Genomic DNA, 144,179 nt, shown 5'->3' with positions numbered 1-144,179 from the left:
TTTTTATAATACTGTATTGAGGATTTGTTCTGTTCTGTGTATTGTATTGACCCCCTTGTTTTTGACACCCACTGCACACCCAGCCTACCTGGAAAGGGACCTCTCTTTGAACTGCCTTTCCCAGTGCTTCTTCCATTTCTTCCCTACAAGGGTGTTTTTTTGGGAGATTTTCTTTGTCTTCTTAGAGAGTCAAGGCTGGGGGGCCGTCAAGGGGCAGGGCCTGTTATTGTGTGATTTTTGGCTATACAAAAATAAACTGTATTGTAAACTGTATCACAGAGGATGAAGCTACTGGTCTGTAGTCATTCAGACCTGGGACTTTTGATTTTTTTGCTTTTGGAATGATGGTGGAGGTCTTGAAGCAGGCAGAAGGAGTGCACAGATCCAGAGATTGGTTGAAGACGTCTGGAAACAACTGATCTGCACAGTGCCTGAGTGTGGAAGAGGAAATAAAGTGCGGGCCTGAAGCATTCTGAATATTCTGCTTTTTCAGTAAGCTGTAGACATCTTTTACAGTGATGACAGGAGAGGGAAGCCGAGAAGAAGAGGAGTGTAGAGTAGTAGCACTGAGATCATCAGGTAGATTTAATTCCCCTTGTCTTTCAAAGTGACCATAAAACTGATTTAAATGATTAGCCAGACTGGGGTCAACAGAACTGTGCCAGAATTAGAATCGTCTAATTCATGTTGCCATCAGGGAAAAGTAGTGTTTCTTCCCAATGAAGAAGCGTATAAAAGATTTGTTATATGCTGAAAGTGAAATCCACAAACACTACAGGCAAAATTATCTTAATCTACAATAATCTTTTCGCGTTTGCAACATTCAATGCTCAAAACATAGATTTACACAATTCAGGACCATACGCTATGAGAATCTTTGGTCTATAACAATTAAAACTACTACATACAAGTTTAATTTCAAAGAAACCACAGTTCAGTCAGGTTAATATTTATGATCACGGAGAAGCAATGCAACATAGCATCGAAAGAGTTAAACAATCGGACGTGTTTGAAATTCTACAGCCAATAATGGATACAAAGTCATACGTCCAAAAGTATCACACTTTACACAAAATTTATCTGAATAACACAAACGAAGAAGTTTTCTTGGATTTCTATATGAATCCAAAAGATCACGGTCACATTTACAATAAACCAACATGTGCCGAATTGTCAGCGGTAATAGTTTCAAAAGACGGAGATATCAAAGACTGAGTTGATATTCGTGTTTATCCAAAAGCACAGCACGATTCATTGCAAGCGGCAGATCTGGGAAATGACGATCCCGTAGTGCCCGCATGGGGGTTGGCAAGCAAAGCGAGCAGAGGGAAGAACCTGCTAGTACAGGGGTCCTCAATCCCAGTCCTGGAGAGCCGCAGTGGCTGCAGGTTTTTGTTCTGACCTGGTTGCTTAATTAGAAAGCAATTCTTGCCAATAAAGCACTAACAAGCTATGAAATTAAATTAACTCTGCTATGTCAGGTCATTCTCATATCCTAGATTTCCTTTCCCTTTCTATCATGCAAATGATTTGAAGGCTAAAATGGACGAGTAATTCTCAGTCCTTCACTTTTTTCTCTTCATTTTTCTTCCAAGTATTTAATTAAACCCAATAGTGCAGATAAATACACACAGGTGTACATGTAAATAAGCTAAATGGAGAAATGCTGCTCTCTCTTGTCATTTGCATGTTATTGATAATAAGGAGCAATTAAAATAGCTGTTTAAGACAAAATTAAGCAATAAGGGCTGAAAATCACTAAAGTGAAGCAGAAGTGTTACTTTAGCAATAAGTGCTTTTTATTAAGCAACTGGGTTGGAGCAAAAACCTGCAGCCACTGCGGCGCTCCAGGACCGTGATTGAGGACCCCTGTGCTAGTAAATATTATATAAAAAAAGAAAGAACAACCCCACGTAAGATGTTCTGGTCTGAATAAGAGAGTGTCTGCTGTCAATCGAAGGTTCGTAGATGGAGGTAAGAGGTTGGTCACATCTGCTCAGTCGTACTGCAGGTTTTCATCTAAAGCCTTCGACATTCAAACCGAGCAGGTCCACAAATGGAGTATGCCGATAGACGTTTGTTTGGCTAAGCCAACAGCATTCTAGGGTCTGAATGATTCACTTGTAGCCGTCACAGTGCCACTAAGAGTCACACCGTCAGAAAGATGGTGATTTATTTATTTTATGGTGGGGACTCCAAGAACGTACACAGCCTTGATCTGGTGCACAGACACACAGTTATTGGCCAAAATAATAATGAAATATAATAATTAAATGAATGGAAAAAAAAAACATGCGGTATAACAAAAACGCACCTTCACATAGAACACAACAAAACAAACAATTAACACTGATAACAATGTCCAAAACACAGTCCAATGTAGCGCAGGCAGTTGACGATGGATGGGCGAAGGAAAAATCCTGTGAACGGTTCACTGTAAGTAATGTAAAGTTTGTCTAATCGGTTTTCCTGATGCATTGTGGGATGAGGTGATTGCAAGCCCTCACTCTGATGAAGGCGTATCCAGACTCACACCAGGAGGAGGGCACGAGACAGACCATACATCCAGACAGGAACAGTAATCCAAGATAATCCACAGGTGATCCAAGCGTGTGAAGTAGTGCTTTAGCAAACAGGTGAAGGATCATAATTCCTTGGTGTCTTGCTGGTTCCCTTTTTAAAAAGCCCACTGGCTCGATCTTCTTCCCAGCAGCCCACTGTGCAGTAGTGTTTTACCGTCAGGACTGCTGGGAACTGTAGTAAATATCTAAGCAGCACTGCTACACACTCATTGGAATATCATGCTGCATCCCATTTACCATGGAAGTCAGATGTCAGAGCTGGGAATGACGTCATGCCCGAGTCAACCACATTGCAGTAAAACATTCGAAAAACCAATATGGATGCATCCAGGGAAATCTTTGATGCATTTGCTCCATCGAAATAAACAGCAGTTGATAACAACACATTACATGGTATTTTGTGCATTCAAAAGCCATAGCAGCACGTCCACAGATAGATGTCGGACATTGTTGTGTGTACGACTGATTTAATGAGACACAACTAGACCGAAGTGCTAATAAGCAGTAGAATACTACAGCTTCCACTAAAGTTTGCAGTGTAAATCGCCACTTTGGATAGACATAATCTGAAGTCAGATAAACTTGGACTTGACAGGACAGCCCAGAGATTCCGAGTTTGAAATCTGAGTTAAGGGGGCTTTCCAACAAAGAACTGAGAAATTCCGACTTCCCACTTCAAATGGAACGCAGCATAAGTCTAAAGTGAATCATTTCTGTTCCTGAGTTTCTAAACATCAATCAGGACGATGTAACTTATCTCTCTAGGCAGTAATGTGGACGAGTTCAATGACTGGTTAACACATTTTAGTTTTGTTTTTAACCATTACTCTCTTTCAGTCCCACTCTTTCCTTTTTTACTTTGTCTTATCACATCAAGTGAAACCCACCCAGCATAAAAATAGCATCTGAAACAAGAAGCTTAAGCTGGTTCTCCGCAATAACCAAATGTCTCACTGCCCGAACTCAAAGTGAGATTGAAAAGTTCATCCAACTTATTTAAAAGCGATGCACGCAGGTCATTCCCAAGTCCATTCCTTAACTTTTATCCTTGCTGCAGATCGTCACTCTTTCCATTTTCGGTTGAGCCACTCCTGCTATAAGGTGCAGATCTACCTGCCGAGTTATCCTGTGTATTCCACGTTATGTTTTAAGAGTTTCTCCACAGTAGCAGGGCTGGATTAACCATTAAGCAGAATACACGTGCTTAGGGCATCAAGGGAAGGGGTGGGCACCACAAAACGATTTACCATGGACCACATAGTGCAATACGGCAAATGGTGCAGCTGAACCAGGATCCACAAAATGGGGCTTTCACATTAAAGGACAAAATTACATACTGTAAGTGCCACTCGGGATGGACACACATCCCAACCAGGAGAGGGGATCGTTCCTTACCAGGACGGGAGGCTCCTAGAGGGCAGACAGACATGCCAGCCAAGTGAGAGAAAGGTGCCGGACCTGAAAAGGACTTCTTGGGAGGATGGATGGACATCCCGACCAGGAAAAAAAGATTCCTTACCCAGGCAGGAAGCTCCAGGCAGATGCACAGGCAACCTGACCGGACGTATTTCTAGGACCAGGAAGAAAGTAAAGGACAGGGAAGAACGGTCTCTGGGGGGAGGTTTATACTATCCAGTCGTTAGATGGCCGCATCCCTCGATACTGGCACCCATCTGGGAACCAGCAGGGAATGCCGGGAATTAGTCTGGCAGTGCAGCCCTACTGGGGTCCATGGGGTCTGCAAGAGGGCTGTACAGGGAGATGTACCCCCTGCTATGTGGGACTTTTGTGTGACCCGGAAGTGCTTCCAACGGTCAACAGCCCCGGCACCGAAAGTACTCCTGGGTCCTCAATAAAAGGGACCACACTACCTTGTCCAGGCGAGTCGGAGCAGGGAGGAAGATGAGCAGCACTGAAATGGAGGAGGGCAGTGCAGTGGAGGGAGGAGAGGTGAATTGGAAAAGAGACAAAGCTTGTTTCTGTGCTTAATACTGAAGTATTGTGTAATAACACACCATTATTTGAACCTGGGACTGTCTTTGTGTATTCATGTTTAGGATTTGAGGCTCTCTGGCGCCCCCTAACCTTCACAATATATGCATATACAATTATAAAGATAATAATAAAATAGTAATAATAGTGGTTAATCCATCCGTCCATTATCCAACCCGCTGCATCCTAACTGCAGGGTCACGGGGGTCTGCTGGAGCCGATCCCAGCCAACACAGGGCACAAGGCAGGAAACAAACCCCAGGCAGGGCGAATAGAGGTTAATGATATATGTTAATCTTGGGAACACAACAAAATTAGAATCTGGTAACTGCCACAAGGTTCATGTCTTGGTCATGCTGGCTGTCCCGTTCAGTCATCCACTGAGGGTGAGTGCAGCTCATATGCAGGGTGAGTCAAAATTATGTTAACAATTGAATGGCAGAAACATCCATCCATCCATCCATTTTCTAACCCGCTGAATCCAAATACAGGGTCACAGGGGTCTGCTGGAGCCAATCCCAGCCGACACAGGGCACAAGGCAGGAAACAAACCCCGGGCAGGGTGCCAACCCACCGCAGTGGCAGAAACATTTTATTCACAAAACATACTTCATATGTGCAAAATGATTTACAGGAATGTCTCAACCTGTTCACCATCATGTTCAACACACAAAAACCAATAAGCAACAGTACCATTTAAAGCCAGAACACACATTTCATGGGGAATAGATGATACCACAGTCAATAGTCTGTCCTTCAGGTCATCGATATCATGAACTTTCCTGCTATACATGCGCTCCTTCACCATACTCCATAACCAGAAATCACAGGGTGTCAAATCAGGGGAGTGTGGAGGCCACGGCAATGGTTCACCACAACTTGTCCATCGACCTGGAAAGGTATGGTCGAGATAAAAATAATCCATTAGTGTTAACATCATTTTCACTCACCCTGTATATGGGGGTACCAAAATATTTTAGGTGCCTCTAAATGTCTTACTCTGGCCCTGTGCACCAAACAGGTGACCCCATTAAATAAAGTAAAGTGAAACAAAAACTGGGCGCGATGACACCAACAAGAAGATGGCATCTTCAGCCCAACAAATGAAATGCTTCTTTAGCTTAGGAATGCTAGGACAACACAATGGAACTTGTTATGTTATCCTCCAGGGACCATCTGGTTTAACAGAAAATATAAGGTAAATATAGGAAACAAAGCTTTGAAGCAGAAGAATACAAATTCTACAGGAAAACCCTGAACAAATAACAGAATTTACGATACAAATGCGAGTACCTGGACAGAGGGGGTATCAGAATGGTAGAAAGCGTAACTTCGCCTTTGTTGCAATTTGGTTTTCCAGATCAGCCACAGCCTTAAACCCAAGGGCAGGTGACATGAATGACATCTGATTTCTGGTTACAATGGCCCCTGCGGAGGGGTGGGATATGTTAGGCAACAAGTAAGCAGTCAGTTCTTGATGGTGATGTGTTAGAAGCAGGAGAAATGGCCACATGAGAGGATCTCAGCAACTCCGACAAGGGCCAGATTGGGAGGGCTAGATGGCTGGGTCACACCAGCTACCTGTAAACAGCAGAACATGAAGTAAAGTCTCTTGGTCTACTAGTAAGTTTGACTTTTCTAACGTAGAGTGGAAATGGAATGTGTTAGTGGTTGAAGGTCAATAATCCCTCCCGACAGGCTTTGTCTCAACTGGTGAGATGAGGGGAATTTCAGCCTGTGTGGTCCTTGACCTGCATCTAATTGCAGACTAGCACGGCTGCCAAAACTCCAGATTTCCTAAATCCAACAGACAAGAGCTTGCTCTGTATGCCTTCATCCGATATCCGTAATCGCCTTGGCTATGAGAAACGGAATTTAACTCAGAGAAGCGCCCCGAGTTAATCTCTGCTGCGGCTCACCCGAGAAATACAGTTACTCTGAGTTTGTGAAATGAAATGCCGGTGCTTTGTAAATCCTGGCCAGCTGACCATCTTGGGAGTAAATCCACAAGCGAATCTGAGGTACAAAAGGGTGACCCTTGTGAGTGCTGCACTCACATTTGGTCATTTTGGAAATCTGCGTTTAATGTGTGAATCGGCCGGCTGGTGCTTATATTTCTAACAAGCTCATAATTCCATTCAGTCTTCACCTGATCGTGCAGGTCAAAGAGTTTGATAATCAGGATTTATGTCATCCACCGTGGCCTGATGATGCTCCTTACGACCTACAACGGAAAATACAGTAGATTGATGGATAAAAAGAAAAATAAAGTGTGAACAACTCTTTTACAACGGCAAGAAAAATTATGTGAACCCTTTGGAAATAACCGTATTGGTCATAAAATAAGGTCTGAAGTACAATAACGAGCAAACACAGTCTGTTGTAACTTATATGACACAAATTCTTCAATTCCTGCCTTGCGCCCTGTGCTGGCTGGGATTGGCTCCAGCAGACCTTGTGTTAGGATATAGCAAGTTGGATAATGACTGAGTGACTGACTGAATACAGTGTAGATTGGAGAAAGTGTGGGAAACCTGCGGTTGATGTTTGACTGGAGTCAGAGAGTTGGCAAACCAGGAATCCAACCAATGGAATGAGATTGGAGGTGTGGCTTAAAGAAACTTTGACCAATAAAAAGGAGACTCAAACATTCTGAGTTTGCTGTTCACAAGAAGCATCTGCTGGTGCAAAGAGTCTCTCACTAAAAAAAGAGATCTGAGAAGATCCAGTCTGGAAAAGGTCATTTCAAAGAGTTTAGACATTCATCAGCCATGTTTAAACAGCGATGGTTTAGTACTGTGGATGCCCAGCCAAGATGATCTGAAAGGCTCCACACAGAATAATCCATGAGGTAAACACGGACCCTAGAGTAACAGCTAAAGTCTGGAAGGAATCATTGGAACAGGTGAACGTCTCTGTTCATGAGTCTACATGGTGTTGATGGCAGGACACCAAGGAGGAAGCCACTGCACACCTGATGTTTACCAGACACCACCTTGACACTCCACAATGCCGCTGGGACAAATACTGTATGTTATGAACTGAGGAAACTAAAGGCTGAACTGTTCGGGAAAGACGTAAGACATTGAAAGGGTGCAAACATCATTCCAATGGTGGATCACACTGGTGGGAGCATCATGATTTGGGGGGGCTTTGCTGCTATGGGAACTGGACAGCTTTGAGTGGAATGTGAATTCCCAAGTTTATCATGGTATCCTACAGGGTGACCGTCACATCAAAGTAAATTTTCAACAAAATGGCTTTTAAAAAAAAATGCAGGAGCTCAGACCTTAACGCAATGGAGATGTTGTGGAATAAGCTTCAGAGAGCTGTTGACATCAGACATCCTAAGATTATGGCTGAGCTGAAGCACTTCTGTAATGGGGAATAATGCTCGAATGTTCCTCCTGAACGTTGGGCAGGTATGATCTGCAGCTACCAGAAGGGTTTCTTTGTGGTTATTGCTGCCAAAAGAGGCTCGATCGGATATTAAGTCCAAGTTTGATATGTGTGTTCCATAAAGACATGAAAGATTAGCATTGTTGGTGTGCCATTAACTTAAACATGTTGGGTTTGTCTATACTTGTGACTTAAATGAACATCAAATCACATTTTATGACCAATTAATGCAGAAAACCAGCTCATTCTGAAGGAGTTAAACAGTTTTTTTTATAATAATAATAATAATAATAATAACTAGCCAATCCGCGGTGTACCATACGCCGCATAATCAGGCCGGTTTTTTAATGATTTTTAAGCACAAGGAGAAAATGACTGAAAACTGGCGGACCGCCCTCGCGCCTTCTCCTGCCAGACGGATTGATGGGGGTGCAAGGTGCAGAGTGTGGAACGGGAGGAGGGGAGAAGGACGTCCATTCTGCTCCGTCCATCATGCTAGTGTGCTGATTTCTTGTTCAGTAAGCACTGCCTGCTCATGTGCCCACCTCCAAGTCGTCACTTGAGTTGTCGTCTTTGCACAGTCCAGATGCACATGTGACTGACGTAGACTTTTCATTGCTCTGTGCGGTTTTGGCTGCTTTTCTAAATATAATCCACCAAGACACCTGACCACGGTAGTAGCGAGGTGGGGGGGGTGTGTGTACAAAGGGTTGGGACGCAACCAGTGGGACCATATGAGTCGCATTTAGTGGGAATTCCACGGTTTGCAGCCTGAATGGGGCTCAATGGCTTACCCACGCCTCTCTGCGCCGGGTAGACACACACTGTCAATGTCATGCATAATTATTTATTGAATGCTAAACACTTCTGGAAAGACACGGTTGTCTAAAACGGGTTGGTGTGAAAATACAACAGTAAGTGAATGAAAAGATGGAGCTCTGGAGAGAGCAAAAGACAACACAATAACAAATGCCGCGTGGCTCAGACGTGCATGTGGACTCTTACCACAGACGAAAGGGACTAACTGGGTGGTCGGTGAGTTTTTGCGTCCGGGCAAATGGGCAGGCAGTGTGAATGCCTAGAGAGTGAGGGTAGATGCCGGCCGGTGAAAAAGGAGTGTTGGTGGCCAGTCTTCCGTGTTCCTGCAGGAGCTTCTAAGAAGACGCATGTTTGTCGCGGGTGCGAATTGCTGTTAGTAGCGTGTAAAACAGTTTGTCATGGTGCACGCAGTCGTGCGTCGTAACCGAAAAGTCGGTTTTTAAAGACTTACTTCATTGTGCTTTAACCTCAGTTGTAAAGGATTGTTTTAAGGATCCCATGGGATACCCCTCGCAAACCGTTTCACACGCTGCATATGGCGACTCACCTCCGCGAGAAACATGCCTCTATGAACAGTCAACGTAGCTCGGAGGTGCATGACATGCACATGACATTAACCTGACCTGCACTGCATGTGGCCTCTACGACAGACGAATATAAATGACGCCATTTTTTCTGTGTCCTCGCGTCCGAGTTGGTGGGCGTGGCCCTGCGAGTTGTCGTCGTATCCAATGGTCTTGGAGTTGGTGGGCGTGGCTCCTTCCTGTGTGCGCCATAGGTGTCTCACTTGTCGGCGGCTTAGTGAATCCACGCCCCTTCCGGTGTGCTTTCCATGGTTGTCTTGCCTTAGTGAATTATATATATAGATAATAGTTCCGTACATTTTCTAATTATTCAAAGTGTTTACATAGGGAGTGAGAAGCCACTTCAACCACCACGAATATGCAGCGCTCACCTCAATGATGTGACAGCAGTCATACTTACACCAATAAACTGTTAGGTCGTGAACTAGTAAGAGATAATTAGCCAATTAGGGACAGGAAATGATTAGGGGGGCAGAATGACCAGGCCATCGTGGGCAATTTTAACAGGACTTGGGGATAAACCCTACTCTTTATGAAGGACGCCCATGGATCTTTAATGACCACAGAGAGGCAGGACCTCAGTTTTGCATCTCATCCTAAGGACGGTGCCATTTTTACAGCACAGTGTCCCTGTCACTGCTCTGGAGCGTTGGGCTCCACATTTTGAACACAGAGCAAGCGCCCCCTGCTGCCCTCACCAAAACCTCTTCCAGCAGCAACCCAAGCTTCTTCTGGTTGGTCTCCCATTCAAGTACTGGCCGGGCCTGAGCAGGCTTTGCTTCAGGTGGATGACCTCTTCTGAAGTGCAGGTTGCATGGCTGCCATTGTATATGTGACACCGTCACTCTCGTTTGGGTCACTTACTTCAGCTTCAGATCATGCATACTGGTCTGTGATTAACACTTACCTGCGTGAGGGTAAAGTTAGCTACTTAACTCGCAACCTCGATCTTTTTACTTTATTTTTTCCTAGATTTCTACTTGCACTCTTTCTCTCAATCTCCTTTTTTGTTTTTTTTTTTGCTCTCGGACCACTTTTATCCATAATGAATGCAGGACTGGCATACGGCCTGCTGAGCCTCGATGAAGGACAGCTGAGCCAATGGCTCTCGTGCATGTTAAGCACAATCGGCATGTTCCCTCAGCAGGTCCTCCGTGGGCGCATGACTTCCCTCTCACGCACCTACACTCACGGGGTCTGCGCTGGCACACCGTTTTTAAATACTAAAAATCTCACACTGCCACGGACCCCTGGGGCACTTTACCACGCTGCCAGCCTGGATTCTTCTTACTTCTGCATTGCCAAGAGATCTCATTGTGATGCGTTATAGAAAAAGAAGACTTGAGAATACAACTGAGTATTACTTCTCCAGCTCAGAAGCAGACGTGGGCGGTTAAAAGTAAAGAAGCAGACAGTCTCTTGGTCCCATGCAAAGACATCAGGGCTTTGCCAACAGGTTCAAATCTGTAGACTTTCAGTTTTCTCCTACCACCCCAGTTCACAGGCTCCATAGTAACTCGTCTGTAGATGCAGAATAGCAGTCTTTTATTAGTCACAAGGAAAGCACAAATGATACAACGTGTGTCATGCTTAGCTGTAGCTGCGCTCAAATGCTTGACCCCGGTCTCTGAAACTCAAATCTCACTTTTAGAGAGAATAAACATGCAGAGGATACACTTTAAGAATCAATATTTGCATTAATCCCTGTAATTCACTGCTGGGACTTCACTGACTGCACAAAGGGTTTATTCATCAGGCGTTGTGTGTATACTGTGTGTGTGTGTGTGTGACACATGCAGTTTGGAGCATTCATCAGTCAGGCATGGAAACTCAAAGAGTGTGTGCCAGGGAGAAAATGAAACCTAATATAGAAATGAAGCATGGTGCCCTCTGGAGTCACTCTCAGGGTCACTCAGCCCTCTGTGCAGAAGGGTGATGGCCAAGGGCTTTGAAAGAGAGATAGAAAGCTTGGGAGCAGGAACCCCCTGGACTGGGACCCGAGTGCAGCGGGTGACCCCTCAGCCCCACACTGGGACAGTGTGAGGTTTTTGATGGTGGCTGGAGTGCCAATCCTGCCACCAACCCCCAAGTTTTCCCTATAAGTTGAAGGACCTGCTCACAGGGTAAGGCTTTGGGGCAACAGAAAAGCGTTTTTCATCACATATATATATAAACACAGTATGCGCCATTTGGAAAGGGGCAATACAGTGGCACAGTGGTAGCGCGGCTGCCTCACAGTAAGGAGACCAGGGTTGATCATTGTTGGGATGTTTCTTGATTTTGTTTGGAGTCCACCTTGTGTTTAATTCAGTTGACTGGAGATGATTAGGAAAGACACACATCTGTCCACAGAGGGTCCCACAGATGTTCTGACACCTTTCTCTCATGACCAGCATTAAGGTTTTTAGTGATTTGTGTCTACCATATCCAACCCCACAACAGGTGCCATTGTGACCAGATTCTCAAAGTGATTCCCATCACCTGTCAGCAGTTTTAACGTTGTTTCTGATTGGTGCATATTAATAACCTTCATATCAGGACTTTTGTGAGCCCAACCCATTAGGGCAGAGCAGGGCAGGGGCATCGCTAGCTTTAGTCCTTTTTAGGGCCGCCTGTCCCACCTCTTTAAATACTGCAGGTTGTGTAGCGGGAGGTGGAGGTTTGTGTGGTCAAAGCACTTGTCCCTGTGAAGTTTTTAAAGAGTTGGGGAAGTGGGGGTGTGTTAAAGACCTCCATGATGTTCCTTGCTGGTGATCCATTAAAAGTAGAGAGCGTAATGGGCTCCCGTAGATCAGCGACTGGAGGCTGGAGATCATGAGATGGATCGGTTGAGGGGATTCTCTCAAAGATCAGGGGCTGGATGCCAGAGATCAGAAGTTAAGACACCACTGGGGTGGCAAATACCCCCCACCCCCCCGCTGGCACTGCCACTGATCTGAAGTGAAATAAAATTAAGTTGTTTAGCTTGTTTTGTTGAGAAATCTGAGAGTTGTATCCCCAAAGAAAATGGGGCTTCATCAAATTGTAAAAGTCTGATAAAAGTTAATGTCCGTTCTCTAGTTTTTAACAATTATATTTTCAATGACGGGCGGCACAGTGGAGCAATGGGTAGTGCTGCCACCTCGCAGTTAAGAGACACGGGTTCGCTTCCCGGGTCCTCCCTGCGTGGAGTTTGCATGTTCTCCCCGTGTCTGCGTGGCTTCCTCCCACAGTCCAAAGACATGCAGGTTAGGCGCATTGGCGATTCTAAATTGTGCTTGGTGTGTGGGTGTGCGTGTGCCCTGCGGTGGGTTGGCGCCCTACCCGGAGTTTGTTTCCTGCCTTGCGGCCTGTGTTGGCTGGGATTGGCTCCAGCAGACCCCTGAGAGCCTGTAGTTAGGATATAGCAGGTTGGATAATGGATGGATGGAATTTCAGTGGCGTGGCCTTTCAATTTTAATACCTCAGGCATTTTTCTTTAATTTTTCTTTAATTGTTTATCAATGGAGTTGTGACAGTCACATATTATTAAGTGTCATGCTTTGTTTGCTCTACATTTCTATAAACACTTTACGAAGGTCTTTAGCTTTACTCCTCCTAACCTGAACTTATGTGCTGTGTTTTAATTCTTGAGAATGGCCAAGTCTTTCCTGGTTAGACACGCAAGTAAGAATTTGACTACCCTGCACACACACCAGTACTACTGCACACGTCTACACCGCTGCGGTGGGACATCTAGGAAGAGCTTTAATAAAAGCCCACAAAATGGAGATCCAAAATGATTATTTCTTTAATTAGGTGTCAAGAACCAATCAAAGGGCCAATCAAAATATACCTAAGGGCGGGTCCAGCATGGGGGCCGCAAATTCATTGGTTCTAGTGTATAGCATCCACTAGGGGCAGCAGAGGAAAGCACCACTTCTTTCTTTCTTTCTTTCTTGCTAACTGTTGGCTTTTCTTTCTCTAACTTTGACTGTCCATCACACAACAAATTCCGCCTCGTCCGGACCCCATGAATCAACACCTCCCCGCATCGGGCTTCACGCTCACTTGCACTCTCTCTCTCTTCTCATTTATCTTGGGCTCTGATCTCCTGCCAGCATGAGGAAATGGCAGCAGCCAGCGGCATTTGTTTAAAGAGGAATTCAGAACTGTAAGATGAGCAGATGGGGGACACTGAGACATGGTCAGCAAGCAACAGAGTGACGGACACACGATTGGGGTAAAGAAGGGGGAGAAAAAAGCAGGAGAGATGACAGTTAGTCAGTTTAAGGCAAAAAAGGTAAAAACAAACTTCAGGCAAAAATATGACATTGGGCAAAGTACAGGCCAGAATATTAAAAACACAAGAATAAAACAAAGGGCTCCAGATAAAGTACAGAATTTGGGGGTTTACAGCAAAGACAGAAAAGAGGAAAACTATGAAAAGACTACTAAAATGTGTTTGTAATTAGAAACGAGCATTTCTCAGGTGACTCCATGATAGGGTGATGAGCTCAGAGATACAGAAGGACGTGACAGCAGCAACGCCCAGAGCGAGAAGAGATAGCGAGGGATGGCTCCTGAACGTGGCACTTGGATGATAAACTTAGGTAGACTGGGACAAGACAGAAGACATTTTAGATAGATAGATAGATAGATAGATAGATAGATAGATAGATAGATAGATAGATAGATAGATAGATAGATAGATAGATAGATAGATAGATAGATAGATAGATAGACAGAGTAAGACCTGCTCCCTGGCTAAATGAAACTACGTGATCACTGTGCCGTGCCTGTTGAACTGCTGAACGGCGTTGGAAAAAAGATGGACTGACTATCTCTAAACAGATTTTCAGGACTTCTCTTTTCAATTTCCAGGCTGAAGTTAATTCATGTGAGCAGTTTCTATTATTCTTTGTCAGCAAAACTGATACTATCCGCCGTGGCATTGTTCAAACTGGCTATGAACTTCCTACTGTTAATCATGACATTGTTCTAGATTCCTTTGATCAAGTCTCACTTCCAATGCTAAAAAGAACTATTGATACCCTTAAACCAGCTGCCAGCCCCCTCGATATTGTACCACCACGTCTCTTAGTGGAAGTCTTTGATGTGTTGGGCCATCTTTACTAGCCATTATAAATAATTCTATTAGTTCAGGGGTTGTGCCCTCATTTTGTAAACATGCTGCAGTCCGTCCCCATCTAAAAAAGGCAGAATTTGATCCTGGAGTTTTAACCAACTTTCGTCCAATTTCCCAGCTGCCATTTCTGGCTAAAATTCTAGAAAAAATTATTTATAATCAATTGGTCAATCACTTTAACTCTAATAATTTATTTGAGATCTACCAATCTGGCTTTAGGTGTTATCATGGTGTTGAGATGGCCCTCCTTAAAGTATTCAATGACATTTCTCTCATTACTGACTCAGGTGGCGCTGTAGTCCTTGTCCTCCTTCACTTGTCCGCTGCCTTTGACACCATTGACCATGAGATATTGCTGATGCGGCTTGAACATCTTGTTGGGCTTAAAGGGCTGCTCTTAACTGGTTCAGGTCATATTTAACTGGTAGACACTTTTCAGTGACTTTTAATTCCTCTTTTTCGTCTACTGCTCCTCTTAAATATGGTGTTCCTCAGGGATCCATTTTGGGTCCTATCTTATTCTCTGTATACCTTCACCCTATTGGAGATATTTTTAGGAAATTAAACATTTCTTTTTACTGCTATGCTGATGATACACAGGTTTATATTCCCATCTGCAACTCTACAATAAATCAACTTCACAACTGTCTGTCTGAACTAAGATCCTGGATGGTGTAAACGCTGGCCCAGACACAGACAGATGGACAGCATATTTCTCCCAACACACTGTTTATTATATACACTATTTACAATATAAAAGTCACGTGCACTCACAATCCCCAGTTCCTCTCGCACCGATTTCCCCAAAGTCCAGGGCTCACAGTCCTTGTGCCTTTCCTCTGGCCGCTTCCTGTCCTCTCTCCAGCTCTGCCAACTACCTCCCGACATCCACCAATGACTGGAGGGAGGCGGCCCCTTTTATGGGAACCCGGATGGGCTCCAGCTGCTTCCCGTGTGGCGGAAGTGCCGGCTGCGCACCCGGGAGCCATCCGTGTCTCCCCTGTCGTCTTCCCTCCGGCACTTCCTGGTGTGGCGGAAGTGCCGGGCTCCCGGGATAAATAGGCACTGGGGCGCCGCCTGGCAGTGGCCACGGGTTCCTACAGGGCTGGGCTTCAAAGCCCCCTACCCGAGGCTTCCTGCATAACCAGGATGGACGCCCCTTCTCGGTCTGGAGGAGGCACACACCCTCCTCTTGTCCTCCTGGGTGTCCCGGCCGGGGACCACAATGGCTAATACTTTTCTTGATCTGAATCAAAATAAAATGGAGGTGCTTATAGTGGGTCCATCAGCTAAAGCCCAAATTGGTCTTGGACTCCTCGGCTCTTTCTCTGTCTTTTGCAAACCTCAAGTCCGCAATCTTGGTGTTACCTTTGACAGTAACCTCTCTTTTGAGAAACAAGTTAATTCTGTAGTCAAGAGTTGCTTTTTCCAGCTTCGTCTTTTAGGTAAGATCAAGCCTTATTTATCTTCTAGGGATCTTGAGAAAGCTACTCATGGTTTTATCTTTTTTCACCTTGATTACTGTAACTCGCTGTATTCTGGGATTAGCAAATCATTGATACGCAGGCTACAGTTGGTCCAGAATGCTGCCGCTCGCTTTCTGGTTGGGGTAAGAAAGTCTCATTCTGTTTCTCCAATATTAGCTTCTTTACACTGGCTGTCCGTCAGTTTTCAAATTGATTTTAAAATCTTGTTGCTAGTTTATAAATCTGTACATGGGCTTGTTCCTGCCTATTTATCCGAATTATGTGCTTTACACCAGCCATCCAGAGTGCTTAGATCTTCTGGTCAGTTGTCTCTTGTTGTCCCTCGTACCAAATGTAAAACTAAGGGGGTCAGACAGAGTGTTTGCAGCTGCTGCTCCTCGCCTGTGGATCTCTTTACCTCATCATATAAAGGAGTCGTCTACAACTGAACTGTTCAAAATGAGATTAAAGACTCATTTCTATTCACTTGCATTCTGTGACCTTCAGTAATACTGATGGTTTCCTCTTTGTGATCATATAACATTATTTCTATTTATTTATTATCTATCTTATTATATGTTCATATATTTTATTACTATTTATGTTTTATTGTTTGTTGTTTTTGTTTTTTTTTCTTTTATTTTATTATTGTAAAGCACTTTGGCTGCAGCATTACTATGTTGTTTTAAATGTGCTATATAAATAAATTGACATTGACAATGAAGGGCACTATATAATAGATAGATAGATAGATAGATAGATAGATAGATAGATAGATAGATAGATAGATAGATAGATAGATAGTATATAATCAATAAATAGATATATTTTTTTAATTTTTAAAAACAAACTTTATTGACAAAAAAACATCAGTCAAATATACAACTTACACATTATCCATCCATCCAGTTTCCAACCCGCTGAATCCGAATACAGGGTCACGGGGTCTGCCGGAGCCAATCCCAGCCAACACAGGGCACAAGGCAGGAACCAATCCTGGGCAGGGTGCCAACCCACCGCAGTACACACACAAACACACCAAGTACACACTAGGGCCAATTTAGGATCACCAATCCACCTAACCTGCATGTCTTTGGATTGTGGGAGGAAACCCACGCAGACACGGGGAGAACATGCAAACTCCACGCAGGGAGGACCCGGGAAGCGAACTCAGGTGTCCTAACTGCGAGGCAGCAGCGCTACCACTGTGCCACCGTGCCGCCCTCTTACACATTATATTATTATAAATACATTTTCATGTTATTTTTTTTTTTTTGGAAAAACATAATTGAACCAACTAAAACCCCTAAAAAACAAACCGCAGTTCCTCATTAATACAGTCACACAGCACACTATTCACACACCATATTGTTTTAAACTTGTCCATATTCTTTGTGGATTTGTAAAAATTTAAAATCAATCAAAATGTGACTAATGCACAGTATTTTAAAAAACACAATTGGATCTTCCAAACCACTTCCTACAATTTTATACTTTCTGGTTTTCCAAATAGCTAATTTACTTTGCCCCATAATAAAGTTTGCCAAATTCACATTGTCTATGTTTCTTTTAGTTTTTTTAAAACCAAACAGAAAGCCCACCCTAGTGTACACCATTTCCAATCCCCCAACAAGCCTCTCTATTAAATTAAACAAAGGCTCAAGCCTTGGACAAAACATAAAACAGTGAAACAACAACTGTCAGACACCCCTGGCGTAATAATTGACAAGAAGGAGTTCACAGCTAAGACCCTCCACTGTAAATCGCCCGCCCTACTGGTCAATGGTGGCTTGTATAGAGACCTCCAGGCTGGCTCTGAGAATTCTGTGCAGTCCATCTTTCTCCTCCATGGAGTGTCTGTTATCATCCTCAGGGAGTCTCGATGTCTCACTTTTACGCACAGCCAGTACAATTGTTTCCCTGTAGCCGTTGGCAAAGGCAGGTCCATCAGCCTCTCCACTGAAAGAAATTTGCTCGGCTCCGCCGTTGTCCAGTCACCCCAGGAGATACCAAAAGTGTAGGAAAATCAGGATCCTCAGGTGGATGAGTCCGTTCATTGAACATGTCTCTCAGGAGTGCCGAGCTCTCAGCTGACAGTGAAGCCTTCACTTGTGTTAAAAAGGTCTGCACCACTCTCACTGACCGCACTCCAATCTGGTGTGCAATTTCATTTGCTTCTTCCAACAAAACTTCTCACAGTCAATAACATGTTTTAGTTTTGCACACTCCATTTTAAGATGATTAATGAAAGTTTGAGACAGTCCCACTGAACTACTGTACTTCACATTATTAACAATGGGCTCTTCCAAAACCCAGAACAATGACAGGCTGTCCTCATCCCCTTTAATTGTCACCATCTGCCAGGCTTTAAAAAGACTCTTATAAAAGTCCGGTATGTCCGACATATCAAATTTATTCACCTGGCACAGCAGCAGAGTTTTTCCAAATTTCAGGTTTTCAATGTGGTCAAAAAACGTTGTGCCAAATCCATCCACGGCTGATGCTCAGAAGGATACAACAATTTCTGTAAAGTCTGTAGCCGAAATGCAGCAACTCTCCCGAACACATCTATAATGCCTTGCCCACCTTCATCCAGTGGCTGAAACAGGACACTTCTCCTAAGCCAATGCAGGCCATCCCAAAAAAGTTGATTAAAACTTCCTGAATATTCTGAAGCAGCTGTGCAGGAGGCTCTAAACAAATGCATTTATGCCACAGTCCTGAGGCTATGAGGTTGTTAATGATGAGCATCCTGCCTCTGTAGGATAACTGAGGTAGAATCCACCTCCACCGAGCAAGCCGATCCTTCACCTTCTGCAGTACTCCATCCCAGTTCTTTCGTATGAAGTGTTCATCCCCAAGAAACACTCCTAAATATAACAATCCTTCAGAGGACCACTGCAGGTCACCAACCAGTTGTGGTGGTTTTAAACCAGTCCAGTTGCCCAGTAAGATAGCACTGCTCTTTCCCCAGTTTATTTTAGCTGATGAAACAATTTCAAAAGATCTCTGGCATTGAAGCAAAATGTCAACGTCCTCCTGATTTTTAATGACGATGATGATGTCATCAGCGTATGCTGAAACCTTAACAGGCTCCGCAGTGCAACATGGAATTGATAGACCAGTCAACACTCCTCTCAGTTTAACCAGAAAAGGTTCCAAGGCCAACACGTAGAGCATTCCAGACAAAGGGCACCCCTGCCTGACTCCTCTTCTGACATCAAAAGGTTTGCACAAACCACCATTGACCTTAACTACACCAGAAATGTCACTATACAATAGCTGAATATATTTAACAAAACGGTCCCCAAACCCAAAAGCCTGCATGACTTCCCATAAAATGAATGTCTGACCCTGTCAAAGGCCTTCTCTTGATCTAAAGAAATAAGACCAATTGGAAAGTTAAAGAGTTTGGATACTGCAAAAATATCTCAAATTAAGAAAATATTATTAAAAATCATTCTATGAGGGACACAATAGCTCTGATCAGGATGCACCACCTGAGCTAAAACAGTTCGCAATCTGTTAGCTAGCCTTTGACAGGATTTTGTAATCAGCACAAAGGAGGGACACAGGCCACCAGCTTTTGAGATTTTGTAGGTCACCTTTTTTTGGCAGTAGTGTTATTACGCCCTGCGGCAACTCTGAGGTAACACACCCATTTTAATACTGTAGAGGAATACCTCCAATACATCAGGACCAATAATATCCCAGAAGTCTTTATAAAATTCCACTGGAATGCCGTCAATGCCTGGGACTTTTCCATTATTCAATTCATTCAGTGCAGCAGTGAGCTCTCCTAAGCACAACTCCTTCTCCAGCTCTTCGGAGTCTGCATCACGAAGGTGCAGTAAATCCTTCAAGAAGGTCTGCTGTTCCTCAGCCTCACCTTCCTCTGTTGCAAAAAGAGTCTCATAAAACCTCCGGACCGCCCGCCTTATCTCACCCGGGTCCTGAGTCTCCTCCCCATTATCCTGTCTTATGCAATGTAAGACCTTATGTTGAGAGTTCTTTTTCTCAAGTCCAAAAAAATACTGGGTTGGTGCATCCATGTCAGTTATCTGTTGGAATCGGCCCTCACTAGAGCCCCCGAGCCCTTGTTTCCAATAAATGGGCAAGGCCCTTCTTTTTAACCCCAAGAGTTTCCAACAATTTGACATCTGGACCCTGCTGTAGAAGCTGCTGAATCTGAATGATTTCAGTTTCTAACATTGCCATGTCAGCCTGTAGTGACTTAGTGACATTTCTGGTGTACTCCTGACATAATAAACGAATGTGGGTCTTCCCAACCTCCCACCACTGTTGTAAACTGGTGAACTCCTTCTTCATGAGTCTCCAACTTGCCCAAAAAAATTTAAATAAGTCTTTAAAACTTTGGTCTTGAAGGAGGAGCGTATTAAAATGCCAGTAGGCACTACGGGGCTTATAATCAGTTAGGATCACAGAACAAGACACCAAACTGTGATCTGAGAACCCTGCAGGGGTAATGTGACCGTTTTTAAATAAACCAATATGGTGCTTGAAACAATAAAGACGATCAAGCCTCGCCATTGAAATAATCCCCCCATTCATCCTCCCCCATGTATATTGTCTGGTGCCCCATTTTTATTTCGCCACACATCTTCCAGTCCCATCTCGCTCACAACTCTCTCTAATTCCTGGGCTGAGCGTGTGTGCGGCTCCAGCCCGTTATTTCTGTCTTTTGAGTATCAAGGGTGCAATTAAAATCCCCACCTAGAACGAGGACTTCATTTGTGCAACATTGTGTCAGCACACCCTCCAACTTCTTAAAAAAAGCGATTTTCTCATTCCCATCGTTCGGGGCGTATACATTAATAAAAGTAAAAGAACTGCCTTGAAGTTTGACGCGCACTTTGAGCAGCCTCCCCTTCACTATTTCTTCAACATCACAAAGAACTACGTGAACATTCTTAGAAAACAGAATGGCTACTCCAGCACTAATATTTGTACCGTTACTGTAATAAATGTCCCTTTCCAATCCCTACTCCACTCCCATTGATTTGCGCTGTCTATATGGGTTTCCTGTACAAAGGTAACTTTTAAGTCTTTTTGCTTTATGAATTCAAACAAAGCTAGCCTCTTATTATTATTTCTTCCACCATTAATATTTAAGCTTCCTACATTAAAGCAAGCCATGTTAAATGAAAATATAAAAATAGTCAAAATAAACCACAGATCCCAGAATATACAGGATCTTGGAAATGGTGCAGTTGCCCTCTCCATTACTGCTTATTTAGTTTGAACTGTTTCTTCAGTCTGCTTGACAGATTCTTTAATCTAGAAGCTCTTTATCAGTGAACAAGACAGAAGAGGACTTTTCTTTTCTTAGGCTTTGTATTGAAGAGATAAAAAGTTGCACATCAGGAAAGTAATCGGTCACATCTACACCCCTTCTGCCCTCAGTTTCCGTCACAAATGTTCTGATACTTTGAGCACTGTACCCCCCTCTACCTTTACATTCTTGTAGGTCAGACACAGTTGAACTATCCCACATTTCCCCCTCCGCCTTTTCATCTCCCTCACTCTGTCAGCCGCGTTTTCACTGTCTGCCTCAGCTAGGGCCGCGTACCTGCCCTGCGTAACCGGTGGGGCTGCAGCGGGACCCTCGCCTTCCTCAGCAGCACAAGCCGTAACATTACTGAGTTTTCGCGCGTTCCTTCCTCCTCCCAGCTTGTCTTTTTAGCAGGCCGTTTAAACCCATCGTATGGCTCAGGGGCGTTATCGTCGCCTTCCTCCATTTCGATCTCTTCCCACACACTTCCCTTCTGTGCAGAATCTTCTGCTGCACTTTCACTGATGCCCCCAATCGATGCTGGTCTGTGCATTTCCCCATCAAGCAACTCATCTCCCTTATTTAAAGGTTCAGAAACATTTACACTCTCCTCGGGCCGCGCTTCCTCTGGTGTCTTTGTGTTTTCATTACCATTAAGCTGTAAAGGCCGATCTTGTAAATCGTCATTAGTGACATGCAGGTTATCACGAACAACTGCTCTGTTCACTTTCACTGGACAATTTTTAACTAAATGCCCCTCACTTCCACACCCAAAACATTTCATTTCATCCGAACTCAGAAAAATCACATAATCGAAACCATCAATCTTAAACCTCATAGCAACATTTAAACTTTCATCCATTTTGTTGAGCACCATGTAAACTTGTCTCCTAAAAGACATTACATGTTTTAACTCCGGCGACTTGCACCCCAAAGGAATATAGCGGATTTTTGAAACTAAACGACCGTGACGTACTAATTCTTTTTCTATAGTCTCATTCCTCAAAAATGGGGGGACATTCGATAACGTTACTTTACGTGCTGGCGCCGCCAACGGAGACACCTGCACGAACGAGCCATCGATCACTACACCCTTTTCTACAATTGTCTGCACCAGATCGACAGAACTCAAAAATAATACGATTGCGCCGTTCATTCGTGAGGCGGACTTAATGTTCTCACAACCGATCACATTGCCTACCGCCAACACCGCACTTTCTAAGGGGAAAAAAACATCACACAGAAGTTTTATCCCATGGCGGCGGCTCAATCGTTCTAAATTCGCAGCCATTATGGCTGCTGTGGCCAGATGCCACTTCACACAAAAGAAACGGAAAAACTTTCAAACAATTCACCAAGAAATTGAAAAGGGAAAAAAAAATTAAACAAAACACTTCACTCACCAGACCCAGAGCCCACCACCAGCACTCGCGCCGATCAACCACCCAAACAGGCACTGCGACAGTGAAACAGGCAGGAGGCAGATAGATAGATAGATAGATAGATAGATAGATAGATAGATAGATAGATAGATAGATAGATAGATATGAAAGGCACTATATAGTATATAGATAGATAGATAGATAGATAGATAGATAGATAGATAGATAGATATGAACAGCACTATATAATAGATAGATAGATAGATAGATAGATAGATAGATAGATAGATAGATAGATAGATGAAAGGCACTATATAATAGATAGATAGATAGATATATATGAAAGGCACTATAAGATAGATAGATAGATAGATAGATAGATAGATAGATAGATAGATAGATAGATAGATAGATAGATAGATAGATAGATAGATAGATAGATAGATAATGAAAGGCACTATATAATAGATAGATAGATAGATAGATAGATGAAAGGCACTATATAATAGATAGATAGATATATATGAAAGGCACTATATGATAGATAGATAGATAGATAGATAGATAGATAGATAGATAGATAGATAGGGATGCAAAAGTTTGGGCAACCTTGTTAATAGTCATTTTCCTGTATAAATCGTTGGTTGTTACGATAAAAAATGTCAGTTAAATATATCATATAGGAGACACACACAGTGATATTTGAGAAGTTAAATGAAGTTTATTGGATTTACAGAAAGTGTGCAAGAATTGTTCAAACAAAATCAAACAGGTGCATAAATTTGGGCACCACAAAAAGAAATGAAATCAATATTTAGTAGATCCACCTTTTGCAGAAATTACAGCCTCTAAACGCTTCCTGTAGGTTCCAATGAGAGTCTGGATTGTGGTTGAAGGTATTTTGGACCTCTTTACAAAACATCTCTAGTTCATTCAGGTTTGATGGCTTCTGAGCATGGACAGCTCTTTTTAACTCATACCACAGATTTTCAATTATATTCAGGTCTGGGGACTGAGATGGCCATTCCAGAACATTGTACTTGTTCTTCTGCATGAATGCCTTAGTGGATTTTGAGCAGAGTTTCGGGGCGTTGTCTTGTTGAAAGGTCCAGCCCCTGCGCAGCTTCAGCTTTGTCACTGATTCCTGGACATTGGTCTCCAGAATCTGCTGATACTGAGTGGAATCCATGCGTCCCTCAACTTTGACAAGATTTCCAGTCCCTGCACTGGCCACACAGCCCCACAGCATGATGAAACCACCACCATATTTTACTGTAGGTAGCAGATGTTTTTCTTGGAATGCTGTGTTCTTTTTCCTCCATACATAACACCCCTTGTTATGCCCAAATAACTCAATTTTAGTTTTATCAGTCCACAGCACCTTATTCCAAAATGAAGCTGGCTTGTCCAAATGTGCCTGAGCATACCTCAAGCGGCTCTGTTTGTGCTGTGGGCGCAGAAAAGGCTTCCTCTGCATCACTCTCGCCTACAGCATCTTCTTGTGTAAAGTGCGCCGAATGGTTGAGCGATGCACAGTGACTCCATCTGCTGCAAGATGATGTTGTAGGTCTTTGGTGCTGGTCTGTGGGTTGACTCTGACTGTTCTCATCATTATTAAGCTTTTGTTTATCCGAAATCTTTCTTGGTCTGCCACTTCGAGCCTTAACTTGAACTGAGCCTGTGCTCTTCCATTTCCTCAATATGTTCCTAACTGTGGAAACAGACAGCTTAAATCTCTGGGACAGTTTTCTGTATCCTTCCCCTAAACCATGATGGTGAACAATCTTTGTCTTCAGGTCATTTGAGAATTGTTTTGTGACAGACTTTTGAAAAGCAGACTAATTACAATATGATTTGCTTGTGCTTATGACGTAGTGTGTGAGATGGCCGGGTAATGATCCCGGGACACCTCATAAAGGAAGGACAAGGGAGATGGCTTATGAAGGGCACTTGTCATCCCCTCCAGGAAGACTGGATCCCAGTCGCTGATCTGCAACTGCCGGACCGCCCTGACAGGGAGGACTATCTGCTCTTGAACTGAAGAAGGAAACCAAGACAAAACGACTGATAACATCACTGCTAGTTTGCTCTGTCTGTGTTTACTGAAGTGGTAGGTCCCATTCAATAAATGTCCTTGCTCTTCCTGTGTTGAACTGAATAAAGCTAGTTCTTCTGAACTCCCTGGACTCAGCTTCATCTTTTGGGTGCAAGGCAGTGACTCACGTGTCACAATATGGTGAAATGTATGTTGCAGGGGGTGTTGCAGTTTCCACAAACACAACACACAATAGCAGGACACAAGTTGTGGTGTGCTTTAGAGCTTTAAAAGGGCTTCAAAACACACAAAACTAAACACTTAGCAATCCTTCTGTCTCTCCTCCGCTCCTCCAGACAAGCTTTGTCTTCTACCTCCCGGCTCCCGGTATTGAGACAGGCAGCCCCTTTTAAGCTTTTGGTGACCCCGAGAGCGTGACTCGAGACTACTTCTGTGTACATGTGAAACCCCACAAAGTAGAGCTCACTAATCCCCTCAGTGCCCCCTGGTGGCACCCACGAAACCCAATGGGGCTCACCCAAACAACTGCAGATCCCAATATGCCCTTTTGGTATCTGTAGTGTAACCTAGGGGGCTGCCACCTAGCGTGTTAGGGATGACAATGACCTGAATAACTTGTGTTCCCCTGTAATGCCATCATACAGACATCCCAGCCGGGTAAGGATCCTGGTACAGCACTGGCTGGGATGCCAGTCCCTACGTGACGTGTTTAACAACAGTTGTTTGCGATAATTAAACACTTTATGATTTTTCCCAAACTGTTGTCCTTGCTTCTGAATAACACTATTATTGCGCTAATTCATATTGCTGTGCTCAAATTAGATAATACTCATTCTGTAATTAAAGCTGTGGCATAGGGGTTAAGACATTGAACTACAAACCTTAAAGTTTTGGATTCATATCCCACTACTGACACCATGTGATCACAAGCAAGTCACAAAGGGAGCAACAAATGAAATGATAGATAGATAGATAGATAGATAGATAGATAGATAGATAGATAGATAGATAGATAGATAGATAGATAGATAGATAGATAGATAGATAGATAGATACTTTATTAATCCCAAGGGGAAAATATAAGTGACTGTAGACCAGATGTTGTAAGTCACCTTGTATAAAGCCATCAGTCCAGTAGAAAGTATAAAGTCTGGAAAGAGATGTAAACAAGACCAATAAGAGCTCTCACTAAAACATGCTTTTCAAAGCAAATTCTTAATTTTGTCTCCTTTTTTCCCTCAGTTGTGTCTCCTTTTTGTTTAAAGTTACTTCTCCTAAGGAATGTCAGGAGAAACATCTGTGACAAAGTTGATTCTTAAATGAAACGTCAATGAGAATCTCTTTTACGTCACATGAGCCATCAAAGATTAAGCATTGGGCAGTCAGATTTTTCTATGAAGAACCACACAAGCCATTAAAGAACCATTTTTTAAAAGAGTAGACTCGTAGCTTCATGCTGCACAGATGCCCCTCTCGACCCGCCAACCATAGGGTCAAAACACCTGAGGAATGCTGGGTACCATCTGATGACGTCAGCGCCTGTTCAAAAGCCACTCACGATTAGACCTTCCAGCAGGTATGTTAGAATAATGGAGTGGTGTGCCCCATATCGAGCTGGATTCTGTTTTGCAGCCCACCAATATTTTAATCTTGATTTAGCGGGTCTCAGAAAGTCATTCGTTATTTTCCATAAAGGCTCATTCATTCCCGCACGCACTTGAGTCGTTTCAAATTGTCACTATAAACTGGCTGTGCGTATGGAGGGCTAGCGGTCCGTCCAGGGTCACCTCTCGTCGGATACTGCAGAGGATACGAGGGGGCTTCCTGAGACGGGGAGGAATAAATGGATGCAGAAAGCGACTGGCTGCATTTTAACCGGGTGGTTGGATTTCTCTTGGCTCGTTAACACCCAAGACAGAGAAACCGATGAGCTCGATGAGGAGTCACGCGCAAGGCACACAGTCCAGTCTTCGTCGCCCCGCGTTTTCTTTTATCCAGTGGAGTCTTTTAGAGGAGCAGCAGCCGTCGCGAAGCCCCCTACGACGTGTTACAAGGGAAGCCTGTAAATCATCCGACAGCAGAGGCCAAGGAGAGTCGCCTGCAGGTCTTCACCGGCGCCCGGTCCTGACTTGCCTGCTTTAGCTCGATTAGCATCCAGCACATCACCCGCCAAGAATGTGCACTTTGACCGAATGGAAATTATTTCTCCGTGTCAAGGAGGCGGCGGTTCGCTCAGCTACCGGCCGGGGCTCAGCCGTACGTGTCAACAAGCGGCGGGATCAGTGCGCTGGAGAGAAGGGAAAAAGGGGTGAGGCAAGAAATCAAAAGAGAAAAATTAAGGAAAACGCCGGCTACAAGTTATTATCGGTTAAAACGTCATTTCGGAATTATGTAAGCCACCGAAGCTGTTTCTCCTTTAATTAGGACAACCGGAAAAATTCAAAGTGTGTCAAATATGCTCGTCATCTTTCTACACGCCAGCTGTACTTATTGGCACATCTTCTGCAAAACAAGTTATTTACACATCGTTAAGAATAAAGAAAAAATACAATTAATAATGGTAATAACACAGGATGACATACAGTATGTAGCCTAATAATATGCATTTATAAAACTGATCGATAATTACAAAAAAAACCCCAATATTCCACATTTTGGACCTGCAGAGGTACAATAAATGAATGACATCATGGTGGGCCACCTCTGTTTTTACAGTTTTGTGGCAGGACAGACTCCTTTGTCAAACTGCAGTTTTACCCAACCGTCATGTGGCTGGTTCTTTTGGGAAGCAAAAATGGTTCCCCTGTGGCACCACTCAGGCCCATCCACTTATTTTTAAGAGCGTCACTTTATTCATTTCCAGCCAGCCCATTGCTTCAGGTGCCTGGCAACCCTACCCTGGATAAGCGGGTAAAGAAAATGGATGAATGGACACGTAAGTGGACATTTTTCAGGTTCATGAGCACCTTTGACCTTCCAGTCTGTTCACCTGCACACAGAGCCAATGTTTTTGAGGCTAATATTGCCCCAATGTGCAATTCTCAGTCCAGCCATCATTGGGTGCCCACATGGAGCCAATATGTTTACCCATACTGGCCATACACTAGCCCAATGTCAGTTTGTTTGGGCACAGTAAAGGGTTAAATGTCATTGGGCCACCTTCATTTTGTGACAGACAGACTCTTTTCGTAAGACTTCAGTTGAGTTTTGCCCGGCTGACGCTGGTACCTCAGCCAAATGGACTGGCAATGTTGGAATACTCCCCTGTGGCTTCACCTATGGCATTTAATTCTTCACAGTGCCCATTGAACATCACAGTAAATCCCTGCCAACCCTCCCAGTCCACTTGAGGTAGCCATGTTGGGTCGGGCAAAATTGAACGGCACTTTCACAAAAGCGTCACAAAACTGTGAAAATGAAGGCGGTGCAACATGATGTCACTCATTGTACCCGTGCAGGTCCAAACTGTGGACTACTGATCACTTTTCAAATAATGGATCCCTTTTTCTGATGCCAAGGAATGCACCCTTTGCAGGATGTTGTGTCTTTCTGTTCACGCTGACTAAGATGTGTGAATAAGTAGCTGGCTGGAAGTGAATAAAGCTACACACTTAAAACAAAGTGGCTTTGCCGAATGGTGCCATACGGGAACCATTTTTGCTTCCCAAATGAACCAACCAGGTGAAGGTCCCAGAGTGAACTTTTAAGGATCTGTAACAGGCCCCATGTGCGACCACCACAAACAGATGAGAACAGATTTGAGAAATACCGGTGGGATGTTCATTTTTAAAGGACCCTCTCGGGCTCTCTTGATCTGCCAGTACGCTCCCAGGCAGCCGCCTACACGTTAAAGATGCCCGTTTCAACCACCTATTAGGAAACCTTTTAAAATCCAAGGCAAGAATTACTTATGGAAACAAAATGGTTCTCTGCCAGGCAGTTGCTCCACAAGCGACCATACAACCCAGTAAGGGACCATTACAGCCCCCAGTGCTTGCTGGGGATGTTGCTATATGTAATTAAGGTGGGCTGCCTTTTCTTTGCTGTGTAAGGCGCTATATGAGGGACGCTTTGTGAAAGGCGCTATATGAAATGAAGGACTGACTTGTAGTGCAGTTAGGTTTACTTTGTAATGCGCTTGGTGTAGGAGCTCATTGTGAAAGGCGCTATACACTGCATGGTAGCCTACATGGCAACAAAGTGACCCATCGGTTCACTAGTTAATATTCAAGGGGTCTTCAGCAATTTAAGGACAGCTGGCTCAATTGTGAGAATTCAAACTCTTTAAATAAATACTTACAACTAAGCCCCCACTTATTAGTTTTAATCTGATCCTGGTTACAAAGCAGGACAGACAGACAGACAGACAGACAGACAGACGTGACGTCAGGCCAAAGCTCTTTTCTGACCTTAAACTGACTTTACATACATGCCGCAGATATTATCTTGACAAGAAAAAAAAAACAGAACAGATTTTGCCGTGACAAGGCTTCCAAAGAGCTGTGATGTAAACGTCTAGTGGAGAAGGCCATTCCTCATGTCTTGTATTTGAAGGTTTTCTTAACTGGATGTTAATTTCTGCCTGTCATGGAATTCATGGAGAGCCAGCAGTTAGTGCTGCCACTTCACAGATTGATCATCTTGGGTTCAAATCCCTCACGTGGATGTGGTCCCTGTGGGCAGCTGCATGGCTTGTCCTTCTCTGTTCCCAAGCACATGCATGTGAGGTTCATTGATGAGTGGACGTCCACTCGGTCCAGGCCTGATTCTTGCCCTGAACTCAGTGCTGCTGTGATAGGCGCTGGAAGAGCACTATTATGGAAAGATCAAATGTGTGTGTGTGTGTCTTGTGACAGCCACCGAGCCCCAAACCTTGGACAGAGCCAACACAAATACAGTTACGGGTTCAAATATAATGCTTTATTCGTTCTAGTACCTTACAGGCCTCTCTAGAATCCTCTGTATAACACAGCACAGCACACAATAAAGATTTTCCTCCTTCTCAGTCGTACTCCTGTTCCTCCAAGCAAGTGTTGTCCTCTCCCTCCTGACTCCGACTCACTTGAATGAGGCTGAGGGGCTTCTCTTATCTGTGACCCGGGAGCACTTCTGTGTGAGGGCATAGCCCGCTGGAAGCACTTCCAGGCCAAACAGAAGATCCCTGAAATTAGTGTTGACTAATCCCAGCAGCTGCACCTGATGGCCCTTGCGGAACCCAAGATGGTGGCACTTATGGGACTACAGGTCCCAGCATGCCCTGTGGGTGGCTGTGTGGATGCTGCCATCTAGCGTATCAGAGGATAAAGGATCCAAACCTTGTTGTCTCATCCTGCCGTTTCATTATATTGGCCTCCTAGTTGGGTAAGGGTTCCTGTTCCCTCTGGCCATCCTGTTTTTGTGGTCTGCATCTTGCTGTGTCTCCTCTGTGTTTCAGTTCATGAAGTCTTCTGCTGATAGTCATCTCTGACACACACACATCGGCCCCCTGAAGACCATTTCTGGTCTGTCAGACAGGCGTTTTCATTACCATAGTGAGGATTCTTCTGTCAGTAGTAGTGGAGGTCTTCCTTGGCCTACCAGTCCCTTTGTGATTCCTGAGCTCACCAGTGTGTTCTTTCTTCTTCATGATATTCCAGACAGTTGATTTTGGTCATCCTCAGGTTTTACTGATGTCTCTAAGGGTTTTCGTCTTGGTTTTCAGCCTCATAATGGCTTCTTTGACTTTCACTGGCACAGCTCTTGTCCTTATATTGAAAAACAACAACTACAGACTCCAAAGGGTAGCATTAGGCCGAGGAATCTTATGAAGCCATGAAACCCACCTAAGTAATCACAAACACCTGTGACGCCAAACATTACGGTGTCCTGAAATGAGGGGACCACGTCAAAAAAGTGTTGTGTGACCGAAATGTCTGCAAATATCCTTCAATGAAAGTCTGCATTGTGCACTTTAATCACGATGTCTGAATTGTTTAATTTGTGATTTTAAACTGAGGAGCTGAGGGGTAAATCAAGAAAAAAACATGTCTTTGTCCCACACCTTATGGTGGGCACTGAAGCTCCATAGCAAACCTAAACAAAGCAGAACCCTCTGCCAAGTGGTTCGCAGATCCCAGATGCCCCAAGGCTGCTGAATTTAAAGGAGAGGGCTTGGCCCTTGTGAGACATCCATCTTAGGGGCTCACTGACTTCTAGACTGGCCTTGCTGAGCCGTTTTAAGATCTGGCCATCCTTCCACGATTCTCGACCGTTGGCTAGGAATGAAGAACTCCCACCTCCAGTTTCACTTGATGGCAATGACGTTTACAAAGTTTCACATTTTAAATGGCGGGGGTCCCATTTGAATGATTCTGTTGACTAGATGACCAAGTCCAGAGTGTCTTAGTGTACGCCATTAGACTAGACAAGCAGTTTTATTGGGGTCACCTTGTGGAGCCTCGTAGACAAGCCCAGAGTCCACACCTCCAGATTAGGCTTGTGGGGACGGGGTTTGGTTAATTGTCAGTCAGTCCAACCTGCTATATCCTAACACAGGGTCACGGATGTCTGCTGGAGCACAGGGCGCAAGGCAGGAACAAATGCTGGGCAGGGCACCAGCCCACCGCAGGGCACACACACACCAAGCACACACTAGGGACAATTTAGGATCACCAATGCACCTAACCTGCATGTCTTTGGACTGTGGGAGGAAACCCACGCAGACACGGGGAGATCATGCAAACTCCACGCAGGGAGGACCACTGTGCCACCGTGCCGCCCTTGGTTGATTGTTTTCTTCTTTATTAAGCATTTTCCATCAGTAATGTAATTATTATGTATTCTTGGAATTATGGAGTTTATAGTATCCATTAGTTTAGGGCTAATGTTATACTTACATCAAACTATATTTAATTGTTTATTATGTAGCGTTTGTCCTGCCGCCCCCTTTTGCGTAGCTGTCGCTGTGACATGATGGGCAGTTACCAGACGTCGTGCCATCAGTGACGTGTTGAATTTTGTGGTGTTAGTGAGACTTTCTACTGAAATTAGAAATCCTTCTCCTTTTTACTTTCACTCGGGTTTTGACTTTCCGTTATTTGACCATAGCCTGCACTTGGGCCTCAGCTTCAGTTTACCTCACGTCTCTTCTGCCGTTCAGTACACTCAGATCTGGTCAGTCCAGACCAGTCCTACACATTCATTCACATTCCATGGGGCAGACTTTCCTTGATGCAGACGTTGGCCGGGGTGCAGCATCACTGACATTTTTGCTCGAGTTTTTGGGTTTAAACAAAAATGGCATACTCAGACACAATAGGCAACGGAATTGGAATCTTTTCAATTCTGCTCATCATGTTTTATTGCTATTTATTTCTGCCATGCATCCCCCTCCTCCATACTCCAGCTAGCTGTTTGAAATGACGAGGCGAACTACAGTGGCTAGCTGATAAAAATCTGGATCTGCATTTCTGACAAGTTGCCTACAGCCTTGCTTATTTGCATCTCAAGTTCCGACATGACAGGAGAATTTGTTGTATTTTTCTCTAATTTGTTCACAATGCTGTCCACATTATGATAACTACTCGCTGTTCATTTTTTTATTGAAAGAAGAGAGAATTGCAGACATTCACAGATGTCCCCAACTCTCAGGTGAACTACAGTAGACACAATATGAGGCCCCTCAGGGACAGATGTCAATAGCAAACCTTGAGAAAGTGAAGAAGACATTGCATTTATAAAGTGCTTAACATCGTGAGTGAGGAGCCACTTCAACCACCACTAATGGGCAGCACTCGCATGAATGATGCGACGGCAGCCATTTTTGCACCAGTACACTCGCCACACATTAGCTGTTAAGTGGTGAAGGAGTAAGAGAGAGAGACAGTTAGAGATTAGGGGGGCACAATGATTAGGCCGTGGTGGGCAGTTTAACCTGGAGATCGGGGTACCCCCTACTCTTTAAGAAGGGTGCCCAAGGATCTTTAATGACTACAGAGAGTCAGGACCTTGGTTTTACATCTCATCTGAAGGAAGGCACCATTTTTTACAGCACAGTGTCCCCGTCACTACCAATTCAGACCACAGGAAAAGCGCCGCCTGCTGGCCTCACCAACACCTCTTCCTGCAGCAACCTACGCTTTCCCCAGATGATCTCCCATCCAAGTGCTGGCCAGGCCCAAACATGCATGGCTTCAGGTGGAGAACCTCTTCTGAAGTGCAGGTGCTATGGCTTTCAAAGTGAAAACAGTGAATCCTAACATTTTCTTATCAAAGTCTTTTCTTCCATTTCTCAGTAACAAATGTGTAAATGGTTGTTTAGTAAGCCGAAGGCGGCCAGTAAATGACTAAATAACATCCATTCATTTTCTACACACACTAATTTCTGATTTTGATGTAATATACTTTGTTAATCCCTGAGGGGAAATTGTCTTTTCGCATGACCTTTGGGGATCATAGCTTATCCAGAGCAGGGTCACAGGGCAGCTGGAGCCAATCCCACCAAGCATAACAGGGTGAACACGCACACACACACACACCGGTCAAATTTAGTCCACCTAAATGTGGGAGCACCTGGGGGAAACGACACAACATTTTGATCAAAACACCAACCAGTGTTTTGTTTGCATAGTGTATGTAAAAAAATCCTACTGGCGTCTGCTTCCACCAGTAATAGCTCATTATTCTCAAACCCACTTAGTCCAGTCAAAGGAATCAACCACGGACAGTGAAGCAGAACTGGCTGGTGGGGGTGTGTGGGCCAAGGCATCTAGGCAGAAGACCTAGGTGGTGTGCTGAAGAAGCCAAAGATCCTTTCCAGGGCCACAGCAGAGGCCTGGTGTAAGGTGGCTGAATCCATCCCTCTGTCTCTCGCATCCCTCAGGTTGGTACATTTGGTGCCAAAAGTGGGATAGATCTGACAAATGACCTTGATATGGTGGACTGGTCAAGCACTAATGCTGGAGGACTCCTTAACCACTCTTAAGAAGTGTTGCTTCAGACTGGGTAAACCAGGTTGCCTCGCACCCCTTGAGTGTCCCAGCGAATGAAATTTGTGTTACCCTCAAGGGCGAGAGTTCTGAGAGGAGAACCTGAGAGAGACACATTGGTCAGGAGGCTTCAGCATATCAGATGGGGCAGGGATGCTCAGGAAAAGTCCCATGAAGAGGGGGTGCAGACACAGAAATGTGAGTAAGCACTTTATTCCACGCCTCCCCGCTGCTGAAGCCTATCAGCCTATGTGCGTGGTGTGTAAGCTTCAGATCTGGACAGTGGACTTGGGTGGGCTCACAGAACCAGGAGATAGTGTGGCAGTCGGGTTTCCTCTAATCCCGGATGATTGGAATGAGGCAGAACTGGCTGCTGGAAGTGTGTGGGCCAAGGCAGCTTGGCAGAAGTCCTAGGTGGTGTGATGGAGGCACTGCTGATGAACCCAAAGTTCCTTTTCAGGGCCACAGCACACGTCTGGTGTAAGGTGGCTGAATCCATTCTTATGTGCCTCACATACTTCAGGTTATTATATTTGGTGCCAGAAATGGGACAGATCTGACAAATGACCTGGACATAGAGGACTGGTCTAGCACTAATGCTGGTGGACCCCTTAACCACTCTTAAGAAGTCTTGCTTCAGGCTAGGTAAACCAGGTTGCTTCGCACCTCTTGAGTGTCCCAGCGGATGAAGTTTGTGTTAACATCATGGGCAGTGTAGGAGATCTGAGTGGAACATGCTCTTCAGGAGGTCACAGACTATTGGAGAGGGTGGGGATATCTGGGGCCCCATGAATAGCACAAGAGGGGTTGCAGACACAGCACTGTGTGAGTGCGCGGGGTGAGGGTATGAGGCAGCTGGGAGCATGTGACACTGCAGAAGACCTGGGCAGTGTGGCAGAGGCATTGCTGAAGAAGCCAAAGTTCCTGTTTAGGGCCACACCAGTGGTCTAGCATAAGGTGGCTCAGATGGCCTGCCGCTGAGGCCTGTCAGCCTATGTGAGTGGCCACCAGTGAGCTTCTGATCTGGGCCATGGACTTCTGTGGGCTCATAGAACCGGGGGATAGTGTGACAGTCAGGTTGATCCTGGGTGAGCGGAATGAGGTGGAACTGGCTGATGGAGGGTATCTGGGCCAAGGCAGCTAAGCAGAAGACCTAATGGTGTGACAGAGTCGTTGCTCAAGAAGCCAAAGGTCTTCATCAGGGCCACACCAGAGGTCTGGCATATGGTAGCTGAATCCATTCCTCCATCTCTCCCTCTTACACAACAAGTACAAATCTTAGAGGGGACATCAAGAGTAGTAAAGGGTTACCTACTGTACGTATTCAATGCTCGACTCTCCTAGGAGAAGCGGAATGAAAAACATTAAGCACAAGCTATGAGACCGCAAGTGAGTGGTTAGGAATATAAATACACAAGGACTTTCTACTGTTACTTTAGCTTAATGGATTTTTTTTTCCACGGTCATTATTTCCTGTCAGCGCTGCAATGGGGAGAGAAAAATCAACGCGATTCAGTGTCCACAGCACAGTGTTTTTCTTGCCCTGACTAAGAGATACAGACTACGTTTGTTGTTCCCTTCCCATTTTTTTCTGCTTTTCAGTTGATCTTTTTCTAATTCGGGGGGTTCTTTCTCCCATTCTACCTGTCAAAGCCACAACTTTCTGCAAAGCGCCCCGGCGCAGATGACAGGAGCGAGGCGAGGAGCGTCAGAGCACAATATGCCTTTCACTGGGCTTTCCTGGCAGCTGATGGGGAAGCTCATTATTAGAAAGGCCGAGTATCACTTTTCAGAAGGTAATATAGAAGATGTTTGAAAAAAGCCTCCTGCGAGTCAGATTATTAAAGCAACACGTACTATAATGACTACACCAAACATACTGGAGTAAAATAAAGCCCGTCTCAATGCTCTGAAAGCTTTAGGCTGGAGGGATTTGAATTCTTTCTCCAGTCTTGGGTTAAGTCTGCTCTACCATGAGGCTCAATGGAGAAAGCAGACCGTTTGCACCATCTACTGGAAGGAAACTGCAAATAAAGTGAAATCTCTATTGAATAGAGTCTATTCTATCACACTGGACAATGAAGATGTTACAGTCCATGTGAAAGAAAACCATGAAAACATGGAGCAGCTGTTGAAACAAACACTGATGAGCCAAAACATCATTGCGGGATAACACTGCTCTCGGTGCCGGTAAGGTCCTTGCTAGGGTCTTCCTCAATAGGATCTATGATCACTTTCTCACCTACCAGCAACTGGAGCAGCCTGGGTTTACACCTAGAAAGTCTACCATCGACTACATCCTGGCACTGAGGCCTCTCATGGAGCACAAACGCAAATATCGTCAGAGTTTTTTTGTAGCCTTTGTTGAGTTCTGTAAAGCATTTGACTCAGTTGATCAAGCTGCCTGTGGAACATCCCGAGACTCTGCAGGATCCTCCAGAAGTTGCTGGATAACATGGCTGGCCTGTACACTAGTACTGTGAGTGCTGTGCAGAGTGGAGGGAAAACTTCTGCATTTTTCCTAGATGATTCTGTGGTGTGTTCTGCTCCTACTCTGTTCAATGGACTGGGTGTTGGGGAAGGTCATGGGGTCTACCAGCTGTGGGGCATCTGTTGGTGAAGAGAGATTCACTGATCTTGAATTTGCTGATGATGCTGTGATCTTCATGGAGTCAATGGAGGCTCTGTTCAGGGATCTTGAGAGAATGAGTGAGAAGTCTGAGTGTCTGGGCTTGTGAGTGTCCTGATAAAAACCAAGATCCAGGCATTTAATGACCTCTTGGGCACAGCCATCAGCAATGTGTCTGTCTGCGGAGAGAATGTCAATTTCGTTGAGAGGTTTATGCTATCCAGTGACCTGAGATGAATACAAGACTTCTTTGGTACTGTGTCTCTTTGGGGAATCCTTGGGTACTGCTGATCTTGACTTTGCTGATGATGCCATGATCTTGCAGAGTCAATGAAGGCTCTGATCGGGGCTCTCGAGAGACTGAGCAAGGAATAAGAGCCAAGATCCAGGCCTTTAATGACCTCTTACGCACAGCCATCACCAGTGTGTCTGTCTGCGGAGAGAATGTTGACCTCATCAGGAGGTTTACTTACCTTGGCAATGACTTTCATGTTTCTGGTGACTCTTCCTATGAAGTCAGTAGATGGATTGGGTGAGCATGAGGGGTCATGAGGTCACTGGAAAGGGATTTGTGGCGCTCCAGATATCACAGCAAAAGTCTTTAGAGTCCTGGTGCTCCCTGTCTTGCCATATGGTTGTGAGACATGGGCGTTATCTAGTGACCTGAGACAAAGACTGCACTCCTTTGGTACTGTGTCTCTTCAGAGAATCCTTGGGTACCGCAGGTTTAACATTGTGCCCGAATGAGGCACATTACCTGCATTATGAGGGAGTGTCAGTTACGGCACTACAGCCATGTGACACTATTCCCAGAGACTGATCTAACTCGCAGGATCCTTATTGCTAAGCACCCAAGCGGCTGGACCAGGCCAAGGGGATGCCCACGTAACACCTGGCTGTGGCAGATAGATAGTAATTTTTGGGGGTATACTGGACTGCCTGGGGGTCGCCAACTTGGATCCCGATCACTTTGTCTTGTGATGGGTGGGGCAACATGCTGTACCAGTGCATGTTCCACAACCTGACTTGACCCTACCAAAGGAAGCTAATAACATTGACTGTCTTGTAAATACAGCTTGTGTCAAAATCAGCGATATATTAGACTAGTCTCACAAGGTCATACATGATTCTCAAACGAGAATACCCAGCTGGTGACAACCTGTTAAAAAGTGTGTGGTGAATAGCAGTGAAATCCTGCACTGCAAGGGCCAAACCCACAGTGTGTCGCCCTAAAACACACCCCACACCCCCAATTGCTGCAGTCCATGCATTTTAAACTGCCACCGGGGTTTGAGGGAGAGAACAAAAGAAACTGAACAAAAGACTCAACAATGAGAGAAAATAAAAAGCTAAACTTACGGTTATCCATTCAGAAGCACAAGGTAAGTGAAGCTTAATAAGTCAATTGTATGTTGTAATGAGTGAATCAAAAGAAGAGACGGGCAGAAAGACACACATAGACCACCACAGATACTTGGCTCCACGCATTTGAGAAGTGCTTCTGTCTGCTATGGTTTCTTTCTGTCATTTAAAGTGTTGTATCACTATATCACATACCAACAGCAAACAGTGTGAGATAAGTATTGCAGTCTATGGATTTTCAATGTGTTAAAACCGTGCGGTTTATCTTAAAAAGGCATTTGCATTTCCCAGTTATATATCCATCCATTATCCAACCCGCTATATCCTAACTACAGGGTCAAGGGGGTCTGCTGGAGCCAATCCCAACCAACACAGGGCGCAAGGCAGGAAACAAACCCCGGGCAGGGCGCCAGTCCACCGCAGTCCCAGTTATACAGTAATGTTAAATTTCTTTAGCTATTTATTTAGACATGTGGTCAGAAGATGAGCATTGTGTAGCCTCATATGTGTATCTACTGGTATCTTTAGGCAGATTTGTTAATTCAGATGTTTTGAATACTGAACTCTTTAACTCCTGTGGCTGCTCGTTATCAGCTCTCTTAAAGCCAGCCCTTCTGACGGAGAGTGACTCACCATTTACTTCAAAAGCACATTAGAACATTAGAACAATCTAGAAGAGAACAGGCCATTCAGCCCAACAAGGCTTGCCAGTCCTATCCACTTAATTCTTCTAAAATAACATCAAGTAAAGTTTTGAAAATCCCTAAAGTCTACCACACTACCTGGTCACTTATTCCATGTGTCTGTGGTTGTCTGTGTAAAGAAATGCTTTACCCTTAACAAGTTTCCCACTGTGTTCCAGTGTCCTTGATGAACTCATTTTACAGCCACAGTCTCGCTGCATTGTTCTAATTCCTTTCATAATTTTAAAAACCTCACTCATATCTCCTTTTGCTTAACCTGTAAAGGCTCAGCTCTTTTAATCTTTCCTCATAACTCACCCCCTGTAGCCCTGGAATCAGGCTCGTTGCTCTTCTATGGACCTTTTCTAGTACTTTTATGTCCTTTTCGTAGCCTGGAGACCAAAACTGCACACAGGACTCCAGATGAGGCCTCACCAGTGTGAATGTTCTGAACACTGTCTGATAGTTGATACTATGACTCCTAACTCCTTCTCATAAGGCGTATTTTTTTTTTTTGACAACTGGCAGCCTTTCCAGCACCTCCCTGTACGACTTTATCTGTCGACCTTTTTCTCTATTTTACTGATCACTCCTACCATTTTCTTTTATGTGGACTCGTTCCCTGGACACTTTTTGCTACTTTTACTATTTGGAAGTGGATTTTTACGTGCTGAGACTCATCTATTCAGGTAGTCAACTTCAAGTGCTGAGAACAAATGCCTGCGCCGGTGTGGTTCCCTATTTACCCGACAAGTTAAGAAGGTCATATTGTGGCAGCAGAGACGGAGCTAATCTAAAAATGAAGCGGCTTGCGAGAAAGTGGCATTACAAGCCTTCAGTGCCTTCTGTGATCCTGGGAAATGTGGACTCACTACCAAATAAGATCGACGTACTGGCCGTGCTGGTGAAAAATGTCAGGACCTACAGAGAATGCAGTTTATTGTGTATTTGTGAAACGTGGCGAACAACTACCATCCCAGATGCTAACATGGAGCTACCCGGGTTTAGCACAGTTAAAGTGGACAGAGACGCAAATACCTGCGGGTAGCAGAAAGGAGGAGGATTCGCTCTCTATGTGAATACAAGGTGGTGCAACCCTGGACATGTAAACGTTAAAATCTCCACTTACTGCAGGGACATCAAACTGTCGGCCGTAAGTCTGCGTCCCTATTACTTGCCTAGAGAGTTTGGACACACGTCATTGTTGTTATTGTTTACATCCCTCCTCGCGCGGACGTGGAGATAGCGGGTGACATCATCCATTCTGCTGTTGTTAATTACAAACACAGTACCCTGAGGCGCTTGTGCTAGTCTCTAGAGATTTTAACCATGTGATGCTGAACAAAACATTACCTGCCTTCTTCCAGTATGTGGATTGTAACATCTGGGGAAATAGGACTATTGACCTACTGTATGCAAACGTTAAAGACGCATACAGCGCATAACCTGGTTCTGCTTCAGCCTCACTACAAACCAAGAGTGAGGGAGCTACCTACAACCACACACTCATTCAGAAAGTGGTCCTCTGAGGCAGAGCAGACTCTGAGAGACTGCTTTGGAACTACGGACTAGGATATCCTGCAGGGGTCACATATTGAGAACATTGAGGAGGTTGTTGACTGCACTACTGACTACATCAACTGTATGGACATTGTAGTTCCAGTAAGAACAGTATGCTGCTGTGCTAACAACAAGCCATGGATTACAAGTGACATCAAGGGCCTTTTGAACCAGAAGAAAAGGGCTTTTAAAGGCGGTGATCAGCATGAGCTCAAGCGTGTGCAGAAGGAACATCGAGTCCAGCTCAGGGCGGCAAAGGAGCAGTACAGGAGAATGCTGGAGCAGAAGTTGCTGAATAACAGCATGAAGGAAGTATGGGATGGGATGAAGATTATCACTGGCTGCAGGTCGAAGCAGGGTGCCACCATCGAGAGAGAGGCGTGGAGATAGGAAACCAGAACTTCTTTAACAGGTTTGACCACCCTAACCCACTCCTACCTCAGAGTACTGCACCCTCCACCCATCCTTCTGCTGATACCAGCATAGGAGAGACCACCCCACCCACAATTACAGCAGCCCAGGTAAGCAGAGAGCTGAGGAGACTTTGTGCCAGCAAAGCAGTGGGTCCAGATGGAGTATCGCCACAACTGCTGAAGGCCTGTGCGCTGGAGCTGGGGAGTCCTCTACAGTGCATCTTCAACCTGAGCCTGGAACAGGGGAGAATCCCGAGGCTTTGGAAAACATCTTGCATTACCCCAGTCCCAAAGGTATCACGTCCTAGTGAGCTGAATGACTTCTGGCCTATCACTCTGATGTCACATGTGATGAAGACCATGGAGCGACTGCTGCTTCACCACCTGAGGCCACAGGTCCACCACACCCTCAACCACTTGAAGTTCACATACCAGGAGAAGGTGGGAGCGGAGGATGCCATCATCTACATGCTACACCGATCCCTCTCTCACTTGGAAAGAGGCAGTGGTGATGTAAGAATTACGTTTTTGGACTTCTCTAGTGCCTTCAACACCATCCAACCTCTGCTCCTTAGGGACAAGCTGACAGAGATGGGAGTAGACTCACACCTGGTGGCATGGATCGTGGACTTTCTTACAGACAGGCCTCAGTATGTGCGTCTTGGGAACTGCAGGTCTGACATTGTGGTCAGCAACACAGGAGCACCGCAGGGGACTGTACTTTCTCTGGTCCTGTTCAGCCTATATACATCGGACTTCCAATACAACTCGGAGTCCTGCTACATGGAAAAGTTCTCTGACTACACTGCTATTGTGGGCTGCATCAGGAGTGGGCAGGAGGAGGAGTATAGGAAACTAATCAAGGACTTCGTTAAATGGTGCAACTCAAACCACTTACAACTGAACACCAGCAAAACCAAGGTGCTGGTGGTGGATTTTAGGAGACCCAGGCCCCTCATGGACCCCGTGATCATCAGAGGTGACTGTGTGCAGAGGGTACAGACCTATAAATACCTGGGAGTGCAGCTGGATGATAAATTGGACTGGACTGCCAATACTGATGCTTTGTGCAAGAGAGGACAGAGCCAACTGTACTTTCTTAGAAGGCTGGCGTCCTTCAACATCTGCAATAAGATGCCTCAGATGTTCTATCAGACGGTTGTGGCGAGTGCCCTCTTCTACGCGGTGGTGTGTTGTGGAGGCAGCATAAAGAAGAAGGACGCCTCACGCCTGGACAAACTGTTGAGGAAGGCAGGCTCTATTGTAGGCATAGAGCTGGACAGTTTGACATCCGTGGCAGAGTGATGGGTGCTGAGCAGGCTCCTGTCAATCATGGAGAATCCACTGCATCCACTGAACAGGATCATCTCGAGACAAAGGAGCAGCTTTAACGACGGACTGCTGTCACCATCCTGCTCCACTGACAGACTGAGGAGATCGTTCCCCTCCACACTATGTGACTCTTCAATTCCACCCGGGGGGTAAACGTTAACATTATACAAGGTTACTGTCTGATATACCTGCATTTTTATCACTCTTTAATTTAATATTGTGTTTGTATCGGTATGCTGCTGGAGTGTGTGAATTTCCCCATGGGATTAATAAAGTAAACTATCTTTCTATCTATCTTTAATTTTCTGACCTCTCATTGTGCATTCAAACTTCACATTTTTACTTCCTATGTGTAATATTTTACATTTACTGACATTAAATTTCATCTTCCATAAATCTGCCTAAGCCTGTGTGCTGTTCAAGTCCCTCTGTGATGATTCAATGTAATCTCGATTACCTGCCAACCAACCCATCTGCAAACCTGACCAGCTATTTATTTACATTCCTATCCAATATCTTTATATTTTGCAGTTCATGTTTTCGTGAATTTAACTGCCAATTCTTTCAAGCTTACATCGACTCTTACACTGTTGCCATAACGCTGAACAACAGTGAGCGCACACCACATCAGTGACAATGTATCGTTCACATTTACCACTCCTGCATTGATGCCACTGATGAATGCCACTGTGTAATCGGATGCTACAGAAAGGCTTTTCTCTTGCATCAGTTTATTTTTAAGACATGTAATGTGCTTTCTGCACTTGTGACACAATTATGTGTCTAATGGGAGTGTTAAAGGAGATTGTAGACCGTTCATTGTAATCAAAAGCTTGCTGTCCTTCAGTCCAGGTTACCGAGAACACCTCTGATTTTTGTAGTTTAAAATCCCCGCCTCTACTCTGAGCTCCGCCTTCATGAACCATTGGATTGGTTAAGAAATGTGACACTTAATGAGTCATCAAATTGTTCCCACCCAGACTTGAAGTTCACTTGTGGTTGACTGCAGACGTATGGATTATACTGTACATCTGGCTTCAGACAGTAAGGTAATGTTAAGTACTCGTAGTCGAGGTGTTGAATGCGTAAGATAAGTGCAAGTGTAAAGACCTGACTGAAATTGATGACGGTCAAATCAATGTGGACAGATGAGAATTTCTGAAATTGCGAGGCTTGTGAGGTGCACACAGAGAACCATAATGAGTACCACTGTTCTTCCAAGGAGAAAAAAAAATAAAAAAAAGAAAACCTAAAAAATACAAACAGCCAACAAAACATTTTGGGCAGTCAAGACTCGTTGATTAAACTAGAGGTCAACAAAGGCGTTGCCTTCTACTTATTAACAATTTGAATGGTTACCGTGGCACAAATAGCTGATAATTTTAATGATGGTTACGGGAGTGATGGGTCACTCACCACACAGTACATCCAACCCTGCTGTGTTTGAGACTGCATAGCTGCAGGTCACTCACAGCGTCCATTGCTAACCCCTGTCCACTGTGGAAAATGCCTACAAGGGGGGGACGAGCATTGGAACTCAAACTTGAATCAATGGAATAACAAATCCCGTTTTCTGTTGCATCATGGGGATGGTTGGGTACGTGTGTATCGCTTCCCTAGGGGAGGAATGGGAAGATGACAAACTGATGGAGAGGGTATGATGCTCTGGGCAATGTTGTGCTGAGAAAACCATGGGACTGGGCATACACGTGGACCTTAATTTGATATGTCACACCTACCTAAACATCACTACAGACCAGGTGCATCTCTTCATGGCAACTGTATTCACAGATGGAAGCAGCACCGTACTATATGAATCATTTGGGAATGGTTTGAGGAACATGATGAAGAGGCTGAGGTGTTGTCTTGACCTCCAAATTGCCCAGACCTCAGTCTAATCAAGAACCAGTGGGATGTTCTGGAAGAACAAGTTCAAACCATGGCAGCTCCACCTCACAGTGTACAGGACTTCGAGGATCTGCTGCTAATGTTTGGGTGCCAGACACCACAGGACACCTTCAGGGATCTTGTTGGAGATGTTTCGACGGCACACAGAGGAGCTACAGCACAGTCGTGGCCAAAAGTTTTGCAAATGACATAATTATTGGTTTTCACAAAGTTTGTTGCTTCAGTGTTTTTAGATCTTTTTTATCAGATGTTTCTATGGTATACTGAAGTAGAATCACAAGCATTTCATAAGTTTCAAAGGCTTTTATTGACAATTACATTAAGTTTATGCAGAGAGTCAATATTTGCAGTTGTGGCCCTCTGCAATTCACCCTGGCATGCTGTCAATCAACTTCTGGGCCAAATCCTGACTGATGGCAGCAGCCCCTTCTTGCATAAACAATGTTTGTAGTTTGTCAGAATCTGGAGGTTTTTGTTTGTCCACCCACCTCTTGAGGATTGACCACAAGTTCTCAATGGGGAGTTTTCTGGTCATCGACCAAAAATGCTGATGTTTTGTTCCATGAGCCACTTTGTTGTCACTTTTGCCTTATGGCACGTTGGTCAATCATGCTGGAAAAGGGATTGTTCCTCACCAAACTGTTCTTAGATGGTTGGGAGAAGTTGCTCTCGGAGGATGTTTTGGTACCATTCTGTTCTTTAGAAAAATTATGAGTGAGCCCACTCCCTTGGCTGAGAAGAAACCCCACACATGAATGGTCTCAGGATGTTTTACTGTTGGTATGACGCAGGACTGATGATAGCACTCACATTTTTTTCACCAGATGCCCCAAACAATCGGAAAGGGGATTCATCAGAGAAAATGACTTTCCCCCAGAAGTCCAATCCCTGTTTCTTGTGCAGAATATCAGTCTGTCCCTGATGTTTTCTTGGCTTCTTTGCTGCCCTTCTTGACACCCACCAGGCCATCCTCTAAACATCTTCACCTCACTGTATGTGCAGATGCACTCACACCTGCCTGCTGCCATTCCTAAGCAGGCTCTGCACTGGTGGTGCCCTGATCCTGAGCCATGAATCAACTTTAGGAGATGGTCCTCGTGCTTGCTCGACTTTCTTGGGTGCCCTGAAGCCTTCTTCACAACAATTGAACCTCTCTATTCTAACTCGATCAGCATGACAGAGTGATCTCCAGCCTTGTCCTCATCGACACTCTCACCTGTGTTATCGAGAGGATCACTGAAATGAGGTCAGCCGGTCCTTTTGTGGCAGGGCTGAAATGCGGTGGAAATGGCTTTATGATATTAAGAGGGACTTTGCAATTAGTTGCAATTCATCTGATCACTATTCATAACATTCTGGAGTGCATGCAAATTGCCATTATAAAAACTAAGGCAGCAAACTTTGTGAAAATTAATATTTGTGTCATTCTCAAATCTTTTGGCCACAACTGTACATTAGGCAGGCAGTGATAAGGTTTGGGCTCATCAGTGTATATTGTATGGCAACAGCAAATGGAAATTTATGGCACTGCTACTAATAGTGCAGCCTGGATACACTAAGGACAGCCATGATAAAGAGTCTCATGCCCTTACAAAGAACCGGCCACTCTAAACATTTGAATCCAGGGCAGAAAAGTGCGGCAAGTAAACTACTTGTTGACCCAACACGGATATCTTTTGCCCGCTCTTCATATGAAACTTGGACTGATGATAAATATTGTAAAAGCAATGAACAAGGAAGGTGAAGGATTTCGATATCTGAGACCGATGTTTCCAGAAATAACTGATGTCAAGATTAATAAGGAAGGCATTCTTGTTGGTCCACAAATCAGACACTTCCTCAGCGACAAGCGGTTCAAAGATCTGCTGCAGTGGCTGGAGTAAATCACGTGGAAGGCATTTAAAGGATGTTGTTGAGAATTTTCTTACCAATTCCAGAGCGTCAAAGTACTCCATGAAGAATACAAAACCATGAAGTGCAACATTTCCCCAAGGATTTGTTCTGTGCGTTCACACTTATACTTCTTCTCTGCTAATTTTGGTGCAGTCAGTGATGAATGCGGTGAAAGGCAGTACCAGGGCCAGTGGAATCCATCAATGCTGGCCAACTATTGTGGGACACTGAAATGAGAAACATCAGGTGCCAAGTACAAGCAAAAATCGTCAGCGAAACATTTTAAAGTTGAACGAATGCAACGGGTCAGCATCATTAAGTGATTAAACACACTATAGTGAATAAAAGTTAACTTCAAGGTTCACTAAATTTCTGCGTGATACAGTCAATATGAAATGTGCGTTCAGCAATCACCAAGAAATTTTCAGGAAGCAAACATTTTGGGGAAAATGTGTTGTCCAGTGCAACCAGAGTAGATCGGCCATCTTCAATCTTGTTCCAGATCAGGGAGGTGGAGGGCCTACTGGTGTCGGCAAACATAAGGCAAGGAGAGTAGCCTGTCAAAGGGAAATACCCATTTATTAAATTAATCATATCACAACAGTCTATTTGAGCAGCCATTAAGCAAATGGTGAGTTAGATTGTTAGTGTCAGAAATAGAAGGGAGTCCCAATGTCCAGCACCTCACGTTACGTGTGCGTCTTGCTAGAATTACAGAATGAAAGAGAGCTGTAAAGGCTGAGGATTCAAGTCATAATTGCGTCTTTGACCAAGCACTTTGAACTGTCATAAAATATACTGGGTGGGTCAAAAACTCAACATTCACAACACCCCACTCTCAACCCCCCCACCGCCAGCCCTTAGGGCAGTAATCTATTTAAATTAAACGAAGGGAAAAACTGAAACTCTGGTTATTGACTTCCATAAAAAAAATCTCATGGAAAAATGAGACTTCAAAAAAAAAATTAGAAGTCAATATGGACGCAGGGCTAAATTCTAAATTACATATTAAAAAAAAAAAAAAAGTGTTGAAGAAACTTAAAACAAATTCTTTTCAAGATGCTGAAAAATGAAGTCATATTTTTGTTTGTTGCCGATTTGAAAAATATCCCAATCAGAACTATGAAGAAACATTGTAAATTAACAGCAATGCGGTCTAAAAAGCAGCAGTATAAATTTTAATCAAATAAATATGTGCCATTAAATTGTTTTTTAGGACCGATTTTAAAGTTCTCCTAAGGTCCACATGCAAATTGCCCTTTCTAAATGTCTTACATCACAAATCATAATTTCAGATGATCAAACATTTACGTTCTTCACCGAGAAGCAGTTACCTGTGTTCTAATTAGGAAACTGGCTGGACCGAGAACGTGGAGCCAGTGTGGCCCTCCAGGGATGACGATGAAGACCCTCACCAGTAGTCTGTCGTCTTAAGCCCTGACGCTCTAAAAGCTGTGCCTCCTTAACATTTCAATTTGAAAGCAACTAACGTCAAAGGCAGCTCTTGTCTACCACCTAGTGGCCAAGTACTGTCATTAAAAGCGGTGCGTCATTTCACAACACTGGCTCGCTAACACACGCCAACCAGCAACACTGTTGTACCCCCAAGGAGCTGCTGAATTCAGATATGAACTCAGATTTTTTTCTATCAGACTGAAGTCTTCTTGTGACCATGTCTTCACATGTTCATGTAGTGTAATTTCTGGATAAAGCATTAACAAATACATGTTTTAAAATAGAACTGTTAAAACAATTCGGTTATAGATAGATATGAAAGGCAGTATATAAACAATGGATAGATAGATAGATAGATAGATAGATAGATAGATAGATAGATAGATATGAAAGGCAGTATATAAATAGACAGACAGACAGATATTTATTTGTCCCCAGGGGAATTTTTTTTTTACAGAAGCTCTTTCAATACATAAATGCATCAATAGATCGATAAATAAATGAACACACACACACCAGCATGATTAAAAAGGAAGAAAATTTTAAAAAAGAAAACCTCTGACTTGCCAGTCCCAATCCCAGTGATGCATTATGCAGACGTATTCTTGTTGGCATAAAGGGCCCCCAGTCCAGTTTCTTGACACACTTCTGCTAAATGATTCATTGGCTGAATGTCGTCATTGTTGTGTCAGAGTGGATGTGCAGCATTGTTCATAATGGCACACAGTTTTGTGTTCATTTTCTCCTCCACTACGACTACCTGGGCATCCAAAGTGTGTCTCATAACTGAGGTTGTCCTTTTAATGACCTTGTTGATTCGGTGGGTCTCTGCTGAAGTGATGTTACCATCCCAGCCCACCACAGCGAGTGGCCATCACAGAGTTAGAGGATGTAAAGGATGTCATTTCCCACATTAAAGGAATGCAGTCTACTAAGAAAGAAGAGCCTGCACTGCCTTTTCTTATATAGTTCCTCTGTGTTTCGAGACCAGTCATTAATGTGGACCACCTCTCCAAGCACTGACTGAACATTGAGGCTCTTTGGTGCAGTGCAAGTCAATAAGCAGTTCCTTATTTTTTTTCTGATGTTAAGGCGCAGACAGTTCTCCAGCTGACTCCTCTCCTTGGTCTGATCCCCCTGTAAGTCCAGAATCATCTGACAGTTTTGGCCATAATCACAATGTGGATAAGGGGCATTTGTTCATTGACTCCTCCTAAGTCAGCTTGAAAGCTGTCCTTCTCCATAATTATTGTTTATTTTGACTTTGGAAATGTATTGTTACAGCACAAGAGTTCACTTTAAAAATGTTTAATGGTTAAATATGTGGACAAATCTTTTGTCAGGCAGAAAATCAAGAGGACTGAATACTTTTTCACACTACTGTAAGATTCAAATATTTTGAGCCTTGAGAAATAAAGTAGTTTTTTGTAGTCTAATACAAGTCACGTCAATGGGCCACTTTACAACATTAGAAGGGTTCAGAGAGCCGAACCCAAAATGACATCACACCTACGTTCTTAAAGCTTTTAACAAACAGCAGGCTGGTTTAGGCCCAACTAACATGTCTTAAGAATTTTGGAGAACCTGGTGAAGCATATGAATGAAGTCCTGGCCCATATTTACCAAGTGTCTCTGAATTATCCATTGGACCTTTGAACAAAGCCCCTATTGCTTCATCCAAGGTATGACGTTAATCTGCATTAAGCCCTGCAAGCAGGTCCTCCAGCTTATAGGGAAAAACTTGGGGATTGGTGGCAGAAAAAAAAAAACTGTCCCAGTGTGGTGCTGAGGTGTCATCTGCCTCTATTGCTCTCTCTCTCTCTCTCTCTCTCTCCGAATTATTCCTAGGAATTGTATTAAAAGTCTGACTAGGATAATAATTTGTTCAACCTCAGAACAATACTTTAGTTATGAAGCATCCTACACAAACTCCCAGCAAGGCGAAAAAGTTTGCATTTGAGAAGGAATGATGTCACTATTTTATGCAAGCCCAAGCCGCACAGTGCTACTTATGTCAACATTGTGTAGCTTTCTTGAAAATCATGAGGACGCTTTGTAGCATACTGGTACTAATGCTATGACTTCACTGCAAAAATAATGAGAAAAAGTGTGAAGGGAAACATAAGGTACAATATTGTACTAAGCTGCCAAGTACTGTAATTGCTGCCAGTTCACAGTAACGTCATGAATAACGGTGTAACAAGAACGAGATGGAAAGGCTGAGACACACACACACCCCTAATGGGACTTGGACCAGATTACAGGCATGTTTATTTAACCATGAATAATTTGTAGTCATACTTTTAGAATAAGCATCTGCCCACCGTTACAGATACAGAAGATGCCTTGTACTGTCAAGTTCACTCATCCACTATTGCCGATTGACATGCCCAATGCCTTCTTGGACCCACTGTGAATGTTTCAGGTGTTCATGGAATACAAAGCTATCACCAATGTGACATTTTACCATCAATCACACATCCAGTCCCTCTGGTCTTCAGGGTCAATATGCCGGCTACTACAGTACAGTTTGCTTCCATATATATACACATACAGGGTGGGCCATTTATATGGATACACCTTAATAAAATGGGAATGGTTGGTGATATTAACTTCCTGTTTGTGGCACATTAGTATATGTGAGGGGGAAACTTTTCAACATGGGTGGTGACCATGGTGGCCGTTTTGAAGTCGGCCATTTTGGATCCAACTTTTGTTTTTTCAATAGGAAGAGGGTCATGTGAGACATCAAACATATTGGGAATTTCACAAGAAAAACAACAATGTGCTTGGTTTTAATGTAACTTTATTCTTTCATGAGTTATTTACAAGTTTCTGACCACTTATAAAATGTGTTCAATGTGCTGCCCATTGTGTTGGATTGTCAATGCAACCCTCTTCTCCCACTCTTCACACACTGATAGCAACACCGCAGGAGAAATGCTAGCACAGGCTTCCAGTATCCGTAGTTTCAGGTGCTGCACATCTCGTATCTTCACAGCATAGACAATTGCCTTCAGATGACCCCAAAGATAAAAGTCTAAGGGGGTCAGATCGGGAGACCTTGGGGGCCATTCAACTGGCCCACGACAACCAATCCACTTTCCAGGAAACTGTTTATCTAGGAATGCTCGGACCTGACACCCATAAAATGGTGGTGCACCATCTTGCTGGAAAAACTCAGGGAACGTGCCAGCTTCAGTGCATAAAGAGGGAAACACATCATCATGTAGCAATTTCGCATATCCAGTGGCCTTGAGGTTTCCATTGATGAAGAATGGCCCCACTATCTTTGTACCCCATATACCACACCATCATTTTTTTTGTTCAAACAGTCTTGGAGGGATCTATCCAATGTGGGTTAGTGTCAGACCAATAGCGGTGGTTTTGTTTGTTAACTTCACCATTCACATAAAAGTTTGCCTCATCACTGAACAAAATCTTCAGCGTAAACTGAGGGTCCTGTTCCAATTTTTGTTTTGCCCATTCTGCAAATTCAGTGCGCCGATCTGGGTCATCCTCGTCGAGATGCTGCAGTAGCTGGAGTTTGTAAGGGTGCCATTTGTGAGTAGCTAATATCTGCCGAAGGGATGTTCGACTAATGCCACTCTCCAGTGACATGCGGCGAGTGCTACGCTGTGGGCTCTTGCTGAATGAAGCTAGGACAGCCACTGATGTTTCTTCATTAGTGACAGTTTTCATGCGTCCACATTTTGGCAAATCCAACACTGAACCAGTTTCACGAAACTTAGCAAGCAGTTTGCGAACTGTAGCATGGGAGATGGGTGGTCTCGTAGGGTGTCTTGCATTGAAATCTGCTGCAATGACCCGGTTACTGTGTTCACCAGACATCAACACAATTTCTATCCGCTCCTCACGTGTTAACCTCTGCGACATGTCAATGGCTGTAAACAAAGAGAAACTTGTAAATAACTCAAGAAAGAATAAAGTTACGTCAAAACCAAGCATACCATTGTTTTTCTTGTGAAATTCCCAATAAGTCTGATGTGTCACATGACCCTCTTCCTATTGAAAAAACAAAAGTTGGATCCAAAATGGCCGACTTCAAAATGGCCACCACCCATCTTGAAAGGTTTCCCCCCTCACATATACTAATGTGCCACAAACAGGAAGTTAATATCACCAACCATTCCCATTTTATTAAGGTGTATCCATATAAATGGCCCACCCTGTGTGTGTGTGTGTATATGTATGTATATATATATATATATATATATATATATATATATATATATATATATATATATACATATATACACACATACATACACGAGGTGTGGCAGAAAAGTAATGAGACTGATTTTTTATTTACCTAAGTTTTTATTTTTTTCAAACATCAATGTTATCCCCTTCAAAGTAGTTCCCTTGGGCAGCTACACACCGATGGAGACGTTGTTCCCACTGTTGGTACTAGCGCTGGAAGTCTTCAACCGGTATGGTCTTCAGCATGTCCGTTACACTCTTTTGGAAGTCCCGAAATGACGTCCTTTGAGGACATTTTTCAGTTTAGGAAAAAGGAGAATGTCACACGGACTGATGTCAGGTGAATAAGGGGGCTGGGGAACCACAGGAATGCCTTTTGAGGTCAAAAATTCTGTTATGGAGTAGGCAGTTTTTCGGCACCATTTTGGCACAGACCTTTCGCATGTGCAAATGTTCAGTCAAAATTTGATGAACGGTAAATCTGTTCGAATTTAATTGTTCACTCAACATTTTTAATGTTAAACGACGGTCTGATCTCACAAGAGTGTTCACACATTTGATGTTTTCATTGGTTTTCGAAGTTGAAGTCCTCCCTGAACGGTGTTCATCTTCAACGTGTTTTCTGCCTTCCAAAAATGATTTGAGCCAGCGAAAAACTTGAGCTCGGGATAAAGAATGTTCCCCATAGGCCTGTTTTAACTTTTTAAACGTCACACTTGCTGTTTAATGGCACAACGTTGCTCCAAATTCTGCTGTTCCATTTTGCATGACGCACAACCAAAAACACAACTTTGCTAATAGCAGTCACAAAAATCACGTAGTTAACGGAAGGAGTTGAAACTCGCACTGAGCTATGGGAGGGGACTGATACACGTGCTCTATCAAGAACAACAGCGCAGCGTTGCCAGATCGCTTGCAGTGTTACCAGTCTCATTACTTTTCTGCCACACCTCGTATATGTGTATATATATATGTATAGATATATATATATATATATATATATATATATATATATATATATATATATATATATATATATATATATATATATACTGCTGGAAATTCACATATGCATGCTGATTCGCTCTGGGCCAGTGAATATTCACAGCGCATCACTTTTTCCACATTTTGTTATGTTACAGCCTTATTCCAAAATCTATTAAATTCATTTTATTCCTCAGAATTCTACACATAACACCCCATAATGACAATGTGAAAAGTTTACTTGAGGTTTTTGCAATTTTATTAAAAATTTAAAAACTGAGAAATCACATGTACATAAGTATTCACAGCCTTTGCTCAATACTTTGTTGATGTACCTTTGGCAGGAATTACAGCCTCAAGTCTTTTTGAATATGATGCCACAAGCTTGGCACACCTATCCTTGGCCAGTTTCGCCCATTCCTCTTTGCAGCACCTCTCAAGCTCCATCAGGTTGGATGGAAAGCGTCGGTGCACAGCCATTTTAAAATCTCTTCAGAGATGTTCAATCAGATTCAAGTCTGGGCTCTGGCTGGGCCACTCAAGGACATTCACAGAGTTGTCCTGAAGCCACTCCTTTGATATCTTGGCTGTGTGCTTAGGGTCGTTGCCCTGCTGAAAGATGAACCGTCGACCCAGTCTGAGGTCAAGAGCGCTTTGGAGCAGGTTTTCATCCAGGATGTCTCTGTACATTGCTGCAGTCATCTTTCCCTTTATCCTGATTAGTCTCCCAGTTCCTGCCGCTGAAAAACATCTCCACAGCATGATGCTGCCACCACCATGCTTTACTGTAGAGATGGCATTGGCCTGGTGATGAGCGGTGCCTGGTTTCCTCCAAACGTGACGCCTGGCATTCACACCAAAGAGTTCAATCTTTGTCTTATCACAGCAGAGAATTTTGTTTCTCGTGGTCTAAGGGCTCATTTATACTTCACCCTCAGAATGCGTAGGGGCCCGCATCATGGCTGCCACGCGTTCCCAGCGTTCATTTCATGCGTCCTCTGAGCAGGTCCTCAGAAATTAACGCGACGCATGCGCGAGTTGCAGTACCAGCAAAAAGTCGGGGGGCGCAGTGTGCTAAATGTCGGAATGTGACGTCAGAGTCTCTGTTTACTATCTACATGTGACAGCAAGCCTCTATGGAGATCCTTCGGGGATCGATGTGCGCACTTTGCTGTTTGATGAATGGCTCAAATACAGCGCTCTACATTATGTAGCCGATGTGAAGTTGCAAAAAAATAAAAAAAAAAATAGATGGCACAAAAGATGGTATGTGATACTTTTAAAATGTATTGTGTCATTACGATCGGGACTATGCGACGCTTGAATATAAAAGCACCACGAATGCATCTGTATGTCGGCATTTTGCTTCAGCAGCGGAAAGCAGCAATAGATCGCCAAACAGAACAAATTAAATGTATGATATTCCAACTCTCTGCACATTTAGAATCTTTAGATTTATACTTGATATCACTTTCATGATGAAATGCATTAAAATGTGTATGTTACATTTTACATATAATTTTGTTTAAATAATGAATACTGTTAATAAATACACACATGGGGGAATAATTACACACATGGGGGTGTCATGGTGGCAGAGCGATAGCACTGCTGTCTCGCAGGGAGTTATGTTGCTGGTATTTCCTGCTCGTCTTCCACACTGCTCCGTTTTCCTTCCAAAGATATGCAGATTTGGGGATCTGGTGCCGCTAAAATGACGCTAGTGTATGTGTGTGCTTGTATTCACCTTGCGATGAGCTGAGGCCTCGTCAAGGGACTGTTTCTCACTCGTGCCCAATGCTTCCTGGAATGGACACATACATCCCTGGATTTATGGATTTAATAAATAAACATCCTTTTCAGAGATATTGTGGTAAGGTGTTATCGGAATTTAATAGGTGTTTTAGGCAATTCACAACACAGAGAAGCCGAACATGTTCTCACCGCGATAATATCTCGCACTGCCACCTGGTGGATTCCTCCAGATTTACGTAAACTACGCTTCGCAAGTATAAACACTACAACGCTTGCGTAGCAGGAGTGTCCGCTGCAGCATGCGTCGCGTGAAGTATAACTCCGGCCTTAGAGTCCTTCAGGTGCCTTTTGGCAAACTCCAGGCGGGCTGCCATGTGCCTTTTACTAAGGAGTGGCTTCCATATGGCCACACTACCATACAGGCCTGATTGGTGGATTGCTGCAGAGATGGTTGTCCTTCTGGAAGGTTCTCCTCTCTCCACAGAGGACCTCTGGAGCTCTGACAGAGTGACCATCAGGTTCTTGGTCACCTCCCTGACTGAGGCCCTTCAACCCCGATCGCTCAGTTTAGATGGTCGGCCAGATCTAGGAAGAGTCCTGGGGCCTCATGTATAAACGGTGCGTACGCACAGAAATGTTGCGCAAGAACTTTTCCAAGTTCAAATCGTGATGTATAAAACCTACACTTGGTTTTAAGCCACGCACTTTTCCATGGTACCTCATACCTTGTCGTACGTAAGTTTTCCGCTCGGTTTTGCAGACTGGCGGCACCCAGCATCAAGCAGTGCTACTGTTCCTGTGTGGTTACTCTTTATTTTCCTGATGCGGCTTTATAAATACACTGAAACTAACCGCATATTGTTTATTAGTGTAATGCATCTGATTGTAGATTACCTGTAACAATATAATGGTCCAGGGAATAGCCATAGTATTCCAAATGCCATAACTGCTTTAGCATTGTTACTCTCACTGCACCACCTTCTTCTTTCAGCTGCTCCCGTTAGGAGTTGCCACAGCGGATCATCTTTTTCCATATTACTCTCACTGCACCACTCGGAGTATTTATATCACTGTATCTGAGTGTGAATCACAGCAGCAGCTGATCGAAAAGAGAATTATCAGTATACGGCATTAAGGACACGCTGTCTCAGCCACGGCAAAATGTTTCAAAGCCTTTCCTGTATGGACCTCGCGGTTCAGAAACAGTTTCATCCCAAGAACTTTGAACGCACTTAATCAATTGCTCCTTGTAGAACTGTTTGTACTTTTAAGTGCAATCAACCCACTGTAAACTTGCACTACAGTTATAATATTGCACAACCTGAGCCACCTTGTAAAGTGTGTATTTACATATGATGACGATATCATTTTTAAGATGAAATGCAGCAAAATATGTTTATTATATTATACAGCTAAAACTTTAACTTCATTTAAATAATCTATATTCTTCACTGGGACTTTAGTGAAGGATAGAATAATTAAACATGTACTACGAAGATATTTCAATGTTCCTTACACATTCTGAAGAATCTGTGGTCTAAGCTTACAGATGGCTTAATGTCTATTGCAGAGCTTATTGTGTGGCGATTGGTTACTTGGAGAAAGAAAAGCAAGGACTGCAGGGGCGGCTACGCCAATATATATTGAATATAAAACAGAAAGAGAAAATAACAGCTAAAAACGCAGCGACAAATTTCGTCAAAAGTTAAATGCTTGTGTCATGAGCATGAGGCGGCTATGCAGTGTCCGCAAGGGACGTGGCCATCCACCGTGCATAAGATACCATATTGACATTAGCAGGAGAAGGGGACACCGATTCTTCTTCTGCCCAGTGCCGCCACGAGCCTACAGCCACCCATGAGTACTGCTGCATTAAATTATTTCATCGAAAGTTGCGCACAATCACTGCACCACTGTGAAACCCATGTTTAATAACGTGCTTTAACTCCTATCTCATGAAAATGATATCACGTATACATCTCAGTATTTTAGTTATTCAGGGAACTGTAATATCACGAATTTAATGGATTCTGTGTCCAGTTGGAGGAAGAGAGCTGGTTTAAGAAGCAAGTAGTGATTCACACACATAGAAGATCACATACAAGCATTTAACGTGCTACTTTAATAACGATGTGATTTGACAAACTGTTTAATTAAACACTTTTATGATGAAATTTATGATGTTCTACTTCAATGACAAAATAAACTAACTGATTAAAGTGGAAATTTCGAGAGTGAAGTTGACATTATGTGCTTTTTCCCCCACTGTGTGCCTTTTTTTTTTTCTCTGTACCCTTATAAGCTTTCATATGACACTCAGACAGTGGGCTACAACTCGCCTTTTCACGGCGACTTTGATATGTGATTTCTTTTTTATTTCCAGCACTGTGCGATTTTGTGAACGTGACCTTTCAAGTTTCTCCAACACGCTATGCCACTCAATCAGCTTCATTTTGTTGATTATACCACGGTTTAATTAAACAAATAGTAGGTTTTTCCTTTGCCTCCACTTGCTATTCACTGAAATTCTTATATTTTCCCCCGTGCTTTTCCCATTGTCTTTTCACAAAAGGCTGAGCTTAAGGGTGATTTATATTGATTTGCATATTCAAAGAGGCGTAATTCTGGGAGGAGTTGGGGTATTACGTAAAGTGCGTGCACGAGTGTTACTTTTCATGCTGATCGGGATTTATGTAGCGGAAGAACGTGGAAGTTGGAGTATGCAGATTCCTGCATCTGTATTTTTCTGTGAGTAAGCACATTTCGGCTTTTATGCTTACGACATGTTATAGTGCGAATTCTACACAAAGCGTTATACATGAGGCGCCTGGTGGTTTCGAACATCTTCCACTTACGGATGACGGAGGCCACTGTGCTCATTGGGTCCTTCAAAGAAGCAGAAATTGTTCTGTAACCTTCCCCAGATTTGTGCCTCAAGACAATCCTGTCTCGGAGGTCTACAGACAATTCCTTTGACTTTATGCTTGGTTTGTGTTCTGAAATTAACTGTCAACTGTGGGACCTTACATAGACAGGTGTGTGCCTCCAAATCATGTCCAATCAACTGAATTTACCACAGGTGGACTCCCATTAAGCTGCAGAAACATCTCAAGGATGATCAGGGGAAACAGAATGCACCTGAGCTCAATTTTGAGCTTCATGGCAAAGGCTGTGAATACTTATGTACATGTGCTTTCTCAATTTTTTTATTTTTAATAAATTTGCAAAAATCTCAAACTTTTTTCACGTTGTCATTATGGGGTGTTGTGTGTAGAATTCTGAAGAAAAAAATGAATTTAATCCATTTCGGAATAAGGCTGTAACATAACAAAATGTGGAAAAAGTGAGGAGCTGTGAATAGTTTCCGGATGCACTGTACATGTGTGCAGCTTCCTTTAACATGCCCTCACGTCAGAGGGCGATGTACACATCTGAATATTACCTTACGTGTTGGAAGGATGTTTAATGTTTGGTGCAAAATTCGAGATATAGTTGGTTGAGACATAACCAAATCATCACTACTACAAAACCACATTTTACACATAAAATCACCAACACTTTCATTTCAGCAAAAGTGCATGGCTTCTCCACACACTGTAGCTGTTTTATGAATGAGTTCACCTCTGTCAAATTGTTGTCCTCTTGAGAGTTCATTGTTATCCAATGTTTCCAAAACATTCTGCTTTTGATAGGATGTGCCTGTCGATCTCTCCCCAAATGCCATTTTCTGGTAGCTCCTAGGGAGTTAAGACAGCTCATGAGCGCTCCTAAACCTGGGATGTTATTATAAAAGTTGATAGAGTGTTTTCACTCCTATTCCAGAGAGTAGAAACACACATGCATCACTCTTATATTTTTAGAATATTTTCTCTTTGATAAATACGGGCACAGATCTCTAGAGGGGAGGTAGTGTTAAACCACTGATAGTAATCAAAGCAATACAATACCAGAACACTCTACATGGTAATGTGTTGGCAACCCTGAACTGGATAAAGCAGACACGGTGACACACAGACACAGTGATAATGTTGCTGAAACTGGTAAAGAGGTGTTGATCCTCAGTCAGCTACTGCAGAGAAGAACATTTAAACTTGCTCGACAGATGGTGTCAATCAGGAGTACTTATCCCTAGCCAGCGATGAACCGAGAACACAGAAGTAGTGCAACTATGCACTTGTAGGGCCTTTGGTTTAATGGGGCTTGAACACCTGCCCCTCTTGTTCCAAGTGGTGCCTTCAAGCCATTTCTACCCCTTGCTTTTAAAAGTGCTAATGTAGACATATGTGGAATTCATTTTAATAGGGATTCTCTCCCATGTCTTGTGTGCCTTGTTAACATGAATTCAGCACCTGCCTCTCTCAAACTCTCTACACATACAAGACATTAAGATCCTCATACAATTTTAAAATGCATAATAAAAAAAAAATGTGCCAGAATATTGACAGAGGCAAGAATAAACTAGTGCTCTGGCCGGATATGACATGCAGACCACAATCTGTTGATCCCAGTTGTAGCAAGAGCAGTGTAAGTATGCACATTAAAAGGATCATTACAAATTCTTAACAATTCACGGGTCAACTGCCAAGCACATTCACATATTCTGCATTGTTATGTTTCTGTTATAACAAACACTGTGAAGGGTACTGGATTTTTTTTTCCTTAACTGAATATGTGTAATTCCATTTATGTATAAAAGCAAATAAATAAAATTGCCTCTGAAATCTTCAAAAGCAATGCCTGGTTTCATCCCATGGAATACCCTGTCTGATGATTCCATGAATGCCTGATACAAGATCTTATAAAAATATTTTGGGGAGGCAAAAATGCAGGGCTTTGGTAGTTTCCCTAAATGGCCCCATGTCGGCCCCACACCACCTCCTTCCTCATCTTTACTGAGCGACCGCACGTACCAGTCTTGTATCACTCATATTTATCAACATCTTCTAAAGAAGCCATGCATACGTATATCTAATACATGTTTAGCCACGAGTAATAGTTTTCATAACCTACAGTCAGGGATGCACACTAGACTATGTATCAAGTATTCTACCTTGATAAAAAAAATATGAAAACCACCTGTTTAAATGTCATGCACACATAATGTAGCACAAATAAACACACACACACACACACACATTTCAGCATTACATTACATACCTACTTCAAGAGTTTCAGATGAAGTCAGTTATCTGATCTAAGCATGCCAGTCTATCACAAAGCTGTTATCAGACACAGGGCAGTGAGTAACATTTTCTGCTCAGTGTTTAAGGGGCTGATCCTATTCGTCCATTGCCATAGGAGGCTAAACCAATGCAACCACTTCATCCCATGTCATCTACAATGGTCCACAGACTGTTACAGGTGAGGTAAATTACAAGGAGAAGGTGAAACATTACAACACAAATAACACAAATTAACACACATGTAAGTATAAACAAAAACTACAGAAAGTTAATAGTTTACATTATGCGAAATTTGTCTTGACCAGAACACATTAAAAAGACATTTTAAGATGAATAATGAAGTTTTATTTAAATACACTCATTATAGAAATTAAAGTGATGGTTTAAAATACAGTAGAATTACTTTCAAACATAACATATAACATATAATACATTTCAGGAACATTGTAAAAGCAGGGCCAATTTGTTTCATGTTAAAAGAGGGGAGGTAAAAAGCACAACCATTCAACTTAGATTACAATAATTTCCTCTTTAAATAAACTAGCAGTTCCAACTTCAGTGGATTTGCAAACTTTTGTATCTCCCCATTTCTAACTGAATTAGACTGTTCAGCTGCTTGCTGTGTTCACTTTGGCTAGATGCAAGTTGCTAAGACACACAGGCTTCTCCCTATGCAATACATTAACAACAGTGGTCCTTAAAACAGATGAGCCTCCATCAACATTTGGCCACACAAACAATAATGGAAACCAGGATGCACAAAGTCCATTCTGGAGGTCTGTAGTGGCTGCAGGTGTCTGTTCCAACACAAATTCTCAATGAGAAGCACTTATTGCTCAAACAAAATTTTTATGCTTCATTTTAGATGGCTCACTGCCATCTCCTGCTTATTTTAGTGGTAGACAGATGAATTCACGGTTTTTAATTGCTTGTTTTAAGCAATAAATGCAAATGACAAATCAGCTAGCAGTTCTCCACCGAATTTGTTTCCTTTTACACCTGTGTGTATTCATTATGATCTACCTGGTTTAATAAAACTTTTGGATGGAAACACAAGAGAAAAAAGTTAAGAACCCACTTCAGGCTACAAATCATTTGGATGATATCCTTAGAAGGGAAACAATCTGTTCTATAAAAATGACCTGATGTGGCAGAAAGTAAACAATAAGAACTAGGTTAGAAGAAAAAACCTGTAGTCACTATGGCTCTCCGATACCAAGTTTGCAGGCCCCTTATGTTAATTAATGATTAAGGCACCATATTTAATTTTTAAAACAACTAGACAATAAAAAAAAAAAACAATTTTCTACTTAATATTTTACTCCAATACAAAGTCAAGTGGAAACATAGAATATCCCTGAAGTACCTGGGGTAAGACAGAAGTTGGCCCTGAATATAACACATCTTTCAGATAAGGGGAAAATCAAGAGTAGCTTCTGAAACCTTTTAAACAAATGGAGAAGTCAAAGCTTCAAACAGTAAGTGGTTATTGGGGGTTGGGGAGTGAAGTCAGGTATATACCGTTCTGAGGCAGCCGCAGCAGCACTAATCACTGTGCCACAAAGCCATGCATGCATCACTAAACAGAACAATTTAAGTCATTTGAACGAAATGCTTCTTGTATACTGTAGCTGTAAAGTGCTCAAGGATGATGTTCACTTGGTAAAGACAAATGCTGGAGATTTTGATGCTATTCTAAAAATCAGAAAGACGGTAAAACAGAACATCTTAGGAGGGGCAGAGATGAATCAAAAGGACAAATTATCATTTTTATATGTTAGTGTTGGGGGAGATAAAACCTAACATGGGCATTATGAAATTTACAAACTAATTATTCCTTGTGAAATTAACAGAAGCCTAAAATGTCAACTAGGGATGGCTTGGTGTATATAAAAAAAAAAAAAAAAAAATCTGGAATGTTAAACTTACAAGGTTGTTATGCCTATTGTTTTATTGCAAACTTTATTCTGATCTGCTTGGTTAATTAGCCCTGTTATTTTTATTTCTATGACAATTCTTCTCTATTCAATGCTTTGTAAGAACTGAATGATCACATAACAGAATAAAGTATTTTTCCAAATTGCATATAAACTTAATTTTATAAAGATGTTTCCAAATAAGAATACTCAAATATAGAAACTGACCACTCTGCCTAGACTTCATTCTTTATCCTTAACAAATGCCAGTTTCATATGGTGTTAACTACACTGCTACAGATGCAGAATGACATCTATGATCCTCGATAAAATAACAGAAAAAGTGAGAAGAAATCTTTTTGCTAAAACTTCAACACCTTTGCTAATGCAATATCATCCCCAACATCTAAAAGAGACAAACATATTAAAACAGAGCAAACTGTTGTTGACAAAATAAAACAAAGAATGGAGGATTAATGAGAAGATACAAAGTAAATAGGGAACATAAAAAAGCAAAATAAAATCCTGTCACCCAGTTAGGAGTTGGAAAAGTGGGCAAGATCCTACATTATAACCATATGCCCTAAATCACATCCAAACTCTAAAGTCACTGAACCATGACAAAGGCTGCAATTACCAACATCCCTTTCAGACTATGTCCCAGAAAAATAAATACTAGTTTAATTAAGCACTCTTGAGTACAATAAAGCTATTTAAATGAATGGTTCTCTCAGGTACCTGGCACCTATAGTAAATGGGTAATACAAACATTTCTCTCACAACCTAGGACTGTGCACCAACATTTTACAACTTGCAGGAGAGGACAGAAGAAGTTCTTCTTATCTCTAAAAGGGCTGGGTATTAACACTGATGTCCTGATTTGATTTGATTTCAATCACAATGTCCCGATTCAATATCGATTCTATCTTGATTGAATTAAGCGTGCTCCAATACATTGAAGTGCTGGCTTTCTTAGAGATTACTTAATCATGCACAGGGTACACTAATATAATGTGACAAATTTCAGTAACACTTTATTTGAAAATGCCTACATACTGACTTCATAACATATTCATAAGCATGGAATGACATTTAAGAAGAAATACTCTATTAGTAATGAACAGTTAACATCAGTATTTGCAAGATGTGGAACAAAACATCATTGCTCTTTTATATAAAATAAAATAAAATAAAAAAAATCTAAATTCATCATTATTTAATTAACATATACTAGGGGGCTCTGACCCCTGCTTGCTTCACTCGCCCACCCCCAGGTTTGGTTTACCAGATATATAATTTAAAGTGATTGTTATTTTCATGGGAATTGTTACATATGCATTATTTTCAATTTTACTTTAAAACATTAGTAAAAACAATATTTAGAATTAACTTTTCTTCAAGATCGCATTGAATTTTGGTTTGGACTTACATCGTGACAATGCAACGTATAACTGCCTGTGAGTGAATACCGTTCCTTTCTCTCTAATAAAACTACTTTTTCAAATGTTTTTCCATGCTGTTTCTTCTTCGCTTTGTCGTTGACGTGTCTTCTAGAATGCATATAAAATTACTGTCTTGATAAAATTATTGTCCCGATAAAATTTATAAGAGCTGAGAGCGCAGGAAGTGTGTCTGACAAAAGCATTCACACGACTGAGGTTTGATGACCTTGTTTGAAAATAGTTGTAAGTAGGGCATGATTTGAAAGAATCTCATGTTAAAAGTCTCCATCTCGTGGGACTTCATACCGCGCTGACGTTTTTGGAATCTTTCAATTCTAGCTGGCAACACGAATTAGACAATCTACAAGTCTCTGAATATATTATTCAGATTTAAACTTTTAGTCAATCTCTTTTTGCTGTTCCATTATTTCAGAGTAATAATTTCCATTTGTTTGCACTAATGCGATCTTTACTATCCTTTTTTTGAGCCATTCGAATTTTCGTACTTTAATTATCTATAACCTGCTCTGCATGTGTACCACGCCAACATTTTTGCATTCTTTACGATGTTCTACTTTGTCATCACTATTTGTCCTTTGTTTCTGGCCCCAGGCGTGGTTAAATCTCTTTCTCGCTATTTTAGAGTTCACAATAATATGGGGGCTCCTTCTTTTAATACAGTTTAATGACATCTACTTATAAAATATCTGTATCATCTTGTGAATAACAATCTTGTGAATAACAATGTTGTAAAACAATCAAACACTGCTTCTTAAATAATAAGTAGGTTATTCAGTAACCCATTCTTATGTTATGAATCTCCATGTAGACATCCTTCAACTAAACTGTTACTAAGCCGTTTGCCAAATGTATTCACCTAATGAACGATTAAAAAAATCTTGAATTACTCAAAGAATACAGTAGGAAGACTCATGTCTTTCTATAATTCTACAAGTTACACGTCTTCAATTGCTCACATATACTAGCCACATTAATCCATTTCAAAAAGGTGTCTTTACAGTTCCTCCCTCAGAAAAAAAGGAAACGTTTTAAAAATGAGGATCTAGAGCAGATGCTTGTTGCCAGCTGTGTTAGATGAACGGAACATAAAAGACAAAGAACCAGCCATCATGACCGACAACGCTGCTAATAAAATCCATGCAGTACAGCTAACGGAGCTACTTCAAGTCTGTTGGTTTGCACACGTGCTCAACTTTGGTATCGCAGGCTGCTCTGAAAACAATTGTCTGCTTGTTAGGCTGAGTCAGAAATGATGAAAACTTTTTCCACCATGCAACATTTACTGGACTTGCCAACACACAAACTAGTGACTGATGTGGTCATGTGATGGAAGAGCACACTGGAGATGCTAGAAAGGTTTTTGGAACAGCAGCCAGCTATCTTGGCAGCTTCGCATATAGGCAGTGAGGTTACTTTTGAGTGTGACTGGCAAGCAGCGCTCTTGTCTGCAACACATCTGCCACAGGTGCCCAGTTGTTTTAAATGTAGTGACATGTGACTGTCATGTAGGAATCTGCTGCCCTAGATGTCCAGCTGTCATATGTTAGGGCTACTCAGAGTGTGGCAATGAGAGATGTGGCAATGCTTTGCTTAAGAACTTAATTAAAGCCTTGGTACAATAACTTCACTCATTTGCTTTTTGGTTTGTCAGTTCTAAAACCTGTATTTATTTGTTGTAAGCCCTTATTTTCAACAAAGTTGTAGGGACTCTTTTTACAGATAAAAACTGTTATAAATGAACGCTTGGAGCTAAGTGCCATCTGCTGTGCAGATTTAGTCTCTACTCATTTGGATGTCAACTGAGATGGTTTATGGATGGCGCCCAGTTTTTCTTTACCGGCGGAATGCCTGAATCTGTACTAAGTCCACACATCTGATTTAAGTCTCAAAGGCACCGATTTCAGCTGAGGAGGACACACCATTTTATGTGAAGTAGTTAAGACTTTTTTACCCCCATAGAAAAATCTTAACAGGTGCATTAGTGACATCTGTTGGATCGTACGCCAAAACTAAAGAAATATAAATCTACATGTAGTAACTGAGCATGATAGAGATTCACGATATCAATCTTGAGACTTTAAGAATCAATATTGAATAATTTAAATTAAAGGTACGATTAATCAGAAAAAAAAAACGGATTATTTTTGCCCAGGTCTAATCTCTATGAAATCTACATTGTGTCTGGTACTCTCATAGAAATTACTTGCAAGTAATACACAGAATGCAGGGCCTATCGTCTAGCGGAGCTTCTCCTTTAATCAGCCTGGGTGCCTGTGCTAGGCCCAAACCCTGCCCTGTGTTACCCTATAGCCATTATAACTCTGCTAATCCTTGTAAAACTAGCTAAAAAAGTAACAAAGTTTAAAGACAAAGAAACATGAAACCTACTCCCCCAGGCATAGAGTATGACCCAGCACTGAAACAATGTACCAAAGCTTGGCAAAAATGGCACACTGATATAATGAACTCTAGAACAGATTTAAAATCACCTGTTTCACAAATTGTTTTAAAACAGGCACAATGAAAACAACTAAATATAAATCCAAATTAGTTGTTTCAACATCTATTGAAAGATCTGAGCTGTTTATTTAAGTATTTCATCTGGCAGAACATTAAGGCATTCTGTTTTTGATGTACATTAAATAAACATTTCCAAACAGAATAATCCATACAAATCATATACAAAAACAGTTCTCTTGAACAAGAATTTGTCAGACACATCTTCCATTTGCAACATGCTTTGGCAGAGTGTATAAAAGAGTACTTATTGAAAGTAATTATTTTTGAACACATTCTCATTGTAAATATACATACAAAAGAGAACAAACATTACATTTGGAAGTACATATGGAAAGTACGGCCATCAGTTGGTATAAAAAGTGCACCTTTAGCATAATTTGTTTATTAGAGAAAGATAATGGTCAGTCACAGTTTCAGTTAAACTTGGCTGATCAAATCCCAGAAAACTATCTGATGAAAATAATTATTTGTAACTGTTGTATCCCTTTCCATTATGTTAAGATTTGTGTAAGGTTTTAGATGAAGATGACAGTAATTTAAAAAGTTTAAATTGCAAGCTTACACAAAATGACTTTTAATACCAACTGTTTTTTTAAACAAAGATGACATTTAATAATTACCAATCAATTATAAATACATACAAATACAAAACCAAAAACAAACAAACTTGCTTTCCAGTAATGGCTCAGCTTTACCATTGGATGAAATATACAATAAAATGTTCCACATTTTAAGCTGTTGAAAAAGGCAAGTAAACAAAATCTGGTAAACCTGATAATTCTGTGTTACTCAAAATAGAAAGCAAAAACAAAAAATTTTACAGTTTGATGTAATCCATAAGAAAAGCTAGTACCACGTTTTTGGTAATTTTTGTTGTATTCTGAAAGCAGGCTTTCAGGCAAAAAAAAAAAAAGCTTTCAATCACTTTCTGTTAAACAAAAAAATACATTTAAGTGCAGAGATTTCAAAACTCATACAAGACACTCACTGAAAATGCATGACTGCTGGTGGTAGCAGCGAATGTCAAAGTTAATAAATGTGTCAGAAGCTTAATTTACTTAAACTTTTCATGAAAAGTTAGTTCAAGTGGTAATTAATAAAAAAATTACAGGCAGCCAGAAAGCTTGTGAACTGTCTGTTGAGCCTGTGGGCACTGAATTATAGACCTTTATTAATAGGATAAATACTGGGATAAACAATCGCGGCATTTAGCCTTTGATCAAATTTAACCCTATTAAAGCTATAAGTAACAAAGAAATAATCAGAAACAGTCTTGCCATTTAATGAGATGTGCATCACAGTATCACAGAAAAAAATATCTATATTTTTAAACTTCCATCATCAAAAAATATGGTTAAATGCATGTAGGCTTTCCCACAGTTGCTGACCAAAACTGCACAAGATCAACTGATATTAACGGATGATCAAATTATCCTTTTTATGCTGCACTTCACAGTTAACTAATAAAATAATTTTTATTCAATATTAAAAAGCCTCAATTGTACAAAACAAACCTCAACCTAAACATCATTAATATAACATTTTCAAATTACGTACTTCTCCATAATTATCCAATTTCCTTTATTTTTAAAGCTAAACATAATTATTGCCAGCATTTGGTTACAAAACTATTTATACAAAACTGAATTTGAACTTTGCAGGTATATGAAATGTGACATCAAAACAATAAGAATAAAACCAATTTGCTGTGCATAAGTTCAAAAAAACCCATTTATTAATTAAGTAAAACACATACAAAACATTGCCAAGATTTAAGGGTAATGAGTATCATCAACGGCACCAGATGACAAACCCAGAACTTTCTTTGAAAAAAGGTAGATCCATCATCTGGTTATTCAGGTTTCTTCTGCATGTTATTACATGCCTCTAAACATTTTTTGTCCAAAGCAATGGACAACGTTACCATTACCCTAACTAGGCAATTTTGTGTCACAGAGAAGTAATGATACAAATTTTACTTTTGTTGAGTCTTTATTATAAATTAGGTTTAAAATAAGCTACAAAATCAAATGTTTCATTTTATGAAATTATTTTAAAAACTTTAAATGTATCCAATTGCAAGAAAGTCATGATCAAATGCACAGTTGGAAATCAATCTGAAATGATTAAGCATCTCAATCAAGAGCACAGCACCAAAGGATTTAACCAATATTATGTACTTTGACACAAAATGGCTGTTAAAAATAAGGCTACTTTTTAAAGACAATGAGCCAATAGAAAATGATGGATCTTTAAGTCGAAGGGCACTTCTAGTCTTCATTACAAAATTCAAGTTTACGGTAATGCTCATCTTGTTATTATAAATATTCAAACTACAGAACTAAATTACATCACAAAAACTTTTTAATTAACAGTGAGAAATAAGCGAATATAAATTTGCATTCTACCAGAAATGATCATCATTCACACCTGACCAACTTTATAATATATTGTTGATGCCCTATTGTTCTGCCTAGAAGGCTGCAGCTTAATTCTTTTGACAGCTCAGCTGACATCTCATTCAAAAATAAAATGAGTACCTAAGCTGTAACACTGGCAATAATGTGCATTAAAATAACCAATGGCAGGTGTGTTAAGAAGAATAAAGAAGACTTTAACAAGGAAAAGCAAGCTAATAAAACGGTCAAGATAAACAATTCTCACCTCTATGTTCCTGTTTATTAGCTGACTGACATTTACTTACATAAATAAAGAAGGCAGCATTTTTGCAGATTTTATTTCTTCCCCTAACTTAAGGCACAGGTCTTCTTGCAACTGTGCTGGTGCATTTACTGTGTTAAGCTCAATGGAATGATTACGTTAGGACCGTAATATAATTCTTGACGTCAATATTTGACATTCTTATTTTCATTTGTTCTTCATTTATTGTGCTGTTTGCATTATTTAAAAGCCATTACTGGGAAATAAAACCAAATACACACGGTTTTGCAAAAAAAATGTAATCCTCTTCTTCCTTTTTGTAAAGACCACTGTAGGGAACATTATTCTGAATGTCAGCATTTCTAGTGCACTTCCTTGAATTAATTTTTTGTGTCAAAAAGTAGAATGTAGAAAACCTTCTACAAACATATTTGACCTCAAAGGTCCATGTTGTCCCCTTTATTCTCAAGTATGGCAGATGAGCCTATTGTTTTACTGAACTTCCATTATGTGTCAAAAAGTGGTGGTGTCTCCATAGTCCTTATTCCATTTCATATACGCATTTAGTGTCTGGGGACTAACGCTACGTTTAATCTTTTTCAAAGACTCTGTGAAATCTCCAAAAGTAATATTTCTCATCTAAAAGCAAAAGGAAAATGGAATCATAAACAGTACATAAATGCAAAAAATTTAAATTTATTTATGTATTAATTTAAGCTCAAGAGGGAAACCATTTGAAACAGATGGCAAAAGGGACATGGTGCAATCATAGAAGTATTCAAAACACTAATTTCATTTGGAGTAAATAATTAACTTTTTTTTAGCTTGGGCACATTGAAGGAAAGTAACATTATACAGCCATTTAAACGGTCTGTCTACTATTATTAGGATTTAACTTTAGTTGATATGTTTGAAAGTATTCTTTAAAAGGTAATAAAATCTTTTAGAGGAAAGGGAAAGTATTTAGTGTCCCATTACATTTTGACCTAGACCTACTTAACCTGGGGGCTGTCCTTAGGAACAGTGTATATCAAATAACACTCCTGATAAAGGGTCCAAAAGAAAAAACATTGTGTTTCTAACAGCCTTCTTATATTGTTCAGACTTAAAATAACATTTAACTATTTTTTCCTTTTAAACAAAGTTATATGCATTATTTACAGTAATAGGCCCCAAAAGGAGAAGTGTCTAATGTTCTATCCATATAGAAATAAGCACCTAGTAATTAATGCCCTGATTAATAATTATATTGATCTTTAAAGTGCAGTTGAGAAAAATTACTAAAAATAGCATACCTCATTTGCAGACATGTTTTTAACTTGCTCAGGTTTGAGTTCTAAAAAATAAACAAATGAATAAATAAAGTTTATTTGTAATCAGAATTTACAGTTTTCATGTCAGATGTTATGGAACATTAATCCTCCCTAATAAGTTATATTTCTCAAATGTCTACATTAAACCAAGCAATGCATCATATCAAAGTGTAGCATAAGCATACACCAAATGAAATCAACAATAAAATCATCCAGCCATGATAATTTGCAAATTATAATCAACTATTTCATATAAATCCCAATTGGCAACAGTATTTTAAATAATTTCTTACCCCTTATTGGGCCTAAAGCGGCATCTTTAGCCAGCGCAGTCAGGTCACTCCCTGAATAGCCATCTGTCATTCTGTAAAAACACATCAACCACAAAAAAAGGCTATCACTATTTTAAATTTAAGAAAGTCTACACAGTTAAAACCTACTTACATCTGAAAAAAAATGTAAAAAATGTTTAACATCAGCTATGGGGGCATCAATGAAGATTTATCAGACAAATTACCAACTACTGACACACATTCCCATATAACTAGCAAATGGCCATTTTCTCATTAAAAGGTAACTTGGCATCATAAATAAATTCCCTACTCTGCCCCCACCCCAAATAAAACTTATTTATATTAGACATATGAAAAAATGACGGGTTGTCTTTTTATACCTTTAAATTGTTAGCTATTGCAATCTCTCACCCAGATACATTTTAAAAATGTGTCAAAGTTTCTGTTGTGGAATTTTATTCCTTTATGTTAAGAAATGTTTCTTGGCTTCCACCTTTAATGCACTTCCCTGTGATTTTTAAACCTGCCCCTGAGAATGTGATTCACTTTACAACTGAAAGAACTGTCCTGTTCCACTTTACCAATGTTGTTAAGCATTCTTAAGACAAGGTTCAGCTCCCTCACATACCAACAGGATGCAATGGCTTGCACTTTCTTCCCTATACTACCATCTGGAGGTGCGTCATTTGTAGAATGGTGACCATAGCTCTGCATGGTACAGTAAACCCCAGAGATGTCACGGTTCAGAGTTTGCGGCCTCAGTCGTTCGTGGATTTTTCCTTAGAACCTAACTAATAATTGTTGGCGAAAACCGCAAATATCCTCCGGAATTTTTTTGGCTTTTTTCATGGCAATACTGCACTGTAGAGAGAACAGGAAGCAATCGTATAGGAAAATGCAGCTTGGGATGGTGAAAGTAGCCAATCCGAGAACGTTGTACTCTACTACAATTTGAAACTGCAACGCCCAGCAGTGGCTCCGATTGGTCTTCTGCTGAGGGTGCAGGGGCTGATAGGGTTAAAGGACGTCAGTGCGGCTTTTAAAAAGGGGGCCAGTGACCAAAAAAAAAAAAAAAAAAAGGTTTTTGTAATTTGTGTTTCAAGTTCCTGTCTGCCTTCTGATGGGTTACCTGTACCTATTCATTTTGTCCTGGATTGCTCCTGAACCCGTCCACCTGGCTTAACCATTTCAGGAACTACCGGTGGGACTATCTTTACATTCCAATTCAACGTGCAGATCTTTGGACTATCTATTTTCATAATTACATTTCATCCATTGCCATTTTTCATGGACTTTACTGTGTGTGTTTTGTTTGTGCTTTGTTGTATTTAATGCATAATCACAGGAAGGGGAACAGGGGTGGTATCATTGTTTTCATCACATTCTTTATTTGCTGTTTGATTACCAGTTTGCTTTGTTTTTGTCTCCACCATAAAAATAAATGAATCTAGCGGCACCGAACCGCTACAGTGTTATTCATTTCTCATTGCTGCTGATTGACTGCTGCCCTGTGACACATCTCCAGCTAAGTGTTCTTGCGTTTTTCATTTTGTTCTTCTTAACCCTTAAACCGCCGCAACCGGCTATAGTCGGTTCCCAGTGTTATTTACCAGCACGCCAGAGCTGATCAGTCCATGCTGTACATTTGTTGAGCAACCAGCTTATGAGCACTGCAGCCTCACTGTCTCTGGGATTCAGCTACTGCACTAGACTAGCCTGCAAGCATTAGTGGTGGCCTCTGTGTGTTTGCGTGCAGCCAGTTCAAGCACAGTTGGCTCAGTGATTTACTGAATTTCATCAATGGCGTCACCTGCACATTGTATACATTGTTTCAGTAGTTTTTTTAAATACTGGCAGTGTGTAAAATGATCCATGTTGCAGTAATTGTGATGCTCTTTGCATGAAAAAAAAAATGTGTTAATGCCATTAAAATTTCACTTTTTCTTTGTGAATTGAGACGTTTACTTAAAAAGTAAATAGGCATTTTTTAAGCCACATCCATAATTCTCAGTTTTTCACAATTTGCGGGTTCTAAAGGAATGTTACGTAACCCCCACGAATTTCAGGGGGGTACTGTATTCCAGATGCGGTCTCACTAACTCAATAGTGTTTAGGCATTAACAGAAAGGTGTAAAGGGGTAAAATTTGTCTCACATTTTTTATAAGGACAATGTCAAGCTAATTAAAAATGGGAGCAATTCAGAAGCATTTCATTACTAAGGATACATCATTATGACTTAAGACTGCAAACAACAACTGAAACAATACAAATATGGTGATTCTTCAATATCAAGCCGAAGTATTTTTCTGTATTGGAGGCGGTGCTCCTACCAGCCAAGTGGTTTCCATATAAAAGTTATGCTAAATTATTTATGTTGGAGACATTGTAAACATATAAAAAATCTGCAAATATAGGTTGATGCAGATTGCACAGCCATGTATCATTATTTCTAATTGCAAAACCCGACAGGTTAAACGATGACACAAGTAAATCATATATTATAATATATACCAATGAAAAGCCGTTAACAAAGACAAGTTTACAATTAAATACAAATTAGCAACAGGAGATGGAGTACCTGGCCAGTTCTGTCAGATCTTTCTGGCTTAATGGATTACCATGTTTACCAAGGAGATTTTTCAATAGCCTCAAGCGTGTCTAAAAAGTCGAAGACAAAGACATAATTTATATGCAAAACAAAACTCCTTTTAGTCTCTCAAAAATGAGAATACAGAGAGAGAGTTTAAAACACAGGATCCTGTTGATAAATTTGTGCATCCCAATGAGGTCAGGTATTGCTTTTTTTTTTTTTTACTAGTCTCAATCTATTAAAGTAATCTTAATCTGTTTGCTGGAATATGGTGCCCACAAAAAGTATCCATGTTCTTGGACGTTTTCAGTTTATTTTTATTCAATATTGAACCACAGTGGTTTTAACTTGGCTTTTTTGACACTGATCATTTGAAAAAGACGATTTCATGTCAAAGTGAAAACAGAGCTCTGCATAAGTGCTCTAAATTAATTACTAATATAAAACACAAAATAATTCATCACATAAGTATTCACCTCTTTAAAATGACACCTAAATAATAATTGGTGCAGCCAATTGGTATAGAAGTCACAGAATTAGTTAACTATAGATAGATCTGTAGACTTGTTGATGTCTGTAGTTAAGGGATTTTAACTGACTGTAGTATGAATCCACCTACAGTATATCTGGGAGAGGCCTCTTATGGTGCGTCAGTATAGTGGCCTGGCCTACAAAAAGAAACACTCCCAAGCAACTCAGTGAAAATGTGATTGAAAAAGCACAGGTCAGGGGATTGAAACAAGAAAATATCTTAGTCACTAAACTCTCCCTGGAGTACAGTTAAAATGGTTATTAAGAAATAAAGATTATGGCAGAGCTGTAAATGTGTTTAGAGCAAGCCATCCACAAAAACTGAGCCAATGGTACAAGAAGACTACTAGTGAGGTAGACCGCCAAGTATCTTATAAGAACTCTGAAGGAGCTACCAGATACAGTGGTTGAGACTGAAGAGACAATTGTTGCTGAAGAGCTTCAGCATTTATAGCTTTATGGGAGAGTGACAAAGCCTTTGTTTAAAAACATATACAGTATGAAATCTTAGCTAGAATAATGTTCTATTGTCTGATGAGAGCAAAACTGAGTTATTTTGGCCATCATATTAAAATTCGTGCTTACTGTAGGTTCATAGCAGACTAGAACAAATTTTCATGTAACATTGTGAAGTATTTGAATCCATCCATTGCCCCTTCAACTCTGACAAGACTCCCAGTCCCAACACATGAAAAGTATCCCTATAGCACTGCCAACACTATATTTCATTGTTGGTATGGTGTCTCTTGAGGCATGGGCAGGTTCAGTTTTACGCCACAGATACCTCTTTATAGTCTGGCCAGAAATGCTATTTTGGTTTCATCTGACCAACAAACATTTTACCACACCTTAACTGGGTCATTCTCATGCTTTGTAGCAAATGCCATACATGTTTTAATGTGGAAACTCCTAAGGAATGGCTTTTCTCTTGCCACCATCCCATAGAGGCCTGTTTTTATAGACAGCTCTTAAAATTATGGATCCATGCACCTTCACTCCAGTTACAGCCAAAGAGTATTGCAGATTTCCGAGAGTGACGGTTGGAGTTTTAGTAGTGTCTCTCTCATCAGTCAACATCTTGCGCCAATGTTTAGTTTTGAAGGATGGCCTGTTCCAATAAGAGTCTGTGTGCTGTGATGAATCTTTCCCTTTCAGATAATGGATCGATCAAACAGTGATTAACAGGACATTAAAACTCTTTAATATTTTTTTTGTAGCCATTTCCTGTCTTGTCCAATTCAATGACATTGCTTCAAACATCAGCAGAATATTACTTTGTCTTTATTTTTGTAGTGATTGTCCAACAAAGACTATTGCGCTTACAAAGGGTTTTTTTTTTTATATCCAGAGAGATATAAAGGGCTCACAAGTAGTATCTAATTATGTTTAATTAAGACTGTCAAATGACAGAGATCTTTGTGTCATTTATGTAAACCTGGAGCTTCCAAAGCACAAAGGTTTAAATACTTATGCAAAAACTAACATTGTACATTAGTTTTTTTTCTTCAGTTAAATATCTAAAGAGAATTGTTTATTTTGACTTTGGAAATGTATTGTTGCTGCATAAGAGTTCACATTAAAAATACTGAAGGGATAATAAATGTGTACAAATCTATTGTCATGTAGAAAATTATGATGACTTTCAAGGAGACTGTATACTTTTGCATGCCACTGTAAATGTTATTTATCAGTTAGTTGAGTTAGTTAAAATGAAAATTTCACAAACGCACATGGCAATGCTTGATAAAGTGCACGAAAAAGTGACTAGTTCACAAAACTGAGAAGAAAAGCCTCCCTAAAATTCAGCCTCAGAGAGATGTTATAAATTAAATTATCCTGAATAATCTCCGTATTTACTGTTTCATGTGACATCAGTATTATGAGTTTAAATGTTTAGATGCAGATTTTTGCAATTTAGACAAAACACCATTTTTGAATTACTGAAAAAGATGCAAATTAATAAATTTAATATGTTCACATGTTAGGACAAAATAAGAACTCTGCGATTTTATTGTTCTTATAAAAAACAAACCAAAAATTGTTATTATATACAGAGTATACACGAGGGACATTCAAAAAGTTTCTGCACTTTTATATTTTCATTGTAAACGGTGAAAGCGGGAGGAAAGTAATTGGGCATTAAAAAGTTTATACGATGCTGGGAAAATTGCATCGAAAATGAAGGTGACTATGTAGAAAAGTGATGTAATTGGTTTTTGAAATTCTGAATAAATAGAGTTAAAAAAAGTGTGGAAACATTTTGAACGTCCCTCATGATATATATATATATATATATTTATAATATAATGAGGCCTTATTATCGTAATACAGACTGAAGGAAAAACTGTTTCGTGTTTTAAAACTTACTTCTTCAGAAGGCAGCGTTACATAAATTCTTTTGGTAAAACGCCTGCAAAATTCAAATATCAAAAATCAAAACAATCTGAACAAAAAAAATTTTAGGAAAAAATTGTTTAATACATTTAATTATAATACTTATAAAAAGCAAACATACCAGTCTTCAACCACACTTTATAAAAGCTACATGAATGAAGAGGTTGAACTTGAGAAGATGAAGTCTTGCAGTACACAAAAATATATTTTAATTAATTAAAGATTATATGTTGCTAAAGAAATTATTTCAGATTGAAAATTTAAAAAGCATCTTTTGTGCTGTTCAACAAAGAAGTGCCTACTTCCAAAAAACACTCTAAACAGAGATTTTTCCTTTACTAAAACTACCAATGAGTCATTCATGCAAAACATTATTGTGGGTATTTATCTTAAATAAAAAAAGACTTATTGATTTTCTTCAAAAACACTTAGATAAGCTTTTAGCTGCATCTGTTTAAAATAACTCATCTTGTCTGCTCATTCTCAGAATTTTATTCTCAATAATATTAATATTAAAACTACCTGTATCAGTAAAATCAAATCCTAAAGACAGTAAACTGTATTAAAATCTAAGTGTTTATGAATATTGGCAAGTCTACTCCTGTGCTTATAATGGAAAATAATACATCTTTATAAGAGAGAAAAAAAAAGAAGGAAAGGCATGGTCAAAAATATGATACTATACCTAAGTACTGCTTCATCCAGCTCTTGAGGTCTATTCGTTGCACCCATCACCAAAATTCTGTCATCTCCTGCAGACTGCACCTGAGATTAGATTTTAAATTACTACAATTTCATGTGACTAAAGTTAGAACATCACAACATTAGAAGTATTTTGATGAGAAGCCATTCAGCCCAACAAAGTTTTCCAATCCTATCCACCAAATTTCTCCAAAATAACATCAAGTCATGATTTGAATGTTTCTAAAGTCCTATTGTCTACCACAAAACCAGTTAATTTATTCAATGTGGTCTATTCTCGGTGTAAAGAAAAATGTTCCAACAATTGTGAGCAAAAATCTGAGTACGTAATTTACCCCATGTCCCTATGTAGTTGTTGAACTAATTTTAAAGTAACAGTTTCAACTCACTGTATTAATTCCTTTCACAATTTTAAAAACTTCAATTATCTCAAATTTATCTTTATTGGTTTAAACTGAAATGGATCAAGTTATTTAGTCTATTTTCATGGCTCATACTTCTCAGCCATAGAGTTGGCCCAACTACTCTTCGCTGAACTTTTTCTCCAAAAGAAAAACCTCCTTTGCCTTGTACTATACACATCGGGCTACATAACAATCTTTCAGCATTATTAATGACTCATGTATACTGTATGGATGTTGAAAGTGACAAGTCCACCATGACTACTAGGCCATTCTTATCCAGACATTTCCAAATCTTGCATTTCTACTTCTAAGATGTAATTTTAATTAACATTAAAATTTCATCTGCCGCAAATCTAATCAAGCCTGCATTCTCTACAAGTCCTCTGTAAAGACTCAATTAATTCTAGAGTAGCTGCCATTCCACCTAGTTTGGTATCATCAGTAAACTTAACCAGCTTGTTAATTACAGTATATTCCTATCCAGATCAGATCATTTATGTGTATGTGTGCATGTACTGTATATATATTTATTAGGTCCAGGAAATAGAGCAAAAACAAAACCTCATTTTTTTTTAAAAATTATGATTCATGATTTACATACTTCACCACAAAAAACTAAATTAAAAACAAAAGTGTATCTTTTAAAACCTTAGTTTACTGACAATGAAAAAAGGTGCAAAATAATAAGAGCTTCTTTCTGTGCACATTTTTTTTCTTTTTTTTACTTTTTCTGTGTAATTTGTTTTTACATTTGCAGTTCTCACTCTTCTTCCCTTAAATATAACTATAGGCAGGGTTGGCCATAAACATTTAAGGCCCTAGGTAAGGTTTTGCTGTGGGGCTCCAACAACCACAATACAAACATGTATTGTGATATACACATATTTCACCAAGACAGTACACCTTTGAGGTGCAGCTGAAAAAAATGCTGTAAAACCATTGCAGATGTCTAAAGAAGGCAATGTCATTTCTTGATCTTCTGGCTGCATCTGTTACCACTACATTTAAGGTGTAGGCAACATATGACACAAAGAAAGCTGTGGGATTTTTTTGCAGCAATCTTCCATGCGCACCTTTGTGCTTCCAACTCATGTTGACACCATTGCCAATCTGTACGATCGCCTTCTGCAATCATCAAAACAATTTTTTTTTTTTTTTTGCTCAAGTCTGCCCTACAAAATTTCTCCTGTTGCTAGAGGGAATCCCATAAAGTGCTCTTTAATCCTGGATAATTCCTCAAGTGTGACAATTCTCATAATTAGTATCACTTGCTCCTCATGGTTAGCATCAAGTGTGCAATGCAAAATATGGGAATAATATTTGGTCTGCTTGATATGACTTACTATATATGCTCAAATACTTTCTCACATATGAAATTAATCAGCTTATGTTCAATTGTTTTGCCAAGGTAGCCTGTGTGGGTGCCACTGTCAAAATGTTCTATATGCTCATGTTCATAAATGCCTTTCAACTCATCAATGAACATGAAAAGCTTTCTGCTAGGGAAAATACAACAGACTTCACAAATGTCAATGGGAGAACAATTTTTTTTTTAACTGAAAACAAGCACTAGAAGTCCAAGACATGTTTTGTTTCCCACAAGTCATGAGTTGTCCCTCATGGAGATTTCCACCCGATTATTTAGTTATATAATTTGCAGATCAGGTCTCTTTCATGCAGAGAGACACATTGCCTTTTCTCGTGGAGTATTCTGGGGTGTAAAGAAATCCCTCATGTGGATTACCTAACAATTTATTGGTTAGCAAAAACAAGATAGATATTACTAATCCAGCCCCACCGTCCTAAGCATGTGCACTTTTTATTTGAACGCAGTTACTTCTGTCATATAGGCAAGCACGAGGCACTAGCTGTCATTAAAGTGAGAATATCACTCTTTAAAAGTGAACCAAACAAAAACCTTCCAACTAAATATAAATTCTTTTATTGTTCTGCCCACCTGTGGCAGCTTATTGGCTAAACAAAAGCAAATTGTGTATGGGGGTTTGGTGGGGGGGTGTGTGCAGGGACTTTGAATGCAGCCAGTGCAGACCCACAAGGTCACCTAAGCTAACTGGCCAGAAATGACTACAGGTCTTCAGAGTGAGCTGCCCATATAGGAGTCACTTAGTTCAAGTGAGCTCTGATAATCCTCTGACTGTCCATTTCAGACAGCTTACTCGTGCTTCTCTACCACCACAGCCTGACCACCACTGCATGGTAAGATAGTGTATATTTTTCCCCAGTCCCAATATTATCACAATGTCTAATGGGATATACCATGGGAAGGATCCCTTGTGTGGTGCATGCCAAAGCAGGGTGAAAAACATGTCAAAGCTAACAGAGACAAGCTTATTTTTGTCCAGTGTATGTCTGGCACTGGGTCCATTCTGCTGTTTCAGTTTCAACTGCTGAAATAATCTATATGTTCTGCCAGTTTTAACTGCTATTGTCTTTTTGCAAACACTGCATTTTATATTACCTTGTTCGACATCCGATCTTTCATATCAAAACCAATTCCAGACAATGACTTTGGAGTTGGCTCGTTTGAAGGAAAGGTGCCGCTTGTCATATTCTTTGCATTAACATCTTGACTGTACACGTGATCGGTTAATGGAAGTGTTTGTTGAACTGTTTAACTGTACCATTTGGTTTTATAAAAAAAAAAAATCGCATATGAACACAACTTTAAAACATTAATTAGAATTAAACAATTTAATCGAAAAAGTTCCCAAGCCCTTTATGAATGCTGTGCCTATAGAAAATCATCATACCCCGTGAAAATCTCTTTTGTCACATTACACCCTATAAAATAAATTCAAATGTTTTTAGCTATATGTTTACATTATAACCCTTTGTTAATGTGAAAATAGCATTCTAAAACATTTTGGACAATTATTAAAAATCAATTAGTGAAATACCTGTTTTGGTAAAGTGATCATACCCTTAGAATATACCATTCTAAACCTAGTCAGATGCAACCAATCAGCTGCCAGATTAAACACCAGGCTAATTCCCCCCCAGACATCAATTATACTTGGTGTTGATTATGTGGAATAAAACCAGCTCTTTCTTAAACTTTTACTAATAGTGTAAAGCACTGAAAAAGAAACCAACGTGGTTGTGAAAGTGCTGTCAAAAGGCATCCAGGATAGAGTAGTAGAAAAAGATTTCAAAGGCTTCAGCTATACTTCTGAGTACTGTTCAGAGCATCACTAAGAAGTAGAAGGTGTGTAGCACCACCAAAACATTGCCTAGACCAGGCTGTAAATCCAAACTGGATGACCGAGCAAGAAGTGCATTGATTAGAAAGTCTACCAAGAGACCAAAGGCCAGTTTGGAGGACTTACAAGGCTTCATGGCTGGGACTGGTTGATCTGTGTATGTGAGAAAAATCTCTCAAGCTTTATAAAAAAAGATGACCGGTAGGGCAAGGTGGCAACAAAGAATTCAGTCTTGTTTGCTCTATTGAAAAGATTCTGCTGCCATGTGGAAAAAGGTATTACGGCCAGATGAGACAAGAAATTAAGTTTTTTGATTGAACTCCAAGTGCAAATTTCAGTGAAAAGCAAACAGGACACCATCCCAAACTCACCATACCCAACGTGGAGCATGGTGGTGGCAGCATTATGTTGTGGGGGTGTTTCTCTTCAGCAGGAACTGGGTGATTGGTTAGGATTAAAAGGAAAATGGATATTGGCAAGTACATCCAAATTCTTGAAGAAGAAAACTTCATCCCTCTTCTAGAGAGCTGAAGATGGGAAGATCACCCACCTTCCCACATAAAAAGATCCTAAATATACCAACAAAGAAAAACACAGTGGCTTAAGGATAGAAAGGTGAATGCGACCGAATGGCCAATTCAGAAACCCTGACTTAAATTCAATAGAAAATCTGTGGATGGACAAGAGAGCAGTCCACCACTGCTCAACAAAAATTTGACTGAACTCAAATTCTGCAAGGAAGAATGGGCAAACATTCCCCAATCTGGGTGTGCAAAACTGGTACAGACATTTCGAAAAAGATTGATGGCTGTAATTACAGAAAAGGGTGGCTCTACTAAGTATTAAACCAGGGGACTGATGACTTTTCCAGCATCATCATTCTTGTTTTTCATTTCATTAAATTAAATTTCCGACACTTTTTAACTTTAAATGTTGCAAGGTAACATTTGTAAATAATGCTGGTAAAAGTTATTTTGAGCATGGTTTTTGATTTCAGGCTGTATGACAAAGTAACTATTTCAAAAGGGCATGGTGACTTTATATAGCCACCATATAACAGCAGCACCAGGACCGACTGCTGAAGGACACCATTTTCACTACTTAATTCTGAAAATGTTCCTCACACTATAACCTTTGGCTTCTTATGTTTTAGACAGTTTTGCACCAATCTACATAATACATCCTAAATTCCCAGGGAAATTTCCCAAGTATGCAGTGACTTTCTAAAAATATGCACAAAGGTTTTTATATGCATTCAATAAACTACTGAAGCACTCAAAGATAGACCTTATCTGGTCTTGGCGATTAGTTAGATCTCAGCCTATTTAATCTAAGCAGTACTTTTTCCTCTACAATTTCCAAATCACTAAGTATGTCCATAGCAGTCCCTATTACAGCTGGGAAGATATCTACTTCAAATTTGAAACCTTTAGAAAAATGCAAGTTTAGAGCATTAGCTATTTCACTACTTTTATGTTTTAATTTGCACTAAAGAGTTCCAGATATGCATCACTTCCTCTTTGACCAAAACATTGTAAAATGTAATATACTGTTTATTAAAAAAAATCTAGACAGGTATCCCCTCTCATTGATGTTTTAACATGCAGTGAGAAAAGAGAAACAGAAAGAAAGAAAGAAAAACACACACTGATTACTTCCAAACCTCGGGCACTGATGGGGAAAATAAAATACAGCATATATAAAATACTGATGATGATGATTTATACATGCAAAACAAATATTTTTATTAAAACATTAATATTACTTACTCCATCAAACTCTATTAGCATTTCTGTCTTTAATCGCCGACTGGCATCATGTTCACCTTCTCTTCTTTCGCATAGGAGACTGTCAATTTCATCTGAAGAGGAAAAAAAACCAAAAACACATAAAATTTACCATTTAGGGTAATGAATGAAATGGTTTCAGAAAATGAAAAATTTGAGCCATCCCAAAATGTTGAAACCTTTGGCTATCATGTGCTAGAAACAGTATTCAGCATTTATCCATTGGCACCAGCAAAGCAAATATACAGGAAGATTCAAAAACTGACTTCAGCCTTTCAGTCAGAATCAGATTTTACATTGTCTGACAATAAATATTTTTAAGAACTATATTTATAGTTAAAGAACATACAACTTATTTTAAGGATAAATAAAAACCATGCACCAAAAACACAAAAACTTCAAATCCATTATTTTCCATTTATATTTTTCTTACTTTTACATGGTTCTTTAAGCTTCTTTTCAACAGTAGACATTACAAAAATAATCAGTTATATCAAATTTTGGTCTTAGGCTCTTTCAGTAGGTTTAAACATATATGGATAAATGGTTTCCAATATACAACTACTTACTTACCAATAAAAATAATGGAAGGCTGAAGTTCTCGTGCAACCGCAAACAGCGCTCTTACAAGTTTTTCTCCTTCTCCTACCTTAAAATGAAAAGCAAAAGGGATAGAAGGAAATAACTAAAGTTCATGCAAAATAGCTTAAAAGACTTATAAACATCAGCTATACTGTCTATTTGACAGGAAATACAGAACATGAAAATGTGTTCTTAAGAATTTTGACTGTACTATAATCCCACCCACCGTATTACAAATGTTCCTCTGCCCTTGTATGTTGGGCAAAAGCAATTTGAAGTGGTGTAGGAAGGTGAAAATCATAATATATTAATGATCGTAATCAATATTCATTTTATGTTTTGAGGAAAACATCATGAAGGTGTTGTCCATTTCTCCGTACAGCTTGTTATGGAAATTCTGCATTAATCAATGTAACATGGCAAGAGGAATGCCAGCGATTTCCTCTTCAATTCTATTTTTTAGTTAAGCAATATTTGCAGGATGTGTACAGTACACTTGGCTTTTAAGATGTCCCTACAGATGGGGGGAACATTTTTTTTTTAAATTAAAAATAAAGGCCGGCACGGTGGCGCAGTGGTAGCGCTGCTGCCTCGCAGTTAGGAGACCTGGGTTCGCTTCCTGGGTCCTCCCTGCGTGGAGTTTGCATGTTCTCCCCGTGTCTGCGTGGGTTTCCTCCGGTGCTCGGTTTCCTCCCACAATCCAAAGACATGCAGGTTAGGTGGATTGGCGATTCTAAATTGGCCCTAGTGTGTGCTTGGTGTGTTTGTGTGTGTCCTGCGGTGGGTTGGCACCCTGCCCAGGATTGGTTCCTGCCTTGTGCCCTGTGTTGGCTGGGATTGGCTCCAGCAGACCCCCGTGACCCTGTATTCGGATTCAGCGGGTTAGAAAATGGATGGATTAAAAATAAATCACAGTGAGATCTGGGGATCTTGGAGACCATGGAATGTCATCACTGCGTTAAATAACAAACGTTTCAAACAATCGTCAAATAGCTGCCATGAACTGTCGGGCAGTATGTAAAGTGGCTCCACCTGGGGACTTCTTTTTTTTTAAGGATGAAACCATTTCTTCGAAATTATGCACTCATTTTGTAATCGTATGAGTAGACGGGGCACGATCATGACGTCCTAACTGGTAATGACTCAGAAATTCCCTTTGCACAGCAGTCGTACTATCACCATTCTTATAAAAGGCTTTTCACAGTGAACACTCGTTGCACACCACTCACTGCTCCATTAAAACTAATGGCAAAGGGTTCTAAACGAGTTGTCCCAAACAACTTCCGATGTCTAAGGGTCACCAACACCAAGTTCTAAACTTTCCCATAGGCACATTATAGTATAGGTTTTTATATATAATATATATATATATATATATATATATATATATATATATATATATATATATATATATATATATATATATGCATTTTAAAATTGCCTATATATATATATATAGTGCAGAATAGAAGAAATTAATGAAATTATGAAAGAAGACATTATACCAGTGGTTCCCAAATGTAGCTGCATGTTTTTGTTCCAACCAACTTCTGTTTTCATTGGACTCTTAGCCTAATTAAGCGAGTCATTATTTCCCAATTTGTGTGTTTTGGAGTCAATGTAAAAATTACAAACTAAGTTTGGTAGATTTTATTAAAATGTAACATGCAGTTATATGGGGATTATGTAGTTTTTTTACATCGTTAACAGTATTTTCAACCTTATTTTCATTCTGCTTTTCCAGGTGATCTGGTTATTTAATTGATTATTTATTAACTAGCAAGTCTGACACTGATGTCTTTGCTACTTTTATCATCCCGGGTGTCTGCTGTCTGGCTGTTAATTGTCACTACTAGGGTTTAATGAAGGGAACAAAATACACAGGAGAAGGGGAAAGTAACAGGAAAACAACAAAAGAGAGTTAAGCATTTACAGCTTTAGAAAAAAATAGAAATGTTTCTAAATGTCCTATAAATGTAAAAAAACATACTGTTGTGTTTCTCTGAATGCAGAATAAGAGTCGAAAAAGACCAGCAAATTAAATGAGATCAGTCGTTATTGATTATTATCACTGATTGTGAATCTGGTTGGAACAAAAACCTGCAGCCACAGTGGGTCCTCAGGACCGAGTTTGGGAACCACTGCATTATACTATTATGTTTGGTAAAAATATGAGCACATATTATCCTGTATATTAAAGATTGCATGGTGGATTTATTGTTAAATACAGTACTAAGAATGAGGGAAGAAGGATAGCACTGCCTAGAGTTGTGTAGGTATGTTTGCAGTTTTAAAATCTATAAAAAGGTCTTTATTTGACCATAACTGAATACTATTCCAGAGAATAAAGACAGTTCCAGAAAACTTTGAACAATGGCTAAACGGATGACTGGAAATCCATCTTGATACTAAAAGTTTTTTTTTTTAATAACTGGCAATGTTTAAGCTCCAGTAATCTACCTCTATTATGTATACAAGTATTTTCTGTTTATTTCCTTGTTTTACAGCAAAGTAGCTTAGTGTCTTTCTAGGCCCCACCACATCAAGGACTGCAAAAGTCAGAAAAATAGAAACTAAAGATAATGCTTTTCAGAAGTGAGGGTGGACCAAACACATAATTACAGTATTTTTGTTTTATTAAAATATATTGTGCAGCATGTAACAGCTGTAAATCTGTCCAGGGTAGGTTGTACACAGATCAGGTAGGCAGATGACTAGTGACAAAAGAACACCAAGAGACCTCAAGAGAAATTTGAAGGAGTTACACAAAAGAATGGCTGAAACTGGCTGCATACAACCATTATTGCCCAGATGCTTCACCAATCGCAGCTTTATAGGAGAGGAGCAAAGCAGAAGCCACTGTTTAAAAAGAACAGAGAAAACCCCAGCTAGAATTTGCCAGATTGCACAGGACAAGCTATGAAGTCAGCTAGAAGAAGTTTTAATGAATCGAAAATACACCATATTCATCATGAAACATGGTGGTGGCATATTCAAGCTGTGGGGATGCTTCCTTACAGCAGGTGCTGGAAGGCTTGTGAGGGCTGAATGCAAAATGAACAGGGAAATCCTGGAGGAAAACTGGATGCTGTCTGCAAAAAAAAACTGTATCCTCAGAGAAAATGCATTTCCCAGCAAGACAATCACTCCAAGAATAAAGATAAAAGCAGACAGACATGGCTTAATCGCAAAATTAAAACACCCTGGACTGTCAAAGTCCAGATCTCAATCTAACAGAGTTTGTGACTGAACTTGAAAAATGCCATTAATCTGATAGAGCTTGAGCAGTTCTGAAAAGGAGAATGGAGGAAAACCTGCAGTGTGCAGATGTGCAAAGCTGATAGAGAGTGACAGGAGAGATCTGTTCACACTTTGACATTAAAGGGTTTTTTTCAGTTAATCGATGTCAAACATGCCAAATTACATCCACTGTGATTCAATGTGATATAGAAATAAAATGTGAAGTAAACTCATTGTTAAGACACATGTAAAGGTCAAAAACAGAAAAAGGACAGAAGAAAAATTTTACAGGTGATGGCACAATTATGTCATGCTCCCACAAAAGCAGCTGGTCACAACAGTAAGTTTTCCCAGTAGTCAAAACAATATGAAGGCTCATTTAAAAATAGTGTCAAAAATATTTGTTCAAAAGACAAAGAAAATACCCTAAACCCCAGAAATATTGAAGTATCACCCAGAAAATTAATAGCACAATCAAACTGACTCAAAGAAATAACACCCTTGAAAACAGTTAATCTAACTTAAGGCCACGGGAAGCCCAAGCCTGTCATGACAATGCTTGGCTTAAGATAGGAAAACATCCTTCAACAGGACACCAGTCTATTGAAAATCCAGCTTATGCACACACCTACATTCACACAGAGGGCAATTTATAATTGGATTTAACCTAACCTGCACGTATTTGAGAATATGGAGGAAGACCCAAATACCTGAAGGAAAACCTAGACAGACGTTGACAGAATATGTAAAATCCATGCAGACATCATCTGGGTACAGGGTTCCCTCCCAGGGATGGTGGACCTAGATGGCGGTAGCACTACCCACTTAGTCATAATGCCTCCCTTATTAAAAAAAATGCATTTTAAACATGAAATACTTTACATTACTGGGTAATAGGACACCATGCTGAAAATGGTGGTGTCATTTCACAAGGTATTACATTGAGAGATAGGGATATGTGCTGTGCACAATAACTAAGTATTTCAATCTTGGAAATAATTGAGACACCTGAAGTCCATTTTGTTTAATAGTGTAAGGCTAAAGTTTTTTTTTTTTGTCTTTATTAAATGAAAAAAGTTCAACATAATTTACTCATAGGGATATTACTACAACTTTAAATTTGGTAAAATAAAAATGGACAAAAAAAACCCTCTAGCAATGGCGTGTGTGCCCTTGCCCTTTTCACTTAACACCACCATTAAACTATAATCACTGTCCTTAATAGATTGGGCCACAGAAAATGTTTCATAAAGCAAACCATAAAATTACTTTGAAATATTCATTTAGACAGACTGTAAATACAGCAAAATTACAACACAGAGCAAAAAGGACTGAAAAAAAGAGTTTGTTTTTTTAGATATCATAAAAAAAACTTACATATTTGGAAGTCAAGCTGGCAGCACTTATGTTGAAAAATGTTGCATTGGACTCTGTGGCTACTGCCTTTGCCTACAAAATTTAGAAAATGTTTTAATTGAGCACACCACAATATATTTGAAATCTTTACCAGTTATATCAAATACAACCCTTAAGAACCACCAAGTGTTAGCACAGTGGCTGGGTCCTAAATACTTTGTCAAGGAAACGTGGATTTGGGAAGTGAATGGAAATAATTTTAATTTTTAAACTCACAGTAGAGAACTACTGATAATGACAGAACTGTATGCAGCTTTAAATGGTGTTACTATCCAAAAGAAAAGACATGAAAAAGTGAAACAGCGTTGCAAAAAATGTAATATAATGCTTTTATAAAAAATTAAAAAAAAATAAAATGCATACCAACATAGTTTTTCCATTGCCAGGGGGGCCAAAGAGAAGTAATCCACGTGCTGGTGCCCTCAGTCCTGTAAACAGCTACAAAAGAAAATTTCAGTTAACAAACACTATTTAACTGTGTTCACTATTCATTATTATTGCAATTGTTTACAGACAAAACTTGTTTTAGGTTTAACTTGTTCTGCTTACTTCAGGTCTAAGAGCAGGAAGAATCACAATCTCTTGAAGTGCTTGCTTTGCAAGATCTTGTCCAGCAACATCATCAAAGTGAACTGAAGGTCCACTGAAAAATCATTATGGCGAGATAAAAAAATTAAAGGTAAATTGGCAGAAGGCAAAAATGTTGAAAAGGCAGACAAAATAACATTTACTCACAGAAGCTTTCTCTAGCTTGAATTAAAAGACACAAAATTGTATTCTCCTTAAGATTTTTTTTTTGCCAACAATACAAAAATTTTGATCCAAAAAAAAAAAAAAAAAAAAAATCTAGAATTTCCATCCATTACTCAATTAGGGTAGATATTTGATATGCAAGCCCTGTTTAATGTGGTTACTCATATACAGTGAAACAACAAAAAAGGTCTTGCAACAACATGTTTTTTTTTTATTTCAAATTGGCAATAATTAATTCTTTTCAATTCTTGAATTATTTTTCAAAGCCTGAGAGAGCACCGAATTATTTACAGTTTATGATAACATTAAGACATCGCTTTCCCTTGGTGCTCTAATAGGTGGGTTACGATTCTTCCAATTGAACAAGGTAAGTCTGTACAAACAATAAAGAACAGGGCACCACAACATATTTTTCAATGCATAATGTTATTCCACTATAATCCATAATCAACTGTACAACTGTCATCATCGTTTTAAATATTGTGTTTGCAGTTAGTCATAGCCTATCAAGATTTATTAATGCAAGAGCCTCTGTCATGAATTCTTTATCATGTGCATATATATTAGCCACAGTCTAAAGAATATTTAAACTTCCTGATCACCTTCTTTGTTCATTCCAACAATAATTAAGCCTGAAGTTCATCTACTACTAGTACTGTACTACGTAGACTGGTCTTAATCTGCATTAGTATGGTACTCTCTCAGGTACACTGTAACTGACCTTTTAGATTTTCTTTTAGATACTAAATAGTCTGGTTTGCACTGTGCACACTTTATATAGCATACATGTACACTGTACTCTGTTTCCACAACATTTCTGATGCAAAATAAGAGTCTCCTTTGAATCAGGGAACTTCTATCAACTTTTAAACCAGTCCCAGTGATTGGTAGGTTTTTAAGTTTTTTCACCAACTGTGCACTCAGAATATCACTTTTCAGTTTTGATTAGTTTTTACTTATCAAAGGCTATTCAGAGAGTGTTTTCTTGATTTAAATATAACAGAAACAATAAATTTGCAGACTCTTACATAAGATGCTATGAACCTGGTACACAGGTTAACCACTTAGTAAGAGTTTGAAATATGCACATGTGGGAATGGACAACATGCATGTTACAGGGCCATATTCATACATAACAATGGCAGTTACCGTCTTGATAATTTTGCCACACTCTTACCTGTCTACTATTTCATTAAGTATCAGGTGGGCAAGCCTAGAATCAACATTCTTGAAGTTCTTTAAATCCTTCTTTTTTCGAGGAGCAGTTGTTGGAGTTGGAGGTCTATTGTTGGACCTGTTACTGGCTTTTGCAGCTGGGATCTTACAATTTTCAAACAAAACATATATTAGTTTATCATCAACATTTAAAAAATGTCACTATTAATAAACTGAATCAATCCCAAAAAAATAACATATACAAACTCCAAAAATACTTACAGTAGTGGTCTTGGAAAAATGTTATTTTTTCTGTTATATGATCACTTTAAAATTAGCTCTGAAAATACTTCTACACATACAGACAAAATGGGAATTTCAAATATAAACGAATGAAACTACAGGCATTATATATAATACCATATATTATCTGCTGGGATACAAAAGGCGGGGTCACCTGTAAGTTGCAACTACTATTATATATTATATATACATACAGTGCATCCAGAAAGTATCACTTTTTCCACATTTTGTTATCAACAACAACATTTATTTATATAGCACATTTTCATACAAACAGTAGCTCAAAGTGCTTTACATAATAAAGAATAGAAAAAAAGACACAATAAGAAAACAAAATAAATCAACATTAATTTGGGATTAATGACAATTTTGAGATAACGGAGGAGTTTTTGGCCATGGAATCCCTAAAGGGGAAAATGTGGGTAGAGGACTTCTATGACAGCGTGTTGGGGTCATCAATAGGCACAAGCTACCATGGAGTACGCTCGCCAACGTTACCACAGATGGATCACCAAATCTGACTGGAAAAAGCATCAGGTTGCTCAAAAGAATCCAGGAGAGGGTGAAGGAGGACAACCCTGAGCAGGAGGCAATTTTCTTACATTGCCTAATCCACCAGGAAGCACTGTGAAAATCTGTATTGAAGATTGACTACGTAATGAAGCCAGTTGTAAAACACGTTAACTTTATTTGAGCGAGGGGACTTCAGCATCGTCAGTTTATTAAGTTTCTTGAAGAAATTGACGCTCATCACCAGGACTTACTTTACCACTCCAATGTCCGCTGGTTAAATTTGGGGAAAGTTTGTTGAGGAGTATCGGAGCTCAAACAGGAGATTATCTCAGTTTTGGAGCTACTTGAAAAAGCTGACAATTTTCCCGAGCTGAGTGACACAGATTGGCTTTGTGATTTAGCTTTTGCCGTGGACATACTGACGCACATGAATGAGCTGAATGTGAAGCTACAAGGGAAAGACCAGTTTGTGCATGAAATGTACACAAACGTCAAAGCCTTCAAAACCAAGCTGGCTTTATTCTCAAAGCAAATGTCAAACAACTCATTCGTTCATTTCCCGACACTGGCAATACTGAAAGAGGCCCCTCGACTTGCGAAAAAATACAGGAAATCAATGGATGAAATGCATGGAAAATTCTGCCGTCGGTTCTCTGATTTTGGAAAAATTTACAAGTCACTTCAGCTGGTGTCATGTACCTTCACACAGGACCCTGAAATGGCGCCACAGGAGTTGCAGTTGGAACTGATTGATCTCCAATGTGACACCGTCTTAAAGGAGAAGTTCAACTCTCTTAAACTGGATGAGTTTTATGCTTCATTAAGCGCAGCCAAATTTCCAAACATCCAGAAGAAGGCAAAGAGGATGCTAGTGTTATCTGGCTCTACGTATGTCTGTAAACATACTTTTAGTGTGATGAACACCAATAAAGCACCCCACAGATCCCAGTTGAGCGATGAACACCTCAGATCTGTTCTGAGAATTGCCACAACAAAACTAACACCAGACTTCGATGCACTGGCAAAAAAGGGTGATCAACAACACTGTTCCCACTAAAAGTGAATGTAAATATTAACACTGTAATGCCATTTTTATGTTTAATGTTTGATATGTATGCATCTAGTGCTGTCCCGGCCTGTCTGTCAAATTTTAAAAATCAATGTGGCCCCTGAGCCAAAAGGTTTGCCCACCCCTGGTCTAACTTAACATCAGGAATAACAAGAACTGGTTACTAACTTTCACTATAGTCACTATTCAGTCACTTTACAAGTACATGGGGGCCCGCATCAATGACTAGCTGGTCTAGTCTTGCAACACTGAGGAACTATATAAAACAATGCATTCCTTCAACATGCATAGTGACATCAATTACATGTTCTACAGCTCCATGACAGTCAGGGAAATTTTCTTATGGTGTGCTGGGCCGGCATCACTTTAAGAGCAGCCCACCAGATCAACAAGCTAATTAGGAAGGCTGGCTTATTTATGAGATGCACTCTTGATAATACTGGAGGTAGTACCAAAGGACAGAATGAAAACCAAATCAATGGCCATTATTCACAATGCTGCACATTAGTTACTTTCAGCCAACAAACTGTTCAGCAGACAATAATGGGGCTCCTTCATACCTAAGGCAATAGGATTTTATAATGCCAGATATTCTCTTTCTTTTTAGTAATTCTGGTATGTATTTGAGAATGATTATAATAATAATTTATTTATTCAACTTGTGTAAAAAGCTAAATTTCCTCCTTGGGACAAATAAAGTACTACCTATCAGAATAGTAGCATCATCTTTGGAAAAAATAAAAAAGTGTGATCAATAACCATCACTAAATATGTGCAATATATTTTCCCAAACATGTTTACATTTTAACATATAAGCATACAAAAAAAATCTTAAAATAAGCATTTGCATTTAACTGATTAAATTAGATTTTTTTTTTTAAATACTGTTTTAACCGTGTAACCTAAAAACAGGAGCAAAGTTTACTCTGCTGCTTAATTTGTTAAAGAAGTATTTTTTCATACCATGTTTTTTTGGTCAAAAATGTTATAAAATATTTGCATTTTAGATGACACTACCATGGGGAAAAGAATCCTATAATGGCTACCAATGTGTCAGCATAAATAGCATCTACCTTGAATATATGTCTCAAGGAAGATGTGCCTGCCAACTCTTTTTTTTTTTTTTTGGTCAGGATGTTGTTTTATTTTTAAAAAACTGTAGCCTTGACTGTTCAATATAGAAACTGACAATCATAAAGAATATACAATGAGTAGGTACACAAGGAAAACACAAATGCAAGACCGCTTCAAACCTTACCTTGCTCACTGAAGAAGACTGAGCTGGTGCCCTGGAACTGTTTGAAATAGAAGACCCACTATAGCTGGGTGAACGATGATGACCAGCAAGTCCTGTTGCATTTTTTGCTGCAGTTTTGGATCGTGGAAGAGAGTTGCTTGAGTGAGTTAAAGGGTCCTTCTTCTTTGGAACTGCACCACTCTCTGTAAATTGAACAAAAAAAGTGTTATTTACCTCATTAAAAACAAAACCAACAAAACATCTTCAGCAGAGCTTCTAAAACTGTTGCCTTAAGTCATTCCCAACTCCTGCAAAGAAGTTTAACCTCGATTATGATGCTGTTGCATAAATATGGACAAATGAATAAAGTTTGCAGTTGCACTATCCCTTCTCAGGCTTGAATTAATCAATTTATTATATACACCAGTAACAGCGTACTGCACGATAACGTGCAGTGAATACACTTCACTGAGCATCCCTATTTTTCATACTCTTTCTCTGTCTCCGTTTATCATTCATTTGCTCAGAGGTCGATGCGCTTGTTGCTTTCTAAGCAGGTCTTCTTTTCTCCACCCTAGCGGCCCACTGCTTCTCTTCTTTCGTCTGCATCTTTTCCCATTAAAATTGATTAAGTTAGTTTTTGTGTTGCAATTACTTTTACATTTTCTTCAATTTTTCACTTAAGCTGGCATTTAACTCTTCAATCTTCCTCAAGTATGATTATTGAAGGTGGTAGGGAATGAGAACGGCGCCCATACGCATGTGCCACACGTCTGCCCTGAAGCGGGCTGTCGAGAGTTGATTCTACAATAAAATAAAATAACAATAAAAATAATAAAAATCATCGCCCCGAAAGTGGATAGTAGACTTCATGTAGTATATGTTTACCAAATTTTAAGTCCATAGGTGACACAGTTTGTGAGCTACAGGTGATTTAAAATCCTGGACAGACAAAAGAACAGCCACGGTAGCGTATTATATAAGATAAGATTATTTTGATAACTACATAGAGCAGAAGAGAAGCCTTGACCACATAAACTAGAATAGGACATCTTTATACTCTCTCAGACTGCCACCTCAGAAAATTCCTACATAAGATCAAGGATCAATCAAGGATCAATAAAGGACCAAAACAAAGATGGTCCGCATATACAAGCAGAAATGGAAAAAAGCATTCTTCCTAATGTGGTATGTAAAGACACTTGGTTTGAATTTGACATATTAAAAACTGTAAAATGGCAAACTGGAAGCGTTTTATAGGTACATGTCAATTCTCAACCTATCAAAGGAGTTGATGTGTAAAACTTTAAGCACTGTAAGGACAAACAATACAAAAAGAATCTGATTAGAGGTGAAAAATTTAGGATTAAGAAACCATTATCAAACTACAAATAGATATCTTAAAAATGTCTAACAAACAAAAACAATCTTCACTAAATTACATTTATACTACACCAACATACTAAATGCAGTTGGAGCATAAATAAATCCTTTATCTGCACAGATGCAGTCAAAGAAGTATATATAATCCAAAATCCGAAATTATTTGCATACTAGTTCCCTCTAATTTTTTAACTGCCTAGTGGATGGATATAAGCAACCCTACATGCAGATTTCAAACAGCTTTATTCATTCTAAGAGCAGGTAGTGTCCGGTCATCCATGAAGCATCAAGTGCCACAAAGCTACAACACACAATTGATACCCATGGATGAAGGTGGAGGTGTTGTCCACCAATTAAAAAGTCCTGTCCACATGGACTTGGTAAAACAAATGTGCTCTGAGTGACCTGAGCGACCTAAGCATTTAAGTTGCATTTTGTTGAGGCGCTTAATTGACTTCAATGTGACATTACATTTGCGTTCATTTGCCCCTAGTAAACTTCAATCTGCAGCCCAGATTATAGTTTTGTCACTTTTACTGAGGGGGGTTTTCAGGCAGTCCAGAGTGTTTTGAACCTGTGTGATTCGCAGTTTATCCTTCATTGGATTCACGAAATATGGATCACTTAGCTTGACATGAACACTGACCTCCTCCTAAAAATCATCCTGACATGTTGACGTAGGCAGAGAAAACATCGCCGCTGCTACTGGGTTAACCTTCTGACTGCCCAGCATGCGTGTGTAATCTTTGAAGACATGCAAGTAAGAAAACCTGGTACGACACCATATTAAATGTCGGCCAACCAATATGTGTGTTAGCCCTGAAGAGCAGCTACGCGTCACCCTGAAGTAAGCAAACATACAAGAATTATTCGCATATACACTCACTCGACCGGCATTAATAATTCATAGTAGCTAAAGTTACATCATTATCACAAACAGCTTCAAAAAAAAGCTGCATGCAACTTTTTTTGATGTTATCCGAATGTGCATCCGACTGAACACAAGCAGTGAAAGCTTCTGAAAGTCTGATTCGCTGCAATAAGCAGAAAAACACTTGCCATTCATTCATGCTCACCTGACACAGTTCAGACAGCCGTGTGGACAGGGCCGAAGTGACATGAAGTTAGGATTCATGATCAATGACTGGGGTTGGGGTCACCCATGAAGCAGCAAGTGGCATCACTTGATCAACTATCAAGGGGGGGAATCCCCGGGTAAGCATTCCACAGCCAGTCAACTTATCAGGCAGCTCTGACGGTTATCTGAGGGGTGCCTTTTAGGTAAGCAAATGGTGGCACACCTTGTACATCAAGTGGGATCCCCATCCCCTCATACTGATTGGACTAACTGCCCGGTCCGATCTCCAGCCATACGGTAAGAGGCACACGTGCTTTAGACAAGGAGGATCAAATGCCTAGGGCTCCTTATGGTCTTCCATCATCAATGAATGCGAGATAAAAATAAAAAATGCTTGGAAGTTTCAATATGTTGTGCAAGGGACAAGGAGAGAGACAATAACACCTGCACAGCAGTTTAAAAAAGCACAACATTTAGAAAACTGAAAGTTTCATTAAATGTTGCGTACACACTAGTGGTGAGAAACGATTAAAAAAATTAATCACATAAATATACGTAATTAATTGGAATTAACCACTTCTAACAATAAAACGTAATTATAAAATTAATACATAGATTATGAAGTAAATACAAAGTGATTCACAAAAATAATGTAGAATCAACACAAAGCAATTTAACAAAAAATTTATGGCATAGTTCAAACTTAATTAGTGAACTTAAACCTGAACATTTAACAAAATAAATACTTGAGCAAGTGCAACCTGAATTTGAATGCTGAAAAGGCGGCAATAAGAAAATGAGGCCAATGTACAGTACAGGCCAAAAGTTTGGACACACCTCCTCATTCAATGTGTTTTCTTTATTTTCATGATCATTTACATTGGTAGATTCTCACTGAAGGCATCAAAACTATGAATGAACACGTGGAGTTATGTACTTAAAAAAAAAAAAAAAGGTGAAATAACTGAAAACATGTTTTATATTCTGGTTTCTTCAAAATAGCCACCCTTTGCTCCGATTATTGCTTTGCACACTCTTGGCATTTTCTCAATGAGCTTCAACAGGTAGTCGCCTGAAATGGTTTTCACTTCACAGGTGTGCCTTATCAGGGTTATTTAGTGGAATTTCTTGCTTTATCAATGGGGTTGGGACCAGCAGTTGTGTTGTGCAGAAGTCAGGTTAGTTGGACAATCATTTATTTTTCAACAGGACAATGACGCCAAACACACCTCCTGGCTGTGTAAGGGCTATTTGACCAAGTAGTTTTGATGCCTTCAGTGAGAATCTACCAATGTAAATGGTCATGAAAATAAAGAAAACACATTGAATGAGGAGGTGTGTCCAAACTTTTGGCCTGTACTGTATACATTCTCAAATTGGCATAGCATATGAGATAGATGGAAAATTAAACAATCAAAAATCTTTGCAGTTCCTAACTTTGAATTCACCGCTAAAGACTGGTTTAATTGAACAAATATGCATCTCTTAAATAGATATCATTAAAACTTGTGTTAAAGCTTAATTGTTCAACAGCTGTTAATTATAGTCTACACAAATATTTTTCAACTGATGCGCTGTAGAAACTAGCGTACTGCCCCTGGGTCCAGACCTGAGAGAAATACATTCCTCAAGTGGTCAAGACCTGTTGAGGAAGATGGAAATACCTGGAGAAGCCAACATAAAAAACGGGACCAAATTCGCCGTTTTGCAGAGAAAGCATATAGAGCATTATAGCAGCAGAAGACATGTCGGGGGTCCATTTGCTTGGGCGACTTTCACAGAGCAAATTGCAATGTCCAAGCTGCTTTTTTTGCCGCCCCTGTCCAACCCCTTTGGGCAGTTTAGCATGTGTATAGATATTTTTTTTTTGTTTTTGGTTGGTAGAATTGTGGTGTGCCTTTGGATTTTTTGGTTTACAAAGTGTGCAACCACAGAAAAATGGTTGAAAAACACTCCTGGCACACTAACAATGATCTCCATAGCTTCTAGCTTGCTTAAAAATTGACACCGTGCATTACATGGATGGTTATGTTACATTCAGTCATGTCATGTCAGTCATTTTACAACCCGCTATATACGAACACAGGGTCACGGGGGTCTGCTGCAGCCAATCCCAACCAGCACAGGGCGCCAGCCCACCGCAGGGCACACCAAGCACACACTAGGGACAATTTAGAATCGCCAATGTACCTAACTTGAATGTCTTTGGACTGTGGGAGGAAACCGTAGGAAACCCACGCAGACACGGGGAGATATGTTACATTTTTATTTTTTATAAATTACTGAAGATGCTGCAAACTGGAATAATGGGTAAGCACAATAATTACACTTCTATTTCATATGATTTTGTCATTATTATTATTAAATTATGGCAGTCAGCACTGTAAGCTACCTGGCAGATCAGCAAGTACAGTACAGTGGTACTAGAGACTTATTTTTGTTTTAGTGCCGCTCAAATATATATAATATATATATATATATATATATATATATATATATATATATATATATATATATATATATATATATATATATATATATATATATATATATATAAATATAAATATATATATATATATATATATATATATATATATATATATATATATATATATATATATATATATATATATATATATATATATATACACACACACACACAGTGGGATGCAAAAGGTTGGGCAACCTTATTAAAAGTCATTATTTTCCTGTATAAATCGTTGGTTGTTACGATAAAAAATGTCAGTTAAATATATCATATAGGAGACACACACAGTGATATTTGAGAAGTGAAATGAAGTTTATTGGATTTACAGAAAGTGTGCAATAATTGTTCAAACAAAATCAGGCAGGTGCATAAATTTGGACACCGTTGTCATTTTATTGATTCCAAAACTTTTAGAACTAATTATTGGAACTCAAATTGGCTTGGTAAGCTCAGTGACCCCTGACCTACATACACATGTGAATCCTATAATGAGAAAGAGTATTTAAGGGGTCAATTGTAAGTTTCCCTCCTCCTTTAATTTTCTCTGAAGAGTAGCAACATGGGGTCACAAAACAACTCTCAAATGACCTGAAGACAAAGATTGTTCACCATCATGGTTTAGGGGAAGGATACAGAAAACTGTCCCAGAGATTTAAGCTGTCTGTTTCCACAGTTAGGAACATATTGAGGAAATGGAAGACCACAGGCTCAGTTCAAGTTAAGGCTCGAAGTGGCAGACCAAGAAAGATTTCGGATAAACAAAAGCGACGAATGATGAGAACAGTCAGAGTCAACCCACAGACCAGCACCAAAGACCTACAACATCATCTTGCAGCAGATGGAGTCACTGTGCATCGCTCAACCATTCGGCGCACTTTACACAAGAAGATGCTGTAGGCGAGAGTGATGCAGAGGAAGCCTTTTCTGCGCCCACAGCACAAACAGAGCCGCTTGAGGTATGCTCAGGCACATTTGGACAAGCCAGCTTCATTTTGGAATAAGGTGCTGTGGACTGATAAAACTAAAATTGAGTTATTTGGGCATAACAAGGGGTGTTATGTATGGAGGAAAAAGAACACAGCATTCCAAGAAAAACATCTGCTACCTACAGTAAAATATGGTGGTGGTTTCATCATGCTGTGGGGCTGTGTGGCCAGTGCAGGGACTGGAAATCTTGTCAAAGTTGAGGGACCCATGGATTCAACTCAGTATCAGCAGATTCTGGAGACCAATGTCCAGGAATCAGTGACAAAGCTGAAGCTGCGCAGGGGCTGGACCTTTCAACAAGACAACGCCCCGAAACTCTGCTCAAAATCCACTAAGGCATTCATGCAGAAGAACAAGTACAATGTTCTGGAATGGCCATCTCAGTCCCCAGACCTGAATATAATTGAAAATCTGTGGTATGAGTTAAAAAGAGCTGTCCATGCTCAGAAGCCATCAAACCTGAATGAACTAGAGATGTTTTGTAAAGAGGTCCAAAATACCTTCAACCACAATCCAGACTCTCATTAGAACCTACAGAAAGCGTTTATAGAGGCTGTAATTTCTGCAAAAGGCGGATCTACTAAATATTGATTTCATTTCTTTTTTGTGGTATTGCATACTTTCTGTAAATCCAATAAACTTCATTTCACTTCAAATATCACTGTGTGTGTCTCCTATATGATATATTTAACTGACATTTTTTATCGTAACAACCAATGATTTATACAGAAAAATAATGACTATTAACAAGGTTGCCCAAACTTTTGCATCCCACTGTATTTATATATTAAGAAAATGAACATCAGTGCTACGTATTGACATGTGGCATATCATCATTTCATAAAAAGTAGTATATAAATACATTACTAGATGTGTATGTAATTCTATAGGTTCACATTTAACTTTTTTTGTATTATTGTTTTGTAATGTTAAAGAAAAAAAAAATTACATGAAAATGCCACCCTGACCAAAGCACTGCCTGAGGCATTCGCTTCCTTGTCGGTCGTGGATGTGACAATTTTTAAGGTGTTAAAAAGGCCACATTAATTGCAAAAATGAATGCATTAACTTTCCCAGGCCTATTGCAGTTCTTCAGTGCCAATATGCAACTGCAGAATTAAAATCAATTCATATTAATCACTTTTAAAGTTTAATATGTTTTTCACATTAACACATATTCTAATAACAGCTCAATGATATTTAGCTAGCTGGGCTGCATTTCCCTGCTTAATCAAGGGTGTCACTAAGCTTTCATTATTCATATATATGCAAGCATTGCAAAATCCGAAATATCCAAAATACTTCTGGTCAGAAGAATTTTGGATTAGGGATACTTGTATTACGGTATAGTTAGCATTGCATGTATAGTCATTTTTTTAAGGAAAGCTAGAGTTGAACTATATCATTTTCTAACATTTAAACAATACACTGCATTAAGGTGTCACAGTCTCATTGGTCACTTATCTACGTTTGAATATAAATAAGAACTTTGAAATGATACAAGTGTACTTCCCTTAGAGACATTACTCAACTTTAATTAGTATATCATGGTCACAGTCTTTTCTTTTAAACAGTCTTAAAAAAAGAATCAGATGTAAACCATGGAGATCTGATTGAAGTCCTTTACATATTTTTCCAGAAAGAACATAAGTTTATATTGCCAGGTTTTCTGACTGTTAAAAAGTAAAAAAGGGAAAGCAGATTTATGAATATAATAAAAGGCATGAATTAAACACAGAATAAAGCATACAGAACTACAAAATTGGACAGTTAATTTAATCATGCAGAACCATTAACACCTGAATCAGTAAAAAAAAACAAAAAAAAAAAACTGAATATATCCACTTATTCTTGGTATTTAGCACCTTTAATCTTGCATGTGATATCCTGTTTGTCATGTACATGATACTCAGTAAGCCTATGGACCCGAGATTTCCTCAGATTAAAAAAAAACTGAATATATCTACTTATTCTTGGTATTTAGCGCCCTTAATCTTGCATGCGATATCCTGTTTCTCATGTACATGATACTCAGTAAGCCTATGGACCCGAGATTTCCTCAGATTCAAACTACCTTTAAAAATGCTTTTTAAGTTTTCAAAAAAGAAAAATTAAAAAATATATCTGTTCTATCACCCTCTTCTCATACTAGGTAATGCTCCCATGGTTGAGTGTGAAACAATACTGACAACAAACAAATATGAATATACCACACTGGGTCTCCAGGACGAAGTATGAGAACCACTACAATATACAACACAAAATGCTCTAAAACAATAGATATGTACAGAGTAATGGGGATTGTGGAAGACAGGTAAAAAAGAGAGAGTGCAGGCAGGGTGGAATGGGCGGAGAAGACTGTAAGGAGTAAATTGTGACAGAAGGGCATCAGCAAGAGGGAAAGAGAAGGTCTACAGGACAGTAGTAACCTATGTTATATGGTTTGGAGACGATAGCACTGACCAAAAAACAGGAGACAGAGCTGGAGGTGGCAGAGTTAAAGATGCGAAGATTTGCATTGGGCGTGACGAGGATGAACAGAATTAGAAATGAGTACATTAGAGGGTCAGCTCAAGTTGGACGGTTTGGAGACAAAGTCAGAGAGGTGAGATTGCGTTGGTTTGGACATGTGCAGAAGAGAGATGCTGGATATATTGGGAAAAAAAGATGCCAAGGATAAAGCTGCCAGGAAAAGAGGAAGGCTTAAGAGAAGATTTATGGATGTAGTGTGATAAGACATGCAGATGATGGATGTAACAGAGCAAGATGCAGAGGACAGGAAGATATGGAAAAAGATGATCTGCTGTGGCAAGCCCTAACGGGAGCAGCCAAAAGAAGCAGCAGCAGCTCTAAAATAATAGATTCCATCCAAGTGCAAGTTTGGATTTATTCTGAATCCGTGGAAATGAATAACAAGAAATCTTGGCACAGCTCACTTGATTCAGCAAGGTGGGTACTGCTTGGCCTTTGCCAGTCACAGAAACTAGACATTTCTAATAGTTGGAAATATAATTGACGTAGTGTCGTTAAGTACAATTTGCAACATTAAAAAAGGTCTTGATATACTCTTATTGAAAAAACAGCAAAGAAACAGGATATGATCAACAAAAAGGAGCTAGTTCATATATTGTATTATTCACTTTTACTAAGAAGTAAAAAGATATATGATTTACATCTGTAGAATTTCAAGCCAGCTGATTAGTCTTAAAAGCACATTGAGTGAACTTCATTTGATTTTTGTGTGAAAGGCAATTTGACTTTCTTCTATATTATTCCCGCCCCCCCAACGCATCAAAGCTGAGATCCATTAATCAGATTTCTTTGGCCTCTTTACATTTACTTAAGGTCACAAAAAAAAATAACATTTACAATCAAACTTGCATATCAAAATAATTTATTTGGGGTAATTATGGCACATCTTAAAAGTATTTCAATGTTTTAAAATATGGACAGATTACAAAATTTTAAATATGAACTTTCATTGCAAATTCATATGCACAACAATTAGTTATTTACCTGAACATATTAGTTTAAAATGAAGGATGCCCAATGAACTGGCCATAGCATCAGTATCAACCATTAATGGAGTGAAAATAGCAAAATCACATTGAAAGAAATACTAGTTTTGATATGCTGGACATGTGACATATAATTTACTGCTCACAAGTATTTGCCAAAATAGTAGGGTGGGAGCAAGATAAACACACAAAACCATATTTGAAGTCCAAAAATATTGTCATCCTGACAAATACTATCTCAGAGCACAGTATTAAGAAAAAATATCTAAACTGCTTGTATTGTAGTATGCAGCAACATTGTCGGTTGGTTACTTGTTAGATAACATTAAGAAATCTTATAGAAACATTTTGAAATAAATAAGCATTACTTGGAACAACACAATGTTTAGTTATTGATTTCAGGATTAGTCGCTCTCTGTTGTGAAAGATGTTGTATTAACCAGGCTTCAAAGTGCCCAGTAAGCATTGTTCTTCCGATGTTACACAGGTGTTAACATAGCTTGTTACACCACCAACATCTATAAAGCTTTACTACTTAAACGCAAAATTCCTGTGCCTTTTCATCTGTCACAGATACCACTCCACGGCATTTGACAGGGGGATGGGGGTGGGTTTGGGGGCACCGAAGATGCTCATGTTAATTAAGTTCTCCATAACATCCACTTCTGTTGAAATACTCACACAATGGGCACAGACTTAGCAGGGACAGACTATGATTTGAACAGAGAAACGGGCATTGCAAATTAGTCTACTTTCTCTCTCCCCACCATACTTTAAGCCTGCTACTGAGTGTAATGCAAGATCCAATGCTATATAAATTTCACCTTGCTACAATCAACCACTATTTCTGAAACCGTATAAGTAAAATGTTTATTGATGCCTCAAGCAATCATTCTCACATCCATAGCTCGTGAAAGCTATAGTAAATGTAGCTTGCTCCTCCTAGTACTCTTTGATTATATCATGAGAACTGTTACAGTAAGTTTGAGCTTTTCAGTTCCAATGAAGATCAATTTGAAAACAAGTCTGTTGATGTGGTGGTGTATTTATGAAAAAATGTTATTTGCCATACTACTCTGAGGATGCACCTCATTAAATTAAGTATATGTGCAAAAGAATTAAACTGTCGCCCAAGACTATGATCAAATATGGTCATGCATTTTTTCACCTTCACATTATTACACAAGCCATGAATAATGTTTCTGCCAAAGGGCAGTCAATTTGTCTTAAACCTTAGCTCTGTTTTTTCAAATTCTTAAAATTTCCTGCTTTCAACAAAAGATGTTTGTTTGCCCTTGTGTTTCGTTTAAGTCATGTGGTAATGCCATACAATACATGATACAAGATTTTGTACTGCAAAATTCAATAAAACAATTTTGTGTCATGCCTACAAGACAAAAAACAAAAATGTGGAACTTATGAAATGTTACACCTTTATATGGGATGCAGCTTCATCACAGAAAATATACAGTATAATTGCAAATACGCTCATTTAGAGACAACCAAATAGCTTGTCAAAAAGTCTGAAAAATTACACCTCTAACAAACTTCAGCCCAGAATATAAGCAACAATCATATGCTAACTCTTCCTGCTATACTACTGTGGCATACTACACATGAACATATACAATTAAAATTAGTTCCATTAGTATCTTTTGCACTCACAGTTTGGCGCAGAGTAGATAAACATATAGGTCCACTACTCCCTCCCCTAGTCTGCATTCTCAGACCTCCACATTTAATAACCAACAACTCTGTATAGGAGGTAACCTTATCTTATTCATAGGCTGGGATAATTGTGGCATCATTAACCTTTGAAATATTTTTGATTGTTCTGATCAACCCGTTTCAATCGCTATGTGCACATTTCCCATCTTTCTCTTTTTCTGTTATATCCAACTCTAGTCTGTTATCAGGCCTTCTTTTATTTTTACGTCTTCTTCTCCACTCCTCTCACACTCTTAACATTTATTCAATTTCAGTACCCTAAGATGAAATCTGTCTTTGCTACTTACATCTTTTTATGAAGGGTTGACTCCAAGCTCTAACCTATTAAATTAGTCTGGAAATGGAATCTATCACTGTATTTCTCTTGATTGCATCTTGATTTTTAAGAATATTACTCCTAAAAATCCTAATCATCAACACACTAAAATATGTGCATTGCCTGTATTTAACCACTGCAAAGATTTTGCTATGGGCCTTAATACGGTTTGATTTTGCTTTGTTCTTCTAAACCCCCAGCACTTTCAGACATTTAACATGTACTGGGAATGCTTTAAGGTCTTGGCTTTGTGGAGCTGTGATGCAATTTCTGCATAAAACCGCTCTGCTTTTCCACCTTTTCATTCTCTTGGACCTGTCTGCTCCATCTCTTCCTTCTCTCCAGCATAGATTGTACTCTTTGGGCATAGTTAGCCGAAACATTCTGACCCTATGCGTTTTTCTATTATTTGTTTAACTGTTTAACTGACTGAAGTGGGGATTACGCAGGGAGGCAGGAACTTGTATAAAGCCCAATATCTAAGTCATCAAAATGTACTGCTCGACAGATTCTAGTCATGTGATTACCATGTAAATCCAAAGTGTTATTTTTATTAATTAGAATTATAAAAATACACAAATTAACTTGATTACCTTAAATCATTTATTTAAATAAATAAAATTACTAAAATATGTCCTATCAGTATAACAATGTTTATCTTCATATTGGCCCACTTTCAAGTCTTGCTTCAGAACTTTACAGCTTGCAGTGAAAAGATCTAAATACATACAAATATTTTTCCAAATGTATCACAAAACTACAGTTCTGCACTTCTTTCTAATTATTTATATGGCAAATTAACCCGGTCCCTTAACAACTACATTTTAATCTATACTAATAAAAGGCAAAGCCCTCACTGAGTCACTGACTCATCACTAATTCTCCAACTTCCCGTGTAGGTAGAAGGCTGAAATTTGGCAGGCTCATTCCTTACAGCTTACTTACAAAAGTTAGGCAGGTTTCATTTCGAAATTCTGCGCGTAATGGTCATAACTGGAAGCTATTTTTCTCCATATACTGTAATGGAGTTGAGCTCGATGGCAATTGGGGGCAGAGTTTCGTGTGACATCATCACGCCTCCCACGTAATCACGTGAACTGTCAACGCAGTACGTAGAAAACAAGGAAGAGCTCCTAAAAGCGTTAAAGAAAACATGCATTATACAATTGAGAAGGCAGCAAAACAATAAGAAGCGAGCGACTGACACATACAACCATATTCATGAGTGCAGCTACTTCAGAAACAAAGCACGGTGTAAACCTAAAGTTTAAATTAAGTTCATAGACAGGCTGCCGCTGGCGTTTGTCATTTCTACGGGTAATGCGGGATACAAGTTTAATGAGAGGACGCAGGATATAAAACGAGACTTTTGATCACTTTGTAACTAAGTTAAAATTGCTTATGCAAATTCCGAGAGACTGTCTTTGTGGGGGGATTGACAGTTAAGGCGGGTGGGGGAGTCACGTCATCATCTCCCCTCCCATTCACCTCATTTCGCTCTGAGCTGAGCTCGCAGCTACGCAGTCTTGGAACCAACTTTGTGACGCTGCCACCAAATACTCACAGAAAAATCCACAAGTTAATACACACGCTGTCTCTAGAGTTTCTCCACACTGAATCCTCCAGGCACTACTTACAAAAGGTTACATTGACAATCGTGTTACATTATTTTTAAAATGTTTCCTTTTCTTAGCACAAGCACAGCCGAGAAGCTTTGATGCATGTGCTCCATAACGCGTTAAAAAATAACGCATTTAAATCACACTTTGCATTTCAAGCAAAGGGGAACTTCTCTCAATGCATGATTTCCTCGTACACAGATTACATTGATCAGCACTTCCCGATTCATTTTACTCTCTACAGTTTCTCCACACTCTGAATCCTCCAGTTACTACTTACAAAAGGTTACATTGACAATCATGTTACGTTATTTTTAAAATGTTTCCTTTTCTTAGCATAAGCACAGCTTGATCAGCGCTTCTAGATTCCTTTTACCCTCCCACCCCCTTGGTTTGCGAAGAAGTATGAAAAAATATGAGGTTAACGCAGAAAAGCAGATCACCAATTGAAGCTTTATAAATAATGGATACTTTATTCCCCATCAATAATTGTTTTGGTAAAGCCATACTCCGTGTAATTCCCCTTCCAGTTTATAATTTTTCCGCGACTAGCCATGATTAAATGAACGGTAAAAAAGTAAGAGCGAAGCGAGGTGACTTATTCAGGCAGGCAGGCGACAGCTCAATAGCTCGAATTTGGATAGAAGTAGGTTCTATTTAGTCGCCAGAAATATCTTTGGTAGGAATGGAAGTTGAATTTAGTCTTTAAATTTCTATGGTGAAGAAAAAAAAAATTATGCAATGATGACTAAATTTAACTTACATTCCTACTAAACATATTTCTGTCGATTAAATAAAAATTACTTATATTTAAAATTTAAATAGAACTTGAACAGATACGATAGTTCATAATACCCACGCAGCACTAAGTGCACGTAAGAGCAGGAGTCATCCGTTTTAACAAGCAGCGTATTGCACTGACACGAAATAGCCTGCCCATTTAATTATTTAGGAATGGATAGAAAAATTAACATTTTGTACAAATAATGTTTTTAATTTTTCTTCCTCAACGGATTCTGGCACCCCCAGCAACAGCTGCTCGCACCCCAAAGTAGAGAGAGAGAGAGAGAGATATTGATTATATATATATATATATATATATATATATATATATATATATATATATATATATATATATATATATATATACTGCTCAAAAGAATTAAAGGAACACTCTTTAATCAGAGTATAGCATAAAGTCAATGAAACTTATGGGATATTAATCTGGTAAGTTAAGTAGCAGAGGGGGTTGTTAATCAGTTTCAGCTGCTGTGGTGTTAATGAAATTAACAACAGATGCACTAGAGGGGCAACAATGAGATCACCCCCAAAACAGGAATGGTTTAACAGGTGGAGGCCACTGACATTTTTCCCTCCTCATCTTTTCTGACTGTTTCTTCACTAGTTTTGCATTTGGCTACAGTCAGTGTCACTACTGGTAGCATGAGGCGATACCTGGACCCTACAGAGGTTGCACAGGTAGTCCAACTTCTCCAGGATGGCACATCAATACGTGTCTGTGTCTCCCTGCACAGTCTCAAGAGCATGGAGGAGATTCTAGGAGACAAGCAGTTACTCTAGGAGAGCTGGAGAGGGCCATAGAAGGTCCATAACCCATCAGCAGGGCCAGCATCTGCTCCTTTGGGCAAGGAGGAACAGGATGAGCACTGCCAGAGCCCTACAAAATGACCTCCAGCAGGCCACTGGTGTGAATGTCTCTGACCAAACAACCAGAAAGACTTCATGAGGGTGACCCAAGGGCCCCATGTCCTCTAATGGGCCCTGAGCTCACTGCCCAGCAGCATGCAGCTCGATTGGCATTCGCCATAGAATACCAGAATTGGCAGATGCACCACTGGTGCCCTGTGCTTTTTACAGATGAGAGCAGGTTCACCCTGAGCATGTGACAGAAGTGAAAGGGTCTGGAGAAGCCATGGAGAACATTATGCTGCCTGTAACATCATTCAGCATGAGCAGTTTGGTGGTGGGTTAATGATTTTCTGGGGAGGCATATCCATGGAGGGTCACACAGACCGCTACAGGCTTGACAAAGGCACCTTGGCTGCCATTAGGTATCAGGATGAAATCCTTGGACCCATTGTCAGACCCTATGCTGGTACAGTGGCTCCTGGTGCACGACAATTCCTGGCCTCATGTGGTGAGAGTTTGCAGGCAGTTCCTGGAGGATGAAGGAATTGATACCATTGACTGGCCACCACACTTTCCTGACCTAAATCCAATAGAACACCTCTGGGACATTATGTTTTGGTCCATCCAATGCCACCAGGTTGCACCTCAGACTGTCCAGGAGCTCAGTGATGCCCTGGTCCAGATCTGGGAGGAGATCCCCCACAACACCATCTGTCATCTCATTAGAAGCATGCACCGATGTTGTCAGGCATGTATACAAAAACACAGGGGCCATACAAAGTGCTGCGTACAATTTTGAGTTGCTGCAATAAAATTTTGGTAAAATGGACTAGCCTGCCACATAATTTTTTCACTCTGATTTTTGGGGCGTCTTTGAATTCAGGGCTCTGTAGGTTGATCATTTTCATTTCCATCAAACGATGTGGCATCCTTTCGTTCCTAACACATTACCCAGTCTATATCAGTATAGATATCCAGGAGGATTTCTTTTTCCCATTGAGATCTGATGTGTTTTCAAAGTGTTCCTTTAATTTTTTTGAGCAGTTTATATATATATATGTTTATATGTGTGTGTGTGTGTATATATTCTGTATGGGTGTATGCCAGCAACACTCATCACTCACAACAATGACAAAACAATTACATTGTCAATCATGTTATGTTATTATTAAAATGTTTCCTTTTCTTTTTCATTACTTCTTTAACACACTACTTCTCCGCTGCAAAGCGCAGGTATTTTGCTAGTACTATATATCAAGTATACAGTGCCTTGTAATGGATGTGAAATTAATCTCATATTTAAGCTTCAGCAACTTACTTTAAGCAAAACAATGACTTTCATATTATTTACTATGCACATTATTTATAGACTAGGCTCATTACCTTCTGCTACTACTGCTAATTAAATCCTGGTCAATTTGTACATTGTAATCCTCTAAATGTGTCAAACTATATATGTGCATTCCTACACCCACCTGACTGAAGGCATCCATTACTGAAGGACTGGTTTCTATTTTCTTTATAGATGTCTCTCTGGGACTCACATTTTGATGAACCTGACATCATCTTCACTACACCACAGAAGCATGATAACAAAAACAAAAACAAAAGAAAGTAATAAAAGAACGTAACAACATCTTAAAAATAACAGAAAACTAACTAGATTTTAGTTAAATATCTTAAAGGGTCCAATTGAGAACATTAATTTAGAAAAATGATATAAAACTCTGAAAAGCTGGCATTTTTTCATATGGTTGCTTAAGCATTCCACTCTTGAAATGCAAGCCACTGCTAAGCATTACACATTATTCATACTTTACATCCATGATCAGGTGGCTAATTTAGAATTAAAAATCCAGACTTGAAATGTTATTATAAATCAAAATGTGAAAATTTATTGCCCAGTACAACATATGTTTAGATAACAGTACTACTAAAAAACTTTTTCAATTCAGTATTAACCGAACATAATGTGATTTGTAAGACATGTAAGAACTTCACATTACACACGTGACAATACATTTTTTAACATCAAATTGAATACATACAAGAAAATGTTTTATTCCATTACATATTGAACAGCTAGATATGAGTCCATTTTCAATATCCATGTAATCCAATTACAGGGTCAGTGGAACAGGAAGCAATGATAACAGCACTGTGCAGAAAGAACAAAACAAACCCATACACACTCATTAACCCTTAACTACTCGCACCATTTATCATAACTATTTGTGCAGTGTACTTTATGCACCGGTGTTAAAATTGCTATTTATATACAGACTGAGTTTGTAATATAAAATATTGAAATCATTTAAAATTGTACTCGTTTTTAATTAAATTTATTACCATATTATTGAATAGTATGACACAGTCTACAACTATCTGAAAATAAACCTGACCCACTTCTCCAGTACTCATTCATCACTGGTCACACTTAGATCCACTGCAGGATTTGCACATGTATCACATTTCACTTCAGTTGTTAAATGTTCTTCTTGCAATGACTGTCTGTAAAGAACATCTCATTGTTGTAATAAATACGCAAGTACCTGTGAGGTGTACCAAATGCACATGGAACTTGAAACTGTGTATCCACTCATAAAACCGGCTGGGGGCACACTGGAGCGAAACAACTGCAACACTGTACTTGTAGTGAAGCCAGCCGAGGATAGATAGCGGATGTTGCCGGTAGGTTCAAGTAAAAAGACATTGTACAAAAATAACAGAAATTGAGGTACAAACTACACCAGAACAAGTAATTAAGGATTAAGGAAAATATACAGTCGTCACCTTCTAACCTAACCTCAGTTAATTACCCTAACCTACCCTTTTGGTTTTGGAGGAAAATTATACAAACCATTCTGATGTTGCTCAAGGCAGGATTCAACCTCAGTCTCTTGCAGCTAGTACAGTGCCACTCTATATTATGTGGGAAACATAACTTACATTTTTGTGGAGTAATGACTGAAGTAGGGCAATAATTACAACTGAGCAAACAACATTAACCCTATGGTTGAGTCATGATACAATACTAACTTTTCCCTGATGCATCAATTCTGAATCATTAATTAAATGGGAAATCTTTTTTCTACAGAGCACAGAAAGTGTCAAGCTATTCTGCTCCACATTTAAGTGTAATCAGATTATTAGGCTCTGTCAGCATAGGCTTCCCATGCATTTACCATTTCCAGTGTGGTACCTATGTAAAAAGACCTCAACACAGACAATAAAGACCTGTCTAGTGCTTAAAAAGCCTGGAGTAGACAACACATTGGCAAAGATTTGTGTTCAAAGAGGAGTGTCATTGTTGTTATAGGGACAGTGATGGGAGAGTTCAGAATCACAAAAGATGGGGAGAAAAGGCAAAGACCATTATATTTCAAATTTGCCTTGCCTGGAGACCACTGAAAATGGGATCATAGAGCACAACCACATACTGCGACCATTACTAGGGAAGCTGGTCAAAATATTGCAATCAGTGAGTGACCCTAAATGTCCCCAACCTGAATCTAGTGTAAACTGCATGGAACATAACTGGATAAGGTATAGAATACAACAATGGTTCAAGTGACTAAGAACAATGTGGACTGACATCCCACAGGATGTGTGTTGCATTTAAGCTTTAGTACTCCACTAAGGAACACATACCACTTATACACATCTGGGCACATGAAATTTTAACAAAGTCCTATGCATTTAATATTCTGCTGCCTATTATAAGTGACACCATTCTTGTCAACATTGGTGAAAAACCTATCTTGGAATAGTAATTACAATATTTAAGATGGGGGTAGGGTAATATGCTATATAAATGTTATGAAAACAGCTGTTCCAGTAGGAATATTGCCGCTATGATTATAAAAAAATAAATAAATAAAAATAAACGTACATCTGAGTGGAAAGTTTTTAAAATAAGTACTCCTTGGTTTAAACAATACAAAATTATTCATCTGCTATATAACAACAACTTCAAAATGTGCATTGACGGCTAATGACAATTGCTATACTTCATTTGCCAGTCCCTAGGACATTTAAGTAACACTCAAAGAAGCCCATAGGGCAAAAAAAGAACTCTACACTATTGAGAAAATAAAATCAGTCAACCACTAAAGACTAATTATAAATGACAAGGAATGACAACCTTTATAATACTATTATAACATAAAATAATGAACAGCAAGCCACTTAATAAGATAACATGTAGTAATCTCCACTAGGCATTCAAACAAGCACACACTGAAAAAAATTTAACAAACACATTTGTAAAATATGAAACTGGAATTCATCTATAAAAAAAAAAATGCTTACGTAATAGGTCTAAGCGATCCTTTGCCATTATCAAATTGGTCTTCATTTTGGCTTGTAGCCTCCTGGCTCTATCAGCCCGTTCACCTAAGTAGAAAATAGTTAAGATGTCAGAAGTCAGAAATAAAAATTGTGGAACTAAACAGACTCAATAGTAAACAGAGATTACTAGATCAAACACTGGGTCATATTGCTGTCTTCTGATCTAAACCTATTTAATTTCCAAATCTAAATATTTTTTATGATCTTTTCATGCTGCTAAAACTGTGTATGAGTGGTGATTATAAACCGCAGGGGTGTGGAAATCAATTTTTTTTCTACTTGTCCACGGACAAGTAAACTTAGAAAATCCACTTGTCCGCCAGTTAAATTCACTTGCCAATAAACAAATAACAGTGAAAAATAGTTTATTTTTTCTGATCTCTTTTATTGATACCAAAACTGACTTCCATTTTAAAACTGAAAAAAGTTCTTTCAGGAAGTAGTATTTTGCAACCTTGCTCTAGAACATTATATAAAAGATTCCTTTATTTTAACTCACTAATAAACAATACCTTCATTATAGCTACACTAGTTCTGTTTCACATATTACAGTTACATAACAGAACACTGTCCCGATTCATTTTCTGCCATGTTCTTCAGCTTTTGCCTTGCAACATCTTCTCCCCCAAGAATGTTTACCATCTCAGACAGCATGGGCTGAATGCTGTTCATTTCTGCATTTACCCATGGAAACTCTTTGAGCCACTGCAATTGAAAAGACCGTTTTCACGGTCCCTTTCAGCTTTTGTTTTTCTTTTCTTGCCCTTATTGTCAGGTTTTTCAGGGCCTGTTGTGACAGTTTTAATCAAAAATGATCCATTTCTCATTTGCGATGCTACTTGCTTCAGTTTCAGCAACACTCATATAGCGAGAAAAACATGCTTACCGGTAAATATTACCGATGTTGTCAGGAAAAAATAATCGCGTCCAAGTGAAGATTTTTATAGATATTTCATAACATTTGGAAACAGAATGTTTTCTTCTTTATTTATTAAACTGACAGCGCGAAACCAACTTGTTTTATATAAAAAATTCTCTAATCAAAAACTATCTATAGACAGCTCATCAAAATTGATGTTGTCACGCAATAAACTTCTTAACTCCTTAATATATGACAACCTACGCGAAACTGCAAATTTCAGGAAAGATTAACTGCCTAACAAGCTTTGTTATGTGGTGAAAACATTTGCATTGTAAGTAAAATGACCGCATTTTTATGTAGAAACAATGAATTTTATCAATAACTAGAAAAATACCTGCGCTTCGCAGCGAATAAGTAGTGTGTTAAAGTTATGAAAAAGAAAAGGAAACATTTTAAAAATAACGTAACATGATTGTCAATGTAATTGTTTTGTGACTGTTATGAGTGTTGCTGTCATCAAGGATTTGATTATCAATATTTGTTTCAATCAGGTTCGTATTTGGAGTATGTGTTGTGTTCAAATTACATTCCGTGTTTGTCTAGTCTATCCCTGGCCATCTCATCTTCGTTGTCAACCGTTGTAAAGGTAACAGGTTTCATTCATTGAAGTGATCAGTACCCAAATCGGTACTTGTGAATCTAAGATGTTTAACAGGCATTCCCTTTATTAAGTTGTGGATTTGCCTGCAAATATTTGGCGGCAGCGTGTCTATGAACGTAAAAAAGTTTCTCTCGCACTTTTGCCGAGTTTGTGCCAAACACTATTCTATCCCTGACCATCTCATTTTCATAAGCACAGTCCTTCACCAGCAATTTTAAACTCCGTTACAGCAGTTTTAACTCCATTACAAAGTGATCAAAAGTCTTGTTTATACCCTGCATCTTCTCATTAAACTTGTATCTCGCGAATATCGTATTCGTCGCAGGCATGACAAACACCAGCGGCAGCGTGTCTATGAACTTAAATTAAACTTAAGGTTTACACCGTGCTTTGTTTCCGCAGTAGCTGCACTTATGAATATGCTTGTATGCGTCACTCGCTTCATATTCTTTTGCTGCCTTCTCAATTGTGTAATGCGCTTTTTGTTCAGCGCTCTTTGGAGCTCTTGCTTGTACTCTGCGTACTGCGTTCACAGTTAGTTCACGTGAGCCGCTCGGAGTACATGCATCGAAGGTTCTCAGCTGTGCTTGTGCTATCTCGTGCGATCTTGCGATGTCCACCGCTTTATTTAATGTTAGCTAAGACCCGGCACTTAAAAGTTTCTCTCGCACTTTCGCTGAGTTTGTGCCAAACACTAATCTATCCCTGCCCATCTCATCTTCATTTGCATAAGCAAAGTCCTTCACCCGCGAATATTTAGCGGCAGCGTGTCTATTGGATTACTGCTGATGGACAGCCTTATATGGGCAGGCACTCAATTACGTGGGAGGCGTGATGATGAGGGACGCAACTCCGCCTCACACGGCATCCAAGCTGCAGGCTATGGCTGTATATATGTATGTAATTAGGTTCCAGTTATGACCGTTACGCGTAGAATTTCGAAATGAAACCTGCCTAACTTTTGTAAGTAAGCTGTAAGGAATGAGCCTGCCAAATTTCAGCCTTCTACCTACACAGAAAGTTGGAGAATTAGTGATGAGTCAGTAAGTCAGTCAGTGAGGGCTTTGCCTTTTATTAGTATAGATATATAAAAGTTATCGATTATAATGAAAAATCATCAGATTACATCGTAATGTCAGCATGAAAAAAAAATGACTGCATCTCCAAGCATGTAAATAGCAGGGTAAAATACTTCTGTAAGACCGCTTCCCTTTTGAAAAACCAGCCGTCATTTTGTAAACAATATTGAAGACCAATCTGAGACACGAAGAACATGCCTAAGTAGACTGTTTCTGCACAAAGTACGTACCCAAATGTTTAAAATTTGAAAGTAGTGGTAAAAATGTGTCCTGCACAGTACATATACTTTTTTCTCCAGAAAACTCCACTTGTCCACGGACAACCAAAACCAGAAAAATATGCTTGTCCGACAGTCAATTTACCCGTTTCGGACGAGTCGGGCGTTGTATTTCCGCACTCCTGAAACCTCTTAATCTAACATATTAAAAGATACACCGGTTAAAAAAAAAATTTTTCTTTTAAAACCATGATATTTTGTTAACACTTGTTACAATGTTTACAAAGCTTTTCTGCATAATTTAGATAAAACCTTTTGTCCTGTGTGTGCAACCACTCATCTGTATCTAATGTGACATTTTCATCACTGGCATGGCACATACCTTAAGGGTAACCCTTCATATGGAGGAAAAGCCGATATCGGATGGGTCAATGTCTAGAGAACAGGGTGGGTGTAGCTTCTCTTCAAATACAGTTTCTAAAAACAACCCCTGCAACCAATGCAGTGTGAAACAGGACATGGATGTGAATAGCACTGAACGTTATTCAAAAATCATTTGGTTTTGTTAAAAACAAGGTCTTAATTTAAAGGTAAAAGCTGACATCTTATTGTCCAAGAAGGTTGTTTCACCTGAACTAATTTTAACATCAAGTTACTCTAGATGTGCTATGCAAATCTACAGTATTTTACTGATCTATTTTGAGCTTCATTTTCTTGATCAGCCTTTTCATAATTTTTGAATGGTTATCTTACCTTTCTTAGTAAACCATTATCCTATTAGCCTACACTTTGATCTAAGTGTACTCACAGCAGTTTTTCTAAGCATTTCTCTTTTGTCTTAAAATTATCGTTATTCCTCCTTCCAGTCACTGCTACTCCTCACTAATGCTCAGCGGGAGCAACCAATACCGACTGCCCCTGGGTGCCAGCCAAACAACCCACGAGGGCTCACTGTCCAGCTGCCAACCGCTCCATATAGTGAGCGAACATTTGCTCAATCACGCACTGTCTTTCTCCTCCCTGCTTCCTGCCTCCTTCTTCTCCTGTAACCTCAGTTTGTCTTTTTCCTTCTGTTCTTTTTGTTTTTTCTCTCTCCTAGCCTCCTCACGCTTACATTATTTATCACGGGGACTGATTGTGCAGACCCTGATTTGATGCCATGATGATTTCATATGCCACACAGAAGCTGCTTTTCCTAGATAGTCCACAGGTACCAACTGACTTTTCATTCTGAATGCCACAATATAAAATGCTACTCTGCCTATAGGACAACTCCAAAATAATAAAATAAATAAATAAATAAATAAATAAATAAATAAATAAATAAAAAAGGGTCCATTTTCAACCTGCCTGCCTTTTGCTTGGCTTCCTACTTTCACCCTGTTGCTGTCTTACTAACCAATTGGTAATCCTCCTGATCTTAAACCACTCTGCCTGTGACAGTTTGGCGGCAAGACATGTCACAATACAAACCGGACCAATGTAGCAGTGTCATAAGCTCTTCGTGATTTGCATATGCACAAGTAAAGAAAAGTAAAAATATTGATAATTTGGCAAAGTGTAATACTATCATGAGTCACGTAAGGATTTCAGCTACTTTCTGTGGCGGATTTTATAGTTAACTGTTCAGAGAAAGACTTGTGAATCCAGCTGTCAGTACCAGACTATTAAAAAGATGCAAGTACAAAGGCTCTGGATTACAATAACACTAGGATGATTTTTTTTTTTTAAACTGTTGGTGTTTGTTTTTGCTGTGGCCACCAATAAGAGCCATTACCATAATAATAAAGTATGGTATTTAAAAAAAAACAAAAAAACAAAAAAACAAAAAAAAAAAACACAATGTAACATTTAGAATCATTAACCAAAGTTCAAATATTTGGTAATTTACTTATTTTTAATCTGAATATACAAACCTTATTTTTTGGCTAATTTGACAGCTCTAACTGTGAAAAAGAAGATGGTTGATCCCCTGCCTTCCTCAATAATTTTTCCTTCGCAGACTGCCACAAACACCAAGTCAAGTTAGTGTAATATTAATACTAACTGGTTACATGGGCTTTTTGAGGCATGAAATCAATATGGATTGCAAGCCCAACCTCATTAAAAAATTGTGGTGTGTATGGTTAGGGAGGGAGGAGTGGGTTTAGAGTTTTTATTGCGAGGGCACTTTGTTTGTGGTATATTTTTTGATGAAGATACATGATGAACTTAGCACACGGTGTTTATTGTTGAGGTGCAATTATGATATCAATAAATGGGTTTATGTATTTAAGATATTCTGAGGTTTCTGAACTCTTTTGGCACACACCGAAATGTGTTCTGAAGCGCTATTGTATCTGTGGAAGATTGATTTTCCGTTGCCGGCAGACCTCTTATAAGATCACAGAGACAAAGTGAACATCCACTGCATCCATGGGAACATTAAAACATATGAGACTACCTTACTCCCTCTGAAATTTAAAGGGAAGAACTTTAAGTTTTTTTACTGCCATGTCAGACACCTCACCCTGGCCACTCCTAATAGGAAAAAGGAATTCCTTCCTCCTACAGGTCTTAGCCATATGCACAGCACCTTTCCCCGTAGTGGATGGAGAGGAGCTCACTGCAGACAATGTCAATCAAGGAACCGGAGTTGTCCAGCAAGGTGGGGGATGAATCCTCAAGTGAAGATCTGGGACAGCTGGCAAACATTTCCATGCTGCTGCATGCACCAACAGCCTCCTCAGACCGGACACTCAATAGTTGGGGGATGCGAGGTTTCTGAATTATTCTGAACAAACCCCCCAAAATGGGATGACACAGCAAAGTATGCCCCAAAGTTAGACTGTCACATCTGTGGAAAATTGCTTGTCCATTGCCAGGGCACCTGCAGGCTCATAGCGCTGCAGCAAAGCACTGCGTAAGCAAATCCAAGCCTATCGCGGTCATGCTATAAATGTCTGTCATTGATGGGTGATGCAAGGAACATTATAGATGCAGGGAACAGTATTACTTAGCCACTAATCTGGCCAAGACCCTGCCTGATAGCAATAATCATGCTATTCCTGTTTCAAACTGAATAAAGCTGGTTTTGCTAAAGTACTGAGACTCAGCCTTGTGTTTTAGGGTGCAAGACAATGACTGACGTGTCATAACATAAATATTAATAATTGCACTGGTTAATTCCTTTAACTGAACGGCTTAATCTAACCTTAGTTAGTGTTATTGTTAATTTAATGATACAGTACAATTTGATAATTTCAGAAGCCAACACTCTAGGAAGGCATTATGCATAAACTTTGCTCATAATTCTACATAAACAGTTACATTAATTCAGTTAACTCATAATTAATCCCTATAGTGTCTGCAATGTCATGCACAGATTTGCCTTACATGACATTTTCTTCAGTCTTTAACACTTGTACCTTTTATATACTTGTACCTTTTGCGAAAGTGTTTATTTGATATTTGGACTTCAGTCTTCACACATTATACACTTCATGTCTACATTTTGTCAATTATTACTAAAATATGAAAAACATTTCTTTTTTAGTTATGTGTTCAACAATTCCTGCCTCGCATTTCATCCTACATTTACACAGATCGCGTAGACACAGAACACACATGAAATGTATGTATTCCAAATGACGATATATTACTTACCATATACAACTCCAGGCACCTCACATGCAAAACAAAAGACGCAGATGAAGAGGTGCAAAGGAATTTAAGGTGGGCCGGGATTAAGAGTTTTTTCAAAGGCTTCAGGGATTCTATTGTTAAGCGAGGCCTAACTTTAGAGAAGTTTTTAATAAAATCTGTAGAAGGTCACCATTTAATGCTGCATATAGGTCTCAATGGAAGATCTCATTTATAGTGTCTTCAAGAGAAGCATTATTTGAATTATGAACAGACAGACTGAACCTTCTTGATCTCTACTCATGCTATTCAACGGTACTTCTGCTCTTCAGAGTCCATTCTGTTATTTTATTTAACTAACAAGCTTCTTAATTTTTGCCAAGAACATTCCCTCCCATACAGATTAAAATGTGAGAATACAGCAATTTATTTATGTTTTGCAGTATATTCAATAATTGTAATTTGATTGTACAATATATAGCAACTGACTTCCCTTTTTTATTTTTTTGAAAGATTAAATCATAGGCATATGCGCAAAAATGTTTCAATCCATAACCTTTTTTTAAATTGCAGAAACCAAATTAAAAGTATCTCAATATTGTTTATAGTAACAAAATACTCATAATACAGCATAACTCAGCATATTAGTACACTGTGAAAACGTAGTTCTGGGTGATGCTCCCTTTATACTTGGAGATACCAGAGTATACATAAGTCAATGCCTGCAACCTAGATTCATCATATCAAGCAAATTTGCCCTCGTCAGGACATGAAAATCAAAATACACTGTATTAATAAAGAACATTTTATACTAAAATAGAAAAACATCTCTCTTTTCTGTTTAGAAAAAAAATATATACACACACACACACACATATACATAAAGTTACACAAATTTTTTTTTTTTTTTTTTACCTTGTCCGCTAATTGGAACAGCAATGCCTTTTTCCAGCTCAGCTATACCCTTTCTGTACATCTGAACTGCTTGATCTTTGGCTGCTGAAAGTAAACACAAAAGTATATAGTCATTTAGTTGGCTAATGATGGCATGTTTGTGACATGTTATATATATATTATATATAAATAAAAATAAAGTATTGTGTATTCACAGCTTGTCACAAAATCAGAACTCATTTTGGCACGGGCTGGTTAAAGGAAAATTAAAATGGCCACAGCTGTGACAACTATGGGCGGCATGCTTGCAGTTTCTGTGCCACTTATTGAACGGTTAGGAATCTAAGTGGACTTGCTTGTGTGATTCATTAGAATACCAAAAATATTTTTATTTTTTGCTTTGACTCACAAGCTTACCTTCTCCTCCAAAAAAACACAGAAAATACAGCATATTTATGCTTTGTTCTTGTTTTATGAAATAAGAGAGCTAAAAGATTGAAATTAGCATGTTACTTCAGAGAATTTTCATAAATTGTCATATATTCGGAGTCTCATACTTCAAAGATTCTTCAAAATCAAAAATGGTGATGCAAAGGTCATCTGATGAGAGGGAATGAATGAATGAATGATTCATGATGAATTTAAAAAAAAAAAAAAAAAACAAGCATCTGTGATGTTAAGTATCTAACTATTTAGGCAATTTTCCTATATCATCTTGCCATCATGTTACTTTATTTTCATGGTTTACTAAATACTGCTTGAAAAAATTATTGTTTGGTGCTACTCGAATCAATTAAATAAATAAATAAAATGGCATTGTCACAAACCAAGTTCCTGCTTCCTGGCCTGCAAATATGAAAGCTAAATTACCAGGGTAACATTAGTATAGTATTTAGACAGATTGGGAATAGTACCTACTGTAGCTACATCGTACCACCTTCTGTTAAAGAGTCTTCAAATTATGTTTAAAGCTTTCTGAATAATACCCGTATATGAAGCATTTTCTCTCATAATAGAATATCTTGGGCCTCATCTTGACAGGAATTTAATCCTCGTGGTCCACTTGACATGCCATCATTAATAAAGTTCTACTATGCAAATTCTAAACAAGGACCCTTTCTCAAATAGGTTAATTGAAGTCAAACACTGTCAAGTTACTTCATTACAAATACATATTTTAAGATTGTTAGTTTCTCAGGAAAAAAACTAGTTTTTACAGGTAATTATTAGCAGTGAAGTGTCTCCCTTTCACAAAAATTCCAGTTACATGGAGAAAGAAAAAAAAAAAAAGCATACATAAATTTTGTTCACAGGCCTTTCTTTATTATTCTTGACTAGTGTTGATCAGCAAATTTCACCAAGCATTATCTGCAGCGAACTTGCTGTTTCCCCCCATGTTCGTCTTATTATTTACTGATAATTCAACCAGTTTAGGAGAATTATTATTTTTATTTATTTATATTTTTTATATCAGCGGCCTCGGGAGCTGTAACAGACAACATTGATGGGACCGCCACCCGGGTATATATTTCTCATTATTTGCATCACAGACTCTGTGAGAGGAATTATCTGTGCTTATATGCTTATCTTCAAGTTCCATGTCAATATAAAAGAAGGAGGCGCATGCCCTATGCATGCATAATATTTAGCCACGTGGCGAGGCAAGAGTGAAAACAAACCTTTGCTCTGTTTGGTGGGTGTCAGGCTCCTCCAGACTATATGAAACAATAATAAAAATAATTTACAAGACATTTTTATCTTTTGGACTGAATAAAAAGTGTAAAGCATCAGCACAGACAATTTGGAAAAACGCTTAGGGCAACTTCAAAAAACAGAACAAAACAGTGGTTTCAAACATGACAAGCCAAATTGAATTTTCTGCCTTTAACAAGACCTACATATTTTTTTCCTGACTTTCCACTACGATTTTGGTATTTTCAATTTGTTTTGACATTATCTAGGATTGTGTTCTGTCCTCTTTGATCTCACAGAGGTACGGTGGTGCAGTGGTTGGGACTGCTGCCACACAGCTTAGGTAATGCTTTTGGGCCACAATAATCGGTCCAGTCTAGTTGGCAGACATTTCCCTAGCACTCAGGGACACTTTAGAAATGACTGCACCATTATAATCCACTCAAATCTAGTTCAATTAGTCCTTACCCTTTGACTTTAATGCAGTTCGCCAAATTCAATGAACATTGCAAACATTTCCGTGATTTTGAAGAACTCAAGGTGAAGTGAACTCTGCAATGTTCACTCATCTTTATTTTTAACAGTATCTAGACAATTCCAGTATTAATATATGTGTTTTGTTTTTTTTTTACCATTAAAATAATTTAAATTTGAAACTAATTAATCACTGTGTAAACGGATTATAAACATTTCATTAACCAAACAAATCATGGTTGTATTTGTAATTATTTGACAATACTAATTTAAAATACTTTTAATGGTGAAAAATAAAATTCGGTCTTTGTTTAAAAGGTATTTAATAACATGGTTCATCTTAACTGGGAGTGAATTGAGGGTTTAGTGTTTTCTTTCAATAGAAACATTGTAAAATATTATAGAATTTCTATGACTAGATGACCACCATTCAAATCAGATGTCAGTTATCTGTGCTGAAAGAATGAAACGTAATCTACTACTACTGTAGTCAATGGTATTTGTAAAGTACTTTTTAGTTTTTAAATACTTACAAAAAGATTACATTTGCTTTTGAATATATGAAAAAAAGAAAAAAAAAAAACACAAAACAATATAAACTAGGGCTGTGTATCGGAATAACTTTGCGATACGATACTATCATAATAGTACAGGGTTTATGATTCAATATATTGCGATATATTGCAATACTGTAAGCAAGGTGATATAAATTTTTTTAACCTAATTTTAGGAAAACTATCATAGTATGAAGAACACACCACTATAATGCATAAAAAACTTTAAATAACTTAAAAGTTAAAAAAGTGTTAAAAAAAAACATTTACTTTGTTATGCAATCAGAACAGTGGGATCTGCAACTGCATTAATCACAGTCCCTATAACTTCAGACATCATAGCAATACCTTTTGTGCAATCTGAGGAAAGGAATTAACATGTCATTATATCACTAAATAAATCACTGTACTTTTTGATCCTGCTTTAAAGGTACACAGAATGCCACACTATGCTATAACATCATAGCACTGTAATCTGAACAAAGGAAATAACATTTATTTAAAGTATATCAGTAAAAAATAAAAGTGCTTGCAGAATTCATTAAGTAAACAAAGTGAATAAAGTAAAAAAAAAAAAAAAAATCAAATAGTATTACATATAAATTCAGACAGCATATATATTAAATTCTGCTTTAAAGGTTCACATTCTGTTGTATGTAGGCGATTTGTTTTATTTTTCAATCTCAAGTGGTTAATAAAAGAAAATGCATTGTCCTTGTAACATCCAACATCATAACATTATATTTTCTGAAATCTTAAAAAAAGTAACTACATCTGCCTATATCAGTGAAAATTAAAAGTGCTTGCAGGATTCCTAAAGAAAATATTAAACAAATGTAAGAAAATATGTATATATTGATAGTGAACATTTTCATATCTTAAACTTGGATTGCACAGGTTATTACGGGCGACAAGGTGCCGCAGTGCGTCACAGTTAGGAGACCCAGGTTCACTTCCCGGGCCCTCCCTGTATGGAGTTTGCATGTTCTCCCCATGTCTGCGTGGGTTTCCTCCGGGTACTACGGTCTCTTCCCACAGTCCAAAGACATGCAGGTTAGGTGCATTGCGGTGGGCTAGCACCCTGCCCAGGGTTTGTTTCTTTCCTTGCGCCCTGTGGTGGCTGGGATTGGCTCCAGCAGACCCCCGTGACCCTGTAGTTAGGATATAGCGGGTTGGATAATGGATGGATGTTGTTATTACAGTTTGTATGTATGTCAGTGCTTATTTTTTAATGTCAAGGTTTTTGTGGAGAAAGATGAGCTGGTCAATATGCCCAGCTTTCACAACAATTCTCTGTGGTAACAATCTCTTGCGGTGGAGCTGAGAGATTCCAGTACCTTCATTTTTACCTCTTTGTACAACTTGGGCACAACGATGTCAGTGATGCAATGTGTTGTTGGGAGGGTATGATGTAACAAGGCTCCGTCGTATTCACTATATTTTGGAAGGCTTCATTCTCTACAACACTCAGAGGGCGCATATCTTTGCAAATGAAATAGACTATTGATCGAGTTATTTTGTTTGCATGAGTTGAGGTCTGTTTGCTAACTTCAATGTGTGAACTTGATCCATAGCGAGTTGAGAGGGACCTACTTTTTTTTTTAAAAAAACGCTTGCCGTTTGCTGCTCCTTTATCTGTAGATCAGAATTGTATTCTCAGATTCGTTGTGTTCCCCGAATACTTGATTTTGACATGGCACAATTTGCAGACAGCATGGCACTTGTTTATCTCCTTAGTGCCTTCTTTATTGTGAAAGCCAAAATGAGCCCACACTTCCACTGTGTACGCCGCAGGAGCCGGTCTAACTCCTCTGGATTCAGCCATCGGTTGTTGTGCTACTAGTCAGCTCGATTTGTCACTGCACGATCCACATTGTCTGCCAGATCCGCTCGCCTAAATATTGAAAGCCTACATACGTCAACCCTTATGCCATTTCCTGTCTCAAATGATGTTGTTACATTAGCTGCTATCTTGCAATCTGGAATTTAAACGCAAAATGAACTGTGTGCCCTGAATCTTAAATCTGAATGTAAACTAGTAATTAAAAAGCGATACTATGCTTTTGAGAATCGATGTACTATCAAAAAGTATAATATTGCAATACTGAAGTGTATCGATATCTTTTTACACCTCTAATATAAACACACTGCAAATACTGTAAACAATGGAGTAGTTTTTTTTTACTCTTGTCAATTTCTATTATGCATAAAAATGCAATGAAAAATTAAATAAATGTAAACATACCATGCTCTCAAAAAGCAAATGCCTACAATGTGAAAAAAAGGAGGTTTGGAAAATGTCTGTGAATAGATGCGCCAACTAACAGCTAGCCACTTGATTTATAAATGCTGCTTTTAATCTGCTTCCATATAAAGGATACATCCTAAAACATTACAACAATATAGTACTCAATTGTATGACTCCTTTCAAAATTGTCTACAACCTATTGTGACAGACTGTCCAGTAATGTACATTGTATCAACTAAAAGCATGTGCCTTAAGGTTACACACATTTAACAAATTAAGTTAATTTCTTATATGAAATTCTCCTCACAGTAAAAAAAATCCTCCAGAATTATTTAGAAAATTTAATTACTAAGGGCATAACAAAAATGAATGTGCAAGTACAAGTGATCAATTCCCAGTTAAAATTTCTCATTAATAGACTGATGATGTTTAAAGCAAACAAAAAACTGGGATCCATGAATAAATTACGTTTTTTTTTTTTATATATAAAACGTCCTCCCACTGTAATTTACTATCTAATAAATACAATGTTTTATGCTCAAAAGCATGTATGCCATAATGAACAATTCATTCCTTTAAATATTTTGTGACAACATTGAACACAAACAGCTGCATCACAGCATGTATGCCAGAGGCAATATGGCAAAATTATCAGCTGTCACATCAATTATTCTTCCTGCTATGTGTTGTTCAAGATTATTTCAGCAGCTGAATGCTTTATTCCTTGTTACCGTGTTCAGCACAATGGAAACATCCACATTTTTACATTTCCAAACAATAAGCAAAGAAAAATAGAAAAAAAATGCTACTAGATTACCAATGAGAAAGTACATACAAACATATATACAACAATGTAATTTTTACAGCATACCTTATGCTTATGAAAAGGCTCAAATGCAATTTAAGTCAGCAATATTCCCCAACATTTTATATAAAGGTTATAAAATATGATGAAGTTAACAATTCAATTTAAAATACTAAGAGTCTGATGCAAAAATAATAGCCAATTTTACTGAGAAACATGGAATACCACTCATGCATACATTATTAAACCACTTTATTCAGCTCTGGATCATGAGACTGAAACCTACTTTTGTAGCACCAACACAAAGCAGGAACCAATTCATCACAGGACTCAAACTTTTCATACAGTGTAAACATTGAGTAGCCAGTTAAGATGGTAGGGGCATCTTAGGGATGCAAAAAGAAACCTCAGATGCCTGGGTGGACACAGATACTGTGAAAACATGCCAAACAAAAATACAGCTTGAATAAGAATTATGGGCAAAATGTTATGAAACCTTGGTATGTCACATTTGACATGGGCAAAAAAATATCTAAACTGTAATATGAATTCTCTGCATTTCTTAATTAGTTTACCACAGGTCAATCAGGATCTATTAGATCTAGGTAAAAAGGCACTGTAATCACATGCTGGCTTTGGCAGGTCATCTTGAATATAATTTTACACAGAACTGATAGAGTTTTCACAAAAAAAGAGTGATGGCAGAATAATTAATGTGCATCCGATTGTCTACATCTTTTTACTATGTATCTCTGAGGAAGTAAAGCAAGTAAAAAGCAAAACCCCAAATCATTTGCTTCAGGGCATTGAACTAAACAACAACCAATTTTCCTTCATGTAGTTGCCAACTGTATACTCTAGTGTCAGTGTCATGAAGTGTTCAACATAGAGGCCATGACAATAATTAATATAGATGAGAAAGTCTGCATAAAAAAGTAGTAGAGGCTAGAGTAGTGAACGAGGAGACACATTTCAAAACTGTATCTTATGTCAGACATGTGATACATAGCCCCAAGCCTACTAAGTAGGATGCCACCTGAAATACCACATAACCAGAGAGCTTGACTTATGTATTGATAGTCGCCCATGCATACTTATAGAAAAGTCAAGGATTTGTGGTTTCAGAAAAAAAAAAAAAAAAGATGATAAAACTTACTAATAATGACTTCTAAACATGACCTAGAAAGGACTAAAAGGTTGTTCCCAATCTGTAAATACACAACAGAGACTGATAGGAAGGGGGGCAATAGAGAATGGAGGTGAGTCAAGGCAGCCTTACATATCATTGTTAAGATGAAAATCCAATATTTTAAAAGGTCTAAGTCAGGGAATCTAGGTATTTGTGCACTGATCCAGACTTACGTAATTCCCACTTTATATAGGGTACCATCAACACCTATGCACAGACAGACAAAAAAACATTCATGAACATATGCACATAAAAATATGTTGTAATACAAATGAAAAATAGAAAATGGCATGGACTGTTAAAATATTTTAGTCACAAGTGTGTGAGAGTGTTTATAAGACAAAGCTCAGCCGTTAAAAAAGGAAGAAGGTACACTTAAGTCTTTACAACAATAAAAACAGATTTGCTTAATACGACACTCGAGATGCAGAACCAAAATATTTTTAGCAAATGATTTTGGAGCAAATCTGTTAAAGCTTCTAAGTCAGTCTGGGAGTTAGACGTAAGTCGACATCTATGAAAAGGTGATGATCTCATTGCATCTTTGGGGGGGATGCTGAGGGAGCACACACCAGGCAGTAGTGTCTGCCATCTGTAATTAAAAGACCCCTTTAAATAATGCACAGTTGTACTGATGCGGTTTCTTTTCAACTAAACAGAAAATTATGTGTAAATGAGAAAAGAAAAAAAAAACAAATGTATTAAATTGACACTTCCAAATATCCTAACAAAGTAAAAGATAAGAAACAATTCCTTATTCCTTAAAAATGAAAAAAAAAAAATTGGGGTAAATTTAAATTAAGTTTCATCTTCAGCAAAGAAGCTACTGCATATATTTGTATAAGCTTGTATTTCTGTTTCTATAAAGAGCAACAATAATTGTTGGATATCACAGATTTCAATGAAAGTCTAAGACTAATTTTATTAACAATTTTGTATTCAATTATCAGATTTGGCTGCATGTTTAAATTATTTACATGATACAAATGAAAGAACATTGAAGGTCTCAAATCTACTCTAAACCAGGGTATGGCGAACCTAAATAGGTTTTTACAGACCATCAGAAGTTACCTAAACCATTGATACATCCATTTGCCTACTCTAGACTTTATCAGCTTCCTCAATTTATGTATTTTTATCAGTTTTATTTGATGTAACTAACAGTGTACAATCAGATAAACTTTGGAAAACAGCTATATCAAAATACTTCAAAAATCAATCTAAAGAGAACACAAATTAAATAAGAGGAAATAAATTAAATAAACAAAACAAAAATTCAACACCCACCTGATGCTTTAATTTAAAAACAAAAGGATGGACAAGTCCAAAAAAAAACAAAACAAAAATAAAATAAGCAAATTCTTATCTAATGTTGAGGCCACACAATATAACTTAGTCCATTTGGTAAGTGCAATTGCCACTAAAAGGAAGGATACTCGCAATGAGTAAACAGTGGTATAAATCACAGTAAATAATTCATAATGTAATCATCACACTAGATCCTGGTCACTGGGAATACATCACTTTAAAAAGGTGTTTAAAATAGCACTAAATATTAACCATAATAGTGATCAAATGATCACACCATGAAAAAAATTTCACTTACAGTCATAATTTAACTGGACAACATATTGTTAAAAGACTGGCCAAAAGGCAAGGTTCAGTAAAAATGTTTATTTATCATTTTCAGCAATCACCACTCCATCGACCTTTCACAGATCCATTACACCTTTACTAAAAATGCAATTCCAGATCATAACAGAGACACAGCCACTCCACACAGACTGGCATCAATGTGCTTCACACCAATGTTTCTTCTGGCATGAATACAAACCAAAAATCTTAAATTAGGACCTATTGCTCCATAAGAATATCTACCACTCCTCTTACTTCCATGTCTTATGGTGCCTCACATACTATAAACTCTGCTTGTTTCACTGCAGAAATAATGGCTGCTTAGCTGCAGCATGAACTAAAAACATTTAATTTTATTATTTTTTTTGCAAGATTAACACACTGACTTGAAGTCAAATGTCTCAGTCCGACACGGAGAAAGTATGTAAGGACATCTCATTTTGTCCTTTAAGGATTACACATTTAAGTAAATTTTCATCAGATGCTTGGGCTGACACAATGGTCGACACATCGTCATCTTGACAGGCCACATTGTCAATGTATATTAAAATTTGAAACTTTATCAAGTGTTTTCCCCCTTCACGGTTAGATATACCTGATTTTCTTAAAAAAAATAAATGAAGCCGTAAAAACGCTTCCAATGTTTTTCATATTGCAAAGACGTTAAAGTGTATGTGCCTACTTTTACACACTAGGTAGGTGATCTGTAATAGACAAGCATAGCAGCTCCTAGTGGTCTCTGACCACTGTAATTTAGCCCATAATTCAACATAGAGTTGAATGGGATTACAGTAAACCCTTGTTTATCGCGGTTAATCCGTTCCAGACTCTACAGCGATAAATCAATTTCCGCGAAGTACGATTATTTATAAATCAAATATTTTCGCAGTCAGAGCATAGAAAACCAGTTTACGACCTTCTAAATACATTTTTTAACATTATTAGAGCCCTCGACATGAAATAACACCCTTTAGTCAAAAGTTTAAACTGTGCTCCATGACAAGACAGAGGTGACAGTTCCGTCCCACAATTAAAAGAATGCAAACATATCTTCCTCTTCAAAGGAGTGCGCACAAGGAGCAGAGAATGTCAGAGAGAGAGGGAGAGAGAGACACAGAGAGCGAAAAGCAAACAATCAAAAATCAATAGGGCTGTTCGGGCTTTCAAATATGCGAAGCACCATGCGGGAAGCTCATCTTATATCATTGAGGAGTTTTATTTAATATGTAATATGTGCTCTGATTTGGTAGCTTCTCAGCCATCCGCCAATAGCGTCCCTTGTATGAAATCAACTGGGCAAACCAACTGAGGAAGCAGGTACCATAAATTAAAAGACCCATTGTCAGCAGAAATCCGCGAACCAGCGAATAATCCGTGATATATATTTAGATATGCTTACATTTAAAATCCGCAGTGAAGTGAAGCCGCGAAAGTCGAAGCACGATATAGCGAGGGATCACTGTATTGCAAACAGCGCAACTATAAGACCATCTAAATCAAGCAATTTAAACAAGTTTTGCAAATTTTGTTGTAAAGTTAATCTGGAGATTTCAGGGAAAAATTGAGCTTTTCAAGTTGATAAATAATTTAAAAAAGAAAAAAAAGTCACAGGCATAAAAATGCTCTGGACTGTGTTAATTGTCATGAGAGGAATTACAAAATATATGTGGAAAAGGAAGGAATGTATGTACAGGGAGTGCAGAATTATTAGGCAAGTTGTATTTTTGAGGATTAATTTTAATATGGAACAAACACAGTGCTATCAGTCAATCCAAAATGTTAATAAACCTGAAACCTGAATGTTTCACAACGGAAATGTGAGTGTGAACATCATCAGGGGAATACATATGTGCGCACAATTATTAGGCAACTATTAGTGTGCAGATTTATTATGCAACTAAAGGACAAATGAAAAATTTTCCCATCTCACTTGTTTATTTTCATCTGTTATAGTGAGAATAATAAACAAACACCTCAAAATTTACAAATAAACATCTCTGACATTTCAAAAAATAAATCAATCAATCAATGACCAATATAGCCACCCTTCTTTCCAATAACAGTCATAAGCCTTTCCATTCATGGAGTCTGTCAGTTTCTTGATCTGTTGACGATCAGCTTTTTGTGGAGCAGTGACTACAGCCTCCCAGACACTCTTCAGAGAGGTGTATTGTTTTTCTCCCCCGTAAATCTAGCGTTTAAGAAGTGCCCACAAGTTCTCGATAGGGTTTAGGTCAGATGAGGAAGGGGGCCATGTCATTATTCCTTCATCTTTAAGGCCTTTACTGGCTGGCCACGCAGTGGAGAACTTCGATGCAAGTGATGGAGCATTGGCCTGCATAAAAATCATGGTCTTTTTCCTGTATCACTGTTTGAAGAAAGTGTCTTCGAAAAACTGGCAGTAGGTTTGGGAGTTGATTTTGAGTTCATCTTCAATGCAAAAGGTCCAACTAGCTCATCTTTAAAAATACCAGCTCATACCAGTACCCCACCTCCACGTTGGAGTGGAGCTCTGTGCCCATTACTGATCCACAGGTCCATCCATCTGGTCCATCAAGAGTCACTCTCATCTCATCGGTCCATAAAACCTTTGAAAAAAATCTGTCTTCAGATATTTCTTGGCCCAGTTTTGACGTTTCAACTTATGTTTCCTGTTCAGTGGTGGTTGGGTATCAGCCCTCCTTACCTTGGCCATGTCTTTGAGCACTGAACACCTTGTACTTCTGGGCACTCCAGGTAGGTTGCAGCTCTGGAATATGAAAGTACTGGAGGATAATGGGTTCCTGGTAGCTTCACGTTTGATTCTTCTCAAATCTTTGGCAGCTAATTTGCGTCTTTTGTTCTCAACACGTTTCTTGCGACCCTGTTGACTATTTGCAACAAAATGTTTGATGGTTCTGTGATCACACAACCAATATCTTAGCAATTCCAAAAGTGCTGCATCCCTCTGAAAGACTTTTTACAATTTTTGACTTTTCAGTCAGTTAAATCTCTTTTTTGGCCCATTTTGCCTGAGGAAAACTAGCTGCCTAATAATTCTGCACACCTTCATATAGGGTGTTGATCTCCTTAGGCCACACCCTCCCTCATTACACAAATACACATCACCTGATGTGCTTAAATCCAATAAGCATTCAAGTTAATACAGCTTGGAGTTGGAATATACGCATTAAAAATGATGATATGGTCAAAATACTCACTTGCCTAATAATTGTGCACACAGTGTATTTAAAATGGTAATGGGACATCAGATTCTGACTATTGGATGCATTGCAGATGAACTAAAAGTGCAAAAAGTGTGGAACTGTAAATGTAAATTAGTGCCACATTTTGTAATGATTGAGATGTACTCTGACAGGTGGAGGTAATGTGATTATACACTACAAGCAAATCTCTTCTGGTATACCTGTGAACAGACTTGTTGATTTGTTGAGCTTAAACATGGCCTTGCCTAGGGAACAAGAATTCAGTATTTTGAATAGCTATGTGACACCAACTCAGAATATGACAAATAGACACTCAACTTGTGACTGTATAGAGTTTTGATATTCCATCATCAAGTGCATAATTTACCGTAGATCCCGTTATATAAGCCGAAAATTTCGTCCTAGATTTTTGGCTTGGAGTTTGGGGGCCGGTTTATACAACGAGTATCATTTCAGATTCAAGAGCCATCTTTCAGAAGAAGAAGTAACTTTGCATGCTGGTACTTTAAATAAAGAATTTATTCAAAAAAGTGTTTTAGTTGTTGATTTTATTAATAAAATTTATAATAAATTATCAGGAAGTTTAAAATAAAAATTTCTGTTTTGATTTACGATCAACATCTTGCGTTACGACCCGGATGCGGTCACGTGTATTCGCTTGCGCGATTGTAAACAAACAACCGAGAGCGTTAGTAGCGTCAGTCGGAGCCCAGATATATGTGTTTGTGGATTTAATTTCGGTCACTGCCATGATTTATCTATATATATATATATATACTATATCACTATAATTATATAATTCATTAAGACCATGAAAGCAAGACACATAATTGCTAAGGAAGGAAGAGAAGGTAAAGAAAGCGATCACAATCGAAACGAAGATGGAAATTATGTGGAAATATGAGAGTGCTGTTCGTGTGACCGATCTCGCTAATATGTACAGCATGTCGAAATCCACCATCTCGACAATTTTATAAAGATTTGCATAAGGAGGCTCCTTCTAAACAATAACCACCTTCCGTTTCATTCTGCTCCTCCTCCCTTCCTGCAGCCCAAAGATGTCAAATTAAATGGTGAGTACAGTATGAAATTGTTGTTTCTAGAATAGAATGCCTTTTATTGTCACTATACACATCTACAATGAGATTAAAAGCAGCTCCTTCAGTGAAGAAAAAAAGTTCTGTATAGGACTTGTATGGTTGTTTTTTTAGCCTTAGCATAACAACGGATCTGCGGCCCCACTTGTGCTTTCTTTCCCTCCTCCGTCTGTGTCATCTCCTAGACCCGACAACAATCCACGGAGAGCCCGCTGGTCTCGCTATGTTGTCTGGGATGTTGTGCGTGTGATGAAAAACACTCGAAACAGATGTCTGGCTCTGGACACCGAGGTCTATAAAGGTTCTGATGGGTGTAGCGGATGTTCGCCGAACCGATCGTGCACAAACAAAGAAAAAACAAAAAAGTACAAAAACAACAAAAAAGTGCACTGAAAAGGAGAGCCCTGAGCCGCTGCGACCATGCGCGCCGCCATGCTCCTAGCTAAATCTAGCCTACTTCTGGCAGGCTAGGCACTTTTTATAACTTTTTGGTTAGCACATTAGAAAAATTGACGTTTTGGTAAATTATGCACATTATACAACCCTTTTTTATTATGAAAAGGTTAAGTGTTGCAGTGGAAGGTTTGGAACGCATTATGGGTTAGCCTTCGCGAACGAATTAAGTTCATAAGTCAAGGGTCCACTGTATTGTGTATTTAAGTTAATCAAATTTATAACGAGTCTCCGGAAATCCACCCGCCGATGTACCATATTTGCGTATATGGTTTCAACACAAAGGTTTCATTTTACCAAACTTCTCCGCAATCACTTCCTGGTTTCCATCAAAAATGCCGGCAGTCTCAAATTCTCGCCGATAAACATGATAAATATACCTGAAGAGACACTTTTAAGGAAATTTAGAAAACTTTGCTTGGAGAAGGGGGTCGGCTTAAATACCGGTCATCGGCAAATACATGTAATTTAGTAGTTAGAGAAGGGGATCAGCTAATATACCAAGTCGGCTTATATTCCGGGATCTACGGTAAAAGTTTGAGCAAAGACCAGTAAGCAGTCAGTGGTTGGGAATAATGGAGAAAAGTAACCATTAAGCTATAAAAGAAGCAAACAACCTACAGGCATAGAACAGAGGACACAGCAAGTCTTTTTATGTTAATATGAACCACTCTGTGTAACTTGGCTCCTGAAAGTTTAATTTTAGGAGCCATTCGCTTCCAACTAAATTATTTAGTCTAGAGCCCTGAGGGATGAGACAGAGTATGCGAACCAGGTGGAGAACTTTGCTTTATTGGTTCACATAGACTTGTCTACAACTCATTTTTGACTTCCGCAGCACCAAACAACATCCATACCCAAAGACTATTCAGGGAATGGATGTGGAGGTGACACACTACTACAAGTACTTCGGGGTCCAAATCAAAGACAGACTGGGCTGGTCTAGTAACACAGAGAAACTATATATTGAAGAGCAGAGAAGCCTATTTTTCCTTGACTGACTGCACCTTTAATTTGGGTAGTGACATTCTTTAAATGTTCTTTAACTCTGCGATGGCCAGTGTAGTTTTCTACTTTGTGGCATGGCGTGCCAGACTGGTAACATCATTTCAAGAGAGGCCCTGTGAATCAACAAGCTGATTATATAGGCAGACTCTGTTAGGGGACAAACTTTCATCCCACTGGAGGTAGTAGTGGAGGAGAGAAAGACAAAACTGGTGACCATTATAAACAATGTGGCTCATCCGCACTATGACACATTAGCAGGTAGTATTTCTAGCCAACAATTATGTGTCAAGAATTTAGGGAGTCCTTTATACCAACGACACTGAGGTCTTTATAATGACTAAATGTGACTCCACTCTTACCATTAACAAAGTCAAAGGTTCTCTTTTCTGTAATTCTTTGTGTGTTTGGGGGAGTTGTTGTTGTTGTTGTTGTTTAAATAAATGCAACTAATAAATGTTACACTAAAGAATAGTAAATATTTGGTCAGGGAAGAAGGGAGGCAGGATATGGGTTTGTTATAAAGTATAGACAGAAGCAAGAAGATACACTTCAAAATAACTCTGACTTGGTGCTGGAGAAAGTCAGGAGACCAGTAATAAGCAGAAATGAACAATCTCCAACAGAATGCACCACTACCTGGCATACACAGTCATAACTGCAAGAACCAAAACATACCTAGAAAAAAAAAAAAAACATGAAATCAATTCTGAAGCAATAGTAGGAAATATGAGCTGGAATTGCATTCAAAAAAACTAAAAGCTCAATTATCTTCTTAGAAAGCGAGGAAAACATGAAGATAGGATGGCATTAGTAGGAAGGACTTTGGAAAGCACTTGAACTTGGTGCGGTCAAAGTCAACACTACAGTCTTGTCAGAGGAGCAACAACCTACACTATCCATAATTAAACCAATTCAAGCCAAACTCAATGCACACTTGGAAGAAAGTGAATTTCAACCGTTTACTTTGGGGGCAACGGTTAGCATTCTCAAGGATCGACACACAGAGGTGCAACACATATTAAATAAAGCATTAGCCCTAAAATTCAAAACACTGGCAAACATGACTAGCAAGGGAAATATTTTAGAAATTAATTCTACAGAGCATTTGATTAATTTAATTCTTAAACTGTATCCCATTAATAAGTACTGTTGTTTTTTAATTCATTTTCCTTTAATTGTCAATTACTTAAAATCTTTGAATTATTTGAATTTTGCATGCACCGTTACCACAGTTAATGTTTTGTGCTTGCATAATATGTAAAAAAATGATCAGTTAAAAAAGAATCTGCATTTTATTCTCTAATATGCTATACCATATTATATTGTATTACATTTTAACGCATGACGATTGACTGGGAAAATATTACTGTCTCCTCGTGCATTAATACTGTATTGTATCATTTCTAGGCCAGATGCTTGCAACCCCTAGGAGCAGCACCACTTGGCACCTATTCAAAAAAACAGATGGGAGGGATGACTGTCCTTATATTCTAGCATGCTCTTTAACCTTGCTATGCATTCCTGACGTGGATCAAGATTTATATACACACTAGTCACCAACCAGAGCAACTCTTATTGGCTTCTTGCCTGAAGCATAATTAGATGGGCATCCATGCTCCTGATCTACATCTAAACATTAGACAAGGAAGACTCTCACTATATGAATAACTGTGAAAATCAATTCTAATCTGTTCCTTTTACTTTCTAAAAAACATCCTGCAATGTGCATTTGACTTTAATCTGTGACCGAGATTGAAACGGATTTCGATAAAACAGCTCGGCCATACTTGGTGTATTTCTATCATTAGTTGTTTCTGTTTGTACCGCGGTTTTAATTTGTATTATAATTTTGCGTCTAAACTCCAGCGTCCCGGCTACTCTACTCGGGATTATATCAAATCTGTAAAACGGATAGATGGATGGTGTTTCTTTCTTGAAAATGCTTTGCAATGGCAAAAGGATAACAGCGTTACATTAAATGACAACACATCTTTCACTCTCATTTTGTAACAATGTCTGAACACCCTTATACGAGTTCTTCTCATAGATAAATTCCGATGACATTACACAAGCAACAATGCATAACAAGCACTGAAAAGCCAGAAACAACAACTGTATTGACAATTCGAGTCGAGCTCAGAACAACCGCATGCCCACCTCCATCATCTTCGTCGATCCGCAGCGCCGAGGAAATGTACCCGAAGGCCTGCTTGTGATGGCGCTGCACCCGCTCGTTGCTGGTATCCTCTTCATCCGCGGCCAGACTAGACGGCTGGTTTTTAGCCGCCATGACCCGGGACAAGCGCTCGCACAACCAGGCGAACAGGACCCCGAGATGGAGCGCAAGAAAACGAAACAGGGCGAAGACCGCCAGCAGTGGGTAAGAGGCGTAAAACAAGTTGCGTTTATGCGGAGACACCTGCTCGAGGTGCTCCCCTTCGAGCCTGGCGCCGACGGCCGCACTGTCTCTCTTCTTTTTCCCTCTTCCGCCTTGAGAACTCATTCACCTGGCACGACGTCACGGTCGCCGCCATAACCTAAGAGCGGACAAGCAAATCCGTATGAGGAGCTTCTGAAAGACGGGCGGAGTAAGACAGCACAACACTCCAAACAAACACCATCACAGTGGCAGGGTCATGTGAGATTCACAATAAAAAGCGGTGGTCGTCAAGAGTACTTCCCATTTTCACGTCCGCAATCTATGTCAAAATAAAAGTCCTCTTTTAAATTTTGAAGTAGCCACACTACTCACTTGTATGAACGAGCACTTTCGGAGAAACGGACAAGCATCCCGTCCAGGTAAACCTTGTAAAGGGATCGATCAAGAATCAAAATCAGTTTAAAATTCTACTTAAAAAAATGGATGAATGGATTGATATGATATGATATGGTCTGGTTTGCCCTGCCATAAGTATGTACCAGCATAAATTCTGTTTGCTGTCACTCTGAAATGAAAAGGCCGGCTCAGAAAACGATAAATTGATGTTGGTTTTGTTTGATCATAGTCGTGACTGCGAAATCCTAGAATGTCTAAATGTACATTTTTCATCTTTTTAACCATATAATATGTCATTAAATAATTCATTACGTCTTTGATCTGCCAATACTCAACCACACATTTATAGCACATATCATGCCGTTTGTTTTTTGATTATGGCTTTATAAAATTAAGTCTGCATGCCTGTTTTTTTAGCCTTCGACGCAAATATCTAAGATAATACCAAGGATTATTCTACCGTCTGTTTCACGTTAGCAAATATTAAAAATGATTGTATAGGCAATATAATCAGGATGCTGAGAGTAATGAGTTGCAAGCTGCAAGAAAGAAAAACAGTTCAAATAAGAATGAATAACTGACATGCCAAAATAATACATAAGGATAAATCAATACATACTTACATAATATAGATAAACAAGTAATAGAAAAAATAAAGTTAAAAATTAATATATATGCGACAGAATTAGGATGCTGAGAGTAATGAATACAACAACAACATTTATTTATATAGCACATTTTCATACAAAAAAAAATGTAGCTCAAAGTGCTTTACAAAAGGAAGAATAGAAAAATAGAAGAAAATAAAAATAAGTCAACATTAATTAACATAAAATAAGTAAGGTCCGATGGCCAGTGTGGACAGAAAAAACAACAAAAAAAACACTCCAGATGGCTGGAGAAAAAAAATAAAATCTGCAGGAATTCCAAGCCATGAGACCGCTTAGTCCCCTCTGGGCAATCTACCTAACATAACATAAACAGTGCATACAGTTCACAAAGTCTGTGATTGATAATTATTATTCATTTAGTAGACGACTACATACAAGGCAACTTACAAAACAAGTTATATTGCCCCCATAATGTTTGAGACAAAGACATTTTTTCTTTGATTTACACCCTACTTCACAATTTAAAATTACAAATCAAACAATTCATATGTGATTAAAGTGCATACTACAGACTTTAATTTAAGATTGTTTGCTTACATTTCAGTCACACCATGTACAAATGACAACACTTTTGGTTCCATTCAAAACACCATAATGTTTGGAGTAATCGGCATCACAGGCATTTATGAATCCTCATGTGGGTTTCATTGCTTCATAAGATACCTCGGCCTGCTTCTACCCTTTCGAGTCTGTAGTTGCCATTGTTCAACATGAGGACAAAAGCTGTGCCAAAGAAAGACAAAGGAGCCATTATGAGGCTTAAAACGAGGAGAAACATCAGTAAAATATCAGGATTACCTAAATGAACTGTCCGGAATATCATTAAGAAGAAATAACGCACTGGTGAGCTCAGTAATCACAAAGGGACTGGTAGGCCAAGGAAGACCTCCACTGCTGATGACAGAAGAAACCTCACTACGGTCAAGAAAAAGCCCCAAACGCCTGTCTAATAGATCAGAAACAGTCTTCAGGGGGCCAATATGTGTGTCAGAGACAACTATCAGCAGAAGACTTCATAAACAGAAATACAGAGGCCACACTGCAAGATACAAACCATTAGTTAGCCACAAAACAGGATGGTCAGATTACAGTTTGAAAAAAAGAACTTAAAAGAGAATTCTGGAAAATGGTTGCTTGGACAGACGAGATAAAGATCAGCCTGCATCATAGTGATGCTGAGAGTAAAGTGTACAGATGAAAAGAAACTGCCCAAGATCCAATGCAGACCACCTCATCATTGCATGTAAGGAATATGTGACAAAGCCCTAAATACGACAACGGCTTTAACATACCTGCCATTGCTGTGTCCCCAACATTATGATGCACTGAAATGGGGGGACCATGCAGAAAAAGTGTAATTTCTACATAGTTTGATCAAAATGTGTACAAATACCTTAAATAAAAATTGAACTGTGGAGCAGAGTGGTAAATCATGTGTCTTAAACATTATGCAGGGCTCTTAAATATATCCAAGAATGGTTAGACAGTGCAAGCATCAAAAGGAACAGAGAAAAAAAGCAAGAGGGAGCACTACTACTACTATATAATTATACATGTGATGAGACTAAGACATATATCAGCATCCTAATGTCAAGAAAGGAGAAGCATTGTCCAGTTTTGGCAAATCCGGCAATAGAAGGAATGGTCAGCAGACAACCAGAGGCAAAACATAGCTGTTTTGAGGGAATATATCAAGACACCATTTATTGGGGAAATTGAGGAGTAGAACCATTCAGAGAACCATACACTCTTAAAAATTAAGGTGCCACAGTGGTTCTTCAGAGCGATACCATAGGGAAACAGCACAAAAAGAGGGAAAGGTTCCCAAACAACCCATCCATATGAAGGTTCCAGAAAGAAATCCATGCATTAAATAATCATAAATAAATGGTAACAGATTTGTAAAATACCAGTGGATCATGATTTTGAAAGGACTCTTGCTGCATATAATAACATGTTTCCTTAATCTGTTAGCGTCCTGCTAGGTAGCCTATCATACATAACAAAACAAGGTTTAGTTTTTTTCTACATATTTGAAAGTTTTTCAAAGCAGAAAGAACCAATTTCATATGCAAGGGACCCTTCTCACAATGAAATGGTGCCTTGTCAGCCAGCCAACAGTTCTACAATGAACCATACACACAACCTACTAAAGAAGCATGAAGTGCCATCAAAGAACCATTATTTTTAAGAGTGGTTCATGACAAGAGGTTTGAACTGGATCCTTGCAGCAGTAAAAAGTCAGTGTAGAGACCAAAGCAGAGGAGTAGCACGAGTGAAATGAGGCACAGAGAATGGCAGTCAAGTAGAAGCATTTTGGAGGAGGTGGAGGGGTCTGATAGCAGTTGAAGGAAGTTCCACCAGGAGGGAATCATAATAGTCCAGCTGAGAGAGGCTCAGTTACTGAACAATGAGTTACATGGCATAATTAGTGAGGAAGGGGCAAATCATCTGAATACTATAAAGAGAAAAGCAGCAGGATTGGGTCACTGAAAAAATACATATTTGATGAGTGAAAGCAAAGAGTCCAAAGATTACTGGCCATTACTGATGGTGAAATGGGGACATCTTCAAGAGCAATGCTTATAGTTAAGTCTGAGGAAGGAGATTCAAAAGGTAAATACAAGATACCTGATAACTGATATATATATGTGGACAAATACATTTTTATTGATAGATCAATCAATTAATTGATCTATGTAATTACTTCATAAATTGACTTCAGCATCTCCCTGCACTTCCCTATTACAGTCATACCAGTCTGCTACATGGGCACTTAAACTCAGACACCTGCCCATAGGCTCAGACTATGTCTTTGGACAGATGTCAGTACTTGATCTCATGGGCAGTATGCTAAATACTGTATACTGAAAAAGATGCTTCTAAAACCCATCTGAAAATATAATTTACAGTCCAGTATCCTGTGCCCAGTAGGATGAACAAGCACAGATTTGTGGGACTTTTAATTTTTTTTGGTTGTGGAGAGAGGGCGTGGCTTACAAGAAACAATTCTCACTTGTCACAATCAAGAGGCTCTGGGCAGTGGGCAGTAGATGCTGCAAAGGCACTGTAAGGCTGATCGCTTTGTTTCTCATTTCTGTGGTAATGAACATCAGTACCGCCTTTGATTACAATTCGCTGCAGTTCTGATCTCAAGCTAGAGAGTATTTATTATATCCAGAGCATCCTATACCTTAATCAGTGGGAAGCAGTCAGCAATTAATAAACAAGGTTGGTTCAAATGTAATTACATGTTTCAATGTAAGAGCCCTCATTACTACTATACGTAGAATGGTGCTGGAATTACAATATTTATTTTCACAGAAGCCATATATTTTAGTATAAAAATATTCCCATGTTCTAAAAATCAGTTTTGATCTTCATCCATTGGAGACCATCCACAGTTCGGCACCAGTCGGGGATCATTTCTGGGCACCACTCAATTGCAGGATACACCAATTCACCTGCTGAACCAGTTTATTGTCATCAGTTATTCATTTTGCTTGTGTCATTCACAGGAGATGATATGATTCGGCTACCCACAATGATGAAAATTAGATTAAACATTTTTTATAAGGTGAAGTTGGATGGAAAAAATACAGGCGAGGTCTAACAACAACAATAACAACAACATATATTTCCATAGCACATTTTAATACAAAGGTTGGTCAAAGTGAAAAGCTCAAAGAAAGTAAAACAATTGAAATAAATAAGAATAAGAATGAATAAATGACATGCCAACACAAGGACAGAGCAGGACTGACGTTTACAATCAGCTAGAGCTTTCCCGGTGGCCTGGCCTGGCATTCAGAGCAACCAGTGAAACTAATGGTGAAATTATATAATGTTATTATACTGGAAAACGAGCAGACGGTATTGCTTTGTAGTAGGCACAAACCCTTTCGGTTTAACTTTGGAGGGTTTCTTATGTTCGTTCAAGTTAAGTTTGGACTTTGCGTGAGTCTCGCGCTGACAGTTAAACAGGAGAGCTATGATGAGAGGTGCGTACGTCTGGTGCTTTTGTGATTAAAGTTGTAAATGAAGAGTGTTTAAAAGTTTAAAATATATACTTTGAATTATATTTGGATGTTGTATGGGTTTTGGTATTTGTTACAGTGTATTTTGTTTTATTTTTGTTTCAAATTTTAATGAAGTGTAGCGTATGGTCATATTTTTTAATGTTTTTTTGTTTCCTTTTCCCCTCAGAGTGACTGAGTAGGCTACACTGTTTTATTTTTTTTTTATTAATAAAACACGAATGTGAGTAGAATGATTTGTGTTTTTAAATGTACCTGTTGTTATTTATTTCATGATAGGTTTGTTAATGAACGTGTCTTGTTTTACTTTATTTTAATAATTTTAAAGTGTGTCTCTCGTGCTCTGACAGCTAAACCTTAGCGCTATGATGAGAGAGCGACTGAATAGGCTACACGAAATGTTTCGTAGTTTTTTGTTTACTAAGTGTATTTAAAAAAATGCTTGACAGAATTCTGTGGCACTGAGACATTTTTTGAGTCTTTTGTCTATTAAAGAAATTCAAAGTGGTCTTTTATGACCAACACTTCAAACTTTGTGGAAGAGTATTCAGCATTACCATGCAGACACTGACAGCGACTGTGTAGATTCCAGACTCACAAGCTGAAATTACAAACATATGCACCATGGATTTCCCTGACAACTACTTTTTGTGGATCAGTGCTTTTTGCACATTTGTTTTAATATAAATATTATAGCACTACATGGTTTATTTATGAAGTGTTTCTCCACACTTTATCAGAGGTTGTCTTGAGACTAATATTTAAGAGTATAATGTATGTCTAAAAGCTGAATGTACTGTTTCCTCATTCAAAAAAAAAAATTCCAAGACAAAATGGTGGTTTGTTGGTGTTTTGAGTCTGTGCCTGTACAAGAAAACTGATGCATATTGTGTGGCCTGAGTTAGACTTGGGATTCCCGGCCTAATAGGCTGACCCTGCACGAGGATAAATCAATACATACTTACATAACATAGATAAACAAGTAATAGAAAAAGTTAAATCCTTATATATAGGTTCGTTTTCAAGTCTCTAAAAATAGGTCCAATGCTATGGTCAGATGTCTAGGGAGAATAAAAAAGAAATAATAATAATAAAAAACTCAAGGGGAGAGATGTTAGAGAAAAAACAAACTCTGCAGGAGTTCAAAACCAAAAGGCAGCACAGTCTTCACTGGACATTCTACCTAACAAAAATGTTCTTAAGTACCATTATTCTGTATGTTTTTTAAATTTTCGTCCTAGAGGGTTCAAAGCAGTAAGTCTCATCGACAGTTGGAGTTTTCACTTTTATTCCAGCTTCCCAGGCTGCTGCACAGTACTTTGATCAGGTTGTGATGGCATTTTAAAAAACAGAAAAGAAAGCAAGAAAAGTAAATTTTAAAAATAATTGCAAACCCATGGAGAATATAATCTGCATGTATAATTTATTAGAAGTAGAACAAAAGTGCAGCTATAAAAAAAACAAATAAAAAATGTGGGGTTTTATGGTGCAGGGACAACAACTTGCAACTCAGCATTAGCAAGACAGAATGGTGGATGTCCAGCGTGCCGAGAAGTCTCTGAGACCTGTCACCATTCTGAGGGAGTACATGGAAGTGGTGCAGAGCTACAAGTACCTGGGGGTTCACATGAACAACAAACTGGACTCATCTGACAACACAGTGGCACTGTACAAGAAGGATCAGAGCTCCTAAGGATAGTCAGGTCTTTTGGTGTGTGCAGCACACCACTGGGAAATGTTCTACCAGTCCATAGTAGCCAGTGTGGTGTTCTATGCTATGGTCACCTGGGGAAGCAACTTGAGCTCAAAAGAAGTCCAAAGCCTGAGCATAACGTTATCAGGAAAGCCTGCGCCATCACACGACAAACCCTGGACACACCGAAAGCTGTTGTAGAAAGAGGATGGTAGCAAAATTGGATGTCATCTTGAAAAATGCCCTCCATCTCCGCGAGGATGTGTTCTTTTAACCCCAGGCTCATTCCACCATGGTATGCAAAGAAGTGCCTCTGGGGAGTCTTTTCTGCCCACTGCTAGCAGCCATTTCAGTACTTCCTCGGGGGGCACTCATTGAGTTTACTTTGAAATACCATTTTGACATATCTGAACAATTAACATTTATTTCTCACCAGCCACTTCGCATCTCTGCCACTCGTGTATGTGGATTTCACTTTGATCAAACAACAAATCTTTTAATTCTCGTGGATACACCTCTTCATTGGGAAGAAACACTACTTTTCCCTGATGGCAACACGAATTAGACAATCTACAAGTCTTCAACTTAAAGTTTAAATCTAAACAATATATTCAATCTCTTTTCGCTGTTCTGTTATTTCACTGAGTAATAATTTCCATTTGTTTACGCTAATGCGATCTTTACTATCATTTGTTTGAGACTTTTGAATTTTAGTACTTTCATTACCTCTAACCTGCTCTGCATGTGTATCTCGCCAACATTTTTTAATTCTTTACGACGTTCTGCTTTGTCATCTATTCTGTCTTTTATTTCCAGCACCGGGCATGGTTAAATTTCTTGGCACAAAGTCTCATCTCACAGGACGTGAATGTCACTTCTTGTCCCAGACTAAAAAGTCTCATCTTGCCCCAGGGTTTTTTTTTTATAATAGAGGGATTTATTTATTTATTTATTTATTTTACACATCAATTGATTGACTGGCTGTATTAATTATCCTGTGAGTATGAATTCTTGTTTTTATGTTTCTGCTGCTGTATGCATGTGCATTTCTCTTTGGGATTAATAAAGTTTATCTAATCTAATCCAATCTAATCCAGTCTAATATAATCTAATCTAATCAACATTATTGATACTGTTAGTCCTGGACGACAGTGGTTCTTACTTTCCTGTAATATCATTGCTATTTATTTTGTTGTGTGTGTTTGTTTTTTGTTAAAATAGAAATTATTCAAAAAGTGAGTCCAGAGGAAACTGTCCTTCTGCTGAGAGTTGATCAGACCTTGCAGACGACTGCTGTTGCTTATAGTAAAGTGTTCTGGTATTAAAGGAGTAGAGTGTTGTACCGTGTTAGCCATAGATTGATAAAGGAGAAAGTAGGGTGAAATGACACCTTTTATTGGCTAACTAAATAGATTAGAAATGCAAGCTTTCGAGACAGCTAAGGCCCCTTCATCATGCAAGGTGTAACCTTTTTTTTTTTTCTTCTGTGTTATCATTTAATACAGTTTCATATTAAATTTTAAGTATGCTTTTGTCTAGTAAATTAATGATTGATTAATTTCATTAAATGTTTAATGCTTTCCCATGGAACTCTGGAATTAGTTACAGTACAGCAGCATAATTTCAGATGAAACATAAGCTTTAGTCATCCTTTGAAATCAGGGTTTAACCTATTTTTTTAACCTATTTTCTATACATTTGCAAATATAACTTTGTCTGGGACATCTTCAAGCAACACTAAACAAGTACCTTTCTTTAAATATGCTGGTTATGTGTAGTGCGTAAGAACAAACCATCTGTATTTAATACATATTTGGTACTGACTTGACACAGAATAAGATATGGGAGAAATGGGAAAAAGTAAATTGCTCGATTTTTCACTAGATGACAAATATAGCCTATCTTGCTATTAGCTAGTTTAAAATGCAAAAAGTCACTTCCTGAAGTTCAGTTCTCAGTTCAAAATTGCCAAAATGAATAACCTTTCTCAAGCAGTTGAGTGTTGTACTGTGTTAGCCATAGATTAATACAGGAGAAAGTAGGGTGAAATGACACCTTTTATTGGCTAACTAAATAGATTACAAATGCAAGCTGTCGAGGCAGCTAAGGCCCCTTCATCAGGCAAGGTGTAACAAAGAAACTGAACTATTCTCTTCCTTATATTGGGACAGCAAAGTGATTTTTTTTCTTTCATCTTAACAACCTTTTTGTTCAAATGTTAGCAAAATGAATACACCTGAGATGAATTAACCCTGAAAGAAGAGAACAATGAACTAATAAAATGTAGAAATAAGATAACCGTCACTAAAGAAAGTCCTGTAAGGTTTTTGAAGTGCATTGGCTGTAAGATAGGCCTCTGATGTCATCAGCTGGTCAGTCAGTCTGTTAGTCCACATATCTGGTCATAAAACTCTTGTCTATATTATGACCATTTTGTAGAGTGTTCAATTTAAGCATAAGTTTGTATTCCCATTCTCTCCGCTCCTGCTGGGTCTTGAAATTACCCATAAGCACAGTGACCTTCAGATCCTTTATGCTGTGGCCATTAGTGTGCTGCCACCGGAAGATCAATACTGTTCTGATTAATATGAAATCTATGTGAGTTCATTCACTTGCGCAGTGTCTGACCTGTTTCCCCTATATACAGTCCAGTGTTGAAGCACCTTATGCATATGATTAGGTAGACCACATTAGCAGATTTGCATGTGAACGGACCCTTTATTTTATGCTCCTGCTGGCAATGTGGTATAACTACCTGATCTGTCGTGTAGATATGTGCATAGGTGCCACACCTGTTCTGTAGGCAGGGAGATGTGCCACTTGCTGCCGAGCCACACATAAAGTTTCGGACAATCAGTTGTCTGAGGTTTGGTGGTTGTCTGTATGCAAGGAGGGGAGGTTCTGGGAATATATCCTTCAGTTTATTGTCTTTCTGTACCATGGGTTGAAGCTCTTTCATAATTTTGCAAAGTGTTTCCAGATGTGGATGATAAGTTACAACTAGTGGAACTGGGTTCTTGGTTTCTGCACCTTTGTATTCCAGAAGGTTTTCTCTGGGTATAACTGTAGCTCTCCTGATTTGTAGGTCTGTTTTTGAG

General features: G+C 39.2%; 1 protein-coding gene across 5 annotated transcripts; it reads right to left on the bottom strand.

Moving 5' to 3' along the window:
- Positions 1 to 50,746: 50,746 nt before the first annotated feature.
- Positions 50,747 to 134,596, bottom strand: spast (spastin). 5 transcript variants are annotated; one of them, XM_039738763.1, is made up of 18 exons: positions 134,062 to 134,596; positions 117,565 to 117,648; positions 110,170 to 110,253; positions 107,334 to 107,429; positions 91,113 to 91,294; positions 87,992 to 88,134; positions 86,611 to 86,704; positions 86,425 to 86,499; positions 86,023 to 86,094; positions 81,397 to 81,472; positions 80,806 to 80,897; positions 75,395 to 75,474; positions 74,683 to 74,725; positions 71,773 to 71,852; positions 69,194 to 69,264; positions 68,883 to 68,923; positions 57,466 to 57,581; positions 50,747 to 50,786 (listed from the first exon to the last, which is right to left on the bottom strand). In XM_039738763.1, exons 1-17 carry the CDS (start codon positions 134,405 to 134,407, stop codon positions 57,501 to 57,503), a joined length of 1,740 nt encoding a protein of 579 aa, XP_039594697.1. In that variant the 5' UTR covers positions 134,408 to 134,596; the 3' UTR covers positions 50,747 to 50,786; positions 57,466 to 57,500. The 5 variants fall into 5 exon arrangements, with proteins under 5 accessions (XP_039594697.1, XP_039594696.1, XP_039594695.1 ...); XM_039738762.1 differs by lacking the exons at positions 50,747 to 50,786; positions 57,466 to 57,581 and adding an exon at positions 64,971 to 68,226 and having other exon boundaries at positions 117,565 to 117,645; positions 134,062 to 134,587; XM_039738761.1 differs by lacking the exons at positions 50,747 to 50,786; positions 57,466 to 57,581 and adding an exon at positions 64,971 to 68,226 and having other exon boundaries at positions 134,062 to 134,584.
- Between the last annotated feature and the right edge of the window lie 9,583 nt (positions 134,597 to 144,179).

Source organism: Polypterus senegalus, chromosome 16 (assembly GCF_016835505.1).
Source record: "Polypterus senegalus isolate Bchr_013 chromosome 16, ASM1683550v1, whole genome shotgun sequence".
Classification (NCBI taxonomy): domain Eukaryota; kingdom Metazoa; phylum Chordata; class Cladistia; order Polypteriformes; family Polypteridae; genus Polypterus; species Polypterus senegalus.
This window is presented reverse-complemented; position numbering and strand designations above follow the sequence as displayed.

What these genes read in the sequence shown, in the direction of transcription:
- spast (XM_039738761.1), bottom strand. Translation starts at nt 134,407, where the DNA reads ATGAGTTCTCAAGGCGGAAGAGGGAAAAAGAAGAGAGACAGTGCGGCC. An exon ending in GATCGACGAAGATGATGGAG is followed by an intron (nt 117,649 to 134,061) that starts GTGGGCATGCGG and finishes GTTTACTTTCAG; the next exon opens with CAGCCAAAGATCAAGCAGTT. An exon ending in TGCTAATAGAGTTTGATGGA is followed by an intron (nt 75,475 to 80,805) that starts GTAAGTAATATT and finishes ATCTAATCTCAG; the next exon opens with GTGCAGTCTGCAGGAGATGA.